Source organism: Megalopta genalis, chromosome 2 (genome assembly GCF_051020955.1).
Source record: "Megalopta genalis isolate 19385.01 chromosome 2, iyMegGena1_principal, whole genome shotgun sequence".
NCBI classification, from domain to species: domain Eukaryota; kingdom Metazoa; phylum Arthropoda; class Insecta; order Hymenoptera; family Halictidae; genus Megalopta; species Megalopta genalis.
Genome location: NC_135014.1, coordinates 5,651,746 through 5,795,924, shown reverse-complemented (window position 1 = coordinate 5,795,924; position 144,179 = coordinate 5,651,746). Strand labels below are relative to the sequence as shown.

General features: G+C 37.8%; 2 protein-coding genes across 2 annotated transcripts; both read right to left on the bottom strand.

Moving 5' to 3' along the window:
• Window positions 1–9,481: 9,481 nt before the first annotated feature.
• LOC117218332 (uncharacterized) lies at window positions 9,482–16,301 on the bottom strand. Its single transcript, XM_033466629.2, has 2 exons — window positions 16,021–16,301; window positions 9,482–10,123 (listed from the first exon to the last, which is right to left on the bottom strand). Exons 1-2 carry the CDS (start codon window positions 16,079–16,081, stop codon window positions 9,831–9,833), a joined length of 354 nt encoding a protein of 117 aa, XP_033322520.1. The 5' UTR covers window positions 16,082–16,301; the 3' UTR covers window positions 9,482–9,830.
• Window positions 16,302–36,923: 20,622 nt separating this feature from the next.
• Window positions 36,924–143,291, bottom strand: LOC117218325 (neural cell adhesion molecule 2). Its single transcript, XM_033466621.2, has 9 exons — window positions 141,726–143,291; window positions 63,599–63,943; window positions 57,063–57,371; window positions 55,848–55,999; window positions 55,596–55,743; window positions 53,968–54,261; window positions 51,970–52,359; window positions 47,573–47,893; window positions 36,924–39,916 (listed from the first exon to the last, which is right to left on the bottom strand). Exons 1-9 carry the CDS (start codon window positions 141,877–141,879, stop codon window positions 39,375–39,377), a joined length of 2,655 nt encoding a protein of 884 aa, XP_033322512.1. The 5' UTR covers window positions 141,880–143,291; the 3' UTR covers window positions 36,924–39,374.
• Between the last annotated feature and the right edge of the window lie 888 nt (window positions 143,292–144,179).

The following is a 144,179-nucleotide window of genomic DNA, read 5'->3' as shown; positions in this document are numbered from 1 at the left end:
TTGTCCTTCGGCGATTAATCGGCAAGTTATTTGCCGCGAAGGTGTGCTCGCCGGGGCCGTGTTTCCAGATTTTTCAGATTAAATTGCTTTCTACGGTCAGGGAACGCCTATGAAATCGATCGTGCTCGAACTTTATTTTTAGCACTAGAACAACGGAGCAATCAAAGCGACCATGATTTTGTGTCGCCTTTTAAAAATAACAACGCCGCATTGCGTTGCTTCTGTGCTGCCAGGAGTGTCTATGAAACTGTACACTTATCGCGCGAAGGGTGAAATGTCTTCGTTACTGTAATTACAAATTGGTCGTTGTGCTAGTAATTCGGTCGTGTCGCGAGCACGCGCCTCGACTTTGGCTTTTACGCGAGAAACCTGACAAATCGTAATAGAACCCTTCTCGACGATGACACTGTCCGACGAAATCAAACTTTTTCTCCGATTTCCTATGGTCACTATGAAATTCTTGTAGAGCTTCACTCACCAAACGAGAATCCGAAAATCGAATTGCTACAGTTTTCGAGAAAAAGAAAACGAGCTTTTGTAAAAACCCGAAATTTTCGACGAAACTGAGACGTTGCATGAAGAGTGAAAACGTTAAAAAGTTCTAATCGGTCTCAAAAGGTAGAGGGAAGTTTCCCGAATACAGTGGCGTACAATTTATTAATTGTCTCTGGTCCTAAATAACTATAAATCAATGTCAAAGTTTAAAAACAGCGTCTCGACGCGCGTAGTTTCTCCGCAATATTTTTGTACTTTTAAGAAAAGTTCTTTGTCCAACATGAAAACTCTTCCCAGAATCGGATTCTGTAGACGTTTCTGAAGAAGAAACGGCCCGATAGAAGTGTCGGAACGATTTACATTTCGAGCAGACCCCCCCCCCCCTTCTTATGTCAAGCTTCGCAGGCTGAGCACATTGTGCTCTAGTAATCGACCACGTTGTAGTTCGCGCGCTCGCCTCTCATTGGTCAGTGTTTTTCGTTAGTAACTCGTAAACAAAGCCGCAGATTGGATTTTCGCTAAGGAGAAAGTTGCTCCAAATGACCTCAGCTACCCCGCATTTTCGGGACACCCTGTATTCATCGGCAACGCGTGCACGCGTCTACTATTATTTACGCCTTACGAAGTAAATTTTCGAACTCGATTTTCTCGAAAATTCCCCCGAAATAATCATTCTATATTTTCTTCATGTTTTTTCATGATTAATCACCCGGTGCTTACTTCTACATACTTTCAGAGACACCCTGTATTTTTCAGCAGACTGCTGCAGCAAACACTGCGAAAATAATAAAAGAGTACTTTTCTCGAGAAAAAATCGCGTTTTGGATTGGCCAGCGAGATCATATCATTGAGAAAACTATTACGGAAATCTCTCTGGACAATTTCGAAACATTGTCGAATTAAATTTAAAAAATATAATCAAGATGAGTGGGGCAGTTGGAGCAAAAAATTATTAAAAAAATCTATAAATCTTTACCGATGATAATGATGGCTGTTAATAAATATAAAGAAGGAGCTACAAAATATTATGCATTAAATATCATTGGTTGATTTATTGCCATGCATAATTTTCAATTAAATGTACCATCACTTCGTCGCATCATGTTCTCATAAAAATTCCTTTATTTGTAACGATATTGTTTGGACTGGCGGAATTTAATTCTATTTCGTTCGTGTATGTTTAAAGCGGTGTTTCGCAAGTTTCTATAAAAAGAAAACCTTGATTGTAATATGAAACGAATAAAAATCACTTATTTTTAACGCATGCCATTTTTGTTCGCCACGGACTGTGTAATAACTACGCTCATGGTTTTGCAGCGAGGCTATAACAGAAATGAAAACGAATTATAAAAACGCTTTAATTCACGGCTACGCTGCAGCGTTTAAAAAGCAGTCTCATAAAATTTATTTAGGAGATTACACAACACAAAGAATCGCTAAAAGTTAATTGTTCTTTTCAAAGCTCGGCAAACCACGACAGTTGAGCGATGTCAGTTTTTGGAGTATGAACTTTGTGTACCATGCATGTTATTTCAAACCGTAATTCAAATCGTGAAGTACCCGAAAAAAACAGAGGATAAACATAAAAACACTGAGTAAACAAATAAACGCTATTTCTATAGCAGATCTATAATTTGTACGAACAGTTAAACTATTGAACATATTGGGTTGGCAAATAAGTAATTGCCGATTTCTCAGTTATAGATGTCTCTCACTCCCATTTTTATGATATCCGTAAATGTTGTATTATAAAATTATTATTATTATTATTATTATGTTATTTTTTTTATTATCCGTGAATGTTAGCAACTGGACAAATTGAATGCAGCGGTCAAGGAAAAGCGACCAGGATTGGTCAATTTGTGATTCCTGAGATCGTTTGAAGTAACTATTTCCTTTGCACAAATACTTTCCGCGGCTTTGTTTACGAATTTTACTGACATTTTATGAGATACGTAATACCTACAGTCGCAGGTTGACATCGTTAAACTTTGCATATGTTGTTAATTTAGATACATACAAATGTTTTTTTTCCCACTAGCACGTTGGCGCATATCGGCGTAAGAAAGGTACCGCCCATCAAACTTCATTAACGTTGCTCTTTCTCATATTTAATCGTATTGCATGTAAAAATGTCTCCTTAACCGCAGCTCATTCTTATAGTTGTTGACAATTCGAAACTATAAAAACGAATCGCAAGGCTCGAATAATCGTATCTCCTCTTCCCAAATTGTCCATTTTAGTGGACAATCTGAGCGTCAATTAGAGAGACACTACTGTACTTTTTACGATTTTTTTCCGGACCTTGGTACTCGAACCACGCCAGAAGAAAGTTATTTTTTCATCACTATCTTTGGACCGATACTGTAAATTACGAACATGCGAGAATATATTTATACAAGTATCCTCCCACCACCATGGCAAAAGGTCATCGAACAAAATGGAAAATTCATTACAGATTAAACTTCATTCCAAGTAAAAAAAAATTTGTTATTTCATTGAACAAATCGGCAATTACTTAGTTGCCAACCCAATAGATAAATAGAACTTCACCTTTCATAGCAACAATTCCAAAGAAGAGACAAAAATAAGCTGAACTTGTGTCACACATTAAAATATAACCAAACAGTGGAATTTTTGCGCATTTACGCTATATTTTATAGAATACTCGGAAACGTGTAGATCAATCGATATTATTAACGGTTGCATTTTATTAATCACCAAAAGGAATCTTAAGAAATGAGAAATAATCCATAAAGTAATCTTCGTCGATTCCCATAAAGATTGATAGTTTAAGAATGACATAAAATGATGCTTTTATTACCAAAATAACAATTTCTTTTTATAGTTCAAACTCTCGATAAATCTGCAAAGTTCAGTCATTTCGTTTTATTTTCATCTCGCGCAAGCAAAGTCGTTTCCAAGGACGCTCCGGCAGATCGATAGAATTCCTAAATTATTTAACGCCGTCATTCACCACTTTAATCGCGAAAGAAAAAAATAACAGCGCATCGATCTTAATTCGGGAATTAGAAGGGATAGCGTACCCGGAGTTCTACTGGTTTCAAGGCAGAACCTCTGGAGGTAGTTTTCCACGTGAACTTTCCGTGGAATGGAAGATCTTGTTACAAGAAACTCGCCGTGAACTCGCGCGATACCGATCCTCGTTTTTGTTTCGACCACCGGGATCCGATTTAACACGTTCGCTATATGTTTGCGGGACCGCCGTTGTCTCGCATTTTGCGTAAAAAGAGTCGAATTAACCTCGAAACGGTAACAGAATCTTATTTTGCCGCTTATCTCTGCATACGCGAAGAATCTAAATTACAGGGATTATAATAGAACTCGAACAAAGTTTTATAACATGAAAATCGTTGTAGATTAAAGTAAAAATAGTAAAAAAAAATATAAAGTAAAAAATATTAGAAAAGAAACAGTAAAAAATATAAAGTAAAAATTTCGATTGCTTGTATCCGTAACTAAAAATGTTAAATCGTTGCGGAAAAGATTGCTGCATGAGTTAAATAATCATTAACAGTACAAGCGTACCTTCACGGTAAATAAATAAATAAATATTGAAGTGGCACAAAACAGTGTTTTGCTTCTCGTGCTCTTCTTTACAAATAAATGTAAATCGAAGCGTGGAAAATAAATTTGAAATAAATAAAGTTCAACGAATTGCGTGATTTGCGAATTTTTTAAGTGACAATTCGTAAATCCTAAAATATATAATAATTTGTATAATGATTTACACAAAAAATGATTGATATACCGGGATCACAATAGACCCTAAATAAAAAGAGAAAGCTGGACACACCAATTCTTAATATTTTATTCTCAAGTTGCGCACAAAATAATGAAAAAAGTGTGGACAATTAAACTTCTACTGTAATACGAAATAAAAGTACGACGTTTAAATAAGAAAAACTATTTGCCCAATTTACTATTTAAATAAACAGAAACGTGGATAACGCAAGCTGATCTGACCAGAATTGTTTCAATTCGTAAGAACGTCATCGCGGACAGCTCGAGACAAAGGAAACCGGTCTTGCATCGTTTTAATAGAATAAACGGTTAGTTCACTGGTAAACTTCCCAATCCCCAAAGGATTGAGTTGCTCCAATCGTTCATGCGTTAGCTGGGAGCAGCCCAAACAATTCTCCATTTAAGAGCCGGAAGAGAGATTGTCCTTAAAACCTGTCCCCATTCGTTTTTGACCACCCAGCCAGAAGATTTCCACTTACGTGGGGCGCGGATCCCCTAAGTCGGCGGTCAGTCGAATCTTCAACGGTTCTCGAAAATTGTCGTAGCCGTGATGAAAAGGAAACGACGACGACGGGCGCCGCGGCGACTCCGCGCCGTGGAAAACTGTGAAAATTCCGTGAAGGGGGTGCCGAGGTGGCCTGAAGGAGCGAGAGCCGCGGAGAAAACGAAACGCGGGGTGAAGAGGGTGAAGAGAGGCGGGAGAAAGAGAGACGGGGACGGTGAGAAAGATGGAAAGAGGAACGTAGAAACGAGAACGACAGTGGTCCGCGGTTACCACGAACTACACAATAGTTGGCCGGTCTCACAATGGAGCGACTCCGGGCTGCGGGCGAGCAGACGGAATGAGTTTTTCTCCGTTTGGTGCCGAGAAGACTATTTTAGTTCCCATTCTTTCGTCTCACGACACGCACTTCTTTCTCTCTCTCTTTCTCTCTTCTCTCTCTCTCTCTCTCTCTCTCTCTCTCTCTCTCTCTCTCTCTCTCTCTCTCTCTCTCTGTTTCAACCGGCCCCCTTTTCGCGCGGCTCTTTCTTCGTCTCGGGCCGTCTCATTGAGGGCTTCGCGTTGCGCCGCGTGCTGCCTCCATAAAATTATTATTTTACGAAGCTTCGGGAAGGCGGGGCCCGGCCGAAACTCATTTTCGACGAGACGCGCGCGTGAAACTGAAATTAATTTGTTTTCAGTCTACTCGCCCGGCGCCGCGCCCGCCGCCGTGACGAATTTGAAGAATTTCGGGAACGTGAAATTCTGCCGGGGACAAGGCGCGATAGAGACGACCGATCCATGGAACACGCTGCTAAATGCAACATTATGAATCCTAAGCTGACGGCTCCTCTGCAATACCCAGGTATATTAAACGTCGTGATCATGAGGTCACCGAACTTTTCCCTGGACATTGTCGATGTCCTTACTCTGGCACAACCGTTTCACTCTGTTACACGTTACGTGCAAAAATTCGCCAGAATTTCTCAGTCGAAGGTCTTGCGGCGCGTCGTTCGAAATAATTTGTTGCATGTACGTAGGAATTGTAAAGGAAATCGGGGTTAGAAATTCCGATTTTGAGAAAACATGAACATTGACTAAGACATAATGCAGTTAGTTTTTTCGTTTCTGAATTTAATATGAACATATTAATTGACATAATATTATATCATATATAATGATATAATATATATCAATATATTATTATATAATTAATATTATATATAATATATATAATTATATTTATATTATATATATTATTATATAATTATACAATATTATATATATAATATAGTATATATTTTATTTATTATAATTATATATATAATAACACTTCAAAATCAGAATAAACTGTTATTGTCTTATTGTTACTTTTATAAACTACTATAAAACAGCTGTCTTTTTCTGTTCCGTAAATCTATATGTAAGTAAAATTCCATATTACAGAAGTCCATATTTTCCAAGATATTTCTAAATGGTTTACGAGCAAAGTGTAAGTTATTAATTGTAGGAAGATTAACCTGTTGCAACTTCGTGAAATGATCAGATAACAATCTCTCTACCTGAGCACATCTCAAAGAATAAAGTTTCTACTTTCACTTTCTTCCATTGTTCCCTTCTCAAGGATCTCCTTTCGTTAGTTAGTGGATGAAGCGAAGATGATCTTTTCCTAAACAATTTAACAGGATCAAGCGTCCCTATAAAATTTAACTTTACTTTTCACTTTAGTTTATTTTTGATTTTTGAGATTTAGTGAAAACTATAGCGAATCCCAAACTATGCCAAACGCATCTGTAGACCACAAAAAAAGAGTAGTTAGTGCACGATAATCCTCTGACCGCATTCATCGTGTTTTTTTATGTAGAACGGAAACGAGAAAACCGTCATCCATCTCTAACGTTTCGTAAATATGTGTGGTGGTTTCACTGTTTAATTACCATCTGATCAAGTTAGTGTAATTATTTCCGAGAAAGCGAAGGGGGCGTGGCTGCAAGGTTTCACATAATCCTCAGGTATGAAAGGGTTCCCGGCATGGCCGGTGAGAGACTGAAATTAATTTGTTTTCAGTTAATTTCGACTCTAGACGGACCACCTTGATTGCGTCGTAGATTGTTTAGCCTGACGCGAATCTATTCAGTGTGCTCCGCCCAAATCAGCGTCCCGACGGTACGTTTATTAATTACGGTACCGGTAATTGATACAATTTTACTCGATTGATAAGCGTTTTTTTTATTGCACGCGAACTAACTTCGTTCCTAGTGATTTAATGCCGGATAAATTATGTCCCCCCCCCCCCTCCACCGATGACACTTCACTGTAATTTTAGAGAAACGATTAAACAATCACTGGTTTTTGAATTCAGATTAGGGCGTTTGCCTCCGGAACTCTCGCACGTTCAACGGAGGAGTAATTATTATACAGCGCTTCCAAAAATTAAAGGACCGCTGAATTAAAATTGGAAATTTCTCAGATATTAACTTCTTGCAGGAAAATTATGTAACGTTCTACTTGTGCACGTTTTATAGGGTGAACAAAGCGAACAAAGAGTGTGACAAAGTAGATTAAAAGTAGTTTAGAAAATTGAGTTCGATGGCGCGAGAGTAGAGAGAGTTCACCACGAAACGACACCAGACCGAATATTTTCCAATTTTTCACACACGCGGACGCAGGAGTTTAAAAATCGACAATTTTCCGACGATAATTCAGCGATCCTTTGATTTTTACGTAACGGTGCATTTAGAGGCATATTTTATTCAGACGACCAGACAGCAGAAGTCTCGTTGCGAAAATACGAGGACCAGTAAATATTTTCGCCGGGGATAAATGTTTTTTCGAAAAACCGACGCCTGCGTTTCCGCGTTCGCCCCGCCGTTATAGTGATACAGGCCGCGGGTACAAGGCAGCGAAATCAGATAAAACGATCGAAATTTTACTCGACATTTCGATATATAAACGTAATATATTTCGCCGGCTGTATAGACGGAATTCCGAAAATTGTGAACATTCGTTTCTGCGCCGCGACATATCTGCTTAATCACGAGTTTTCAAGATTTATCGGCCGATCCATTCCGCCATCCGAAATTATTTTACGATTGATTATCGATGCCTGGCCCTTCGCCGCGATTTTTTTCGCTCGACCCCCGCGCCGGCGCAGACAGTTTCACGATCGTTATCGCGCGATCCGTATCTGAATGTTCTCGTATAATTCATAGAAAAACCGGCGAGCCAACATCTCGGCAACGAGCAGCTTCGTCATGCTTGTTTTTCAACGATGCCACGATCAATCAAGGAAATATACACGGATCGCCATGCACCTTTCGAATGATGTTCGCTTCGAATAATAAAAATGAACCTTTTGTTGTTTACACTGAACGTATGATACTCCTCAGCCGTTCCTTTTTCCTCGAAGATTCAGGTCGAACTCCCCGACTCGACATAAATACATTCCTTTCTTCCGAGTGAGCATTCGACGCCGATAGCCACCGGCATAAACATTCAATGTTTCGATCAAGTTTGACCTAGCCACCGGCATATCCAATTAATTTATGAATTAAATTCACGCGGTTTGATTGATTGCATTGATTTTTTAACCCTTTTAGTGCCGGAGGCCGGTATATCGGCTCTTGCTGCACTGGCGAGAAGTGCCAGAGCCGATATACACATTTACAATATATAAATATAAATATAAATATTTATGTTATTATATAATGAAGTATTATGCAAAATTATATCACAAATATATTTACGACAACATAATTTTGTTTCAGCAATGTTATATTACCTATAATAATTACATATTTCGGAAGAGATAATCCGTCCGGCGCTTACCATGTACCTTCGAGTTATTTTTTACGTTTGTTATGTAATATTATTTATCTTGTTACAAAATATATCAGAAATGCAAAGTATATACTTTGTAATAAATGACCTATATAAAATTATGATGAAAAGATGACTTTTTGTATGCGCAAATACGTTTTAAAAGAGAGAACTGGACTTTTACTTTCTTTATGATCTTTTATACCTTTGTTATTTATATAATTTTCAATGAATATAGAAAATCTAGTATCATTGTTTTGTTCTCTATTTTGTCCTTAATTTACTGCTTCTTGAATCATGTAAATATTGTTTCTTGATTGGTTTTTATGAGTATTTTCCCAAACCCTAGTAAAACCGTGAAATTCGGCCGGTTATTCTCGCATAGGCACCTCTTTTTCGCATAGCACTAAAAGGGTTAATATCGGCGGAAGCTGCGTAATTCGAAATTTTCAGATGGCCGATTGTTGTCCCGTTGATTGTGGCATTAAAATTGCCACGTACACGGTCATCGAAACGCTGAGTGTAGAGGAACCAATTTCGAAGTTTTTCGCTACTAAAGACAACTTTAGCAATTTCATTGAGATTTCTTGAGAACTTAAACTTCAAAGTTTCTTTTATCGATATAAATTGTCTGGGGTCAGTTACTGTGTGCTTAATGCTTTAAGACCAGAGCTGTTCAACAGCTTGACCGTACGGCCAGCGATTTTCAGCCCAGCGCGAACACCGATCGGGGCGGGCCTTAGGCCCCACTCTCGAGGGCAACGGTGTCCCTTTTTCAGCCCCTCGTGGGACTTCCCACCCAGTTAACTACACGTTATTCGCTGAAGACACTGACAGAGATCGAGTGCAAATAACATCGAGATTTGCATAAATAGCAAAGTTATTAAGGTTCGCAGATAACCAAGTAAATTAGCCAATTGATAAACTCCTTATCTTACAATTTATTTATACGTTTGCTCCAACAATGGAAACTGAAGTTGCAACGATGGAAATTAAAATAATTTTTATTGCTTTCGAATCAACGTACTTGTACTATAATGTTAATACCGAAAAGGACTGGACGTAAGTCGATGATCACTTATATGACACGTTTATTCGCCGCAAAGACAGACAACTGTTCACAGCAGGTTTACCCCAAGAAACGTAGATTACGATAGATCGTGATTATTTTACGACTTCGGTCCCCGTGGCAGCGCGTCGAGGTGCCGTAGCTTTCTGAAACAGCCTATTTTGTTTATCGACAAGGGGTGTGTCCGAGCGGCCGCGCAATTTACTGACTGTCATTCCGCGTTCGACTAACCTTAGACGAGGACGCGTCGCCGTCACGGCGATCATTCTGCTCTTCGGAGCCGTTCCAGGTGCCGATGTGATTGTTGTAGGCCGACACAGTGCTCAAACGCAGACAGAGATTCCTCAGCGACCTTTCCATTTCTTCGGGGGTCACGCAACTCTTGCCAGCGACCACCGCCAAGTTTCTTGCGTCGACCACTGACTCCTCGAGGATGTCCGCCACCACCGACGACAGAATCTCTTTCGCCTTTTTTGATATGATGTACGAATAATCTATAACGGTGGGATCGCATTCATTTTAATCGAGGATCGGGAAATACTGTTTTCTGGATCGATTGTAATCAGACGTGGATTTTCATGCGAAATGTAAAACAATTTTTGAGAAAGACAACTTCTATACAATTTCTATTGACAATCCCAATGTAATCGAGGAAGTAAAAAATCCCTTCAATTCTGACAATCTAATCAGTGATTAACGCTGAAGCTACCGGGTTTTAAAAGAAAATAACGTGTATTGCTTTATAACCAGATCTCTGGGTAAAAATACTCGAAAAAGTATTGAAAATTGTTAATGAGATACTCTTGTTTGTATGAAATTATATTTCAATATTTATTTGACGTTATAGACATAGCTACATTCATTGCAAATGGTTATTTATTGTGTGGTAAAGAAAATTATGAACAGTCGTTTCTTAAGATGTGCTGGACATAATTATTTGAACTAGTATTTCGTATGTCCAAATTTCTATTAATTATTCGAAATTCGATTTCTTACGTGTCACATCAAAAAATTCAGACGGCTGTCACGTTCGAACTACTTATTATTTCGCGTCCGAAAAATTAGTAAATATTCTTCAGACATTCTGAAACAAGGATGAACAGCGTGTTTCTTGAAATGATCACTGTCACGTAGCAAACAAAAATTTGGAAAGTTCACGCTCCGTGACTTGTTCATTGATTCGAACGCGGCACGGAGCCTCCCCTCTTCTGTCACGCTCTACGGTCAAAGCACGTTGCACTCGATCGATCGACCACGTTGTAGTTCGCGCGCTCGTCTCTCATTGGTCACTGTTTCTCGTCGATAACTCGTAAACAAAGCCGCGGATTGCATTTTCGCTAAGGAAAAAGTTACTTCAAATCACCTCAGGTACCCCTCATTTTCGGCTGTTAACACAATTATGGAGCACCCTGTATAATATAGACTATACTATAGACTCCATATGCGGCTCTAAAGCTCGTATGCGGTTCGCGATGTCCAGGCCTGATTTACGCTATTACAATACTTCCTTCGCAAGTGATTGCAACGAATGATAAATAAAATAATTCAGTACTGCGAGTGTAAATAATTGATTCACTAATATAGAATATACGCTAAAATGTACACTATTCAAATTCTAAGCAATCACTGGTTTATATTTTACGTAGTCTTTTTGAGAAATGATCCCTACTAAAGAGTCAAATACCAGCTCATTTGTTCTTGCAGATTGGCTAAAAGTTTGTGCATCTTATGTTTCCAAGTAAAGTTTGAATTATGATATAGAAATAAGAATAATAAACGATTTGTTGTAAGCATGCCCGTGCATAAAAGTTTGATGCAACGTTTGACGACCGTGTTTCCCTTTGTACAGTTAGTTCACGTCCGCGTAATGTCTTTTCCTCGCACAGTGGAATATTTATAAAACAACGAAATAAGCTTAGAATACGTCGCTCGGCAGGTGTGGACAAATTGTATAATCTCTGCATGTTTAAATAATGCAATTGAAACGACTTTGAGACTTGCTAATTTCATTTACAGGCTTCATTCAAGTAATACGGCCTTTGTGCAAGCAGGTACTGCAGATACCAGTGCCGCGGCACCGTGCTGTGCCAATTAACAGCTTAGTATTCTGTTATTAATTGCTGACGGACTTCGGTGCATATAAAACGTTTTCGCGGAACTGAAATTGGCCCAGCCAATACCTCGCATTCAACATTGTCTTATCGCCAATCGTTCTATACAGGGTGTCCCAGGTTTTAATGTTCAAACTTTGTCAGTATATTCTATGGCACGAAGTAAGAAAAAAATGCTATGCAAACATAGGTCATATAGAGCTTTACTAACACGTTCCGTGCCACGTGTACCATCGGTGGTACACGCTTGCATGTTTACTTAGTGAACTGAACAAATTGTTTACAAGAAATTTAGAACCGAAGAATCAATTTCCACCGCAAGAATGGGCGTTGATAAGTTCTTGTTACGTTGTTATGTGTACGAGAATTAATAATTGCACGTAATACATCAAGTTTTAGTAAAATATCAAAGTGTGAAGATTCGAGTAAAAAAAGCTCGGCACGGAACGTGTTAAAAAGTTATAACAAAAATTCGTTCAATGAAATGATAGAGAATATAAAATAATTCGCACGGTCATAAATTCGATCTTCGATCGATGTCACTCATGTATTTGTCAACGACGGTAGACATTTTGAAATGTATTAATAAACACAGCTTACATAAACACACGGCATGTGCTGACCTATTCAAGCCAATGCTCGCAGTAACAGCAAGTTGATTACTATTCCTCTATTCTGAATTTTTGTTATAACTCCTTAATGAAGCTCTACAGGGTGTTCCACAATTATTTTAACAGCCGAAAATGAGGGATAGCTGAGGTCATTTGAAGTAACTTTTTCGTTTGCGAAAATGCAATCTGCGGCTTTGTTTACGAGTTATTAACGAAAAACACTGGCCAATGAGAGGTGACTGTGCGAGAGAGAGAGTCCGCAGCACGAGGCTTTGACAGAAGGTCGGGACGGACTCGAGCCGCGTTCGAAGTATTGAACAAGTCACGAAGCGTGAACTTTCCGGATTTTTTTTATTACGTAAAAGTGATATTTCTAAGAAAAACGCTGTTCACCTCTACTTTAGAACGTCTGAAGAATATTTACTAATTTTTTGGACTCGAAATAATATGTAGTTTAACCGTGACCTATGTTTATATAACATTTTTTTCTTACTTTGTGTCATAGAATACACTAACAAAGTTTGAACACTAAAACCTGGGACACCCTGTATAAATATCTTCATCGCAGTACAGATTTTTACTGAAAATATTAGAATCTTGTCGTTAGGCTACGAATTTCATTAACGACAAAAACAATTTGCTGCGTTTTTTAAGAAAGAAATATTCCAAGAATTTAAAAGTGTCAATTGACGTTGCAATTGATGCAGACGATATTTTTTTTGCACAAAGTGCAAAGTGCACACACTTGTCGTTGATCACTATGAATAGATTGCGGATTTTATGCGTTTATATCAAAATTGATTGAAAGAAAAATGAAGCTCTAAGAAATTAAGGAGTATATAAGATTACTATATCATGACTTCCAACTAATCCAATTTCATATGAACAGAAGAAGGATATCTCTGTTTCATTGCTTTTCCTAGAAATTAAATAACAACAATTTTGTTTTCACGAAAATCTGCATCTTAATTACGAATAATCAGAATATCTGTCACAAATTCGGCAAAGCGATTATTTTAATTATGTTTGAACGCGATATACAGATTTTTTAATCCTGGAAGCTATATATTGTTATCAAAAAATTACATTGTTACCTAGAAATTAAATAACAACAATATTGTTTTCACGAAAATCTGCATCTTAATTACGAATGATCAGAATATCAGTCACAAATTCGGCAAAGCGATTATTTTAATTATGTTTGAACGCGATATACAGATTTTTTAATCCTGGAAGCTATATATTGTTATCAAAAAATTACATTGTTACCTAGAAATTAAATAACAACAATATTGTTTTCACGAAAATCTGCATCTTAATTACGAATGATCAGAATATCGGTCACAAATTCGGCAAAGCGATTATTTTAATTATGTATGAACGTGGTACAAATTTTTTAATCCTAAAAGCTATATATTATTGTGAAAAAATTACATTGTTCCCATTTTGTTCAACATTTGTTAGTTCTGTGAATTAATAGGTGTGCCAGATGATTAACTCCTTTACCTGTGCTTAACAGACCGACAGAGCAGTTAAATGATTCCAGCTCTAACATGATCATGTCCGTAAAATCTGGATGATGTGTGTACCCATCTTTCGGGGTTGTGTACATATGTACTCGAAAGAGCATACTCTAAAAGTGAGAAGTGTTCTTACGAACTCACGAGTTCGTATTGGGGATAATCAGCTCTTTTGTGAATAACTTGCAGCATTTTTGTGCAATAGGAAATGATACAGCATACGAATATAAAATTGGAAGCTCGCATTCACTTCGATACTTCTTGAGTTTTTGTACACTGACAAGAATTGCATAATAATCTAAAAATTGCATAATAATTTACACACTAGAGTCAACAAAATTGTACAACAATGAAAAAATTGTAAAATTGTACAATAATTCAAAAATAGTGTAATAATTTTCGCAGTAGAAAGAGTTAACAAGATTGAATAAAGATTGTACAATTATTTAAAAATTATGTAATAATTTTCGCAGTAGAAAGAGTTAACAAGATTGAATAAAGATTGTACAATTATTTAAAAATTATGTAATAATTTTCGTAGTACAAAGAGTTAACAAGATTGAATAAAAATTATACAATTATTTAAAAATCGTGTAACATTTTTCACAGTAGAAAGAGTCAACAAGATTGAATAAAAATTGTACAATTATTTAAAAATTCCATAATAATTTACACAGCAGAAAGAGTCAGCAAGATTAAATAAAAATTCTACAATAATTTAAAAATTGCATAATAATTTACACAGCAGAAAGAGTCAGCAAGATTAAATAAAAATTCTACAATAATTTAAAAAAATGTATAATAATTTACACAGTAAAAAGAGTCAACAAAATTCTATAAAAATTGTGTAACAATTACAAAACACGAAGCTCGAGCCTAATTATATTTGCCGAAAGATTGGAACAGAAACAAACTAGAAACATGATTTAAAAGGAGAAATAAATAATGACGACAAGCGTGAGAGAAGAATCTACATTTTCCCGAGGTTAAAAGTCTTTCGGCAATCTTTAATCCCAAGTGTGATGATAATTTATCGCCCCGGGTCTACGTGGAAAAGTGTCGCGTACACATAGGTGCGGCCGCCTTCTTAAAGGCGTGGGTGTATTTCATTTCGTAAAGTACGGAACCACTTTGTCCTGCCACCCTTCCAACGACGTCTACGCCCTTCCACTTCCTTCTACCGTGATTTTTAGCGTCGCGCAATTCTTTGTCTGCCCTTGGAACAACCTCGTTGCACATTTCTCATCCCGTGGAACTGCGACTCATTTTTAAGAGCAGGAATTTGATGATCGTCCGCCCTCAAAAATGTCCGGAACATGTTTTTAAGAGGCATGCATCTACGGACACTCGTCAAACAGCTCGAGGAAATGGAATAAATTAAGAAAATGAGAAGAAAAACTGAACCGCGTTTTTTTAGAAAAATTTCTTAGACCAACAGAAGCGTCATTTTCTTGAAATGATTCGACGAAACGTATTCATGAGATTTTTTAGATTGCGATCCGTGAACGTACGTGTCTGCAAATATATGTATTTGCCGTATTATATTATTCGTTAACTTTGCGTCGAGCAAACTGTGATTTTTATATAACAAATTCACCTACGTAAACTATATTTGCGTTATTTTATCAGTTTTCTGTCCAGCAAGTCTTCAACTTCTACTTCAAGTATAAAGATATATTGCTAATATGTACGAAAGCATTTTAATAAATATGCAGATAAACAAAATATGAACATAAAAAAATATGCAGAATGGCCTGTGTCGGAATTCGAAAGCGTGTCGAAAGCGTCAAGAAATGTTGCTAATTAGTAAACTCTCTGCGACAGATCTACGTGCACGAGGTTCGTGTTGGCGATTGCATAAGTGAACTTTGTTGTCCACTTAATCAGATATTAATTACCGTACGCCTGTAAGTTAAAAATAACACGACGTACAGTCGGCGTCAACGTATCGCACACGTAAAGGCATTTACAGCCGGGGGAAACAATTAGGACAAACACTGTACTTCGACAGTTCACCGACTGTTCCAGAACTATATCCGAACAGCCGTAACAAAGTTTCCGCGTGAGTGACAGTCGCCTACGCTTTATTTGTTAATTACCGAACGGTAAAACACGGAGGTTAGTCGATAGAAATTATACGATTGATTACTTGCGTCGCATCTGTCTCGTGCCCGTCTGACCTCGCGTCGTTTGGGATTCTTCTTTCGCATACTTCCGTTCAAATATCTACGATCAACCGGCTCTAGAACATGTCGCGTGAAATAATTTTGGAGATTTTGTGGATTTTCAGGTTCCTTCGTGTTTGTCAAAATGGCGCACTGTTCGCTTTCGTACGACTAAATTCAGGCCGTTTGTTTCACAATTCGATAACTGATCGTTCCATCTCGGAATTGAAATGAATCACAAAAGCAGATCATTCCTTGCAATTGTGTTCTTTCATGAACTACATTTTTTTCTGTAACTAAGCATTAACCGTGATTCAGATTAATTTTCAAAATATAAATGTTCAAATTTCCGCAACAGCGCGGAATTGTTAAAATAATTTCAAAATGTTAATGTGTTACTTCCAGTCTGTTTAAACAGTTAGCTGTTGCCATCTGTTTGAAATGTGTGTAAATTATTGTAATTATACTGTGTCTATGTCTGTCTATTTTCTTCGCATTTTGTTTGAATGCAACACTTTTCCAGAATATATAATTTAATTTATAATAATATAATCATTTAATATATATAATTTATTATAATTTATTATAATAATAATAATTTATATAATGTAATATAATTTAATAAAGAATATCAAAGTATAGATTCATCTTAACCAGTTTGCCGTTGCCAGCTTTTTGAAAAGTGTGTAAATTATTGTAATGTCTGTCTATTTTCTTCGCATTTTGTTTGAATGCAACACTTTTCCAGAATATATAATTTAATTTATAATAATATAATAATTTAATATATATAATTTATTATAATTTATTATAATAATAACTTATACAATTTAATATAATTTAATAAAGAATATCAAAGTATAGATTCTTCTTAACCAGTTAGCTGTTTTTTATAAGTATTTATTATGACAAGTATATTCATCGAAAACAAATTAAAGAAAGAATGAGCGTTTTCCTGGTCGATTTCTGCTTGTCGCAATTGAAACAGAACATTTTTATTTTGCATTTTACAGCACATATTATTACGACGACTTGTCCAAATCAAGTTGCTGTAATGTGAAACTGCCCTGTTGTGAACAACTCCTTAAAGAATAATAGAAGATAGAGGTTGCCACGCGGAAGAGTGGCAACATTTCAAATTGAAAGATCTATGATATAATTGTATCGAGTTGTGTTATAGTTAATATTCTTAACTGTAAATATAAAATGCCGCGACGCGAGAGAAATGGAGTAATTCGCAACAATATTATACGATATGAGATGTCGAACTTTTCGGAAAGACTAAACTGGCAAAAGTGACGCATGTAAGTAAATGGTGCATATTTTCATATGCACATACTACAATTTTCCATGCATAGAAAAATGAATGTTCTATCTGTTCGAATAACCGAACATTTCACATTACATGACCTAATATTTGCAATGACGGGTTTACGAAGGGAAGTTCATACAATGAAAGGTTTATACGATCCGTGTTTAACATTGAACAGCCAACGTTCGGTAAAAAGTATCAACATACTTCGTTCATAATTATACATTTCCAAGTCCCCTTACAAAGATATCACACTCGTAACCGGGTACTCGAAACACACGAGCCAGGCTGCAGTTTCATCAAAGATGAAACAGTTAATTTCCAATTGATGCGATTAGCATGGAACTCGTTAAAGTAAAATTATCCGCAAACCAAGGGCTGACGTAATTTCCCGAACCGTGTCTTCTGAACTAACAAAGGGGATTTGCTTCGTTTGCCAATTAAATAGTACCGATGACACATCAGTGAAATTTCCACCATAGCACGCATACGTGGCCGCTCCATCCAGTCTCCCGGCCTGCTCTGTTTACCAAACTCATCAGAACAAGCAGCCCATTTGCGGAGCATCTGTTTATCGTCCTCGGATGGCTGTTTCGCGGTTAAAAGCTCGACCCATTTTCCCCCGCTGGCCGCCGGAGAAAGCGGGGCGCAGAAAACGCTACTAACGTTGACATTCTTCACGCATTAGCTTCTTTTGAACCGGCACAACTTCGTCGCCGGGGTGGTATTCCCTAGAAAAATGGCGTAATTTCGTAGACTCGTTGTGGAGCCGACGCTCTGCTCAGCTCCAGGCCGAAGAATAGCCCGGTTACCCTTCGTCAAGGCAGCCTGCAAAAAGCGTCGATTCACCGGACGCAATTAGTTGCTGCAGAACGGCCGGGCTGACGTCACGAGGGCAAATTTTTCTCGGGAATTATTAGACCGGCCGAGCCGGGGACCCGGTGGCATGGCGTCGCGAAAATTTCACGGTTTCGGCCCCGATAAGTCGATATTCTCGATTTTCGAAAGCCCCTCGTCATCACCACGCTCGTCCCCTTTTTCCTTCTTCTTTCCCTTCCTATTTGTCCTCGAGAGTTGCTAAGCCGACCGGTTAAAGCTCCACTTTCTGATGTAGACCGTTACCGATTTCTTATACATGAGCCGTTTATTTTGAAAGTGGCATAAGTCACTTTTTCAAAAAAATCCAGTTAATGGTAACACTAATTACAATTGAACGGTATCTTTTCATTTTTTAAAAATTTGCAATCAATAAGTTGAGAACTACTGAGATTTGTTCGAGAGAAGTTTTGCTAATTAACGGTATAACAAACAGGTTTATTTTGAAAGTGGCGTAAGTCGCTGTACTCAGGAAATTAATTGCGGGGCTTAGTGTAAAAGAAATAGAAACGTGTGATAAGTGTGTGCGAAGTATTGTTTTGAATTATTTTCAGTATTTTTAAAAAACTTGTGATCAGTGGACTTATTTTTATAAGCGCAAAAGAGAATAGTGCAGTTTTGTAAATTATATTATTGTGATGTGGCGGCTACCTCCAGACCCGCCAGCAGATGGCTATAAAATGTTTTATAAACTAACTTTAGATGAAAAAGATGAATTTCTAACTTTGGATTTGTCACCAAAAAGAGGAAGACCTAGGCGTTGTTCACAAATAGAAATGGATCCGTTATACGCTGGATCTCGTCCTGTTTCTTCAGCAAAATACAAAGACGTGATGGACTTGCTTAATTATATACCCCCAATATACCACAGTTATTTCAAAAATTTGAAACAAAACACGATTTCCGAGGACTTAATCACTCCTATCGATGACGAAAATTAAATTGAACCGATGTATTTTCATATAAATTACTTATACTTATGTTTCTAAATGTACTAATTATTTTTGTATTTTATGAATATTAAAATAAAATATACTTAAATCAAACGTTTATATTAAATATGTTCATGGTATAAATTATTATTATATATGTAATTTATTCAACAATTTTAGTAAATCACTGTCCTTTCAAAACATCACTTCGGTAAAATACGTCGGACAAAATTAATATATGTCAGTCATTTTTCTAAACTATTTACTTTGAAAGTGGCTTAAGTCACTTTACGGTAATGAAAAGTGGTGATTTTTTAATGTTTATACGAAATTATTTATACTGAGAAAAATATCGGTATCCTGAGATAACAAATACAAGTGAATCTTCTTGAAAGTTAGCATGCATATTTTTAAACGTATTAAAACGCAAACCCTTAAATATATCGACTTCAAAACAAAGTGACTTATGCCACTTTCAAAATAAACGGTTCACATCTGTGACGATAATATAATTGTAAGAGAAATTGCAAAAAAATGGAACGTTCTTCACCCTTTGCACTCGAGATTATTTTAACTCGAAAATGAAGACATTTGTTTCAACCTGCATCATATCTATTTGTTGCGATTGTTTTTACTTGATACATATGAAATTTTTATTATTTCAGGAGAGTTTTATTATTCGACAATTTATCGAATACGGATAAATCTAACAACGTGAAAATTCGTTCGAAAATAGCGTAGCAAGTTTCAGCGTCGTCTCGGAGTCGCCACTCGATTGTAAAGGGTAACTATAATTGCTTCTTTTCAATCGAACTGTCCGAATTAGACCCCTTCATTATTAATGCGCGACGTAAGAACAACTGATTTTCATATTTTATTTACCATCTTCATAACAGACAAGTGCAAAAAGACCTTCAACATTAAATCTTTGCACTCCAAGCTGTTTTAATTCCAATATCATGACATTGATATTGACCTATAATATTTTCAGTTCGTATAATTTCTTTATCTTATATATATGACACTGAGCTTAGTTGCACATACTTACGGTTTCAACAATTTATTAAATATAAGCAACACTAGAACTAATCGAGAACTAAAACTAGAACTATCGAGCAAATCAAAATAACTGATTTGTAATTGTTTTTTTAATTATGAATTATTAAATTATTTATTCAAATTACAGAAACGTTTCCGTGTTTCTGTTTCTCGAATAAATACAATCTTGTCATTGTTGTAAAACAATGTACATAGATTGCACATACAATATACATGCACATACATATATTCTAGCCTTTTTTTACGCTTGTAGGCTTTTTTAAAAGTTTAATATAATATTCAGTGAAAATAATGGATTTAAACAATGGATTTAATTAAATCGAGAATTTTTGACATCCATAAAACTGCTGTATAAATTTTAACGTGGAAAAGATATGATAAAGATTGCTTATACAAAAAATTGCTATAATACAAAAAATATCCATTCACTGAATTCTTGTTATAAAAATGTGAACAAGTATTAATTAATGTTTGCCTTGTGATTCTTATTAATCAGCAAACTTATTCTTATTAATCAGTCACTGTTCGTGGTCGATAGATTTAGTGTTAAGAAATACAAAACGAAATGAACGATCGATGTAGTAAAAATTGGCAAAAGCGTGTCGAAAAAATCCGTGTTCTAAATATTGCCGATACTGGCGGGCGCATTTCAAACGGCCGCGTGCTTCTTATTTTTCCGCGCGTCAGCCTCGTTGACGTTTCCTCGAGTTTGCACCCATCGCTTTATCCAGAGCGATACAAATTCTAGGGAACACAGTCGAGTGGTTCGTGTCAATGAAGAGATAAATCTCCTTCGAGCGTAATGTAACCGCGTGCAGCGAGAGGAATTTACGGCAGAGACGGTTCGGAAACGTTGCCGTTTGAAATTTTGATGAGAGCCGGTAGAATCCTGTTACCCCCGGACGGCTATGCCGAGTAGAAACTTTTCTGAGCATCCAGCGATATTGAAAAGCGAATGTGAAAAGCGAGACCCGAAAAAACGCAGCCGGAAAGAAAAACATGGAAGAATGCCCCTACCTTACTGTGTAAAGGATGTGAGCCGTCTGTTAATTTCATTCCAAAATTCCTGTACAAAAAAGAACCGTTCAATACTTTTTAAAGTTTTTTGTTTTAGTAAAAAAAAAAAAAAACAGTAAACCTAACGATCAAATCTGAAAAATCATTACAACGACGCAACGTATTGCGCCAGTCGTTAAATAATCCTGGCCATCACGCAGCTGCGATTTGACGTCATTGGACATTCTTTTTTTATGGGGAACTGTTAAAGGCCATTGTTACTCTAATTGTCCAAAAAACAATTCAATCACTGGAAAATAGTCATCGAGTTATTCGGGAAGTAGAGTCACAAACGATCGAAAATGTATTGAAAAATTGGGTCGACAGAATAGGCTACTGTCGAGCCAGTCGTTGCAGCGCGCTATTTAACCCTTTGCACTCGAGTGGTGACTCTGAGGCACCACTAAAATTTGTTGTATCACGTTTTAAGATAATTTTTATATTAACAAAGTTTAGATTTAAAAAATTGTTAAGAACGTAACTATTAGGTGGGTCCGAAGTGTCAATTTCATGTGCATAAAATGCATTTTGCCATATAAAATAGAAATATTATAAGTTAGAAAAATGATTTTATATTTTAGAGTTGAAATAGCTTCGAGTGCATATAGGGTTAAATAAAATTATTTTTCATAATTAATCAGTAGGTTTGCTTCTGTTAATAGAGCAAAAGACTTCGAAAAATGTTATACGATTATTATGTAGCAATTTTGCAAATAAACCATCAGATTGCCCTCGAACGAAATAATATTGCGAAAAATGTTTTCCCCCATCGACGAGAAACGTTCTATACTGACACACATCCATCTCCATTGGAATTACTCGTGCGCAAAAAGTAAAAAAGAAATGCAAATGTCGGAGAATGTTTGCAGTTAACTTTTAAATACGACTAGAGTCGTATAACTTTTAAGTACACTATCGATCACACGCGATAGCGATACTAATTTTTCAATGCCAGTAGGTTTCGAAGTTAATTTTAATCGTGACATATTGGAACAAACTGACGACTTTTACGAGAACTTTCAAAATGCAAAAGAGTTAAAATACCATTAACTGTGATGAAGCTTATTTATAATTTATTTATACACAAGAACATAAGCTTTTCAATTTTATATCGTCAGTCACCAGTAACGCGGTCTGAACAAAAAGTATAGTGTCAGTCACCGATCGCTGACATGGCGCTTAACGAGTTAAGCGACTGACTTTGATTTCGTAAAAATAGGTGACGTTTAATATTGGACATTTATAACGCGTTAAACCGGAGATTTTTTTACCTTCGACAAGCCGGGCTTTATTAAATATAATTCATTTTCTGCGCTTATTTTCGTACGTTCATCGGATAGAGATCGCGCGCGACCACGATTCGAGAACCGGGGTCTTTCGCTTGCTGAGTGACTGCTTTAACCAATTAAGCGATCCCGGCCGACCGACAACAACATTCTCTCCCACAGTCCTTATAACGCGAATCCCAACTCTGAAATGCCCGAACTCCCACAAGCTCGGCTATTCCTGACTCTATGGCCGTCCTCGGCCATGGATCCTCGACTGATCCCTAAATCCCAAATAACCAAATCGAAATTCCAAATTCTAAATTCTAAATTGTCTAAACGCGTCAGGTCTCGTGGACTATAATCCCGCTTCTGAAATTTCTAGGAGAAAATGAGTCGACCTATCGGATAGATCCAGACCAGGATTCGAACTCGGATCTCTTTCGCTTGCCGGGCGACTGCTGCTATCCCGGCCGATCGACAACGCATTCCTCTCCTAGCCCTTATAACGTAAACCCCAACTCTGAAATGCAGAACTCCTACAATATATATGTATTTTGTACAATATTTTCCATCTGACGCGTCCCGTGCCACGTGTTACATGTTTATTGAATACGCTAAAAAAAATAGTGTGTAACAAATTTCGAACGGGAGAATTAATTTCCACCACAAAAATGGGTCACAATTGGTTTGTTGTATCGTTATATAGGGTGTCCAAACTTAGTATTATAGTATATTAGTAGTATATAGTATATTAGTATATTAGTAGTATATTAGTAGTATATAGTATATTAGTAGTAGTATATTAGTAGTACAGTATATTATATAGTATTATTAGTATTATAGGGTATCAAACTTAGATTACGTGTTGCTGAGGTCAAATAGATAAAAAGAGTTCATACGAACTTATGTCCGAAAATGCTTTATCGAAAAGATGTAGGCTTTTAAAGATATTTATAATTTATTGTAATAGTTATTATGAGAAATGTTCGATGATCCCTCCTTCTCCAAGAGGCTTCCATTCGTCGAATTAGTGATTGTCGAACCCATTTAAATATTCCATTTGTATTCGAAATAATAGTGAATGCATTTTGAATACATTCCCGAAGTTGATCATCTGTTTCTATCGTATTTTTATAAACCAACTCTTTTGCAATGACCTCATAAATAGAAGCCGAAAGGCGTTAGGTCAAGCGACCTAGCTTATATTTTTTAAATAAAGTAATTTCGGACATAAGCTCATATGAACTTTTTTCATCTATTTGACCTCGGTAACACGTAGTCTAAGTATGGTCCCAACCATTTTGGGCACATTGTATATACGATAATTAATAATTACATATAATATATCAAGTTTCAGCCAAAATATCAAATTGCCAGAGTGACAAGTCGAGTAAAAACAGCTCGGCACGGAACGTGTTAAGTGAGAGGTACCACCGAATTTTGTATGAAAATCCAGTTTCGTCTTTCTTCGTGGTAAATTATTAACGACGATGCAGCTCGAATATGCAATTACACGTATCTGTGCTGCTGCAAATTCTCTTTTTTACTATCAATTAGTAAAAATAATATTATATATTTATTAAATGATACACTATGATACACTTATGGACTATAATCCCACTTCTGAAATTTGTAGAAGAAAATGAGTATTAAATGATACACTTATTTACTAAATGATACACTAATAAAGGTACATAATTTTATCTAAAGAAAAAAGTGACGATGAAATTTTGGAAAATATGATTTGGAGAACAGATGTCCTCTACCTCGGTAATTATACGTACCTTTGATGAGAATATTTGTTTCCTTAGCCATTTTCTCGAAACATTAAAGAAGGAAAACAGGGCTATTTTAGGTTTGAACCTTGGGTGACTAATTTTATGCATTTTATTAGGTCTACCGGAAAGTTCTGTCCGATAGTGTCACTTCAAGTTTCAATCCACATGCACATGTTGATTTGAGACATATACGACTATCTCTCTTTATCATTGCATTTACACACATGTAGTCTCCTAAATAAACTGAAACAAAGATGTCTCGTGTCATTATTAAGCGAGACGCGATCGTGAAAACATGGCTACCGATGATAATGGCAGGCCACATGCAGCTTTGGCGACTCGTCAGAAAATCGCAGAGCTAGGCTGGCAAATTCTGTCGCATGTACATCGTTCTGACACTTCTATCAGGCCGTTTCTTCTTCAGAAATGTCTACAGAATCCGATCCTGGGTAGAGTTTTCGTGCTGAACAAAAAACTTTTCGTAAAAATACAAAAATATTGCGCAGAAATTGCTCACGTCGACACTTTTTTAAACTTTGACATCAATTTGTTGCTATTTAGGATCAAAAACAATTAATAGATTGCATGCCACTATATTCGGGAAACTCTCCTCTATCTTTTGAGACTGATTAGACCTTTCTAGCGTTTGCACTTTTCATGCAATACCTCATTTTTGTCGAAAATTTTGGGTTCTTACAAAAGTTCGTTTATTTAAAAAACTGAGGGTGATGGAGCAATTCGGTTTTCGGATTCTTGTTCACGGAGTGAAGCTCTATAAGAATTTCGTAGTGGCTATAGAAACCCAAAAATCGTGTCGGACAGTGTTACACTCTCCGACAAAATCAAACTTTTTTTCTGGATTCCTATAGCCACTATGAAATTCTTGTAGAGCTTCATTCTCTCAACAAGAATCCGAAAACCGAATTGCTCCATCACCCTCAGTTTTTTAAATAAACGAACTTTTGTAAAAACCCAAAATTTTTGACAAAAATGAGGTATTGCATGAAAAGTACGAACGTTAGAAAGTTCTAATCGGTGTTAAAAGATAGAGGAGAGTTTCCCGAATATAGTGGCCTGCAATTTATTAGTTGTTTTTGGTCCTAAATAGCAATAAATTGATGTCAAAGTTTAAAAAAGTGTCGACGTGCGCAGTTTCTGCGCAATATTTTGGTGTTTTTACGAAAAGCTTTTTGTTCGGCACGAAAACTCTACCCAGGATCGGATTCTGTAGACATTTCTGAAGAAGAAACGGCCCGGCAAAAGTGTCGGAACGATATACATTTCGAGTAGATCGAGAAAATGTTCGACGGCAACATGTACACGACGTTTTGCCGCCATGAGCTTCTCTCTGTCCGACAGGGCCGAAGCTACGCGTAATCAACGCCGATGGAGGGATCCAATGGGGCACCCACTTTTTGTAAATAATATTTGAATTTTTTGTAGTACTGTGTAGTTCTGTTTTTTTTTACATATTTCTGTGGATAATAATCACCAAACTGTGATATATTTCACACAAAAAATCACACCAGAGTATTTGGAGTTGGTAACGAAAGTATTCAAACACTAGTATAATTTTGGCTTCTACGCCATATAATGAAATAAATATTTAAATATATATTTAACAATATGTTTCAAGAAGTTTAACGTTTTGAAAATGATTATTTATTCATGATCGAATTATCGTTATAATTTAAATAATAACTGTATACATGATATACTTGTAATTCGAACAAATTCAGAATAAAATGAATAGTTTTTGTTCATTATTTTTCTTTTATTATTTCTCCATTTTTAATTTATGATTCACAGTTTGGTGATTATTATCCATAAAAATATGTAAAAGAAGACAGCACATTGAAGTACTAAAAAAAATGGCACGCTCCACACGCTAAGTGGGTGCCCCATTGGATCCCTCCATCGGTGTTGATTACCCATAGCCTCGGCCCTGTCGGACAGAGAGAAGCGAGCAGCGAAGCACATGGTGGCAAAACGTCGTGTACATGTTGCCGTCGAACATTTTCTCGATCTACTCGAAATGTATATCGTTCCGACACTTTTGCCGGGCCGTTTCTTCTTCAGAAATGTCTACAGAATCCGATCCTGGGTAGAGTTTTCGTGCCGAACAAAGAACTTTTCGTAAAAATACAAAAATATTGCGGAGAAACTGCACATGTCGACACTTTTTTAAATTTTGACATCAATTTATTGCTATTTAGGACCAAAAACAATTAATCAGTTGCATGCCACTATATTCGGGAAACTCTCCTCTATCTTTCGAGACTGCTTAGAACTTCCTAGCGTTTGTACTTTTGATGCAATACCTCTTTTTTGTCGAAAATTTTAGGTTTTTACAAAAGTTCGTTTAGTTAAAAAACTGAGGGTGATGGAGCAATTCGGTTTTCGGATTCTTGTTCACGGAGTGAAGCTCTATAAGAATTTCATAGTGGCTATAGGAACCCAAAAATCGTGTCGGACAGTGTTATCACTTGTTTCTCCCTTTGCAAAACTTTTTACAGGAAAAAAATTCAAAACTGAAGCTGATGTCAACCAAGCACTAGTTCAGTTCTTCGGCTCTAAAAATAAATCATTTTTTAAAAATGGCATTTACAAGTTGCCATCACGCTGGCAATAAGACATAAGTAACGATGGAAAGTATATTCTACAATAAATATTATTAAATGTATGAAAATTGTGTTATATTTCAATTCAAAAACGGACAGAACTTTCCGGTAGACCTAATATTTGATCGAAGAACGTAAGCAAGCCTAAATGAAATTCTTGAGGCTGGATTTATGTAAATTGGTTTTCCGAAATTTTGGTTCTCTCATTTTTTTTTGTCATTCGTCACCGAAAAATGGCTTGTTCGCGTTTGTGCAGCTAGCCTCCTTCAGAAGCTTTCCCCTCTGCGCATACAATAGGAAAGGCGAACTCTGTTTATTGAACTGTTCTTTCAACATGGTATGGTGACGAACGCGTCTCTCTGAAACTAGATCGTAAAAATCCGTTGTCTGCGTCTCGAATAGTGTACCAATATTTGCAGTTTGGAAGCAACGCGGCGGATGCAAAATTCCCTCGAGGCTTTTGTCGAAGTTACTTCCACTTCATGGTCATGGACGTGGACTGCAGTTAATAGAACTTTTCCTCTCGGTTGGGTGACGTGAATGCACTGGGTTGGTACTCGGCGGGCTCTTCAAATGGATTAAAACATGGCCAGTCTTTGTTTAACAGTGACAAATTCATGACGAAATAAACGCCGGAGAAATTCGGCATTATGTAACGTCTTGCTCACCGACTGCTATCGTGTTCGTTTCTTAACCCTTTGCACTCGAAGCCATATTAACTGTAAATTTAAATTAACTTTCCCGACTTACGGTATTTCCATTTTAATGACAGAGTGTATTTTATGCACATGAAATTGAGTCTTGCGACTCATACAACAATTAGACTTTTAACAATTCTTTATACGTAAGCTTTGTTATCATAAAAATTATCTTGAAACGTGGTGTAACAATTTTCGTGGTGCCTCGGGGTCACCACTCGAGTGCAAAGGGTTAATGCTTATTGTAAAAGTTGCTTTTATCAAGTCAAATTAACATTCGCGCGAGAAAGAAAATTCTTTCATTCGAAAATACAGGTTTCGAATGCATCGGTTCGATCATTCGCCGCGTTTTCTTTCATTCGAATTTATTGCACATTTTACAAACATATACAAATGCAGATGATGCGTTTCTCGCATCTCCGTCAGTGAATTATATTCGGTGCATCGAATATATCGCTGGAACGAATTTAATTAACGAGGGACGACCCGGAAAGTGACAATCACCGATTCTGATTAAATTTCGCACGGAGGTAGAACGCTGAAAAATATTTGACACGGGTTTTTTTAATCGGCAATCGTCCATGGTGCGACAGTGAAAACATCTCCGAAGAGTGGGGGCGAAATTCATATCTACTCGAATATCTCGGAGATTGTTCGAGCTGAACAATAAATTCGAAATGCGCCATTGTTCGTCCTTAAATTATACGAAGTATACATATATGCGTATAATATCAGGTCACTGTTTAATGTGTTAAAAATGTAATTGAAATACAGAATGCAAATAAATTTAAGATTGACAAATGCAATTGTTTGAGACATGCAGACTTCGCGTGTGCAACTGTTATATTCTATGTTATATTCTACAGCAGATAAAACATACCAATGATCTAGATAAAGCTATGAAAAAATGACTCGACAAAGTGAACGTAATTATTGGATTATTCCTTTATCGAAACATGTAATTTCTCCCTAATTCGCGCTCTGATTGCGCACAAAAATGGACAATTTAATTATTCGAGCCTTGCATCTCGTTCTTATAATTGTTGACAATCGGTAATTGTAAAAAAACAAGCCACAAGGCTCGAGTAAATAAATTGTCCATTTTTCTGCGCAATCGGACCGCGAATTAGGGAGAAATTTTACTGTACTTATCTTTTCCATTAATCTATTAATCGAATCAATGATAGGCTTATAATTAAATTTTGAATTCGGATATTCCTTTTCTTTTGGTGCGATGACTGATTTCGCACGATCAACGGGTGCCAGGTTTGAAATACATTCGACTAGAAGGAGAAGGCGATGGAACGGAAACGAAGATAAAGCGAAAGAAACCCCCGATTCGCGCCCCTTCCGGCCCCTCTATTCTTCTGCTCGCATTGGCGTTATTAAATTTCCAAATCAAGGATCACAAAATACCATCCGGTTTGCGCCGCGGGCAAGGAATAATTTTTCGCTCGCTCATTATTTGAGCTGCGCGATTCTTTGTTCCGATCTGGAAGCCTCTCGACCCCGACCGTGCCGAACGGGTCCGGGCAAATATTGGGTTGGCAACTAAGTAATTGCCGATTTGTTCAATGAAATAAAAAATTCTTTTTTACTTGGAACGAAGTTTAATCTGCAATGTATTTTCCATTTTGTTCGATGACCTTTTGCCGTCTCTCTGACAACTTGAAAATTCCACGCTCGTAGAAAGTCTGATCCTTTTCGGCCAAAAACTGAGTTAAGCGAGATTTTACAGCGTCATCGTCATTCAAAGTTTTACCACGAAGGGAGTTGTCCAGGGATCGAAATAAGTGGTAATCCGATGGCGCGAGATCAGGGCTATATGGTGGGTGTAACATCAGTTCCCAACCAATATCCATCAATTTTTGCCGAGTGGACGAAGACGTGTGCGGCCTAGCATTGTCCTGCTGGAAAATGACACCTTTACGATTGACCAATTCTGGTCGTTTTTCCTTGACCGCTGTATTCAATTTGTCCAGTTGCTAACATTCACGGATAACAAAAAATAACATAATAATAATAATAATAATAATTTTATAATATAACATTTACGGATATCATAAAAATGGGAGTGAGAGACATCTATAACTGAAATCGGCAATTACTTAGTTGCCAACCCAATATATATATATTGTAATTAATAATTTATATTATATAATTTATATTGAACAATTTATATTGTAATATAAAACGGTAGAAAAATTAGAAACATTTAATAACGCCAACATATTGCCTTTGAGCTACTAAAATTATTAAGGAAAAATGCAACTTTTAAGTTACCCCTATCTTTTGCAACAGATGCAGTCAATTTGTATTTCGCATAAAGATTCGCTGCTGTCTCGCAATCGGTTGTGTTATGAGGCGACAGATATAAAAACCGCGACGTTATGGAGGGAAAACTGCGGTTGCTCGAACAAAACCAGAAACATAACATAATAAAAAACTAAAACCATAACATAATAATAATAATAATAATAATAATAATAACAATAATGTCATAATACAACATTTACGGATATCATAAAAATGGGAGTGAGAGACGTCTATAACTGAAATCGGCAATTACTTAGTTGCCAACCCAATAATAATTATTACCGTGTAAAGTGTTCGGAAGTTCGCCCGGGTAGTTGCGGAGTTCCGCAACTAACCGTAGAAATTCGTTCTTTCGAAAAGGAAACACACGTTTCGTGTTCGGCGCGGGGAAGCGAAATTTACGAGGCTCCAAAATGTTAGGGCATTTGTCATAAATTTTGGAACGAACACGAAAGAGCCCGGCGGTATATCAGCGCCCGGAGTTCACGGCGAAAATACTGTCGCGATCCGGTGATAAGCCTCTGGGAAATAGTTTACCGGTTATTCAAGGGAATCGGATAATGCCGCAGATAATGGGCCGACGTACATTGCCCTCATGTTGCTGCCGCTCGGCGTCCTTTCTTCAAATCTAATGTTAATCCGCGAAGAAAACACTCGGCGGGCACGCCATCATCGCCGTTATTATTCATACCGTTCTCTGTTCCGTTCCATTTCGAAAGACCGCATAATTGTTTTTGCACTTGCCGTAAACTTCTGTCAATATTATTCGTTGATATTACTCGTCAACGTTACGTTAGGTTGGTGCGTATGAAATGTCGGATTTTCTTTACACGCGAACGTATGTCTCCCTGATTTCGTTATGCTTCTGTTTTTCGCATAACCTCGTTTATAGTCGTACTGCCCATTGCCAGAGTCGCATTTCAATAAAGAAAAAGATTTTCTCAAAAGTTTCATTTTGTTATTTGTGTTGAATTTCGTAAGAATATAAATTCAACCGATATTCGTGTAAGTTCTTTATGTGAGTATAATAATGCTACAAATGCTGCATGCAATATAAACCACGCGTTTAGGGCGAATCCTGTAACGATCGAAAAGTGTAGCGTTGGTTTGAAAATTTTCGGTCCGCTGATTTTTCCGTAGAAAATGAACCGCGCGGAAGACGGAATAACGTCTGTGAAAAATGATGCGAATAAAAGGAAATACTGATATCATCTGAGATTCGGATAATCAAAGTTCCATTCTAAAAAAATTGTTTACGAAATACTAAAACATTTGAAAAAGGAAAATTTCATCGCCTCGTTGACAAGAGAATAATACTCAAATTCATAAAATAATACTCAATTAATAATAATTGAGTATTAATTTTTTTATATTGAATAATATAATAATATATAATAATAATAATATAATAATATAATAATAATAATAGTAATATAATAATAGTAATATAATAATAATAATAATAATAATAATAATAATAATAATAATATAATAATAATAATATAATAATAATAATAATAATAATATAATAATTGTATATATTGAATTCTTATGAATTCGTATTCGATATTCAAATTCTTTCTAATCGCTGTTCGCATTTTCTTCATTTACGCATAATTCATTGGCGTTAAAAAATGTGTCGAAACATACTCATACTATTAAGATAAGATACATACAAATGTTACCATAAATAGAATCATAGATAAACCAATAGAATTACCGTACCCGTCGATAAACTAAGAATTGCTACTTTTTCGTTGCCAGTATCATCATCGAAAGAATCAAATTGGATGAAAAAGGGTTAACAGATTGTCTAGCGAAAGATCGGATACGGAAATCGAGCGACAGGGATGCTTCGGCAAGCTTACGGAAATCCGATGGTTGTAAGCAGGGAAACCATAATATCCCATAGCACAAAGGGCACGGTCGAATGTCTCTAAAAACGAATTTCTAATGGACGAGCGCATTTTTTAAATCCCGGATCGATATCGCCGGGACAGAGATTATTCTCGAGTCCCGCGCACGCATTCGTTACCGGAGCCCGGACAAGTTTACAATTCCGAATTCGACAAACAGTCCGAGAGATTCTAATTACGATTCCCTGTACATTTTCGGTTCTACGCGGTTTTAGCCCCGTTCATGGGGCACGTCACCATGGAACTCGATAACTGCTTTTCAACGGCGCGCACGGTCGCGACGCGCTTCCTAACCCGCAAATCCTGACTGCTTTTACGCGTGAAATCCCTCGCGTTTCCTACTGAAAACGACAATAAACCCTCCCGCCGGTGCTTACCGACGCTGTAATTAGTAGTCACTAAATACCGGGGCGTCAGAATCTGCTTAGAGGGGCCGGAGGGGGGTTAAAGACGAGGCGCGAAGACGTCTGTATCGAAGTTCAAACGACAGAAGGACACGTCACGTTTGCTCCCTACCTAATCGCGCTTCCCTACCGGCTTCTGATTGGTTGCGATGCGCGGTAATACGTACCGGTTAATTACGCGCGGTTAGCCTTCCCTTCGGCTGGCAGCACTCCGTTGTAGCGGCCTCGAAATAGTCGAAGCCTTTCGGCTCGATTGCCGGCTAAACGTCGGGCGAGCTCCAGCTTCTTTGATGTCGTCGTCCGCGAGGCGAACTGCGCGGTGAAATCGAAGAAGTTCTTCCAGGAGTTTTCTGAATTTCTTCCTGGCATCCTGCTGCGGTTTTGATTTGGGTGAAAACGCGTCCCGTTGGTGAGTTTTAATGGTCGTGTTTGTCCGTAGAATGAAGTTACAGTAACTTCGATTGGACTTAAGAACAGCATGCACTATAGATAGTGTAATATATGTACAGGGTGTCCCAAAGATGTCTCGCAATCCAAAAGTGGCGGGTTCCTCGGGCCATTCGAAGCAACTTTTTCCTTTACAAAAATTTTCTCCGAGGCGCCGTTAACGAGTTATTAACGAGAAACAGTGACCAATGAGAGGCGAGCTCGGCTGGCGCTCGAGCTCTACAGGCATATAATGTCAAATAATCGAAGTTCTATTGTACGTATCATTAGCAATATTAATTGATTAAGAATTTCACTTTAAGTTAGCTTTGATTATGCAAGAGATATCAAACAGAATGTTACAAGCTATTTGCTTTAAATGGAAAAGATTCTTTTTGAAGCAATTGTTCAGTATTTTTTCTCTTATTAGGCGAGTTATTGACTTTTTATTGCCGCGATAGCATTGTTGGGTTGGCAACTAAGTAATTGCCGATTTCAGTTATAGATGTACTCTCACTCCCATTTTTATGATATCCGTAAATGTTATGTTATAAAATTGTTATTATTATTATTATGTTATTTTTTATTATCCGTGAATGTTAGCAGCTGGATAAATCGAATGCAGCGGTTAAGGAAAAGCAACCAGAATTGGTCAATCGTAAAGGTGTCATTTTCCAGCAGGACAATGCTAGGCCGCACACGTCTTTGTCCACTCGGCAAAAATTCATGGATATTGGTTGGCAATTGATGTTACACCCACCATATAGCCCTGATCTCGCGCCATCGGATCACCACTTATTTCGATCTCTGGACAACTCCCTTCGTGGTAAAACTTTTAACGATGATGACGCTGTAAAATCTCACTTAACTCAGTTTTTGGCCGAAAAGGATCAGATTTTCTACGAGCGTGGAATTTTCAAGTTGTCGGAGAGATGGCAAAAGGTCATCGAACAAAATGGAAAATACATTACAGATTAAACTTCGTTCCAAGTAAAAAAAAATTTTTTATTTCATTGAACAAATCGTCAATTACTTAGTTGCCAACCCAATAGAAATAGAAATTCACATCAATTTTATCTACTGACATATTTTACCGTTATTAATATTCTCGGAAATAGTCAGTTGTGCATGCATCAAGCATCCAGCGTGCTATGTATGTACCTACAAGTGACATCAGATTATCTCTGATGTCCACGATGTCCTCGTTGACGTACAGCTACTCAAGAGGGACCCCGTTTGAGCTGTAGACCTGCTTGTTTATCTAAAACTCACACCCTAGAACGTTGCCAGAGAATCCGTCTCTGTCAACCGGAGTAAGTGGAAAGTACATAGAAACGATTAGTGTAAACATTAAACGAGAAAGAATGGAATGCGAACGTTGGGGCGCGATAACTAATCTTTCATTTTTGCTTTATTACGTAAAAGTATTTGTCTTTCACATTCATTCGGCTTTAAAGTACAATCGGCGCTCGAAGTATTCGTTCATCTTTCGAAACCGAATAACTTTCTTATAATTGAGCCGTTTATTTTGAAAGTGGCATGAGTCACTTTACCGTAATGAAAAGTGGTGATTTTTTAATGTTTACACGAAATTATTTATACTGAGAAAAATATCAGTATCCTGAGATAACAAATACAAGTAAATCTTCTCGAAAGTTAGCATCCATATTTTTAAACGTGTTAAAACGCAAACCCTTGAATATATCGACTTAAAAACAAAGTGACCGACTTCAAATAAAGTGACTTATGCCACTTTCAAAATAAACGGCTCAAAGCCAAGCGATCTAAATTTTTGTGGGGTCACCTTAAAGGGATATTAGTTTATTAGACAATGGCTGATACGTTGTTTGCAAAAAATTGCAATTGGCTGGAATGACAAATAACATAGAAAACAAGAGTTAACGAAAATTTAAAAAATGTAATTGTAGATCTCGGTTCACGCATAATCAAACTACAGCCACTGATGGATGTAAAAATTTCCTATTTCTCGTTGAATTTTGTAAAAAAAACTGCGACTTTCGCGATCTTTAATTATTTACAGGTTAATTCATTTTATGGTCAATCGATTTCGATGCATATAAGTCACCGAGATCTACAAAATGTTTAAATTTTCGTTGTAGGTTTAGATAAAATCATCGGTTTTTAGATTCGATTTATCATGACAAGAAATCGCAATTCTTGCAAAGAATTTGTTAAAAAGAGAAACATTTAGATCATTTGACCCAATTATATAAAAAATAATTCCGTTTTAAAACGTACACCGACTGTAGGTATATTTTTAACGGGGAAAATGACCGCCATAGAAAAACGAAATAACTGCTCCAGAAGATATTAGTTTGTTCAAAATTATTTCTAAAAAATGTTTGAAGCATTTCACAAAATTTCCTTCTACGTTATATAATCGATCAGACAAAATTGATTCGCGCTTTCTTGGAACTGTGATATCACGAATCCGCCGATTCGACGTTTTCCAAGGTTTTTCAGTGGATTCAATAAAATTTCGTTCCGGTTCTCTTTTTTTTGGCGTCGAACGCAAGCGACCAACATTGAAAAATGATGCGGCAGCCTCTCGAGAAAGGGATCGCTACCAGCAGTTTATTTCCGCGCAGTATGAAACCAGATTCAGTGGACAAACACCGGCCTAACAATGTGATTTATCGTTGTCCATCATCTTCTGGATCCCTGTTGTAACGTCAAACCACCAGTGGATTGGGATCTGCGTGGGAGTACCGTAGACCCAATGTGTACTCGGTGTTAACCGTTAAACGAGACACCTCCAGAGAGATCTATAGATTCGCAGCGGCGGATAAGCGGCTTACAAATAATATCTACCAGCCCAATAAATCGCGCGCGATGCGTTCAGAATCAGTCAACGATGGCTCCCGAACGTCATGGGGTTAATGTATGGGAAACACAGTCACGCGTTCGAGTATGCTGAATGCAAAATCAAGTGCGTGCATCGCAGGCCTGCTGCGTTTCATCGGAGCAGAGTGTTATTTAATTTAATGTAAAACGATCTCGTTGCGCAGCGTTGTGTTCGCTTTTCGACAAACCGATAACCGATAACCTGTAAACACTAATACTCCGAGCATGTGACTTCGAAAATCGCTTCTCTCTTTATTAAATCTTTTGGCAGATATAATTTTGGATAAAAAGAGAATCGTTTTCGCGAAACAAAAGATATCAATGTAAACGTTCGAACGTGTTTAAATAACGTTTAAAGAGCGCAACAGGCTTCTTCGTTTGAAAAAAAAAGATCACGGGCGCCGGAGAAAGTTTAACCGAGCTATAAAAAAGAAAGTTAGAACACGGATTTCGCATTAAATAGTTCCGATGCACGGAGATTTGTATTATAGTTCGAAAGCGTTAAAACTCTTTTGCAAGCTGAAATGTCGATAATGAATAACCGACGAGCGTGTCCACCGTTCCAATTACTTGACGCGCGAAACGGATTTTTAATAAACGTGAACTTATTATTTACGAACGGGATCGTATTATAGAGTTCGTGGAAGATCAGTAGATCTCTTATTACGTATTTGTATTTAATATAAATGCGAATATAGGCCGTGTGCAAATTTATGTTTTAATTTCTGATCTATTCCAATTTATGAAAATGAGTGTTTGCCTGAGTGATAACTTATTCGAAGACAGAATTATACGAACAATTTATGACGAATAATGAACAATCGATGCTCGAATAAAGTATTCGACTAAAAAGAATTCATTCTAATCTGAATAAAGTATCTAAATAAATTTTCATTCGATAGTGCGGAATGAAATTTTAATCGTTAGCGTTTATCTCTTATCCGTCACGTGGAATAGAATTTTGCCGAACTCTGATAGGCGAATATAAATATAAATAAAGTTGAAATAAATAAACAATAAAATTGAAATACTATTCCAACAATAGTAAAGTATTCGGGCGGAAATTTTTACCGCAGATTGTGCAAGTACACAATGAATTTTTCGAATCGAATTTTTCATTCTGATTTCTTTTTCATATCTTTTTATTGTCAAACAAATTAGTCGGCAAAATAATTTGCACGTCATTCGGACCGGCGTAAACAAATGCTATCAAAATGTATATTTTCAAAATTCTATCTGCAAAATTCTACCGGTAGCTGATTTTTGCCCGAGTGCTCTTCCTTCGAATGTGCAAATTAGATCAATACTTACCTGTTGTTTCAAAAACGCTCCGTTCAAAGTAAACGTTTCTCAGTCGGAGTTATTAAACAACCAGGTTTATTATCCGTATATACAAAGGTTTACATGCTTACTCAAAGTTGACCACAAAGCATGGTAATACGTCAGCGAGCTTTGGATCGTCTCCATTTTCTCGGTACATCAAACAGCCTCACAAACAATGTCCAACACGAAACCACAGAGTGTACAGGATGAGTGCCCCGATGGGTATAAGAACATTAAAGGAAGGAAATTTATTGTCTATGTACAAACGCCGTAAAATCCGATTTTCCGCCACGACGAAACATCCTTCTTTTAGCCCCCGATATTCCTTTTTTTACATTCAAGTTACGGTTACTTAATCTAGGTGAAAAATAAGAGTAAGTCTTCGACACCCCGGGAAGGACTCTTAAGAATAGTTATTGTCTATTTACAAACGTCATTTGTCGCGACGCGTTTGGCATGGCTCAGCGAATTCGCGTGGCAGAATAAAAACGGCCCGCTACGATTATCCTCTCTTTTCTCGATCGAATCTCGAATCGAACCGGATCCAACGATACCGATTACCGTTACAGAACTGAGCAATTTGCGTTCCCCGTTTCTCACGACTTCGGTCGGCCACGAATTTATCAGATATTATCTGGAAAGGAAACGTTGGTAACATGGAACGTTTGAAAATCTACCAGCTACGAAATTAACAACGGTAGAGCAATTTGTTTCCTTTTTCGTTTGTTCTTATTAGAACAATGCGCGGTTATGAAATTATTTCGCCCAAAAATAAATTTCCCATGTTCAACAATCCAAGTTCCATGTTATCTACATTCACTTTGTTCCAGTCTATTGAAAATATTCCAATATTATTGGGTTGGCAACTAAGTAATTGCCGATTTCAGTTATAGATGTACTCTCACTCCGATTTTTATGATATCCGTAAATGTTATGTTATAAAATTATTATTATTATTATTATTATTATTATTATTATGTTATTTTTTATTATCCGTGAATGTTAGAAACTGGACAAATTGATTGCAGCGGTCAAGGAAAAGCGAGCAGAATTGGTCAATCGTAAAGGTGTCATTTTCCAGCAGGACAATGCTAGGCCGCACACGTCTTTGTCCACTCGGCAAAAATTAATGGATATTCGTTGGGAATTGATGTTACACCCACCATATAGCCCTGATCTCGCGCCATCGGATCACCACTTATTTCGATCCCTAGACAACTCCCTTCGTGGTAAAACTTTGAATGACGATGATGCTGTAAAATCTCGCTTAACTCAGTTTTTGGCCGAAAAGGATCAGACTTTCTACGAGCGTGGAATTTTCAAGTTGTCAGAGAGATGGCAAAAGGTCATCGAACAAAATGGAAAATACATTGCAGATTAAACTTCATTCCAAGTAAAAAAAATTTTTTATTTAATTGAACAAATCGGCAATTACTTAGTTGCCAACCCAATAGGAATATTGTATATATGTGCCTCGACAGTGGATGCAAAGTCGCCCTTTGCACTTCTTCTCGAATAGTTCGACTGCCACACACCAACAATCTCAAAAATTTGATGAAATTAAGATATTTCACTGAATCGAATGTAAAATTGAGAAGTCGAGTCGTGTGACATTCTGCGGATCTTAATAAAACGAGGGTGTTATCATAAATTAACGTGAAAAAGTAATCTTCAAATCTGCGCGAATAATGTCGTCACTCGCCTATGGATGACGTGGCGAACGTCAAACGTTAATTAAAAAACTGTCGTTACCATTATTTCGCACGTGTTAAAATTATTTCGAGAAGAAATCAATTTGCATGCAACTTTTGTTTCCCGCAATTGATTTCTTTCGGCTTCGCGCGAAGATCCTACAATGATATAACCGAAGCTGAAAAATACAGAATCGAACACACGCAAACTTAACCGTTTGCGTACCACAAGCCACTTTTGCGCTCTTCAGATTTTGTGTCGAGAAAAGCCAGGGCATTTGGCCGAAACAGACGACTTATGGCCCACCCGAAATTTGTCGAAACGTGCTCAGTCTTTCAGACGCATGTATACGTCGCGCGTCGCATCGCTGTCAGTAATCCAATTTGCATTTTGTTGTTACCTATTCTAAATTAATAGTATATATATTTTCATTCGTAACGTTTTATTTTATGTTCTACGGCTTTTTTCGACAAATAATCGAAGGAGCGCTATTGCGCTCTTCGGCGCTTTTCGATCCTGTTTTTTCAGAACCATCTGGTACGCAAACGGTTAATCGATGTTCTATTATCTCGCTCGGGATGCATCGAAAGCAAGAAATCAAGGAATGCGCTTCTACCGAGAAGTGTCCCTCGGCAGCGGGGTACGGAAGTGTACGATGGTGCATGATCGAATAAACGATCTCCGCGAGACAAGCACGAGGTTGACAGACGATCATCATGACAACACGACACAAATAGCTCGTCAGTTTGGCGTCGATCGCGACGGCAGATAAGTCAGCGAACTAAAACCCATCGATCTATATACAACTTTCTTGAACTCGCGAACTTCTCGTGTAAATGTCGAGTGTGCGGTGGACAGGAAGCGTGCTCGGTCGCATCGGGCTCAGGCTTTTCTCGATTTTCTCCACGTACCCGTTCGAATAGATCCAGGAGTCTTTTGTGTGCAAGACCGAGGACGGTGACGGATAATCGAGCTCCTCCAGGTGGCTAAAGTCCTTTGATCTTTCCGGCTTGGTGGTCCCGTAATTTGGCTCGAAAATGTCCGGCCTCTTGTCCACTTTGTTTGGAATCACGTCTGGATCGTCGTCCGGAATATCAGCGAACACTTGTCCCTTGACCTCCTCCCTGAAATCTTTGTTCAGCGGCGCTATCACCACCCGGTCCTCCTTGTTTCCGTACTGCACGACCTCCGTGTGGGCCTTCATCGTGCGAATCGGATGGCTGCGACGATACAAGGTCAAAGTTATCCCCACAATCAGAATGCACACGGCCGTTATACCGCCAGCGAAACAGGCAACCAAGAGGCTGTAGTCGGTGCTCTCGTTCGAAGTTCCGCGACCTGCGGACAAAGGAGGACGTGGCTCACGTAAAAGCGATTGTTACCGACTCTCTGTCGGCGAGTTAGGTGGGAGAGGGGGGGGGGGCTTTTTTATTACGAGACGATCAACGTGGATTCCGCAGTCTCGATGCGTCCCGCATCACGACAACAAGGATTCCTTTTATTAAATTCGCGCGGCTACTAACGAGGAATACGATTAAATCTCCACGACGATTGCGACCCTTTGCCCTTTGTGGCTGTCGCCGATAAGCGACCATCGACTGCATTCTCTTGCAAGGATCGATCTCGTGCATCACGGTTACAATCAATATTGGATTATGTTCATTTATCCTTTTAGGTACGGCTGAATTCTGCGCGAGGCTATTTCTCTGGACGGCAGAGTCTGATACTGTATATACAGGGTGCCCAAAAATGTCTCGCAATCCGAAAGTGGCGGGTTCCTCAGGCCATTTGAAGCAACTTTTTCCTTTACAAAAATTTTCTCCGAGGCACCGTTAACGAGTTATTAACGAAAAACAGTGACCAATGAGAGGCGAGCTCAGCTGGCGCGAGACGACCGTGCCAATGAGCGGAACTGGGCTTCGCGCGCAGGTTGGCTTGGCCGCCTCGCGTCAGCCGTACTCGATTCTTATTGGTCACTGTTTTTCGTTAATAACTCGTTAAGGAGAAAATTTTTGTAAAGAAAGAAGTTGCTTCAAATGATCCGAGGAACCCGCCATTTCCGGATTGCGAGACATTTTTGGGACACCCTGTAGACTGTTGTAAATCGATGTGAAGACAAAAGAAGTGTGAAACAATGCATATGAAGACGATTATTTGGTTCAAACGATGAGCGAGTGAGCTACTAGAGCAAGCCACTATAGTGGCCACTATAGTGGCTCACTTCTCGATGAGATTTTTACAGTGATAGAGCTTGTAAAGCTGACAATAAGCTAATAATAAACTAATAACAATAATAATGGCACAAAATAAACATAAATCTTTAATTTCTTCGAAGAAATTACTACAATCGAAAAAGTGATAGACGATGATAAGTAATGAAATGGAAAAATGACTAGACTACTGAACAATTTTCTTGCACATATGAAAAAATAATATACAGTGTTAACGATTTCTTTTATTTATATGTATATTGCATAAAAAGAATCATTTAGCAACTGCTGATTTATACAAAGAGAGTCATTTAACTACACCACCTAACACTTTTCTCGAAAATTATTTGTTGTACAAAAACAGTGTTCCAAACAAAAAGACTTTTCTCAACAAAATAATAAAATCTAAGATTCTATTATTAATACATACATTTGAACAAAGATTGAAGCAATAGTGACTCAAAAGAGTATCTCGAATGAAACTCTTTTTCTACAATCCTTCATTTTCAATCAATTTATAAAATTCAACGAGCAATGAGCAACAAATGAAAATTGATTAAATACAACTTGCTGGATGCAAAGTCTTCTATAGTCTAATTTTTTAGACAAGGTTTTTCATGAGTCAATTATATCTCTACAGGTCCTATAAAATTTATAAAACACATATAGGAAAAATAGTAAATTACATGGAAAACAATACAAAAAGAATATTTTATTTGACATAAGATGAAATATATATATACGTAGTTACTCACGCTGTACGTGAGTAACCGTTTAACATTATTTATTGGTATTTGATAACAAGCTTTCAGCAGTTATACTGGGAAATTGTGCAGGGCGATTCGAATAGATTTCAATTTTTGCATTAGAAATATTAAACAAGTAAGTATTTATACATTAGTTGTATGAGATACGAGATTTATATTTTCATATATATATGAATTTTTTTCATTATTTTCATATATATATATGAAAATATAAATCTCGTATCTCATACAACTAATGCACAAATACTTGCTTGTTTAATATTTCTAGTGCAAAAATTGAGATCTATTGCAATCGTCGTGCACAATTTCCCAGCATAACTGCTGAAAACTTGTTATCAAATACGAATAAATAATGTGAAACGGTTACTCACGTACAGCGTGAGTAACTATACGTGTGATGTTTTATCGCGACAGAAGATAACCAAGTCCGTGGAAAATGAAAAATTCCGAGCGCCTAAGATTTCGTTTACGGTCACCTCGATGCTACCAATTAAAAGTTCGCCCGTAAATTAGAGGCTCGAAAATTGCGGAACTTCCTTTTTCCGAAAGGGACTTGGAGACATGGCTAATTAAAAAATAATTAAGAAACCAGAGTAATTTTTTCGCTGTGAAACGAGTTCTCCAATTAACGATTGATTAGAACAACCAGAACAGTCAGAATCGTCGTGATTACAGAGGGGCAGCCTTCCCTGGCGAGACGCGGGCGTTACCAGCCAAAGGTTAATTTCCACGAACGCTACCGCAGGCTGTCGAGGCATTCCATTCGAAATGAAATGATGAGTCAAGTCTTGTCTTTGTCGAGGGGTCCGTGGTCCCGAACAAACGACGAGGACACCGACTCCTCTGGTCGCACAGGAAAGCGTTTCAAACGTGTCCGGTAAACGAGATTCGCTCTTTCCCTTTATTTATTGGATCACGAAGGAAACGTAAAGAACTTCCGTTAGCAAAGATTAAGAAGGTAAAAGGAGACTAGACCACTGACGAAGACCAGCGAGCGGAGCTTTTTGGCATTCAGAAAACGCCTTGGTTCGTTAGCGGACGAACGTTGCGCGTGTACATGCCCGGATCCGCGCGCTCGTGTCTCTACCGACCTATACATGTCCGGGTCTATGTCGAGGCCAACATGTAAAAGATAATTTGATTTGTGTACAAGTAACGTTTACTGGCAATTTGTAATCAAGAGGAACAGTTTCTAATACTCTAGTCCAAGTTTAAATGAAATTAGCGAAGAAATCCCGGATTTCGACGAACGCCGGATCGTCGCTTACGGAGGACTGTAACGCAATTAGTATTTTAATGACTTGTTTGCTATTATTTTCGGAATGCCTAATAACGCAAAAATTAAACAAAAATTGTTAAGCATATTGCTATATAAAAATGAAATTGTAAAATATAGAACGTTTTCTTCCAACTTACCAATGTTTGTAAACGTCTTTATTAATTTTTTGGAGCTTTTAAGGTGAAAAATATTAAAAGTTACAGGCATGGATCAGGCTTTATTGTATTTAATATAACGCAAAAATTAAACAAAAATTGTTAAGCATATTGCTGTTTAAAAATGAAATTGTAAAATATAATGGTAGAACGTTTTCTTCCAACTTACTAATGTATGTAAACGTCTTTATTAATTTTTCGGAGCTTTTAAGGTGAAAAATATTAAAAGTTACAGATATGGATCAGGCTTTATTGTATTTAATCAATTTTCATTTATTGCTCATTGCTCGTTGAATTTTATAAATTGATTGAAAATGAAGGATTTTAGAAAAAGAGTTTCGTTCAAGATACTCTTTTGAGTCATTATTGTTTCAGTCTTCGTTCGAATATATATCCATGTATTAATAATAGAATTTTAAATTTTATCATTTTATTCAGGAAAATCTTTTCGTTTGGAACACCTTTTTCGTACAACAAATAATTTTCGGAAAAAATCTTTAGATTTCAGAATTTCATGCTTTTCTATATGTTGCTGCAGAAAGTATTACCGCGAAATAAGTATTATAGATTAGAAATTTGTTTATGTAAAGCAAATTTGCAACTTCTTCAATTTTAAAATGCTACACTGGCCTTGTATACAAACGTATATGCGACCTAATTTCGAAGACAATTGAATTTGAATATTCTTGCTTCCATAAGCAATTGATACCAGCTAAGTTGGCGCGTCTGACCAATGCTGATTCTCTCTACTTATCGGAGCACATATGTATATATAACAACACTTGCTTCTACTATGAAATGACTAAATATAGTGAAAGCAGCTGCAGTATAATATTTATTTTAATATTGATCAGACATATTTTTGTTTGCCAAACATTTTTGCCGGAAGCAACAAATTCGAAAAGGTCATTCTCCAAAACAAAAACGAAATTCATGGAAATTCAGACAATGAATATGTTACAATAATTATGTTAATTTTCATTACGGTGAATATGTTACTATGTCGTAACATAGCAATCCTTTAATTTCACGGAGTAGCGTACGTGATGCACTCTATTTTATTTTCGCTGGAATAAATGTTTTCTAAAGAAGCAACTTTCCCGAATTCGCGTCATAGAGGCACATGCGGTATGACGCAGCGAAATCAGATAAAACGATCCTTTAATTTTCTAGAGTAGCATAGCGAGGACAAATATTCTGAGAATTGAAAAATTCACGATTCCACTGCGAGTAAACAGCGAACTTCTGCCGCGAACAATGATCTACGCGCAACAATTTCGCGAACCTCTGATTTTGTCGAGTAGTTACGACGAATATTTTCGCAGCCAAAACTCTTAAAAAAAAAATCATAAAATAAAGATTGCGACTAGTCAGAGGATCTTCGTGCAAGGTAAATGTGTTCTGCATTCAATTTCTGTTCATCTTTCCAACGTTTCAAATCTCGTCCGCTCGTTATTTTTCGCATACGCGCAAGATCCATAGTCCGGCAACGACTACGCAAATGGCGAGAATTTCGCGTCATTGTCGAATACACTTCCAATATTTGTTACGTTACATGACCGAATCCTTATAAATTACACTTGGACAAAACAACCGAAATTCAAGACCATCCGTAGTAACCATTTTCCTTAAAAGCCGTTCTGTCCTCTACTCAAGTATTTCCTTTATGGTCCACAGTTGGTCACCAAATGTCATTTCCCAGTCGTTTTTTTTATGCTATGCATGTTCCACCGAGAAAAGGCATTTTCCGGACTATTGTTTGCTACGGCTAATTTTTGGGACACTCGGATTCTTCGTGTGCGTCACCCGAGGGTACGAGCACTAGCTGCGGGTGACCCTTAGTTTGGGGCGGTCACTTTCATAATTTTGCAAACCGATCAGTCAGAACGATCGTTTCCCTCACACCTCGCAAGAATTGAATAATCCACGAATCCGACTATCTCAATTTTAGCACACACCCACACCGAGTTTACCTCCGAGAACGCACAAAGCACAACAGGCAGTCTACCATCAACCCGAACACAAAATAGTCTATTCGCTAAAAAAATCTACTCTGAATCGGTGTTAAGTTTAATATTCAAATATATTACAAGTTAACACATTGCACTCCGCTGTCCCCTCTCGTGGGACATTAAAGTTTATTAGCGATTACGGGGAATTGAGATATTTCAGCGCAACTTTTTCAGACATGCATGTTTCCCTGAAGTTTTCTCTTGAAATGGCACAAGAAATCAAATCAAAATATAGTAAAATTACTAAGATATATACAAGAAATATCGGCGGGTTTTGACGAGAACGTGAGAGACGTGCTCACGATGGTCCGAAGACTTCAAAGGCGCCATTTGAAAAGAGCGATAAGGCAAGTTTGTAGAAGAAAGGTCGGTATACGAACAATGCACGCACTGCATAGTGAGATTTATAATCATAAAATCTGGAGGAAAAGATTTTCAAAGCTGAACTCAGTCTGGTTTGAAGCGTCGAGCGGTATAGATAGATCTAACGAGTGAGAAAATCGGAAAAGTGATTCTTCTCTTGGTAAATAAATCGTTTGGTAAAAGTTTTATTGGCAAATATCATCTTGTGAGTCAGTAATAACGATTAGAAATTTTCAACCTATGTATTTATTCATATTTTTTATTAGAACAATGGCAAAACGTTCAAACACGAATGAGTCTCATGACACAAGTAGTAGCGAAGATGAGCTCCAGATAGACGTTTATACAGATATGTTAGAAAGACTAACTGTAGAAGGTTTTCTTCTACAGTTAGTCTATCGTTTTGATAGCAGTGATAGCGATATCGTCCAAGCAACAGGGCGACGAGAGAAAGAGTTCGCATAGATAGCGATTACAACAACAAAACAAAATTATAAAACGAACAATAACAAAATTATAAAAAATAAAATATTGATTTCTGTGCAAATTTCTCGGTTTCAGCCAAATTCATATAAGTCTAATATCATTATAACATGTTAGTTAGTTCCAAAACTATACTAAATAATTCGAGGGTCTGTAAATTCCCGTTTCTGCCGAAAAGTGGCGCCGTGTAGCTGCTAGCCAACGTTCAGAATGGTGCGGATTGCTAAGGGTTAAAGATATAAAAAAAAGGAAAGACAGCTTATATTATCCCTACCATCTTAAAAAATCGTAGGGAACCGCGTGTATCAAATACGCGGAAAATCAATATTGAATCGTAATACTTCACGCGTTAATATTCTAGAATAGTTCTCATAAAACTAGTGCAGTTAAAATAATGCGAAATATCAGAGGTCAACTAATCCCTAGATCCAACAATTTAGCGGAACGATGTACTTTAGACCGAATAATATTTTTAAAGCCAGGAGATCCTAAGCCGGGGGTGTCAAACTCGCGGCCCGAGATGAACATTTTTCATGTCAAGTATCAGGACGTAAACAATAATTTAACTTTATATATGTTTATTACAATGTACTAAGTATCAAGTACATTATAAGTACATTATAGGACATTATAAGTATTAAGTACATTTGACACCCCTGTCCTAAGCGATCGGCAACCTGACGCATTACAGTCGTAAATTTTATTACCGAATGAACCTCCGCGCCCGATAATTCCGTGGAATTGATGTATATTATGCTGGATAACGTTTTTTAAAAGGAGAATCTTATCGAGCCGGCCGGCTCGCGGCGTTACAATCGTAAGCAGTGGAAAATGACAGGGGCGTGCAATCCAGTTAAAACGATTTTGAAAGGATTTTGAGAAGTTTGAATGGGACTGTAGGTAGTCCGGGGTGGGTGGGAAGGGTAGTCCGGGTAGCAGCTACCCGGGGAAACGCGTGCAACTGAGATCCAAGATGAGCTCGCGTCGCGGACGTGCTCGGACACATCCACAGAGACAGAGTCCGGGCATTCGTACGCAAGCGTTTCCACACACAGCGGGGGATCAGTCCACGGATCGGCATGAATAAACCATGAGGATGGAAATTAAAGGCGATAAATGCGCCTCGAATGAGACAGCAGCGAGGAAAGGGACCCGCTCTTTATGGGATTTTAATTCAGGGTCCGCGGAAGAAGGATACGAAGAAACGTATCGTATAAAAGAAGGGGCTGTTCGGTGAAAGAGATCCTGAAGTTAGTCTGCTGGATGCGCATAATCGTGCCTTTCGACGCCCCCGCGGGGAAAAAAAGTGCTCTCCTTTCCTCCCGCGATGCTGCGTGTCGTTTCGCCGATCACGAAATGCCGTGTAATTAAACACGCGCGTCCACCCATAAATTATCGGCGAGGCAGGTTCGCACGTTTCGCGGCCGCAAACGCGTTTTAAAAACGAATTGATTTTCTGCATCGATTACGATGTAAATCGATTCTTTCGGTAATTATGCCGCGCGGATCGCCATGCAAATTCCTCACTCTCGTGAATTAATTCGCGGAGGTCCGTCGGCGAGGGAACATTTTAGTTAAGGGAGAACAATTGATCTTAGAAACGTAGCGAGAATACGTAGAAATACGTAGCCTAATCGTGATTATTCGATCGGTCGAACGTATTTACGAGGAAGAAGATTCATGCAAGAGAAAGGATTTGTGCTTTATGATCGATGGAACGCTCACCGTTTGTGGTGTACATGGCGACTCCTTTGAGTGTGACTGGTTCGAGAACGACAGGATCGCTGCGGCCCTTAGCGTTGACAGCGTAGAGATGAAGTCGGTAGTTGCGTCCAGGCTCTAGGCCGGGAACTTCGAAAACCGGACCTAATGAACTGGATTTCTCTGTGTGATTCAAGTAAAAGGTATTGACATGATAAACGTTCTCTTCACTGTAGACCTCCAGTTCGTAATTAGTTAAAGGCAAACCGCCGTCAAATCCCTCAAAGCATCGGACGATCAACCAATCAGCGTCCCGGGAGTCGGTGGCCTTAAAATCCTCGTGACCTGTCACGCACAAAGAAATGATAAAAAGATTAGATCGTATCGCGAAGAATTCGTCGTTTTTTCAGAGAATTATTATTGCGCCAGACTTTTTATTTCAAACATATTACACAGGTTTATTAATTAATTAATTAATCCATTTCTGCCGTTTCTAATTAAATGTTCACGATTTACAAAGAGCGATTGTTGGAAAATTGTTTCGAAGAATGTCGAAACTATTTTTGAAAGTCAAATAATTTTTATTTCTTAGAAGGTGTTGAACGGCTAATTTTTTCAGAGGAAAACAAGTTCGTAATATCTTTTCTCTAGAATTAATCACTTTGTATTTGTTTGCTTCGAACGCGACACTTTGTTCCTGGAATATTAATAACAATTGCAGAATTTGTTGGGGAAATAGAATTCTGCTCCCTACAAAAGTAAATCAGCGGTCACAATTTCCTTCGTTGATTAATCGATTTAGTGGTAAATACGTGATGATTTAATAATTTTGAAATAATACATAATTTCAATCGAACTGTTGACTGTAATAGTAGACATTGGCCGTTTCGTGAAATCAACATTGCTATTATACTCCGGTTGCGAAACAAATTAGAGAGAGAGAGAGAGAGAGAGAGAGAGAGAGAGAGCTATGTAATATTTACGTGTAATTATTATCCTCATACACGATCTTGTTTAAGTACAGTGAAAATTACGTCATACGTCAACGTAATAATGGTGTCGCCCATTTACAAAATGGATCATTAATTTCGTTATTTGATAAACATTAACAATAAACACGTGTAATATCATGTCTACAAGAGAAATGTAACAAATGTTGCATTGAATAACATCGAGAACGCTGAACTGTACAAGCATTGCAAGTATAGTTATTGACTCAGAATCGTTACACACTGACCTCTACGTATGTATGTATAACAAAACATCTTCGATTCTGCTTTAATATTCAAAATATATTTTTACGCTACGTATATTCTATTTATGTAAACGTATTCCCAGCCATGAAAATGTGGGAGTTATTATACTTATGTATTCCTTTCGCTTCTATACATTATTCAAATGGAGAATCAACTCTTTTATTGAGCCATGAAAACACAATTTTCAGCAGGAAGCACATTTATATCAATTTCGTGCGTTCTTTTACGAGGCAATAAAGATCTTTGCAATCTTTATACTACTTCTGCAAGAAGAAAGAATAGAAAACTTCTTTCAACAGCGGTAATTATATAGGGCATAAAAAGCGTAAACCCTTTATGTAACCCTTTAGGTAACTTTAGTCACCTAAGTCGACTTTAGTCGAGAGACATTAATATCGGAAAATAGATAATAAGGCAGTACGCCCTTCCGAACAGCTGTATCAACGGAACTCGGAGGCTAATCGCAAAAAGCCTGTTTCCATATTTATTTGTTTCCCACCCTCCTAATTTCATCGTCAAGCTACAAACATAAGTGACCGTCGCCGCATATTTTTATTTCAAAGATGTTAAAATTATCAGATTGTCAAGAATGAAATTTGTAGAAAAGATGGCAAAAGTTGTTTGATAGCTTACAAATATAAGGAATTATTTTATTCGTCAAAGTATGCACCCGCATTGTCTATACACTGTTGCCACTTAAGCGGCAGATTGTTCAGGCCAGTGGTATAAAACCCTAGCGGACGGGAGTCAATGAATTCCTGGAATGCCAGTTTTACGGCATTGTCGGAATTAAATTGTTTCACTATCAAAAAGTTGTCCGAATTGTGGAAGAAGTGGTAGTCAGCGGAGGCTAGGTCTGGCGAGTATGGAGGACGATGAAGAAGTTCCAACTCGAATTCCCGTAATTTTGCCACAGTCATTTGTGCGATGTGTGGTCCAGCGTTATCATGCGACAAGATAGGAGTCGATCTGTTGACCAGTCCAGGCTGTTTTTCGTTAAGCTTTTGCTTGACCATTTCGTCCAGTCGGTTGCAGTATATTTCTACTGTGAGGGATGAGCCAGGTATCGTGAAATCATAATGGATCACACCTGCGCTAGACAGGTGTGATAAACTTTGATTATGGGCGACCGCGTGGCTCATTTGTGAGGTCAAAGTTACCTGTACGAAATTTGATACTATCTGCTGCTTAGTAACGCTAGAGCCAAATACACTATTAATGTTTCGCGCGATGCCGTAGATCCACGTAAGAACTTCGTAATAGCGCGAATTTCCGACCGTTCCATTTCAAGAAAATTAATTTTTAAAAAGAGTTTTCAATAGTTTTTTAGAGCTTGCAATCATTTCTTTAAACACGCGAGATGTGTAATTTTCCACCAAAAAAACAGAACAGTAAAATATTAAGCCAATGTTAAATAATAAGCTGTTAAAGTTTGCAATATCATCAACAACAAATTTCATCCTTGTCAACCTAATATAAAGACTCTTTTATAGGAAATGATGGAATCAATATCTAAACGCAGTGTTAACCCTTAGCACTCCGAACCATTCTGGACGTTGGCTACCAGCTACTCAGCGCCACTTTTCGGCAGAAACGGGCATTTATAGACCCTCGTATTATTTAGTACGGTTTTCGAACTAACTAACATATTATAATGATATTGGACTTATATGAATTTGGCTGAAATCGAGAAATTTGCACAGAAATCAATATTTTATTTTTTATAATTTTGTTATTATTTGTTTTATAATTTTGTTTTGTTGCTGTAATCGCTATCTATGCGAACTCTTTCTCTCGTCGCCTTGTTGCTTGGACGATATCGCTATCACTGCTATCAAAACGATAGACTAACTGTAGAAGAAAACCTTCCACAGTTAGTATTTCTAACATATCTGTATAAACGTCTATCTGGAGCTCATCTTCGCTACTACTTGTGTCATGAGACTCATTCGTGTTTGAACGTTTTGCCATTGTTCTAATAAAAACTATGGATAAATACATAGGTTGAAAATTTCTAATTGTTATTACTAACTCACAAGATGATATTTACCAAAAAAACTTTTACCAAACAATTTATTTACCAAGAGAAGAATCACTTTTCCGATTTTCTCACTCGTTAGATCTATCTATACCGCTCGACGCTTCAAACCAGACTGAGTTCAGCTTTGAAAATCTTTTCCTCCAGATTTTACGATTATAAATCTCACTATACAGTGCGTGCTATGTTCGTATACCGACTGACATTTCTTGTATATATCTTAGTAATTTTACTATATTTTAATTTGATTTCTTGTGCCATTTCAAGAGAAAACTTCAGGGAAACATGCATGTCTGAAAAAGTTGCGCTGAAATAACTCAATTCCCCGTAATCACTAATAAACTTTAATGTCCCACGAGAGGGGTCATCCGAGTGATATGCTAGAATTACGATGTCCCACGAGAGGGGACGGCGGAGTGCAAAGGGTTAAGCCAATGTTAAATAATAAGCTGTTAAAGTTTGCAATATTATCAACAACAAATTATACCTAATATAAAGACTCTTTTATAGGAAATGATGGAATCAATATCTAAACGCAGTGTTAAAGAACGAAGAAAAATACGCACATTTAAACAGTCGTGTTGACATACTCCAAAAGTTAACCGCAAAGAACCTGTCCCCACGTTCGCAAATTGTTTAGCACCCTTGGATACGCTAAGTCGCCGAATTCATCAAATGTCCAGCCATTTCACCGCACTGGCAAAAATCTTGTTCAATGCCGAATCCACGGCACGGGTTTCCGTATCGAGGGGAACGAAATCGGAAACAGTAACCTAACTTTTAACGCATCACTGCGAACGACTGACCGACCCTTGGAGTATCAGATATCTCGAACGTCGGACTGGCCGGAGTGTCAGTATCCCGTGTAACGAAAGAGCCCCGTAGGGTGTCTCGGTAGCTGTCGGACGAAACGCGCCTAATTTCACGACCTTTTTCACGCACGATTGGTCACCTTCGCTTTTCACGGGTCACAATAGGAAACAAGCTGTTGAGCACAACAAGGCTATCGACCGTAAACTGTCATCCTCGATGATGAGCCCCGACCGTAATGGTGTAGTTAAGCGCTATTTAGGTCAGAACAGAGGGGGACGTGTTTCAGGGTGGCGCGAGAGTCGAGTGTCGCTTACCCATTCGATACGCGTAGGGTCCGGTCGACTGTAGAGCCGTGCAGTTCTGAAGGGGATACGGCTTCCCGGCCACGATGATCTGAAAAAGACAAGGCGTCTTCTGCTCCCCTATACGGTTCTTGGCCCAGCACGCGACCGTCCCATAGTCCATGTCGTTCTCCGGCGTGTAATTCAGCCTGGAGCCGTGCCAGTGGCTCGTGATCAGGCTCAGAGGCTTGACCTGCGTGAATCTATTGGCCGGCACGTTCATCAGCTCCCCGGAATTGTTGAACGTCCAGTGGAAAGTCGATGGCGGCGGTTTCGATTGCACGCCGCAGACCAGCGAGATTGTCTCGTGCTTCAGGGCGCCGACCACTTGAGTGGAAGAGCCGTCCTTGCAGATTGGTGCGTCTGAAAATGTGACAGGGAACGGCCCGGGACTGTCAACCCTGGTGCACTTCTTCGACACCTCGTTCCGAGGAAATGATAAATGATAGCGGAGAGGATGCGGGCTGCCGAATTTTGTCTACTCGAAGGCTTTACTGTTTGTAGAGTTGGTGTATCGAGAAGAAAAGTACGTCGAAAGTGTAATAACTTTATGACCTAGGTGAGTTGAATACAGGGTGTCTCGCCTAAATTGAGCATTTTCATCCCTTCGCACTTGGACGTACTCTATCGGGAGACGAAACAATTATGGTGCTTCAAAATTAAGCATTTTCTTTCAAAAAATCTGTACTGATGCAATTTTGTACCAAATTCTATACAAACGGAGTGAATATTCTCAAGGTTATATCATTTCGTATTTTATTTGAAACGCTCCCTATTAATGCACGAATAAAATATGTTGCAGTTATCCGTGGATGATTTGTGGAAATTTGTCCGAGTGCAAAGGGTTCCGAGTGGAATTGATAATAAAATAATATGTCAGAATAAAATGGTTTGGATGAGCATGTATACTAATAAGTCATTTTTCATAAAATCACATTATTCTCAATTTCATGTTCATCGATGTCTTTTTTTCATACAAGATTGAATTATTTTCGTTACGAATGGACCGATGAAAATTGATTTGTTAAACATAGTGCAATTGCAAAAGGCCTTCGTAATGTCACTATAAAACATAAAATAAAGACACTGACAAAAATCAGATGTCGTTGCTTTAAAGTGCCCCGAAATTCTATCACTAATAAGAAGAAAAGTAATAGAAATGAACCTAATACTGACAAACTTAACCCTTCGTAGCGTGAATATTGATTTGGGAGAGTGAGAGGGAAATACGACTATCTAGAAGCAAGTTAATTTCCTGACCACTGACTCTGAAATAAAGCCACGCTATCTGAGTATTCTTCAGTTCAAAACGATTTTCACTTCTCATTTTTTAAAAACTTCCTTTCACTATCCATTTGAAAATTTTAAAAATTATTATGTTGGTAATTTCTTTTTACAAATATACAAATGTAGTGTATTCTCAAAAATAGAGGTTGATATGAACTTATTGTGAACATCGAATACTTTTTCTAAATATTTCATTGATCATACATTTCAGTAGATCTGAAAGCGTTTATGTTCGTTTTGTTAACCCTGGCGGATTTTTTCCGAGTCTTTTCGGACCCAGAGCTCGAGGCCTGACTCGACCGTTTGTAACTTGTTGGCTGCCGTTTGTTTAAAAAAGAGTACGGTAAAATAATAGTAATAATAATGGTAATAATCATAATAATAATTGCAATAATAATAGTAATAATAATAATAATAATAATGGCAATAATAATAGTAATAATAATGGTAATAATAATAGTAATAATAATAATAATAATAATAATAATAATAATAATAATAATAATAATAATAATGGCAATAATAATAGTAATAGTAATAATAATAATGACGATGATGACAACAAAATTTTAGTTCAAAATGTTTGCATACATAAGGACCCAATTATGGAGCTTAATGTTTCACGATTCTATTTAGTCATTGTTCTGGTAATGAAAGGGAGACCCTCTAATATTAAGTACTCACACATTATCTCGAGTTTTACAGGCCCGCTTGTCGATTTGCCTTCGATATTGGTTCCCATGCAGGAATATTCACCGGCAGAATTTCTGGTCACGCGTTGCAAAACCAGAGATTGCCCGCTGGGAAGAAAAATTCCAGCTGTCGTGTTCTGATGCAATTCTTTACCGTCCTTGAACCAGGCCAGCTTATAGGCGTCTGGATTTGCTTGAACGTCGCATTCGAAGTAGACATCGTCGCCTTCGTTTATATGGTTCGCCCTTAAACTCGAACCTAGCTTGATTGTCACTATTGGTGCATCTACAAGCAATAATTTAATCGCACATCGTAGACAATGAGACAACGGGGCACTCTTAACAGCCGAATCTCGAACAAAACGAAATTCAAATAATCAGTTTACCTAGAATCAATAAATTTTTAATTTTAACCTTTTAGGTACGGCTGAATTCTGCGCGAGGCTATTTCTCTGGACGGCAGAGTCTGATACTGTATATACAGGGTGTCCCAAAAATGTCTCGCAATCCAAAAGTGGCGGGTTCCTCAGGCCATTTGAAGCAACTTTTTCCTTTACAAAAATTTTCTCCGAGGCACCGTTAACGAGTTATTAACGAAAAACAGTGACCAATGAGAGGCGAGCTCAGCTGGCGCGAGACGACCGTGCCAATGAGCGGAACTGGGCTTCGCGCGCAGGTTAGCCGGGCCGCCTCGCGTCAGCCGTACTCGATTCTTATTGGTCACTGTTTTTCGTTGATAACTCGTTAACGGTGCCTCGGCGAAAATTTTTGTAAAGGAAGAAGTTGCTTCAAATGATCCGAGGAACCCGCCATTTCCGGATTGCGAGACATTTTTGGAACACCCTGTAGACTGTTGTAAATCGATGTGAAGACAAAAGAAGTGCGAAACAATGCATATGAAGACGATTATTTGGCTCAAACGATGAGCGAGTGAGATACTAGAGCAAGCCACTATAGTGGCGCGTCGTCCAGAGAGATGACATCCGCGAAAGCCACTATAGTGGCGTGTCGTTCTGAAAGATGACATCCGCGGAAGCCACTATAGTGGCGCGTCGGGCCTAAAAGGTTAAGAGATCCTTTCTTTGTCTACGAAATAATTTGATATACAATACTGTGTACAATAAATTCTCACCAAATTGTCCCTCAGCTTGTAAACAAAAGTGGACAATTTGGGAAGAGGAGAACGGAGTCTCTCGTTTCGTTTTTATAGTTGTTCACAATCGGCAACTATAAAAATGAGTCGCGAGGCTCAAATAGTCGTGTCTCCTCTTCTCTAATTGCCCATTCTTGTTTAGAAAATGACGGACAATTGGAGAGAATTTAGTGTATCGATATTACGAGCAGTCATTCTGCTTTAGGTCCCATTTAAATTCGTGTAAAAATGCTATTCAAATTAATACTATACAAAAACTTAAGACGATGAGAATGTAGAAATTTCAGATTATTCAAGAAACCGTGGAAAAGTTATAAGATGTAAAATTAACGGACATTTAATGGAAATTTAAAAGTAGAAACACCGCGATTGCTTTTAAGCAACAAAATCCTCCCAAATTCATTCTGGACGAACACGAAACGAACGCTGCAAATTATTGTGCCGAATTAATACTTCGCGATACTTACAATAGATTTGCAGACGCCATTTGTCTTCTAACACGCTATCAGGTACAACCAAGTTCTCGGCCCGACATGTCAAATATTTCCCGTCGTCCTCCATGGTCGGCACATAACTCAACTGACTTCTCGTAATGTTCTCGTAATTATCTACAAACTACGAAGAACTCAGAATCCAAGCTAGCGGTCACTTCCATGCCGCAGCTCGATAATCTTCCGTGATGACCGCAGATTTCAAAACAAATTTAAAACTATGCTCACATTTCTGGCCATGTGCTCCACCGGATGGCTGCCTTTCCACCAGGTTATTTGTGCCTTCGGCTTCGAGCCCGAAGTGACACATTCGATTTCGTATGTTCTCAGGGCCGACAAATGGGCATCCTTGTTCGTGATGTTCACTAACAACGGCTTCACTGAAAGTCAAGCGATACGATTATCTGAAATCGATTTCCTATTTTTTCTTTTTTTTATGAATTATCGAGGCGTATCTAAATATTTTCTCTTTATACAAAAAGATTTTTATATTTATATAGATGTATAAATATTATATATATAATATATAATATATAATATATAATATATAATATATAATATATAATATATAATATATAATATATAATATATAATATATAATATATAATATATAATATATAATATATAATATATAATATATATATATATATATTTATAGAATTGTTTAACGACTTCATTAAATTCCAAATGAGCTAAAAGAGTTCGTTAAAATTGACTAAGCTTTTAAGTATACGAAATGTTAGAGAATCAAATACAAATACATGATTAAATGATGAATAGAATAGAAATATCATTAGAAAACGCATGAAGTCCTCGGAAATCCAAATTAAAAGATAATAATGTTTGAAATATTCATCACAAATCTAACATGCTTCACGAGTAGTGAACATGCTTAACACTTTGACTGTCAACTGAACAACCTCAAAAATTCCATATAAACGAAATAATTTATTCGATAAAGTTAAAATCGACAACTGAAGATATTTGATACCGAGTACTCTTTCAATCTTCTTGCAATTAGCAGATACTAACCTTGATCACACCGAACACATCGGTTTAAAAATCCATGTTTAACTCTTTGCACTCGAGTGGTGGCTCTGAGGCACCACTAAAATTTGTTGTATCACGTTCTAAGATAACTATTACGTTAACAAAGTTTAGATTTAAAAAACAAATTGTTAAAAGTATAACCGTTGTATAAGTCGCAAGACTCAATGTCGCATGCACAAAATGCACTTTGTCATATAAAATGAAGACACTATAAATCAGAAAAATTATTTTAGATTTACAGTTAAACAGCTTCGAGTGCAAATGGTTAAATCTAGACAAATAATTCCGTGAACCGCATATAGGTGACAGAACAGTCAAAGCGTCAATTATTACAGAACAAATAAATATTTCGGGACTGGGTGGTCAGTTGCTCGAGCGCACTGTCTTACTTACGATTGACATCTAAAATGATCTCGGACGTCTGAGGTGAGATGAGAGGCGTGTTGTCCGCCCGGCAAGTTAACTTCGCCCGATGAAACTCTCTCGTGACCGTGTAGGGATCAAGCCGGTTCGTCGTGATTTTACCATGTTCCAACGTGTACGTATTATCCAGCAGTTTCCCCTTGAAGTGCCACGTGACATTCGGCGCCGGTGAACCCCCGATTACCTCGCATAATAAGGACAATACGCTACCCTCGTTGAAAGATACTTCAGCCAAACTTCTACCGTCGCCAGTGTAAATCGTCGGCTTGCTCGGTGGCACTGTCACGAAGTTGAATTTATGTGAGTTGCACGTCGCGCGGGCTCGCCAAAATCTTTTGAAAGATTCTCGCTACCGCGGAACCGTAATTAGTCAGCGCGTCACTCGCATATTTACGTGATAATTTTCGTTGACGACACGGCCGAGAATACCGGGCCATGTTTTCGTACAGATAACCACTCGGCTTTTTGCAATAAATATTTGTCGCAGTTATATTGGGTTGGCAACTAAGTAATTGCCGATTTCAGTTATAGATGTCTCTCACTTCCATTTTTATGAAATCCGTGAATGTTACATTATAAAATTATTATTATTATTATTATGTTATTTTTTATTATCCGTGAATGTTAGTAACTGGACAAATTGAACGCAGCGGTCAAGGAGAAGCGACCAGAATTGGTCAATCGTAAAGGTGCCATTTTCCAGCAGGACAATGCTAGGCCGCACACGTCTTTGTCCACTCGGCAAAAATTGATGGATATTGGTTGGGAATTGATGTTACACCCACCATATAGCCCTGATCTCGCGCCATCGGATTACCGCTTATTTCGATCCCTGGACAACTCCCTTCGTGGTAAAACTTTTAATGACGATGACGCTGTAAAATCTCACTTAACTCAGTTTTTGGCCGAAAAGGATCAGACTTTCTACGAACGTGGAATTTTCAAGTTGTCAGAGAGATGGCAAAAGGTCATCGAACAAAATGGAAAATACATTACAGATTAAACTTCGTTCCAAGTAAAAAAAATTTTTTATTTCATTGAACAAATCGGCAATTACTTAGTTGCCAACCCAATATTTTCATTCGGATGTTTCGTTTTCGTCCGAATTTCTTTACTTGCGTATTTTATCGATTCTGTATATAGTATTCGTCTTAACTCGTCACCATGACGGCAGTGTTATTTTAGAAACAAGACTGTGTTGCGAATTTTTTCTTCGAATTTATTGCTCACGTATTTCTAAGACTTGCATTTTATACAGGGTGTCCCAGGTTTTAATGTTCAAACTTTGTCAGTATATTCTATGGCACAAAGTAAGAAAAAAATGTTATGCAAACATAGGTCATATAGAGCTTTATTAAGAAGTTATAACAAAAATTCGTTCAAAATGAAATGAAAGAGAATAGAAACGAAATTCGCACGGTCATAAATTCAATCTTCGATCCATGTCAATCATGTATTTGTCTACAACGGTAGACATTTTGAAATGTATTAATAAACACAGCTTACATAAACACACGGCATGTGCTGACCTATTCAAGCCAATGTTCGCAGTAACAGCAAGTTGATTACTATTCTTATCCTGAATTTTTGTTACAACTTCTTAATAAAGCTCTGTATGACCTATGTTTGCATAACATTTTTTTCTTACTTCGTGCCATAGAATACACTGACAAAGTTTGAACATTAAAACCTGGGACACCCTGTATATGTTTTCGATGTAATACAGCGATAGTTTGAGATGCAAGCGTTTTAAACGTTTTATCGAGTAACACGCGCATTGCTGTAACTTCGAATATATCGACATCGATATAACCAAAATTAACTTGGTTGATCTTTGGTTCCTTGAAATATTTATGCCATTTCTATGTAAACCAGTAACAAGATAGATCGATCTGCTTCACTCCGGTACCAAATACGAATGAAATACAAGCTCTTCGAACGTAGAACCGCGGTGAAACTGATAACTGCACATTGATAATGCTGTATTTCAAGGGGTTTAAAAGCTTTCGCATTAATCAGTCAACAATTTAAGAATTTGAAAGTGACAAGATTAGTACATAAAGCAGTTTCTCAACTACTACCATCACTAATTTCAAACGCAACCATCGTTCGAATGGCAAAAAGACATGTGTTGAATCCATTACACCTACTCGTACATACACGTACGCGTGGGATTAGCAATGTGAATGCCATTAAGCAGCATGAACACGGGGGTACGGCCGCGAATAATCCTAAATCACGAGAAAACGGTTTTGGTTTAAATGCTTACTGCATTCTTGCGTTATAAAACACCTAGACGCGACACGCCGTGAAACGAAGTCGCACGTTGCTTAAATAATACACGATAACACATCATTCTTTAGCTTCAGAACTGGAACACACCGACACCGCGACACCTGTTGAATCGCCACTAGTTGCAATTAATTAAAAATCGTTTTAGTGCTCTCCGAGGAAAAGGCCATCCGTACAGTCGTAAATTATAGAATCAAGTCTTCGTACCGATTAATAGACGTACGTGTACCGGTATTGATTAAGTCTCAAACAAAACAAATTAATTTGTCTATATGAAATTAGTTAAGCCTTTCATTTTATTTTAAATCGAGCAAAATCTTAAAGATGATAATAATATAAGAATTACGTTTTCAGATCCACGATTTTTTCGCAACACTTTTTCATCACTCTAGAAAGAAGTAGAAACATAATTATCGAAGTTGTTAAATGGAACGTTGAGAAACGTTCTCTGGAAGGATTTATCAAAATATTTGCCGTATCCATTTGGTAAAATATCGATGAGATCGAAATTGAGCTAAAGTGAACACCGTCTGACCTCGGAATATGAACAACGCTTTTGTTTAGAAGGTAGCCGGGAAAGAAAGAAAAGAAAATTACGAGGGACAAGGCAAAATGGTAGACTATCAAAATGCCCTCCTGCCGTTTAACGGGCAGACCTAAGGGAAATTTCGCGTACGGAAACTTTATCATCTTCAAGAGGGCAACTGTTTCACCTGGAATATCTCCCACATCTGGTAACAACGTGACTTCTTAAGAGGATAGTCGAGAATGGAATAAATATTTGACTGTTCCTCAGCGAATGTCTTCTGTGGAGTATCGATTGAATTATCTAAATATATCGTGATAATTTTACACATCGATACGAAGTCCATGATCAATTAGTACCCGTAGAGATTCATCATTAAAATTAGAATTCAGTCGTTAAATCGAGAACACTTGAATAATTACTTGCACGGTAATTTTAGCTTGAACCGAAAAATCCTTACGAGGACCTTATCTGGAGTTAATTTCCTATTATTGAAGTGGTTAGCGAGGTTATAAAAATATTACGACTTATAAAAAAGTACTACCATCTTGCCTTCTATTTTTTCGGTTACTTCATAAAGGATACGATATGTCCTGCATTTCAAAAAATCATTGAATAACATCTTTGGAATTATTTACAGAAAACACAGACTTAAGAAAAGTCGTCATACGTCTTTTTTCACATTCGGGACGTCTTGCGATGTCTGTGAAATGTCTTTTAAACGTCTTTAAGACGTCCAGTTTTGTAACATAAGACGTTCGGAAGACGTTTGTGAGACGTGCGACATTCAGGAGTTTTATAAGACGTCTTATTTCGGACGCCAATACGACGCGACATCTTTAACCTTTTAGGCACGACGCGCCACTATAGTCGCTTTCGCGGATGTCATCTCTCTGGATGACGCGCCACTATAGTGGCTTACTCTAGTAGCTCACTCGCTCATCGTTTGAATCAAATAATCGTCTTCATATGCATTGTTTCACACTTCTTTTGTCTTCACATCGATTTACAACAATCTACAGGGTGTCCCAAAAATGTCTCGCAATCCGGAAATGGCGGGTTCCTCGGATCATTTGAAGCAACTTCTTCCTTTACAAAAATTTTCGCCGAGGCACCGTTAACGAGTTATAAACGAAAAACCGTCACCAATAAGAATCGAGTACGGCTGACGCGAGGCGGCCCAGCCAACCAGCGCGCGAAGCCCAGTTCAGCTCATTGGCTCGATCGCCTCGCGTCAGCTGAGCTCGCCTCTCATTGGTCACTGTTTTTCGTTAATAACTCGTTAACGGTACCTCGGAGAAAATTTTTGTAAAGGAAGAAGTTGCTTCAAATGACCCGAGGAACCCGCCACTTTCGGATTGCGAGACATTTTTGGGACACCCTGTAAATACAGTATCAGACTCTGCCGTTCAGAGAGATAGCCTCGCGCAGAATTCAGTCGTACCTAAAAGGTTAAAATTTCTTATTTCAGACGTCAAAACGACATCCAGTTGTTCCTTCTTTAAGATGTCTTTAAAACGTAAATGATGTCGCAACGACATGGCGCGACGTCCAGTTTGAGACATCTTTAAGACGTCAAAACAATGTCTGGTTCGAGACATTTTTACGACATCAAAACGACGTCCAGTTCGAGACGTCTTCGAAACGTCAGAACGACATCCAGTTCGAGATGTCTTTAAGACGTCAAAACGACGCCCAGTTCGAAACATTATTAAAACGTCTTAAATTAGTAACGTATCTACGATACATGGATCCGTTTTAACACGAGATATGCATCTTGTCGGTCGGAACACAGTGTAATATTCTGCAAACAATGCGTTCGAAATTACCCTTAGGAAAGAATGTAAGGCTGCCGTATCTGGTAATTAAGCACGCAGTTACTTGTCAAGCAAGCCATTTTTCACGAAACGAATCATGTAATACCGTCTGTGCCCGTTGAATAAAGTGGGCTTAGCATCTATCATGCTAATATCACGTAAGATGACAGGTGTACAATGCCGTACCTTGTAGCAGTGCTAAAAATATTTGCAAGGCAAATGCTGTAATTTCTTCTCCACCGCGAAAGCTATCAATGAAGTACAATGCTCGAGATTGCATGAGTCCGGTGCATAGTAAGCTTGCTTTCGATCCCTATTGTTTGCTTATTTCTCTGAACCGGTAATTATTAACTAATTATATCAACTAATAGGATTTTTCAATGTATCGTAAAATCTGTCTGCATCGTTTTGTCATATTTCTTAAAACATCTAATGAGACAACTATACTCGATTTTTTATAAATATGTATTTGCGTGAAAATATTTTGCAATACCATCGAAACGCTTGTCCAAACAAAATAAATTCGGTCTCGTGTAAATAGTAGCACAGCAGAGAGCTGTGTGACTCTATATAGAAAAATAAATCCAGAGCAGAGAGCGAAATTTCGTTTAAAAATATTTTATTTTTAAGATAATCGGCTTTGGATAATTGCAATACGCGCGGTATTCATAATTATTGAATCGCAGATTTTGTGTATTGCGCGTAGTCTCGATAATCTAAGGCTTAATATAATCAAAGTTTTGATATAGCAACCGAACTTCCTTTAATTCCATATTTAAAAAAATCAATGGATGGAAATTTTTATAGAAAAATCTGCAGTCCGTAAATAGAATTGCACAGCTATAAATAAACTGTGAATTTCACGCATTTGATACAAAACTGAGAAAATTAAAAATAAAACGCTGAGATCATCAGTAAAATGCATTAAATGTAGAGTTATTTAAAAATAATTATAATTCTGAACTAAATGCAATGATTCTTCTTATTGCAGTCATGAATATATATATTAATCGATTTCCAATTAATAACAAGCGAGTGAAAAAAAATACTTTAACACTAAACCTACCGCGGTCAAAATGACCGTTTTCTTATTTACGCAATTCTGCAAACTTTGGAGACTCTTTCATAGAAAATGCTCGAATAAATTACATTATTGGAAAAAGTTTTCTAATAAAAATTTTACAAAATCTAGATAAATTCGATATTTCCACTTTTATGAAGCAACCCACGCTAGTTTCTATTACCACTTGGTAGGTTCAGTGTTAAACCTTAACACTAGATTTACGAAGCAGAAAAACCAGCTGTTTTATATTAGTTTATAAAAGTAACATAAAGATATTTATCCTGATCTTTAACAAGTGTGATTGTAACATTCGCCGTAAGTAACGTATAAATTGAATAAATAACTCGTAAATGCATCTGTACGATATGAATGATCGTAAATGAAAAAATTAGTGACCCGTCATTTTGACGTGCTCCGTAAATCTAATGTCAATAAACAAATACTTTAAACTTTAACATCCGAGTTTTCGAAAACTACTCACTAAGATATATCGTTTATAAAATAAATATATTAGTTTCTACGTGCCAAATGAAATATAACACGTGTTGAGGGTGACAAGAAGATGGGAATTTACGCGAGGTAGTAACTTCTAGATCCACTTAAGCTAGAAGCAGTTATTCAATAATATTTACGGTAGACTATAATTTATAAGGTGTAAAACATGATTCTCCGTTCTCGATTTATCTTTTCGCGCAGAATCACCTGTGTTCCGATCGCAGCCGTCCGAGAAATCTTCCAAAAATCGACGCTCGCACTAGCCAGCATCAAATAATAGAGGCACCCAATCACACGGAAAAAATATACTCACCAATCACAGTGAGGTTAACCTTCTGATTTCGCGTCGGGCTATTTTTGTAATCCACCCTGCACCTGTACACCCCCGCGTCGCTCGTTTCCAAGGGATCGATCTCCAATTTCGCAGGCTCCACTTTTGTTCTCATAGTTGCCCTTTTACCGAATACGTATGGATCTGACCAGAGCCTCGCCTCTTTTATCGATTTGCCGCGAGCATCCACGCTGTATATCGGTTCGCCATCCCTTTCGCCTTTGTACCAAAAAACCATGCTCACTTCCTCGCTTCCGGTTGAGAGATCAATGTCGCAAGGTATTTGAGCTTTGAAGCCAGCCACTGCCGACACGTCTAGTATAGGAACTGAAAACATCGTGAAACAATGCTGTTATTATTCGTCTCTGTTATGCCGACGCGAACAATGCTATTCGAACGAAAATATTTAAACAACGCGATGAAACAATTATCTGCAATCGCAGTGTCTTATATCTATAAGATATCTATAAAATAACCTATGGACTATATATTAGGTCTACCGGAAACTTCTGTCCGATAGTGTCGCTTCAAGTTTCAATCCACATGCACATGTTGATTTGAGACATATACGACTATCTTTCTTTATCATTGCATTTACACACATGTACTCTCCTAAATAAACTGAAACAAAGATGTCTCTTGTCATTATTAAGCGAGACGCGATCGTGAAAACATGGCTACCGATGATAATGCCAGGCCACATGCTGCTTTGGCGACTCGTCAGAAAATCGCAGAGCTAGGCTGGCAAATTCTGTCGCATCCACCATACTCCCCAGACCTAGCACCCTCCGATTATCACTTGTTTCTCTCTTTGCAAAACTTTTTACAGGAAAAAAAATTCAAAACTGAAGCTGATGTCAACCAAGCACTAGTTGAGTTCGCCTCTAAAAATAAATATTTTTAAAAAATGGCATTTACAAGTTGCCATCACGCTGGCAAGAAGTCATAAGCAACGATGGAAAGTATATTCTACAATAAATATTATTAAATGTATGAAAATTTTGTTATATTTCAATTCAAAAACGGACAGAACTTTCCGGTAGACCTAATATTAAGAGCTATTACGCAAAACTCGAATCACGTCAAGTCCTTCACGTCTTGAACGTAAAAAGGTACTAATGAAATACCACTTTCATCAAAGCCCTGCTTAGAAGCAATATGTACACTTAGATGTAATGGTACATGTCATTTAACATCGCAAGTATTTTATTAAATTCCGCAAATGAATTTATTGATATCGAGAAACATCAGCGACCAAAATTAACCAGTTATAAAATATAAAGGAATTTAGGTAGTTATTATAGAGACTAGTGTGATACTTATAAGAGGGAGTCCCAAAATCAGTGGTACAATCGAGGAGGAGGTGATTCTACATAAAAAATCAAATCGAAAGTAAAGAACAAAATTTTTTCAGCTGAGGCTTCGTCGTCGTGAAAATCGACTCTGAATATTCTACATTTTTAATAATTTTTGCATTTATAAAGTATAAGTTAGTAAGTATAAGTTTGTTATTTTAATCCACCCTAAATTCATAGAAAGAAATGAGTACAGTAATAAATGTAAAATGGACAACTTGGGAAGAGGAGATACGATTGTTCGAGCTTTGCACCTCGTTTTTAAAATTGTTGATAATTTGCAACTATAAAAACGAGCCATAAGACTCGATCGATCGTATCTCCTCTTCCCAAGTTGTTCATTTCTGTTTATATATTGAGTGACAATTGGTTGAGTTCTTCGGCTCTAAAAATAAATCATTTTTTAAAAATGGCATTTACAAGTTGCCATCACGCTGGCAAGAAGTCATAAGCAACGATGGAAAAAAATTGTGTTATATTTCAATTCAAAAACGAACAGAACTTTCCTAGGTAGACCTAATATATATCCTTATTCATCTGCACAATAAATTGTGTCAACACGTTCGCTACCATAATCTCGCGTTCACTATCTCGCAGCTTTTCACACAAAGATAGTAAAATTCATTTAAAGTCGTTTATACTACTATTTAAAGTCATAGCACAGAACGTGATATTCACTTTGCCGAAGTGTTTTAATAATAAAAGAGATACGTTGCGTTCGACAAAGCAATTTAGCAGACGGCGATAAGCGTTAAAACTAACGCTGGCAGCCGACGACGCGTTAAAGAGTGAACCATTTGTGTGCTGAACGTGTTCGGATAACGGAGCGTTCTAACAACACATCGGTTAGATAATTGATAAATCGAAGCTGAACTTTATGTGAACAGTTATACGTTATTGTTTCCACAGCGGGGCGTCAATGGACGTAATAATGTTGTTTTAAAGTCGATGTTTCAAGCCCGCAACTGCTTTTACACCGGCCAAATATATTCCCGGCGACTGTGTGCACAACAGTCTCCCGTGAACGATAGTGCGCTATCGAAACATAGTAGTCAATAGGTTACATTTCTTTTTGTTCTACTGCATTTTGATTTTAAACGCAGCCGATTGCGCGTGATCTGCACGCATGACTGGCCCGCAACACAGGGAATACTCGAGTAATTGGTTCAATTGTTACACGCTGAACGCTTTGTGTTCGGATAACGCAAGTTGCAGCGTGCAGCATTTATTTGGATCCTGTATGTGGACGCAACGCGAGAAGCAGGCAACGTTTTCTCTAACACACACGAACCGATTTCATACCAAATTCTTCAAAAGCCTAAGAGAGAACATTTTTTACATTGTTTAGTACGTTTTATGTTGAGATGCAAATGTGGAATAATTTGTTCCTTTTTTATATTTGTTGGCTAGTATGACGAATACTAGCAGAAGAATCATTTGTATTGTATTTACAATGATGATCCACAAAAATGTTCGTACACCTTTTAAAACGCAATAATTACTTTAAAACTGAACCAAATGACTTGAATTTTTTTAATGATAGAAGGACTAGTCTAGCAGACGATGGTTAAACCGCCATTTTAAAATTTTTTATCTGAGCCTATAACGAAAATTTAAAAACTGCCCTTCGTAGATCTCGGTAACTTATTAAATTTGATCAAAATCGGATAACCCAGAGTCGAGCTTCGGGCGTCGAAGGATTTTTGAAACTACATATTTCTCGCAGTTTTTGGTCGAAATCGTAATAAAACTGTGATTTTTGCGATCTTCAATTTGTTGTAACTGATAACAACGTGAAATGATTTTGATAAAACTTTCAACATGCATATAAGTCACCAAGATCTACGAAAGACATTTTTTAAACTTTCGTAATAGTTTTTATCTTTTTTTTTTGTCATTGCAAGTAATAGCTAAATTAAAGTAAAAAGCATTTCAATCATCGTCTAGTGGATTAAAAAATTCAATTCATTAAATTCAGTCTAAAAATAGTTATTGCATTTTAAAAGGTGTACGAACATTTTTGTGGGCCAGTTTGAAATTCAAGCAAAAGTGACGTTTTGTCACTTTATTCGTATTTCGCTCAATTTATTCGTATTTCTTCCGTTTGAATAAACGTTTTTCTTGGTTTACAATGTTTACTAAGATACGAATATTACACATCGATAAACTATTACGCTTGCTTACGTGGAAAGAAACGTTCACAAAATGTTGAATTAACTATGTTGGCGGATATGAAAGTGTCAATTCCGCGGAGAGTAATAATTTCTTGATCCTCGATGGGAACGCGATAGGGTCACGCAATGCCAAATCGATCATTTTTGTCGTGAACGTTAGGGGACTTTGTTCAAAAGAGACCATGATTTATTACACGTGAAATTAGAACGAGGTTAGTCATCATCTTTCTGCTTTCGAATCGGTCTGTGAATTCGACGATCGTTGCTACTTTACATAAAAGTCATCCTCGTGAACGATCATGAAACGATCTCTCGTCGAATTACGTTGGTTCTTGTTTCATTTCGACTGAAAAAATTCGGCTTATTCGACGAACACTTTTGTAAAATATTGGATTGGCAACTAAGTAATTGCCGATTTCAGTTATAGATGTCTCTCACTCCCATTTTCATGATATTCGTGAATGTTATATTATAAAATTATTATTATTATTATTATTATTATTATTATTATTATTATTATTATGTTATTTTTTATTATCCGTGAATGTTAGCAACTGGACAAATTGAATGCAGCGATCAAGGAAAAACGACCAGAATTGGTCGATCGTAAAGGTGTGATTTTCAGCAGGACAATGCTAGGCCGCACACGTCTTTGTCCACTCGGCAAAAATTGATGGATATTGGTTGGGAATTGATGTTACACCCACCATATAGCCCTGATCTCACGCCATCGGATTACCACTTATTTCGATCCCTGGACAATTCCCTTCGTGATAAAACTTTTAATGACGATGACGCTGTAAAATCTCACTTAACTCAGTTTTTGGCCGAAAAAGATCAGACTTTCTACGAGCATGGAATTTTCAAGTTGTCGGAGAGATGGCAAAAGGTCATCGAACAAAATGGAAAATACATCACAGATTAAACTTCGTTCCAAGTAAAAAAAAAATTTTTATTTCATTGAACAAACCGGCAATTACTTAGTTGCCGACCCAATAGAATTCTTTTCGTAATATCCTAGTCAGAAGCGCGTTTCGCAAAATACCATTCCGAAACCTAGTCGAAGAATGATGTGAACCGCGCATAACCGGCGCGTCAATAACCCGAACAGGTCGAAAAAAAAGAAACGTAACCGTATTTCGAAATTCCTCCGGCGTTCCTCCGTCACCATATTTCCCCCTGCTCATTTTTCTGATGGAAACCCGTGAAATCCGCAGTCTGTAAAACAAAACGAAATAAATTTTTGTTCACACTCGTCTGCCCCGAACGGCAATTTCGTACGCGCCAACGTAATATTGCAAAATAAACTTTCTTTTCGTCGAAAATAAATTGCGTTTCACTCTCGCGTAAAAATCCGCACGAAGTTACGGGTCAATCCAATAAATTTCATTGACAGAAGAATCTCGCTTCGAAGCACTTTCGGTATTCGCAACATGCGGTGGTGCATGGTTACCGGGATAGCAGGGAGGGGGAGATAGATTCAGAGGAACAGAGATAGAGATTGAAATAGAGAGACAAAGAAAGGGAGACAGAGAGAGAAAGAGGAAGAGAGAGGAAGAGAGAGAGTGAGAGAGAGATGACGACATAGATTTCCTTCCTAATTCTACTCGCAACCGGACGTACGGCGGAGTCGGTTGAATCTGAGGTCCGGGGCACCACAGCTGCCGGATCACGTATATTTTCTTGCTGGAACCACAAATTTCCAGTTTTAGTCAGTCACTGACCGAAAGCCGAGTTACTGCAAATTGGCCAGAGCCCGGTCAGCCCGCACTGAATCGTGGGCGGGCGCGAGCGGGCCACGGGCCACCGCCGCCGCCGCGCCGTGAACAAAAGTTCGTGCTTGGGCCGGGCACACGTACCCGATCGCCGGTCAAACGTAGACGTACACACTACCACGGAGCCAATTAATCGGTCTACTTGTCGATTTATGACCTTGGTCCTGAGGTTACCGCGACGTCGCGATTTTATTGGCTTTCATAGCCACCTCATCAATCCTCCTGCCACCTGGCCACCCCCCCCCTCCCTCTTCACGCCGTCGCTCTAACCTCGTTACCCTTCTCCTCGTCGGCCTTAGACACAGAGGTGCCACGAGATATTGGAAATTAAAGGGACCGCCCGCAGTCGCCCCTCGAAAGGATTCGCGCACTAAATATCCGATATTCAACAAATTCGTGATGAGACGTTTCAATTTCCGAGGAAAGATTACAACCATTTGTTTTAAAGCCAGATTTGTTTTAAAGCTTTAAAGCTATTAAAGCATAAAATCACCACTTTTACAATCTACCGCTTGTTTTTTGTGATGTGTCTTTTTTATACAATATGGCGGACGGAATAGAAAATATACGTCTTCTGGTCGAAAATGGTAAAAAGTGGCAAGTGCCTGAAAACGTTCGAAGACTTCTGATAACTGAAATTGACGTATATTCGAGGATTGGAGCCTTCCATTTGCAACGATCCTTTGAAGCTTGCTGTACGATTTTTCCTTCAGTCGTTTTGTAAGACAGAAACGTGCATCGTGCAATTATTGCGGCAAAGTTTCTCGCAAAGCTGACGCATTCTCATTATTTCAAGGCCATCGTCGTTCTTTCTAAACGAAATTCAATTATGCGCTTTTCACTATCGACAATGTATTTCATAGAAACGTCCAATTAAACCGTAAATAATATGTAGATCTCCAAATGATCGTCGAAGGGGTTATTTGTCGAAAAGCACACACTCAACGTTCGAAACAACATGTTCCATTGAAAACATACATACTTTTCTCGCATGAATGCGATCGTTTTATTTCTCCTCGCATACTGTTACAATTCAGTTCTATAAATGTTTCGACCGCGAAAAAAATATTTAGATAATACTTCTCATGAAATTGCTGCCACAAGATGTACTTAACCTTTTAGGTACGACGCGCCACTATAGTGGCTTGCTCTAGTAGCTCACTCGCTCATCGTTTGAATCAAATAATCGTCTTCATATGTATTGTTTCACACTTCTTTTGTCTTCACATCGATTTACAACAGTCTACAGGGTGTCCCAAAAATGTCTCGCAATCCGGAAATGGCGGGTTCCTCGGATCATTTGAAGCAACTTCTTTCTTTACAAAAATTTTCTCCGAGGCACCGTTAACGAGTTATTAACGAAAAACAGTGACCAATAAGAATCGAGTACGGCTGACGCGAGGCGGCCAAGCCAACCAGCGCGCGAAGCCCAGTTCCGCTCATTGGCTCGATCGTCACGCGCCAGCCGAGCTCGCCTCTCATTGGTCACTGTTTTTCGTTAATAACTCGTTAACGGTGCCTCGGAGAAAATTTTTGTAAAGGAAAAAGTTGCTTCAAATGGCCTGAGGAACCCGCCACTTTCGGATTGCGAGACATTTTTGGGACACCTTGTATATACAGTATCAGACTCTGTACAGTACACATCAGACTCTGCCGTCCAGAGAAATAGTCTCGCGCAGAATTCAGCCGTACCTAAAAGGTTAAACGTTCTAGAAAATGTATGCGAAACGAATGAAAACGATAGTTTGCAACCGGTCAGGCTACTAAAGAATGTTTATCCATTGCTCCCCGATCTATCGATCGATCCGAGGGTGTCCAGGCTTTTTTCGTCGCGAGTTCGACGGCACAGAAGCGGTTTTCGAGCGGGGAAAACGGGAAAAGTGGGAAACGGTAACACGGTTTGCGAGGCTTCAGATGGGAATTATTGGATTTTAATACACCTTTTATGGTTTGCACGGGCGTCGGTGTTACGACAAATAACAGGTCCAATTGAATTTGTAATCCCGTTTGGGAGGGCGAGCTGTCGGCGGAGAATCGAAAAATTCGACCGAAACAGAATTACGTTGACAGCATCGTTTTGCGTTATCGATTTAGCGTTGCGCTACGTACGCTACTGGGAAATGCGATTTCGTCGGACGTGTCGCGATGCGCCGCAGAAACGGGCCGGGCATTTATTTGCCATAATAAATGAAAGTCGATCCGCCGGTGTGTACATTTAAAAGTGTCTGTCTATTAATTTTTAGAGTGCCGGCATCGACGATGAACCAATCGATCGGTGAATTAACGAACTCGCTTCTTTTCGGTGTTCATGAAAAGAATTGCGAGGTGGCGCAGAGGTTTGTCAAGTACTTACAGGCTGGGATCAGTAGCAGTCGTTTAACCGATCTGATTAATTAACTAACACGTGCCGCAGTTGTAGAAAGCAGTGTTACAACTGTGGCAACACTAGATTGTAAATTAATTTTTTTTTTTCACTGATTCACACGTACTCGGGTATGTAATAACAGAGTCATAACAAACAGTTTTTATAAGTAAATACATGCGATTAACGACTCTGTTCACACGTTTGATTTCTTTGGAATTCTGTAACTGACAACTCTGTGACATGTAATAGAAAATTTGGAAACAGATGGAACAATATTTAATATCTTTTGTAATATCTGTCTTGTCAATTAATAATTTTTTAATTTAAATCAGGTACTTGAATTGTCGAGTTCTCATTCTTTTTGCTAACAATATTAAAATTGTGCTATTAATATTGTGATTTATTAAATGCTAATAATATTAGAATAATATTAAAATCTTACAGAAATATAACTTCAGAGTTTCATAACGAATAGTTTTTATAATTAAATATACATGCGTTTAACGACTTTGTTCACACGTTTGATTTCTTTGGAATTCTGTAACTGACAACTTTGTGACTTGTAATAGGAAATTTCGGAACAGATGGAACAATATTTAATATCTTTTGTAATATCTGTCTTGTCAATTAATAATTTTTTCATTTAAATCAGGTACTTTTTTTTTGAATTCTCGAGTTCTCATTCTTTTTGCTGACAATATTAAAATTGTGCTATTAATATTCTGATTTACTAAATACTAATAATATTAGAAGAATATTAAAATCTTACAGAAATAAAGCTCAAGTTATTGACACAATTTCCCCAGGAGTAACCGTTCGGCACACTTCGGAAAACATCACTTGAATGTCTATCCTAACAGAAAATTCACTGTCACAGTTCATTGAGCACACCTTACACGTTACGTTGCACACATACCTGAAATCGACTATCTGCAATACTTGAGGCTATACCGCAAAAATAGCACAGTGGTTGCGACGTACTGGTCTGCGCATGTTTTTACTTCAAATAGATCCTGTGCTTTCTTAATCTTTCTTCGGATTTCTAACTCCTAGCGCTATAGATACTTCACAAGCCATAGATATTTCACTTTTACCAAGCCACAAATATATTTAAAGATTAATACGTAGTGCAAAAATTTCGTGAACAGCACAGAGTCCAGGAAGAAATGGAAGAAAATAATTTCTTAAAAGACAAAAAGAAGCTAACAAGGTGATATAATTGTTGATACAATATTTTTTTAATTCGTTATTTAACTTGTAACTATAGTATTTACATCCTAATGTGAGATATAAAGAAGCAACGAATACTATATATAATAGCTATATATATAGCTATTATATATATAATATTAATATGTAATAGCTATAATTATATTATATAGCTATTATATATAATATTAATATATAATAGCTATAATTATAACTATTATAAAGATAATATCTAAAAATAAAATGAATCAAATATATAAACTCGTATCTACACAAAATAATATTTGGGTAGTGGAGCCGGTTACTGTGAGGTGACCAATTACCAAATTTCTTTCCGGGCATAATTAACAAGAGATATTAAATATAAGTAAATATATCGATTAATAAGACGTATGAAAATTTTTATTAAAAAATAAACAAAGTAAGAGAGTAAAAAGATTTAATTGTCTCGTTCGATAAATATCAAGTTATTTATGCCTGATAACGAAGCAAAGGCACAGCAATTGTGGTTATACCACAGTAACCGGCTCCACTAGCCTAATGAAATATGCGTCTGTCGGAAAATATTCTCGAGCTGTTGAAAAATTACGAAGGTGTACCCAAGCTTGGATTCTTTTCGCGAGCGTTTCCTGGAAAGGGACGCAAATAGATGAGGACACGGAAAACTTAACTGTAAATTAGGGCATCCTCACGAACGTGCGGTGTCTATAGACACGGTGCACAAATCTTTGATGCACTTTCCGCTAGTCCATTACACAAGGATCCTTTTTGTCATTAAACTTATCAGGTCGATCAAAGTAACCAATCTGACAATCTTTGCTTTACCATTTTTAAGATCAAACGGACGCCTTTAACGAAGCTAATTGGAGTAATCGAATTTGGTCGCGCGTATTAGATCTCGATGAGTGCAATATGTGTTATAAAATACAATCCTGTCGCTTTGATTGCTTGGTACACCGAGCGCTAACCTGTGAAAAACGAGCCCATAAATCTAAGTCGTTGCGAGATCTTGCGATAAGCTAATTGCTGTTGCGAATGGGGCTACGAGCAGTACAAAGACATTAACGATTTCATCAATTCTAAGATCTTCGAAAGCTCGTAATACGTAAAAAAATAGGGGTCTCCCTCAAAAAGGGCATATGTTGTTTTACTGAAATAATAAATTACGAAACAGTTAGATAGTTATTAGCATTGAAATAAGATCCATTTATCTTCACAGTCAGTTTTATAAAATTAAAAGGGAAATGGAGATTGTATGAAGTTTTACTAAAAAATTCAAGCAGCGTTTAATTAACGTTTTTGAAGTTTTCTGCATACCGAGAAAATATAAAATTGCGCAGTCTAACGAAAAGATAATAGGAACACAATCTGATAATCGTAATGAGATGTCTCTTTGTCAAAATGGGCAATGTGCCATAGCACGAAGCAAATTTTAAATTAGGATACTCGATTGAAGAAAGAATTCCACTAATTGCTAGAAAAACAATTCCTAGTAATCGCGTTTTCAATCAATCATTAACAAGAGATAGAAAACTGGAGCGCAAATAATTCATATTTATGATATTAGTCTATTTTATCGATCCTGGATCTAATGCTTTCTGAACGACAATTATTAATGTACACGTGAATAATTTCATTCTGAAATGAGAAAATATTCAAACGCTGCAAACTGAGATCAGAAGGGTTGGAAAGAGCTTGCGAAATCGTAACCCGAAGAATGTCGCGATTACACTCGCCAGCCTCGGGAAAATATCTGCGTGATGTTGGCGAACGTGCCTCGAAAACTTGCCCATCAAATTTACAAGCGATAGAAGGTTTTAGGGCCGTGTATCGCGAGCACTCTTTGATGCGAATTTAAACGGAAAGCATTACATGCAATCGAAAGATGCGCCGTAAAGAAAACTCATTTACGAGGGTGCAGTATTTACGAGCCAATTTACGATTCGCTTCATCTTCCGTTTCGGGACGTTTATCAATTTATTATTTATTGGCGAGCTCCCGACATGTTGCAAAAACATTCGAAAACTTCTGGGATGCGCTCCCGCATGCGGAGCTCGTAATATTTATACATGTTACAGTAAAAACGGTCGAACTCCCACGAATTCGGCGTATGAATTTGCGTAAAATTTTCCGGAGGAGTTCTATTGTTTTTATGTGTACGATCATATAAAATGTCATCCAACACGAAGATCATTGAAATATTACGTATGCGCGACGAACATTTTCAGCTTTTATATAGAAATATAAAAAAGAGACATCGGACTCGAAGAGAGAGATCATTGAAATATATAATATACGATAATTTAATGAATCTTATAGCAAAATAATTGTAGTATTGCTATGTTTGATATAAAATGTTCTAAAGATCGAACATAGGTTTAAAAATCAATGTTCAGAATGCAACGTTTCGAAATGCATATTAGCAATCAAAGTTCACACGAATAGAATTAACTATATAAAATGTAATGTTGCTTCGACGAAGTTCAGCACAGGTCGAAAAGCTGTTAATTAATTTATAACGCTATTTAGGTTTAGTTCGTCGAACGGGAAAACCATTTTATATTCATCGGCGAATTGCTTTTAGCAAATCGATTCGAGAGTGTACGTAAACTATAATAGCGTACAACACGAAAGACATTAATTGCTGGATCAAATCTAATCCTCAGCCGAAATAATTGTTCATCAAATCGGACACCTGTTACCCACAATTACGCCTGATAGTGCGATGCAGCTTTCATTATTTCGACATTCATTATTCATATCATCTATTGTGCTAACGCTTCCGAGGTCGAAAATTCTGCTATCTACATGCTGCTGAACGTCGCACCTTTTGCATCACGTTACTCCACTAATCAGAGATGACAATTTTCATATTCTGCATTAGATGATCGCGCCGATTCTACTGGGTTGGCAACTAAGTAATTGCCGATTTGTTCAATGAAATAAAAAATTTTTTTTTACTTGGAACGAAGTTTAATCTGTAATGTATTTTCCATTTTGTTCGATGACCTTTTGCCGTCTCTCTGACAACTTGCAAATTCCACGCTCGTAGAAAGTCTGATCCTTTTCGGCCGAAAACTGAGTTAAGTGAGATTTTACAGCGTCACCGTCATTCAAAGTTTTACCACGAAGGGAATTGTCCAGGGATCGAAATAAGTGGTAATCCGATGGCGCGAGATCAGGGCTATATGGTGGGTGTAACATCAATTCCCAACCAATGTCCATCAATTTTTGCCGAGTGGACAAAGACGTGTGCGGCCTAGCATTGTCCTGCTGGAAAATGACACCTTTACGATTGACCAATTCTGGTCGCTTTTCCTTGACCGCTGCATTCAATTTGTCCAGTTGCTAACATTCGCGGATAATAAAAAATAACATAATAATAATAATAATAATTTTATAATATAACATTTACAGATATCATAAAAATGGGAGTAAGAGAGAACTATAACTGAAATCGGCAATTACTTAGTTGCCAACCCAATATTTACTCGACTAAGATCTCGGTATAAACATTTCGGCGGTGAACGTAATTGCTTTTGCATGATCGTAATCGAGGGGGCAAATTGCTACTGCTGACCTCGGTCCATTCAATTTACGAGAGATTCACGCGAGTACCTACATCACGCCGTGATAACTGCTCGTTATCGGACTGGCGGATCCAGTTGTTTTTGCCACGACCACTTGGAGACCTCGTATCTTCGAACGTGATTCGATAATGCTTGTCACGATGCAGCTTCGCCTGACAGTTTTATGGAGCCGCGACAGCATGCTGCGCGCGAAGTGCTGCCTTGAATACGGATACTCATAATCCACGACGCTTCAATGCCGGCCCCCGTATATCGAACTTAAGGGGGTAGTGGTCTAGATGTTTGGAAAGGTCGATCTTTTTTTTCGCATTTTCTGAAGCCTGTGTGTTGGGCACGTCGCTGATGCGTGTTACCGAGCCTCTCATTCGACATCGTGCCTATAAAATTGAAAAGAACGGATCGCTTCTGCCTCAGGCTTTGGGAAATTTGATTCGCGAGGCGAAGATAACCGAGCGAAATTTTAAACAATGAAGGATTTGTATTTCTGTTTACGGTAAATTCTCCCTAATTGACGCTGAAATTGTAGATAAAAAAAAATGGACAATTTGGGAAGAGGAGATGCGATTTTCGAGCCACGCGGCTAATTTTGATGGTTGCCAGTCGTCGAAATTACAATTCGAGGCGCAAGGTTCGAATGATCGTAGCTCCTCTTCCTATATTCTTCATTTTTGTGCTCAATCTGTGCGTCAATTAAGGAGAATTTACTGTATTTCTATTTCAGACGTGACTTCTTTCTGTACGAAACGTTTTGCAAGTGACTTTTAATCGAGTTAATTTAATCTAATCATCGGAAGTTAAGATAAAAATATTTCTTAAATATATTTGTCAGAAATCATAGGAAAATATAAAATATAACGAACGATCTTTATTGTTCATGAAAAAACGACTAGTTCATGTTGTTATGTAAATAATCATGTTTTCATGACAGACCTTCGAAGCATACTTTCTTTTTCATCTGAAGATTATTTGTTCATCTGTTTCATACATTTTGACGTATGCGCAATGCTGGAGATCAATGATTAAGTATTATTTTATCAATTTTCACCGTTACGAGCGTTTACGTTAATGTACCCGATTCCTCGCCTCTGTTCGTGATAGGGTGCAGTGATCGCAATTTCCGGCACTGTACGCACACCACACAGTTTATGCACTTAGGTTGCCCAACTCTACCAATTGCTGTACTAAAATCACTTTCGTCTTAATAAGTTTGGTACTCTGTGTTCGACGTTCCCAGATGGAAATCATACGATGCAAATGAGGCGCGAGATTAATGACGTGCATTAACGCGTTTAATGAGGGCGGAAGTAGAAGAATGCAACCATAGACAACGCGTAGAAATATTTCGTACCGTACTACTTTATATTATAAATGCATAGTTGCACTTTTATATGACGATGCATTTTTTCCATTAAAGGTTTTCATGTTAACTTTTTAGAGCTAGGCAATCACGAATATGGAAAGTTCATCGTTCAACAAATTTTACTAACTATAGTTACGACGTGGAAATCTAGAATCTGCGTAGACCTTCTCGTTATCGGCATTTATTGTTGTTTCTCAGCATACAAATGGAAATATAGAAAATGGTCGCTCAAGTAAAATTTAAAAATTTCAGATCGACTAGAATCTTCCTGGTTAATGCAGATCTGTGTGGACTCTTTTTTAATTATTTTCTACGGTCTACTTTTTCTCCCATTGTTTATTAATCTTTCTTTTGTATTCTCATTTTAACAACGGTATTACTTGTTTGTCTGATAATCTTTCATTTCTTATATTTATATAGTATATATACATTTATTATTATATAATATTATTATTATATATATACAGTAAGGAGCGAAATAAATCGAACGTAAACAATCTTGACCTTCGTACAGAACAAAACGTAAGAAATACGTGAATAGAAACATTCGATGGAAAATTGAGTCGGAAATATAAATGAATAACTGAAAAATCAAAATAAGTAGAAAACAAATTGTTGCCTGCTAATTGCAGTAAAACAGTCGTTAATTAATATATGCAACGGATTCTTTTTATTCTCTACTACAATGTATAAACAATTTATTATTACCTACAATAGTACTTGCATCGATTCTTACATTTTGCAATGTATCATTATACATATATTTTTATTTTTAAATATACTTGCGTGACGGTTATGTAAAATCATTTTTTTTACCTCTTTGTTTTGTAACAAAGTGTTTTGAATCCATATATATATATATATATATATATATATATATATGAATAAATTGTTATTATTATTATTATTGTTATCATTATTAATTCTGGGAACTATAATAAAGATGTCAAAGTCTCTTCATCTTTTTATGAAGTTTTATTCTCGTTTCTAAGTGTCGACAGAGTGAAAGTATGGAAAGTCTGTCGTTCGGAGAGAATATAGAGCGCCAGCGATTGGTCCGAAACCCTCCAAGCATTCAGGTTATCAAATCAATTCATGCGCCTAATAAGATCGCAGGTTTCCGAAGTGTCTGTGGAGCATGCTGTCTCGATTTCGATTCTACTGGTACAAGCTGGCTGCTTAAATCCGTGTGCGTGGGCTTGTATGTACAAGGAAGCGAGTAATGCGTTGCATTACCGATCCGCGACATGAGCTTGCGTTTGCTTTGAATAATTACTCCGGGATCGGCGTGTTCCCAGATACGTGTTCCACCCTGAGAACGGGTCTACACAACTCCCTTAAGTAAACGCTGATACCCGACCGAATACGCATGTCAAATGTGTAAACGTGCCTTAGTGTTGTTTGCGTGTGCATCTGGCACGCCAATAACTCAATGCAGGAGTCACCAATTTGCTAGGCTTATCCACGGATTTAATCGGGTAATAGAACTTCCGTGTCCCATTACCACTTTTGCACACGTATCGCTGTCTACTCCTGGATCATCGTTTATCTGCCTTCGAGTGTCTGTCGTTTGAATTATCGATTATCGATGCGTTCGGCTTACAGGGGTATCGAAGACCGTTCATTATCCGGACTAATTGTAAAAGGCTAGTATACATGTGATCAGAACCAGCCGATCTTGTCGTCGATTCTTTCACGTTGGTTGATCGTGTTCGCGTTGCATTTCGTGTACCAAAGTTGAACGGTCGATTTCTGTCGGCTGGATCTGTTGGCAATAATTAATATTAATCGAAATCTCAGAATTTCTTATAATTTGTTATGATGCGACTCGTTTTCATTTTTACTCGCTGGTTGAATAGAATTCTAATTGTACCGATAGTAATGTTTAAACTGAAAGATGAACAGAATCTGTATGAAATTATTATTTTGTACACTGTTTTATATTGGGTTGGAAACTAAGTAATTGCCGATTTCACAGTTATAGATGTCTCTCACTCCCATTTTTATGATATTCGTAAATGTTATATTATAAAATTATTATTATTATTATTATGTTATTTTTTATTACCCGTGAATGTTAGCAACTGGACAAATTGAATGCAGCGGTCAAGGAAAAGCGAGCAGAATTGGTCAATCGTAAAGGTGTCATTTTCCAGCAGGACAATGCTAGGCTGCACGCGTCTTTGTCCACTCGGCAAAAATTGATGAATATTGGTTGGTAATTGATGTTACACCCACCATACAGCCCTGATCTCGCGCCATCGGATTACCACTTATTTCAATCCCTGGACAACTCCCTTCGTGGTAAAACTTTGAATGACGATGACGCTGTAAAATCTCACTTAACTCAGTTTTTGGCCGAGAAGGATCAGGCTTTCTACGAGCGTGGAATTTTCAAGTTGTCAGAGAGATGGCAAAAGGTCATTGAACAAAATGTAAAATACACTACAGATTAAACTTCATTCCAAGTAACAAAAAATTTTTATTTCATTGAACAAATCGGCAATTACTTAGTTGCCAACCCAATATATTAAGATTTTTGTATTCCGAAAGTACATCCTACATATTTTAATGAATGCATACACTTTTTATATACGAGAGGAGGGGAGGGGGCATTCTTTTTAGTTGTTGACAATTGGTAACTATAAAAACGAGCCGCGAAGCTCGAATAATTGTACCTCCTCTCACCAAATTGTTCATTTTTGTGCGCAATCCAAGCGCGAATTAGGGAGAAATTACTGTTCTTACTAAAAAAAAAAAAAAACATACACTGAAAAGTGAGCAAGCTAGTTAATACACTCGGGGCACACGAGTGAACTAGCCAAGTGGAAAAGAAAGTGACCTATTGTCGGACAAATGAAATAAAGGTTGCCTATAAAATACGTGAAAAGTATGGCGAATTTGCGATAACATGATTACAAAGGAATAAAATAGATTGGAAAAGTACTGAAAATATAATCTTCCTTATTTAATGGATTCAGAACGTGACTACCTGTTTATTTACGTATTTAAAAATTTTCAAACTAGAATAGCATCAATTCTAAATCTAAATAATAGAACAAAATCAATTCTAAATTTAAAAAGTATATTAAAATCAGTTGTTTGATAAGCAGAATAAGTGCATTACGTGACAGACTAAATGGATTGAGTCAATGGTTGTTCAGACATCCAGAATAAGGACTGGCTATGATCAAACGAGTAGAATCGATGCGCCCACTAATCAGACAGATGGTATAGGTGCCCTTAACGGTCGGACAAGTAGTATAACGACGTTAAATGGACAGCTAAGTGGAATGGAGTCGATATCTAGCAGACGTACGGAATAGGAACGGTTTATGGACACACAAGAGGAATAGGGATGATGTACGGTCGGACAAGCGGAATAGTCCTGACCTACCGCAGGGCAAGTAGTATAACAAATTAATCTTCGATACAATGCTGTTGCGAATTACTCCATTTCTCTCGCGTCGCGGCATTTTATTTACGATAAAGAATATTAACTATAACACAACTCGATACAATTATATCTTAGATCTTTCAGAAGTGGGATGTTGCTCGTTCGACGGTCCGATCTCGACTCTTCCGATTGTCCGTTGGTAACACTCTTCCGTGGCAACCCCTATCTTCTATTATTCTTTAAGGAGTTGTTCGCAACAGGGCAGTTTCACATTACAGCGACTTGATTTGGACAACTCGCCGTAAGAATACATTCAAAACAAATGCCTGTAATTGTCATTCGCGTAAGCTTTTTAAAAGAACTCTCCACGAGCCAAAAATCCTGAGCTATTATTATATCAAACGTTGAATGCGGCATCTGATGCAGTTGCTCTTGTACGACGTTCGGACAAAGAAACATGACGAAACATTTTTGCATGGGAATTCAATGCTCCCGATGATACAGGCGGAACGTTTGTAAAAATATCAAGCTACCGTCCCTTCTTCCCTTTTTCGTCGATTGATCCCAGCAAATTCAAATTTGCATGAAAGTCTTGTGTCGACCTTACGCATTTACGAGCGGAGCAACAAAGACTGCGACAGGCAACATCGCTTCTCGAACAAATGCGGAGCATAATGCTATTTTCGTTCGTACGATTCCGCAGGAAACTGTGTCTCTGCTCGAAAGGAACGCCAGGCGGCGGCTACTTATATTTCCATCCAAAGAAAGCACGGAGGGAGCTCGAACCGCGGACCGATCGACCTATCCATTCCGCGATAGGTCCTTCCTTCGGTTTACACAGACCTTCTCGGAACAGGTCTCGAAAGCCTCGATCAGGCTGCAGGCACATGCATCAGACAAAAATCTGATCGCGAGGCGAGCGACCGGCCAACTGGTTCTACTTGTAACGTGTTGTTTGAGGTTGCAACGGAAGGACACAGGGTGCTTGTAAAACTCAACTGGACGTTATTTTGCGTGGTACACGGATGACGCGCGGTGCGGCTGTTCAGCGGAATAGTTAACCTTTTAGGTACCCTTTAGCTAACCCTTTAGGTGAATTCTGCGCGAGGCTGATACTGTATATTCTGTCTGTATATACAGGGTGTCCCAAAAATGTCTCGCAATCCGAAAGTGGCGGGTTCCTCAGGCCATTTGAAGCAACTTTTTCCTTTACAAAAATTTTCTCCGAGGCACCGTTAATGAGTTATTAACGAAAAGCAGTGACCATTGAGAGGCGAGCTCAGCTGGCGCGAGGCGATCGAGCCGCTGGTTGGCTGGGCCGCCTCGCGTCAGCCGTACTCGATTCTTATTGGTCACTGTTTTTCGCTAATAACTCGTTAACGGAGCCTCGGAGAACATTTTTGTAAAGGAATAAGTTGCTTCAAATGATCCGAGGAACGCGCCATTTCCGGATTGCGAGACATTTTTGGAACACCCTGTAGACTGTTGTAAATCGATATGGAGACAAAAGAAGTGTGAAACAATGCATATGAAGACGATTATTTGGTTCAAACGATGAGCGGGTGAGCTACTAGAGCAAGCCACATAGTGGCGCGTCGTCCAGAGAGATGACATCCGCGAAAGCCACTATAGTGGCGTGTCGTTCTGAAAGATGACATCCGCGAAAGCCACTATAGTTGCGCGTCGTGCCTAAAAGGTTAACAAGAAGAAGCTAGTGCAGTTTCTTGCCTTCGTTATTTATATTATTTCCCCCAAAAAGGCCACGCCTTTTTGGGAGACTTGCTGTCTTTCTTTTACCCCAGTTGAGTTTGGCGGTGGAGACAGCTATCGTCCAACCTTCGTGGCCGTTCGGCCGGGTAGCGATACGCGGCCAGCGACTTTCTCCGCAGCTAGGTCTGCTGTGCGCGTGACATTGATAAAAAATAAAGGAACAAAGCAATTTCCGGTGCTTGCAAACGTCAAGGACGTTTTCTCTCTGCCGAACCCTTGGCATCTGCAAGCGGACAGCTTTAATGCTTATTACGATCGCCGACCGTGTGCCGCTGCATACTCTTTCGGCAAATTGTTTGCGTCTTCGCGCCTCTCGCGCGATACCATTTTCTCCGTTTGCGGAGGTTTGACCTTGTTTTTCAGGGCATCGGCGGCATAGGATCATTACGGAGCTCGCGCGGATGGCGCTGTTTACACAGCCAGGTTTCCGCGTAACGGGCATCGTCGCCGATTCAGACGGACGGATGATAACAATCGCGAGGATGCGCTCTTGCTACTTCCCCTCGGCTCTCGCGTTTTCTTTTCAACGCAGATACAGCGGTGGTAGATCGAGCTAAAAACTGACAGACTTCGAATGTTCGATGTAAAATTGTTTTGCCTCGCGCTCTGGCGAATTTCAGAAAATATGATTATAATGGAGTAAAACGAATTTTTCTTATCGAAACGCGTCTACTTGTTTATTTATGTATTTCAATATAGGAGGAATAATTTTAGGCGTTATAAATTATCAAAGATTATTAGAAAAGTATTGTAAAATATGATTTTCCTTATTCAAATGGATCTACGTATGAATTCCGTTTTCAGGCGCGAAAATTTGTGTGTTTCATAACCTCTACCTCGTTTTCTCTGTACGCGTTACAAGCAACTATATAATATTATAAATCTCCATGCGAGTTTTTATTTTAACTATTAATGGCTCCAAAAATCAAATTGAAGCTTTCGAAATAGGTCATTTTCATACTGCGGTTTGTTACACTCCAACCAACCCTTTCCAGGTAACATCTCATTTTTACCTGCGACGAGTTCGAAGTAACCGACTCTCGACAAGCGAAATGTTAAAATCGTCCTTCCTTTACTTCATATTTCTCAAAAAGTTACAAACATTCGGAAGAACAACGAGTCATTCGAGCACGCAAGAAATTTATTTATATTTAATAATATAAATACACAATTACACCTGAATATCGAATTGTTACGCCAATTCCGATTTTATTTCAATCAATATTATCGCTAATAAAAAATGAAATATAAAAATACAATGTAATAAAATTAATTCTACGTATCGTTATTTACGACGATCAATTTCATCGACGAAGGGTGGCAATTACAATAGAATTACAATAGAATAGTATAGAATAGAATAGAATAGAGCAATTATGGAATAAGTAGTCGATCTGCTATTTTATTTGACTTTCGCAATGCTCCCCTTTCTTTCTAGCCTTCGATGCCGTTTCTCCTTATTGTATTGGGTTGGCAACTAAGTAATTGCCGATTTGTTCAATGAAATAAAAATTTTTTTTTACTTGGAATGAAGTTTAATCTGTAGTGTATTTTCCATTTTGTTCGATGACCTTTTGCCATCTCTCTGACAACTTGAAAATTCCACGCTCGTAGAAAGCCTGATCCTTTTCGGCCAAAAACTGAGTTAAGTGAGATTTTACATCGTCATCGTCATTCAAAGTTTTACCACGAAGGGAGTTGTCCAGGGATCGAAATAAGTGGTAATTCGATGGCGCGAGATCAGGGCTATATGGTGGGTGTAACATCAATTTCCAACCAATATTCATCAATTTTTGTCGAGTGGACAAAGACGTGTGCGGCCTAGCATTGTCCTGCTGGAAAATGACACCTTTACGATTGACCAATTCTGGTCGCTTTTCCTTGACCGCTGCATTCAATTTGACCAGTTGCTAACATTCACGGATAATAAAAATAACATAATAATAATAATAATAATTTTATAATATAACATTTACGGATATCATGAAAATGAGAGTGAGAGACATCTATAACTGAAATCGGCAATTACTTAGTTGCCAACCCAATAGATCTCTGGCCGGGTTCCGTTTTAGATCTGTTTTCTATAAAAATATACATTCGCATAAATAACTATTTCAACGATTATAGTAAGTAAGAGAAGTAATTAAATCACATTGCACATATTCAATGCAAATAGTATTTTTATTAACCGGAAGTGAGCAATTCTTTCGAACGAACTAACACCAACACATTTTAGATAATAATTCGAAACATCGTTTTCACTTCAAAAAACTATATCTAACATTGGATTTAGATAACTAGTTCAGATGACTAGTATACTAGTATACTAGTACACTAGTAGACACAGTTGGTTAGTCTCAGGTTTCTTGGCTCGAATAGTCGCATCTCTTCTTCCCAAGTTGTCCACTTTTGTGCGTAACCTGACCGCGAATTAGGAGAAGAAATCATATTCTTTAAAATACTTAAATATCCACGTAGGTCACCGCACATAGCGATTCGACATATCGCATGAACTACACATTAAATTACAATGGAACACCTGTGTGTAAGGTATTGCTTGCGTCAACATTTAGGTCACGGTGAAATGTACAAACTTCTAGCGTCATGCTTCGTGTACTCCCCGGTGACAAAGACCAAACGTTATTCTCAATTTAAATATCGAAACACCTCGAGTAGAAAAACAGAACAACTGAATTTTAACGATCCGGTTCCCTCAGCTTTCGCGCACCCTACATATTTCGGGCGGACAGTTTCGCACCAATTTCGGTCATAACGCTCTCGCGCCACCATCCAGCCGGGGTGGAAGCGTAAAACGCGATGTTTAAACGAAGAAAGGAAAAAAAAGAAAGGAATATCGAATATAACAGCGAAATGGACTTCTCGTTGCCGATCCTTGAAATTTAAGAGTTACCCGGCAAGAAAAATATAAAAGCCAGTCGATACCGAAAAAGCCGGCGCGCGAGCGGCGAATAAACGCTTCGCTTCGGGAGAAATTTTTCGGCTCTGGGAAACGAAGGAAGCTGCTATGTAGAAGGGATTGTAAAAACCGGAGAAAATGGCCGGGGCCCTTCCGACGTATGACATATTTCGCTCGACGCCGGCACGTTTCGTGGCTAATGTCCCGCGCGTACTTCCTCCAGTTTCGCCCGCTGCGACTCGCAATTGGATTTTACGGTACATCAAGCGCACAAGTTCTTTCTCGCGTTACACGATACCCAACGCCACGCATCCTACACACTAGCCAGAGTCGCGGTGTAGCCAACTTTGGATCGAGAGACTTTATGCGACTTTATAAGGTATCGCCGTACACAATTTCATATTACCCTCTTACGGGCTCCGGAATTTCGGCCGACCTTCCCCCCCCCCTCCTTCTGTCCCTTCTCATCTCCTCCCCCTGCTCCCGCCCTCTTTCCCCCTTGGGAAAGTATAAACATGCATAAAACGTTGATGGGAGAAAAATACGAGGGAGCCCCTCGCGTTGTTACCGTTGATGTTTCGCTCTTTAGGATTTTCTGCGACGAGCGAACGCGACTTTTTTTTACTCCCGCGCCAGCTTCAACTTGTAAAAATCTCGGCCGTTCTACGTGAAATGTTACGGGGATTGAAGGCACCAGAATAAACACGGATCGGCCGGCGGCAATCGTCGCAGAATATTACTCGCCGACGAATTATTCGAACGCTAACAATACGAAAATGGGAAACGAGAAAAAGGTTTTTGGCCGGTAACGGGTAGCGGATAACGATTTTATTCGAAGAGATATTGTTCGTTATTCGCGAATAAATCTGTAACGATATCCCAGAAGATTTGTTCGATGCCCGGCAGCGTCAGACCGAGATCACGCATCTCCAAAGCCCGAGGCCCATAGATCATTTTATTAATTGCTTATTTAATATATAATATATAATATGTAATATATAATATATAATATATAATATATAATATATAATATATAATATATAATATATAATATATAATATATAATATATAATATATAATATATAATATATAATATATAATATATAATATATAATATATAATATATAATATATAATATATAATATATAATATATAATATATAATATATAATATATAATATATAATATATAATATATAATATATAATATATAATATATAATATATAATATATAATATATAATATATAATATATAATATATAATATATAATATATAATATATAATATATAATATATAATATATAATATATAATATATAATATATAATATATAATATATAATATATAATATATAATATATAATATATAATATATAATATATAATATTTAATATATAATATATAATATATAATATATAATATATAATATATAATATATAATATATAATATATAATATATAATATATAATATATAATATATAATAATAATATATAATATAATATAATATAATTTATATAATATATAACTAATATATAATAATATATAATATATAATTGATTATTTTATAAATTGAAATCTATTACAGCGCGAGACCTTACTCAATGAATCAATTTTTATCAATTTTTATTTATGAATCATTTTATTATCGAATAAAATGCTATTCGTTATTTTCGAATGACTTCGTTTATTCGTAGCTTTTATTGAAAGATCGTTCGAATAAAAATTTATACGAAAACATTGTTCGATATATTATTCGAAATAATTGTTCGAAATGTTCGATTAAAATTTTGTCCGAACACAAAATGCCCGACTCTGCAACCTTGAGGGAGGAGCCTAATTTGTACCCCGAAATATTAACGATTCCTCGTGAATTTATTCGAAGCAATAAACTCTGATCGATGTCACGAACAAAATAATCTTTAATTTAAACAGAGCTGCGAATAATGGGAGAAAAAGTTGTTCACGTTTAGCCCGTCGATATTTGTCGAATGTTGTATTGAATTAAAGAAATCAAGATATTAACATTTTAAAAGTATCATTTATTGAAACAATTCGCTACTCTGGCGCTTCGGTGATAAAATTACGGTGATAAAATTATGATTATGTTTTCGCTGCTGACTAATTGACTTTGCGCACTGTGAATTCTAAAGGCAGTGCTGTCAAACAATACGATTAATGTTTCGTATTTTATTATTCACATTTTCGACGATAATTAATAATTCCTATACGAGCAACTGATGCATTCAAATTGCAATGGCAGTACATATTTATTCGGTGTTTCGTTTATTCATGGATTTTGTGTCGCAAAGAGGAACCACTTTCATAATTACAATATTGTTCATAGTTTATTCCTCCGCATTTCCTCCAAATATTAAAATATTCTCAATTGTTGAATAAGATATAAAACGATAAAAATTAATCCCGACGTCAAGCAAGAGGGTACTTGACAAATAACCAATTCAAGACTTCATCTGCGCGCACGAAGACAGCAGAACTCGTTAATTCATTGACGAGCGATCGAGTCGAGACAGAGACCGTGAAACAATGCCCTAACGGAATGAGATGCGCGAAGCAGGTACCGTGTCTTATTTGACGTCAACTATACATAACGTTGTCCTTCAACTTTACATGACGAAGCGCATTGTTTTAAGTAATTAATTTTCATGCGACGGATTATTATGTGTTTGATATAGATTGGTAAATTAAATTACTAAATCGAACCAAGGAAATTCGAACGCGCTCGTTCGCAGCAGCATATTTTAATGAAAATGGTGCTTTAAAGTGCATTCAGTGTTAATTGCATACTAGTACTTTGAACCATATGTTAGATATGGGAGGCTGCAACAAAGGATGAAGGTTACAGTTATAACAGTCGTGAATACTTTGTAAAATCGAATTAGTTTATGGCAACGTAAAATTTCGCCGTAACACTACGCGGTACAGTGCAATTTGTAACATTAAAATTTAACAAGTACAGTTTAATTAATTTCAGAGGCGTAATGCTGAAACAATTTTCGATGAAATAATTCAAACGCTTCATCTGTGAATAATGTACAGATCCGGGCGTGAAATTAGGTTGCGTGCACTACGAACGACGAAGAAAGCTGTTACTCACATACGTCACTGAATTCGCAATTGTTGCCATAGTCTGCGAAAAATACTAAAATATCTACCATTATTTGAGCCGTTTATTTAATAATATACGCATAAGTCACTTTTTTTTTCTCTTTTTAAATGAAAAGATACCGTTCAATTGTAACTAGTGTTACCATTAACTCGATTTTTTTTGAAAAAGTGACTTATGCCACTTTCAAAATAAACGGCTCATTTATCTTTTTATACTTTCACATAATATTGAATAAAGCATTGCCCTAAATTCATCGTCGGAATAACGTACTTAATCAAATACTTGCAACGTAGTGCAGTGACAACGAAATTGCAAATGTATCACCAATTTCATCCGAATTCTTCTTTATCGAAGTGTCAGAAACTTATGTGCATCTTGAACTGCGTCGGGCGAGTTTCTATTGGGTTGGCAACTAAGCAATTGCCGATTTCAGTTATAGATGTCTCTCGCTCGCATTTTTTATATCCGTAAATGTTATATTATAAAATTATTATTATTATTATTATTATGTTATTTTTTATTATCCGTGAATGTTAGCAACTGGACAAAGTGAATGCAGCGGACAAGGAAAAGCGACCAGAATTGGTCAATCGTAAAGGTGTCATTTTCCAGCAGGACAATGCTAGGCCGCACACGTCTTTGTCCACTCGGCAAAAATTGATGAATATTGGTTGGGAATTGATGTTACACCCACCATATAGCCCTGATCTCGCGCCATCGGATCACCACTTATTTCGATCCCTGGACAACTCCCTTCGTGGTAAAACTTTGAATGATGATGACGCTGTAAAATCTCACTTAACTCAGTTTGGCCGAAAAGGATCATACTTTCTACGAGCGTGGAATTTTCAAGTTGTCAGAGAGATGGCAAAAGGTCATCGAACAAAATGGAAAATACATTACAGATTAAACTTCGTTCTAAGTAAAAAAAAATTTTTTAATTCATTGAACAAATCGGCAATTACTTAGTTGCCAACCCAATAGAAACTCGATAATGGAATTAATCCTAACAGCAGCTTTTTCGCAAACAATATTTGAAACTCTTCACCCGTCGAGCAGTTTCCACACAAAGTTGACGATGTACACGGCAAAGAAGAGGGTTTGCTATGTGTACACGTCACTCCAACGTGACAGCGCGAATGATGTGTAACTGCGAGACGGGCGTTCCACCGCCTGAACGTTACAGCGTTATCTTCGGATGCGTCTATTTCGCTGTCGACACAAGAGACAAACACAGCTGCGTCGAGGGTTGGCGAAGAGAGGGGTAGTTACAGACTAAACAATGCGTGACCAAAAGGCGAGGAACGCTCGTAACACGTACTACTTCAGGGTAAGAGGCGCGCGTAAGGGTTGGGCGACACTCGTGGACCTTATTTGATTCGGATACTTAACACAGAGTGGCCCGCTTTCCCCGAGAGCCCTAATTATGGTCGCAATTCCCGATCAGAGAACAATATATCCGAAAAAACTTCATCAAAACATATTACGAGTAAACATTGTCATTTTTCAGATTTGTTTAATATTACTATTCTTGTTATAAAGTAACGGAACTAAAGCACTAGAAGTGTGTCAAATAAAGTAAAATATTATTTTTTACTTAAATTTTCGCGCGTACTATTACCGATAGAAATTAATTCTTCTGTAGGATGCAATCACGTTATCATTAAGAAATAATTACTGGAACTCAATTATCGAGATTTTTATCGCTATTATTAATGATTTTTAGTTAACGTTTTTTTGCAACTTATGTATATTGTCGCGAGGAAAATCAATGTATATTTATTCCGACATTTTCATTGAACTACGCAAGAGTGTGTATTGTAATTTTTAAGAATTTTGTTGCAGCAAATCTGAGCGATGTAGAGAGATAACAAATTTGTTGCATTAGTCTCTCGAGCATAATTCGTACGTATAACTCGTGTACACGAGTTCTGTTGCATGCTGCATTCAAAGGCGTAAAATTGAACGCCACGTTTCTCGTAAGTTATGCTAAACGAATTGCCTCCAAGAATGCGAATTTTGCGAGACTGCGACACACACACTCTCCGCCGATAGTCTAGTCTTGTAAATTAAACAGTGTGATCTTAAAGACGCGTTTTACATTCGCGTCGTAAAAAAGTAGAACCGTGTTCAGAATACATTACATCGAACATGCACGGAAATATATCCGATGTAGCATGCGAATTTGAAATTTATATGTAGAAGGAGCAATCAAACGCTACATGAACACTTGCTGTTAGTTGTACGTAGGATTTTCATTGTTTATTCATTCCAAGGAGCTTTTCGACATACGTCAATAATTTGATCGGTAGAACCGATCTCTCCTGGTTGCAACGCTTAAAATTACCATTTTAATGCGTAGAAATAACTGTAGCACCCACAGGCCTGCTAACATATACAAATAAAAACGTCCGCATAGATTGTTGCGTATCTGTTCGTGCATACTTCTAGCAAATCAGGTGTGGAAAATGTTTTCACCCTTAGAAGCTCAAATTTCTCAAGTGTAAAGATATACATACTTTCTATTTAAATACATACGTAAATTTAAATACTATTGGGTTGGCGACTAAGTAATTGCCGATTTGTTCAATGAAATAAAAAATTTTTTTTACTTGGAACGAAGTTTAATCTGTAATGTATTTTCCATTTTGTTCGATGACCTTCTGCCATCTCTCTGACAACTTGAAAATTCCACGCTCGTAGAAAGTCTGATCCTTTTCGGCCAAAAACTGAGTTAAGTGAGATTTTACAGCATCATCGTCATTCAAAGCTTTACCACGAAGGGAGTTGTCCAGGGATCAAAATAAGTGGTAATCCGATGGCGCGAAATCAGGGCTATATGATGGGTATAACATCAATTCCCAACCAATATCCATCAATTTTTGCCGAGTGGACAAAGACGTGTGCGGCCTAGCATTGTCCTGCTGGAAAATGACACCTTTACGATTGACCAATTCTGGTCGCTTTTCCTTGACCACTGCATTCCATTTGTCCAGTTGCTAACATTCGCGGATAATAAAAAATAATATAATAATAATAATAATAATAATAATAATAATAATAATAATAATTTTATAATATAACATTTACGGATATCATAAAAATGGGAGTGAGAGGTATCTATAACTGAAATCGGCAATTACTTAGTTGCCAACCCAATAATTATTCGCTTTTATGAATTTTATCAGAATCTTCGAACAATTCTACAGGCTGTCCTAAAATTATTGTTGAAGCGGGAAATGAGGGGTTCCTGAGATCATTCGTAGTAAATTTTTCTTTAGCGAAAATGCAATCCGCAGCTTCGTTTACGAGTTATTGACGAAAAACAGTGGCCAATGAGAGACGAGATTAGTTGGCGCGAGGCGGCCGAGCCAATGAACGGATCTGCGCCGCGGAGCCGTCTCGCGCTAGTCATTCTCGCCTCTCATTGGCCACTGTTTTTCGTCAATAACTCGTTAACGATGCCTCAAGGAAAATTTTTGTACAGGAAAAAGTTACTTCAAATGATCTCAGAAAACCCTCGTTTCACGGAAATACCATAATTTTTGGACACTCTGTATTCTTCGCGCCAAAATCTACAGGCATATGTAATATTTCGAATATTTGGGAAAGGAAAACAAAGTTTTCCAACATTTTATGATAATGTTATGTTGTTTAGAAGATTACAACTCAAACAGAAGAATAGTGAAAAATCCATTTGTACGATCATAAAGACTATTCTATTTGTATTCAATACAAACAACGTCTAGTCCGTCTGCCTGTTAATATATGGTCAATACACTCCTTTATTGCACTATAGATCGCATCTGTCTTCCTTTCCCGTTCACATATTGTAGCTGATCTACTCTCTGTAACTGTAAACCACGCTACTTGCCTGGACCTAGACCATTCTAAATCGTTTGTCTGTGAAACATTCCTATTTCATTTTTCATTTAAATTTTACAATGGAGAGAGACTTTCCTTTATAAAATCGCTTTGCGACGAATCTAGGGAAAGAGCGTTTAATCTTCACAGAGACCCCAGAATTTGTAAAATCACGAAATCAAGAAATCAACTTCGATGTTTTGCTCTATTTTATAATCAAATACAACTTTAAAAAAAGAAACTAAGTCTGGGAACACAAAAGTAGAAACTTAAACCTTCCAAATAAGCGTAGACAGAACGTTGCGAGATTCGTTTACACAAAATTACGGAAGTACCAAGATCGCTAATTTTTTTGCAATAACTTAGAAGTGCTTCAATCTTTTGGAATAATACGCATATGGTGTACACATATGGACTTCTGTGCGCAACTGTGCCGTGTAGACACTGTGACGGGTTGAAGGAAAGATAAACGATATTAAAACGGCGCCGGGCATAAATAACTCGCGCGTCCCGCGGCAGAATTTTCGAAACACGGTTCTATTATTTCGCTGTTGCAAATTTCCCTGGTTCTTCGAAAACGCGGTATTCACGTCTTTGGCTGATACGATCGAGCCGCGCCAAGAATTCCGGCAGCCACTGTTTCGGTGAAATTACGTAGAAGTTAACGGCGGCGTCCAATGTGTCGAGAATAAAGCGGGGCGCATTCCCGGTCGAGGCTATGAGAAATGATATAAAGGGCTCAAATTATCAATTTAAGCCCCGCGGTCCTCTCATTTCGCGGTGTTACATGTTGCACGTAGTTAAGACCCCCTTTGCCTAATGCACTAGCCATGGTGCTTACGATACACGAAACCATGTTCATCTGCGCATATGCTTCCTCCGACCTAAGGCGCGCCAATACTCGAGTATACTACTGTAATATGCGCCCGTTCATAGAACCAGATAACGGATGACACCAAAAGCGTAGCACGCTGGTCGCAGACTAAAGGGACCTGGGAAATACTAGTCCCGTGTCTGCTTCGAGATCCATGGAAGAACCCTAATGCCATAATTGCTGTAAGAAAAACTCCGAATGATACGCTCGCTCGTTAGAACATTTAAATACTAGAAATATTTAAAATCAATTTAAAATATAAACAACATAAATAATATAAATATAAGTAATATAAATATAAATAGTATAAATATAAACAGCATAAATATGGATATAAATAATATAAATAGTATAAATATAAATATAAATATAAATATAAATATAAATATAAATATAAATATAAATATAAATATAAATATAAATATAAATATAAATATAAATATAAATATAAATATAAATATAAATATAAATATAAATATAAATATAAATATAAATATAAATATAAATATAAATATAAATATAAATATAAATATAAATATAAATATAAATATAAATATAAATATAAATATAAATATAAATATAAATATAAATAATATAAATAATATGAATAGTAATAAATAATAAATCAATTGAAAATTGTTCTGCTTTTTCCGCAACTTTGCTATGGATCTATGTATATCGAAACAAATTTATTTCACAATTCTAATATGTTAATATCAACTTAACAGTACCCGTTATTTCTTTTGCTGTTTTCTCTGTTTGGTGCATCGTTTCTTCAATTTTATCATAAATGCATCAAACGTATATACATATTATGACATGTATAAGCAATCGCGAGCTATCATAATTATTAGAGAGCAAATTTTGTGCATTTTTCTACTACGTTCGAACCATCAAAATTATGAACGGTAGTTTTTTTTGTTTTTGACAGATGTAAACAATTTTTATTTTACGCTGCATCGGAGAACACTGAAACCATAAAGCAGTAAAAAATATTTTCATATAGGTTTTCGATCGAATCCTATTAATGCTATAGTGCATTTAAAAAATATGTTTAATTTTGCGGTGCCCTCAAAACGAACACTGATCAATTTCTCTGTTATTACTATCAATTTATGCGCATACCTTACAACTTATCGGGATTGTGCGAATCCGCGCTAACATACTTGGGATTCGAGGAAATTCTAGTACCCTGGAACCCTTCTGCGATGTAATAGCAGGGCGACTTGGCCAAAGTGTTCGGAACAGTTTAATTCGAGTGTTGCGATTCCGAGCGCCGTTCACTGACGGTCGCAATGATCGTCGAGTCACCGGGCTCGCTGAAGTGACCAGTAAACTAACATAACCCGAGATTCTTGGACAGCTGTGCATACATACTGCGGATCCTCACTTTGAAATATTATTTATTGCTAACGAGCCAATGCGCTGGAGTTTCCGAGTTATCATTCAAGAAGCTCCTGCCGGAAAGCCCTCTCTTCGTTGACACAACCGCGTTCGTGTGCCCTGTATTGCTAGCGAGAGAAATCTGTTCAATTCGTGCGCACTGATGACAAGATTTAATACCTGATAATTGCTGCCGTGTTCACAAAAAAAAATCGTATGAATGCAACGTCCGAAGTTGAGGATGAAAAATCGATTTTACCTTTAGACTGCGAGTATCGCTCTCCGATTTTTATGCTCCCATGAAGATTGTGATTTTATAAAATACAGGGGCGCCTTTTCATTAAAAAAGGCGCCCCTTTTATTTATTAACCCTTAGCACTCCGCACCATTCTGAACGTTGGCTAGCAGCTACACGGCGCCACTTTTCGGCAGAAACGGGAGATAAGTAGTAAACGGGTTTACAGACCCCCGAATTATTTAGTATAGTTTTGGAACTAATTAACATATTATAATGATATTGGACTTATATGAATTTGGCTGAAACCGAGAAATTTGCAAAGAAATCAATATTTTATTTTTTATAATTTTGTTTTTGTTTGTTTTATAATTTTGTTTTGTTGTTGTAATCGCTATCTACGCGAACTCTTTCTCTCGTCGCCTTGTTGCTTGGACGATATCACTATCACTGCTATCAAAACGATAGATTAACTGTAGAAGAAAACCTTCTACACAGTTAGTCTTTCTAACATATCTGTATAAACGTCTATCTGGAGCTCATCTTCGCTACTACTTGTGTCATGAGACTCATTCGTGTTTGAACGTTTTGCCATTGTTCTAATAAAAAATATGAATAAATACATAGGTTGAAAATTTCTAATTGTTATTACTAACTCACAAGATGATATTTACCAAAAAAACTTTTACCAAACAATTTATTTACCAAGAGAAGAATCACTTTTCCGATTTTCTCACTCGTTAGATCTATCTATACCGCTCGACACTTCAAACCAGACTGAGTTCAGCTTTGAAAATCTTTTCCTCCAGATTTTACGATTATAAATCTCACTGTACAGTGCATGCTATGTTCGCATAGCGATCTTTCTCCTACAAACTTGTCTTATCGCTCTTTTCAAGTGGCGCCTTCGAAGTGCTCGGACCGTCGTGAGCACGTCTCTCACGTTCTCGTCAAAACCCGCTGACATTTCTTGTATATATTTTAGTAATTTTACTATATTTTGATTTGATTTCTTGTGCCATTTCAAGAGAAAACTTCAGGGAAACATGCATGTCTGAAAAAGTTGCGCTGAAATAACTCAATTCCCCGTAATCGCTAATAAACTTGAATGTCCCACGAGAGGGGACATCCGAGTGATATGCTAGAATTACGATGTCCCACGAGAGGGGACAGCGGAGTGCAAAGGGTTAAAAAATATTTGGTATTTTAGGAAAGAAATGTTCCCCTGGCTTCAAGAATTATAATGTATTCTATTAACCGTTTGAGTCCCAAGCAGCGCGACCGCGCTGTTCAGATCTTGTGTCGCGATCAAATTTTAGTGACGCGCGTGCATCGCATAGCTGCTATATTTTTCATTTTTTTCCTTTTGTTGTGTTTGTCAATCTTGACGAGCGCTATCGCACCGCTTGGTTCTCTTCGCAATCGATTAAGACAAGCGCTATCACGCTGTTCGCCACTTTTCGACCGTGTTTTCTGAATAATCCTTGGGACTCAAACGGTTAAAATCGAAGTTCACATACAGATTTATGATACAACTCGATCGTGATTAATCTGGATAATTGAGCAATGTATAATATATTGCTCCTTCCATCCGAACACTGTTTTATCAGCGTGCCGGAAATTGCAACGGAGCTGCAGAAAATTAATGAATTCATTCGATGAAATTGAAGTAATTAAAACGAAAATTTCAGCGTGCGATGAAAGGATAAAAAAGAATCCTCGCAGGTTGTTCAAGCTCTCCAGTAAACGTGCAAGTTCTAAAAAAGGAAGACAAAGGACAATTAGAAAAGAAAGTAAACAGTGTACGTAACACAGAACGTAACGTAATGTAAGGAGTATATTCTCCCAATATACTGGGAGAAAGGAATGAAAGGGGTAACCCAAAAGTGTAATTCTTGGAATGTACAAATAAAGAGAACGGAAAGAAGCATAATAAAGCAGAAGCATTGTTGTAGAAGAAAGTGGCATGGAAAGATGAAAGGATTTCTGAAGAATGAAACGGTAGCTTGCCATCAACTCAGAATGATACACAAGGTTCACGATTGTGTTACTTTCCGAGAAATGATCAATAAGCTTTCGGTTTCCTAATCCCGCTCCTCGTTTCCCCGAATATCGGCGCAAATATTATAAATGTGCCAAGTCCATTATTGCGATAAAGCAAAAACCATAGTGCCATTTAATGCACGAGCGAGGATAGATGAGACGGACGAGTAACATTTCGTAACATTTGCATCAGTAATAACGAAATGAACCGAATTAAAAGTAAATGCAGTGACATGAAAGGAATTAATAACAGAATAAACTAGCCGGAACCTGTTATACGCAGAACTGAGAAATTTTGAAATTCAATTTCCTGCGAAATTTAACGAAATTCAACGACGTTCAACGAAAATTTTCGTGTGCGCGTGTTCGACACTTTTTACATGTAAAACCGGATTTTTTCAGTTCCACTCTATACGAACGAATGTGTCCGCCCTACACGTTATTTATTATGAAATAATTAGATAGGATGTTTCTATAGATACTCCACTAAAATATTGTTGCTACGAATATAAGTATAATTTAATTTTTCACGACGCATTGCGTTGACTACAAAATTTAGGAATACTCTTTCGATCTTGGAGCAATATGCCGCAGTATTATAGTTATATAAAATATTAAATATTAAATTTTAAAAAAATTATATATATATAAATTTAATATAAAAAATAATATATATTTAATATTATAAAAATATTAAATATTAAATTAAAAATTAAATTAAATATTAAATATTAAATAGTAAATATTAAATATTAAATATTAAATATTAAATATTAAATATTAAATATTAAATATTAAATATTAAATATTAAATATTAAATATTAAATATGCTTTAATATGCTTGTGTCAATAATAACATTCAATGTAAAGATTTTAAAAAGTGATCTTGCTTGCACTTAAAAATTTCTAATTACAAGTACATTACCGACTTCAAGCTCGAAATCATGGGCTAACTTTCAATATATTACCTACCCCTGGCAGAAACTAATCAATCAAATGCGTGAACGTGATAAGCAACGCAGTTATTTACAGAGGCATTAAGAGTAAAAGGTGATTACATATGTATGCATGAAGGGAAAATAGAACAGAAACGATGACTACATTAGGAAAAACTACTCAGTTTCCTTGTCAGTGAAAATCACATAATTATATTTATTTATTCATGTAACTTTAGTTATTCTACTATTTGTAATTATATATTATGCAGTTATGTTATTTTTACGTTATTTTTTGTTAATATTGAATAAATATAATATAAACAATATTAACAAAAAATAACGTAAAAATAATATATACAGGGTATCCCAAAAAAATATATATTATTTTAACATATTTATTATAACATACACATATATATATGTATGTTATTTTATAATTATTATTAATTATATATATGTATGTATGTATATATGTATATTGTTTCTGTGCATATTGCTGCAAATAACTCCGCAAATAAATAAAAAAGAAAATACATCCTATACACGTTAAAACTCGACAAATCTTGAGATTACAGTGTCTGAAATATTAATCCATTTGAACCCAAAAAGTAGGGAAGAGTTGTTATCGAATTCAGAAAGAAAGCTGACCTAATTCGTAACACAGAAAGAATTTCAAAAAATTTAAAACGTAATCTCCTTTGAGATATATCTCGTCTATGGTGACCGGCCCGACAAAGAAGGGCACGGTGCATCATTGTTTCGAGGATCTCACGGTTCCGTGGCCGGGTGAGTCGTTTTATCGAAGAAAATCACGCTCGTTCCTCACGATTGATGCCAGCAATGCTTCTTCCCGAACATTGAAAGCCGAGAAACGTATAAAAGTCCAAACGTTATAGGAAGTCAATGACTACGTGGGTGACCAGCAAAATGAATCCGGATCTAAAGGATAAAACGAAGAAAGAAATTCTCTTTTCCTTTTCAATCCAAACTCCCTTTCAGTTAATATCGTTGCCTTATTTCATCCTTCGGTTTCGTTCCAGCAAATCTACGTTGCGTTCGTTCCCGCTTCGCCAAAATACAAAGAACTGAAAATTATCATTGACAGGTGAAACTCGTACACCTACGTCGGCCCTCTTTGAACTTATCCGCGTTATTCAGATTTCAGGAACACAGGTCGCAGGTTTTACGAAAACGTTAACATTTTGTATCTCGAGACATTTAAATGCTGTTTTAAATTTCACGTTTCCGATACGAGAAATATCGTAATACGAACTATATCGACGTTTCGTATCCTTCGTTTATGATTTATGTTTAATTTATCTCGGAATAGCACGTAAACGCGTACGCGTTTTATTTTAAGCACTTTAAACGAACGTTTCCAATTAAACAAACACGCTTCATTTGTACAGCGGGATATACGGAAAGTTGTATTTGTTAATTAAAACGGACAGGCAAAAATATTTGCGTTATTCATCGCGGTTTATCGTTAATTCTGTAATGTATATTGTAATATAATTCCGTGTTAATTTTTTACACATTTCTCAAACAAACGTAATTCCAACTGTTGGTGTAGAAACTTGTTTCAGGTTTACATGTTTATACGTATTTGTCTGTAACCGTACTTTTCAGATTTAACTTTCACAGATATCGACCATCTGAATTGATATTACATAGAAGTAATATTTTAATGAGAAATACAGTAATTCCTCCGCAATTGTTGCTCAGTTTGTGAACATAAATGGACAATTTGGGAGGAGAAGATACGATTATTAGAGTCTCGCAACTCGTTTTCTTAGTCGCCGATTGTCAATAACGATAAAAACCAGCCGCGAGTTTCGATCAATCGTTTCTCCTCTTCCCAAATTGTCCATTTTTTAATACAAGCTGAGCGACAATTGGAGAGAATTTACTGTATCTGCATACCTGTGGCAATAATTTAAGGTGTAACGATCAGGTGCTAAAAATGGTTTTGGAAGCGACAATACAGACTTCTGCAATCATGGTAGTGTATGCGTAAGTATAACACATCTGATAGGAGCAATCGCCAGTGTTTCCACTGTTAATGCGATCTCTTTGAAATAAGTTCAATATTACCACCCACTTTTTCCTGCTGTCAATTTTACACTATTTTCAACTTTTATAGTATATTATTCTGTTATTGTTAAAAAAATAGATCCCACAAACTTTATGACTCATTTTCTTAACATGAAGTATATGAGCCGTTTATTTTGAAAGTGGCATAAGTCACTTTACCGTAATGAAAAGTGGTGATTTTTTAATGTTTATACGAAATTATTTATGCTGATGTAGCGTCGCATTCCTCTACCTGAGCGCGGCCGCTAGCAATAAAACATGTACCGTTCCTAATCCTCAAAATTCCCTAAAAAGCACGCACCCCTAATAAAGCAATTCTCCTCACATCTGGACACCTCGACCCGCACGGGACTTTCCCAACTTTCTCTTTTCCTACGAAAGTCCATCTATTCCTTTCTTCCCTTCCAGTATAAAACAGACAAACGCACAACTCAAAAAGCTCAGTCTGTCCGAAGTCGCTAGCCCTACGACACCACGCTAGTCGCGCCCGCGCTCATCAATAGCCAATCAATAAACTGTATTAATAGTAGCCTTAAACACGTTCTCCGATTCGCTTACCTTCCCTTCAGCGCTAAAATTGGTGACCCCGACGTGATTTGAAGCGAATCTGACGATACGCCAACGCGATCGAAAAAAGTAACGTGTCCACCATAGTGCGCGAATTGCCTTCGAACATAAAGAAAATGAACGGGAACAACTTCCTCGGCAACCTCGGCACGGCCAATGGCATTCCAACGACAGGCAACTCTAGCGCTGTCAACCCTACACACATCGACCGCGTCGCCGTTCGGATTCCTCCGTTTTGGCACAATGACCCGGAGATGTGGTTTTGCCAGGTGGAAGGACAGTTCGCTGCAGCCGGGATCGTCGCGGATGAGACGAAGTACCACTACATCGTGGGGAACCTGGAATCGAAGGTCGCCCAAGATGTCCGCGACATCATCACAAATCCGCCACCCTCAGATAAGTACGCCAAATTAAAAAACGAACTTATCAAGCGTCTCAGCGCGACACAGGAGCAAAAGCTGCGACAGCTCCTAGAGCACGAAGAGTTAGGGGACCGCAAGCCTTCGCAGTTCTTGCGTCATTTAAGAAGCTTGGCCGGCAACACGGTACAGGACGAGATTTTAAAGCCACTGTGGCTCTCGCGCCTGCCGAGTCAGTCACAATTCGTGCTCGCGCCGCAGAACGACCTTTCGGTTGACAAACTCGCGGAGCTCGCCGATAGACTGACGGAAATCCCGACGACGCGAGGCCAAATCAACGAGGTACAGCAAGTGCCGCAGACCCTCGACACGTGCTCGCTCATCGAACGGCTAACGATATCGTTCAACACCCAGCTTTGCGAGATGGCGAACACGATGCGGCAGGAAATCGCGGCGATATCGCGACAACAAGATCAGCGTGGGAATCGCCGAAATACGCGCTCACGCCCGCGTTCGCGTTCGCGATCAAGATGGCAGCAGAGACCCGACGGACCGTGTTACTATCATATGAGGTTCGGAAAGGACGCGCACAAGTGCGCTCAGCCTTGTTCCTTCTCCTCGGGAAACTCTCAGGGACCTCGTTAATGGCGGCGAGCGACTCCTGCCCGACCTCGCGCCGCCTATACGTCACCGACGCCGCGACCAAAGTACAATACCTGATCGACACGGGCGCCGACGTCTCCGTATACCCACGAAAACGCGTTCGCGGGCCGCGAGAAAAGTCGGAATACGAATTGTATGCTGCGAATAATTCGGTGATCACTACCTACGGCACGATCCCGATCGACCTCAACCTCGGATTGCGTCGCCAGTTCTCATGGAACTTCATCATCGCGAACGTCGAAAAACCGATCATTGGCACAGACTTCTTGTACCACTTTGGTTTGCTAGCCGACATACGCAACAATAGGCTAGTCGACAGTACAACGTCGCTAATTTCGCTCGGGAAACCCGCAGGAGACGAGGTGAGCAGTATCAAAGTCATCGTTGGTACGTCGAAATACCACGAACTGCTCTCTCGTTATCCCGAAATTACGCGACCGAAAGGTTCACTTGCGATGAGGGATATCAACCACTCCACTCGGCATCACATCCGTACGACGCCCGGACCACCGGTATCCTGCAAGCCTAGAAGACTTGCGCCGGAGAAGTTCAACGAGGCCAAACGCCAATTCAACGAGATGATCCGCGCCGGCATCGCACGACCATCGGACAGCCCGTGGGCCTCGCCTCTGCACATGGTCCAGAAAAAGAACAGCGAGTGGAGAATATGCGGAGACTACCGACCCCTCAACGCCCGAACCATACACGACAACTACGCGCCACCCAACATCGAAGATTCGACGCAGAATCTCCACGGGAAGAAAATTTTTTCCAAAATAGACTTCGTGAGTGCGTTTAACCAAATTCCGGTCGCCGAAGAACATATTCCGAAGACAGCGATAATAACGCCATTCGGCCTCATCGAAATGTTGGTCATGACGTTCGGCCTTCGCAACGCAGGACAAACGTTCCAGAGATTCGTCGACTCCGAATTTCGCGATCTCGACCCGGCATATCCCGATTCAAGATTCAAATCCGTCCTCATCAAGTATATAGATGACTTCCTGCTGGCTTCAGACGATGAAGAACAACACTACCAGGACCTGCAAGCACTTTTCGAAAGGATAAAACAGCTCGGCCTTGTGATCAACCCAGCGAAGTGCGAATTCGGCGTTTCCCGGATGGATTTCCTCGGATACAACCTATCCGAAGCAGGTATACGCCCTCCGGAAGAAAAGGTCGAAGCCATAAGGCAGTATCCAAGGCCGCGTACTGTAAAGCAGCTTCGCCGCTTCCTCGGGGTAATCAACTTTTACCGGCGTCTAATCCCTCACGCAGCGCAGACACAGTCACCGCTAAATGACTTACTGCGTGGGAACGTTAAAGGCAAAATGCCGATAACATGGACTCCGGAAGCCGAAGCTGCCTTCGAAAAGTGCAAGAAGGACTTGATCGAGGCAACCCTGCTCGCCCACCCGAAGAACGACGCACCACTCGCCGTTGTCACCGACGCCTCGGACACCGCAATCGGCGCAGTTCTGCAGCAGCTGATCGAGAAAGAATGGCAGCCCCTGGCGTTCTTCTCGAGAAAGCTTAGCTCCGCCGAACAAAAGTACGCAACGTACGACCGCGAGTTACTCGCAATGTACGCGGCGGTGAAACACTTCAAGCATATGGTCGAAGGAAAAATCTTCACGATTTTTACCGATCATAAGCCTCTCACATATGCTTTTCACCAAAAGCCCGAGAAGTGTTCACCCCGCCAAACACGTCATCTGGATTTGATCAGCCAGTACTCCACCGACATCCGACACATAGCCGGAAAGGATAACACCGTAGCCGACGCGTTATCCAGAGTTGACGCACTCACAGTAACGATCAATTTCGACCGATTAGCCGAATCGCAGCAAGATGATCGCGAGCTGCGATCGTTCCTCGAAGACACCGACAGCGGACTCCAGCTGAAACAAATTGTCGTACCTGGATCTCAAGCGCCAGTGTATTGCGATCTGTCAACCTCCAAGGCTCGACCCTTCCTCACGGCACCGTTTCGCAGGCCCGCCTTCGACTCCCTGCACCAGCTAGCTCATCCAGGCATCAAGGCATCGGTGAAGCTTACGACGCAAAGGTACGTGTGGCCCTCCATTAAAGCAGACTGTACGAGATGGGCACGAAGTTGTATTCCGTGCCAACGATCAAAAATCTCGCGCCACACATCGGCACCAGTCGGCCGGTTCACACTGTCCTCAGCTCGGTTCGAGCACTTACACATCGACATCGTCGGACCACTTCCCATGTCCGAAGGATTTAAATATCTGCTCACCTGCGTCGACCGTTTCACCCGATGGCCGGAGGCATGGCCCTTGGAGAACATCGAAGCAACAACAGTCGCTCGCGCCCTATTTACCGGTTGGATTTCCCGATTCGGCACACCGCTCAGGATTACATCGGATCAAGGACGACAGTTCGAGTCACACCTATTCAAAGAGTTGAACGCTTTGTTAGGTACGACTCATCTCCGCACGAGCGCATACCACCCCGCAGCCAACGGACTCGTCGAGCGCCTGCACCGCCAACTCAAGGGTGCTATCAAAAGTCACGAGGAGGAGCGTTGGACAGAGGCACTACCAGCAGTATTGTTAGGCATACGATCTGCCTGGCGAGACGACCTCAGCGCAACCTCCGCAGAACTCGTATACGGTGAAAACATCCGGCTCCCTGGCGAATTTCTCGCACCCCAAAATTCGAACCAGCAACCGACAAACCAATTCACCTCCGACCTGAAGAACAAGTTCGCGTATCTTCGCCCAACAAACGGCACAAGGCATGGCCGGAGATCCGTCTTCGTTTTCAAGGACTTAGCATCCTGCCACCAAGTGTTCGTCCGGAACGATGCCGTCAAAACGCCGTTACAACGACCTTACGAAGGACCGTATCGTGTCGTAAAAAGGCACGAACGGAACTTCATCATTGATATAAAAGGAAGAAACGTCAACGTGACGATCGACCGATTGAAACCAGCCTACACCATGCACGAAGATAGCGAACAAATACAACAAACTCCAGATCCACACAACACACAGACGCCACACACAGACACCAGCAGGAACGGAACAGAAAATCCCGAATCACCAGCGACAAATCCACGACGGTCCAACCGAAAAGTTAAATTTCCAGATCATTACGGCCTACCAATCAGCAGCGAACATATCTTCGATTAACTTCGCCCACATTCTCTCCGCTACACCTTCGACAGGAGACATACAATTTAATTTCATCCATGATCTTCGGAACCAATATCGTAAAATACTCAGAGTACACAAACAACATTTTTCTTGCACAAAAACACTAACGGGGGAGTACTGTAGCGTCGCATTCCTCTACCTGAGCGCGGCCGCTAGCAATAAAACATGTACCGTTCCTAATCCTCAAAATTCCCTAAAAAGCACGCACCCCTAATAAAGCAATTCTCCTCACATCTGGACACCTCGACCCGCACGGGACTTTCCCAACTTTCTCTTTTCCTACGAAAGTCCATCTATTCCTTTCTTCCCTTCCAGTATAAAACAGACAAACGCACAACTCAAAAAGCTCAGTCTGTCCGAAGTCGCTAGCCCTACGACACCACGCTAGTCGCGCCCGCGCTCATCAATAGCCAATCAATAAACTGTATTAATAGTAGCCTTAAACACGTTCTCCGATTCGCTTACCTTCCCTTCAGCGCTAAACTGAGAAAAATATCAGTATCCTGAGATAACAAATACAAGTAAATCTTCTCGAAAGTTAGCATCCATATTTTTAAACGTGTTAAAACGCAAACCCTTAAATATATCGACTTAAAAACAAAGTGACTTATGCCACTTTCAAAATAAACGGCTCATATGTAACTATTATTATCAATAAAAAAAAACAAATAACGTAAAGATGTGACAATGTTTGTTACGAAAAGGGCCTTGCGTGTATCAGTTTAACACACATGACTTTCTCGAGCAGGAGGAATCGTGTCATTTCTTTTTCTTTTGTCGAAAAAATATCTAAAAGCTCTACGGAGCTCAAATCTAATACTTTGGGAGAAGTTTGAATAGATGCGAGCGATAACAAGTGAGTGAATACAGTGATCACTTTGCTGCAGTAGTCAAACGCGAATGTACAGTGGCCCTCAAAAGTGTTCGCACACCTTTTAAAATGCAACTTTTTTAAAACTGATCTAAGTGACTCGACTTTTTTTTAGGTGATAGCAGGACTAGTCTACTAGACGATGATCAAAATGCTTTCCTTAAATTTTGCTGTTACTTGGAATAACAAGAGAGAAATTCTTGTTTTTTAACTTTTGACGGAAACTTAAAAAATGCCCCTCGTAGATCTCGGTAACTTATTTTTTTCATCCCAAGTAATAGCAAAATTCAAAAAAGGCATTTTTAGTCGTCGTCTAATAGACCAGTCCCACTATCATCCAAAAAATGATTCAAATCGTTTAATTAACTTTTACGAAAGTTAATACGTTTCAGAAGGTGTACGAACACTTTAGTGGCCCACTGTACATAGTGCTCGCTGCGATAACTGTAAAAATTTCGTGAAACAAATTGTATGCCTCTTATTATATTGATTTTTTACAATACTGCCAATTTGACACGCGAGATTTAAGCTGAAAAAATTGGATTAAAAAGAAATTTTATGAATTATCTCCACGAGCTTCTTGTAGGTGAAAACAGACAAACGTTTCCATCGTTCATGGCTGTTGAGGACCGAATTGAGCAAGTTCGGGGGACAGTTTAGTTCGAATCGATGGCGCGGTTTCGACGGACAACCGAAAGTTGGTGTCGCGGAGGTAATTATTTCGAGAAGCCGGTAGACTCAGCCGCCGTCGAACCGTGTCACGCGATTGAAATCGACAGCGTTTTTGTCGAGCGTTGACTGCGGTAGAACGCGCGAGACGCGTCAGCAGGGCGTCGAGATCTGGACTACCAGACGGGTCGGATCCATCCAGCCCCGAAGGATAAACCGGAAGAAAGGATCAGCCCCTTCGCCCCTTTCATCGGCATCCCCTGGCCCGGGCTCTCTATCGCTCGCGACTCTTTTTTTCTCTGCCCGCGGCCTTTGACGTTCTCCTTTACCGGATTTCTTTGGCAGTCGTAGCCGGGAGACAATCGCGCGGAGCGGACAATCGCGCGGACCAATCAGTCCCGCATTGAGTCGTCGTCGTCGGGGCCCATCCTTCTGTCTCGCGCCGCAACGCCTTCCGACGCCTCGTCTCGCGTCGGTCTCTCCGAGCCCCTAACGCCGCGAAACCGAACAAGACCAGAAGCTCGATCGTGGCCGTTAGATAAGGAAGGCAACGCGGCCGAAAACGAGAGAACAGAGAGGTCGGCCAGGAAAAGTGAGGAGTTATCTCCGTGCGGCGACTTAAAATCAGCTTTATCGGGTCACGGCTGCTGCCCCGTCCCGCTGCCAATCTCCACCCTTCGATCAGACATGGAAACGAGACCGCTGTTCACCGATAAACCGCTTAACGGCGATCCCGTTGAGCACCGTATCGTAAATTACAATGACGATTACGATTTTTCTGCGATTCTATAGACAATGTTTCATTTGTTAGCCGCGGATTTCATTATGCGAAAACAAAATTGTCTCGTTTCGTTGGGGAGGGGGTGGGGGGTATCATTTGGATGAAAATTTGGATAGAATAGGACACTAATACTCACGAAATATATTAACCCTTTGCACTCCGCTGTCCTCTCTCGTGGGACATCGTAATTCTAGCATATCACTCGGATGTCCCCTCTCGTGGGACATTCAAGTTTATTAGTGATTACGGGGAATTGAGTTATTTCAGCGCAACTTTTTTAGACATGCATGTTTCCCTGAAGTTTTCTCTTGAAATGGCACAAGAAATCGAATCAAAATATAGTAAAATTACTAAGATATACAAGAAATGTCAGCGGGTTTTGACGAGAACGTGAGAGACGTGCTCACGACGGTCCGAGCACTTCAAAGACGCCACTTGAAAAGAGCGATAAGGCAAGTTTGTAGAAGAAAGGTCGGTATGCGAACATTGCACGCACTGCATAGTGAGATTTATAATCATAAAATCTGGAGGAAAAGATTTTCAAAGCTGAACTCAGTCTGGTTTGAAGCGTCGAACGGTATAGATAGATCTAACGAGTGAGAAAATCGGAAAAGTGATTCTTCTCTTGGTAAATAAATCGTTTGGTAAAAGTTTTATTGGCAAATATCATCTTATGAGTCAGTAATAACGATTAGAAATTTTCAACCTATGTATTTATTCATATTTTTTATTAGAACAATGGCAAAACGTTCAAAAACGAATGAGTCTCATGACACAAGTAGTAGTGAAGATGAATAGAAGAAAACCTTCTACAGTTAGTCTATCGTTTTGATAACAATGATAGTGATATCGTCCAAACAACAAGGCGACGAGAGAAAGAGTTCGCATAGATAGCGATCGCAACAACAAAACGAAATTATAAAACAAACAATAACAAAATTATAAAAAATAAAATATTGATTTCTTTGCAAATTTCTCGATTTCAGCCAATTCATATAAGTCCAATATTATTATAATATGTTAGTTAGTTCCAAAACCATACTAAATAATACGAGGGTCTATAAATGCCCGTTTCTGCCGAAAAGTGGCGCTGAGTAGCTGGTAGCCAACGTCCAGAATGGTTCGGAGTGCTAAGGGTTAATTGCTAAATTAATTGCTAATAATTAATTCTTATTAATTGCATGTAAACCGGTATATACAGTCTACGGACCAAAATGGGGAATTCGTGTTTTTGGAATCTTTTTATTTCCGCCGTTTAACAATATTATATCGCCGCTGAAAGCCCACGAACGAAAATACCGACGTAAATTATAGATAACAAACGAATGAAAACAAACGTTAAGTAAAAGGAAAAATAACGTTGGATTAAGGCTCCAAAATGTCGGACTATGGACAATACGTTCTGTCAAGTGTACGAAGGCAACTTAAACAATTTCGAAACCCGTCACGTTCGTTCCACCGTGAATAAGAAATAACACACAGTGCCGAGTCCTTTCCTCATTAGCTACTTTGCGACAGAAGAAAGCGTGTGTTACTCCACAAACTAATGTCCTGTGGTCATTACCGCAAAAAACCTCGCGAAATTTTGTCGTAATAACAACCAACGACAACGGGACACGCGAACAAGAACAAAAGACATCGCGTTCAGAATCGCGTGGAATGTATAAATAATTCCAAGAGAACTCCTCGATTAAGGTTCCCCGGCGACGATTATTAACATACAAGGTATTTTATATTCTGGCTTACATTCCGTACATTGCTCTTGATTGCTCGCTACACGGTGAACTTCTCTGGAATCCCGAGGATCGTGTCCCAACCGAATTGGAATATTTCACTTTTGGAAAACTCGATGACAGACCGCGGATTTTTATGCAAAATACAACCTTCCTAAATCGATCGCAGGGAACAGAAAATAAATCATATTCTATTTCTTCTTTTAGTGATTTTAACGACATCGGTGGAGTGACAGAATGTTATTTCATCTTTCTCGTGGCCTCGTTGCTTGTTATTTCTGCTATGTCGTCATCATAAATGCATGAAATCCGCTGTCTGCTCATTAACCTAGTCTAGTTCATGTAACGCCTTAAACGTTACAAATTTGACAAAAATAAATTTATAATTCGATACTTTATGCTATCTGCCGTTTGTTTGAAAAAGAAGTGTGCGGTAAGATGATAGTAATTGTAACAGTAATAATAATAACGACGATCGTAACAACAAAATTTTAGTTAAAAATATGTGTGTACATAAAGACTCAATCATGGGGCTTCTCGTGAACGCCCAACCGCCGATACTGCGAGGATTAAACGAAGAAAACTGCGAAATTGTAGTACAAAATTCAATTATTTAAACATCAATTCTATTTACCGAATTGAAACCTCCAAGCGCGTTTGTTTTATTTAGTGAAATAAAACCTCCAAACCTTTGTTTTATTTAGTGAAGTAAAAATCTTCGGACATCTGTTTTATCTAGTCAAAAAACATCTCCATAACAAACTGATCAACTTATCAAAACGTCCATTAATTTTTGCAACTTCTCTCTGGTGTTCGACAGACTCCGTGTTTATAATAAAAAAAATTCACGTTCATGTGAATTTTATCAGTCGAAATTTGTGGAGTACAAAGCTAGATGAGAATTGCTATTTTCACGTTTCGAATCGATATTATACGTTTCTACAATTTTGGACACTCCCTTGCATGACCGATTACGCTTGTTCCCTTTTTTTTTTTGTCAATCAATACGTAAATCGTTTGTGAATGACACTCGTCGGGTATACGCCTGACAAACGGTGTACCGCAATACATTGATTGCCAACTACAGCAACTGCTACTTTGATCTCGACAACGTTTTCGAAGAGCTTATCCACAAAAACGCTTGTAGCGAATCAAAACAGTGATAGAACTTCCCGTTTGATATGCATTATTTCTGACGAATAGTGGAAGCGATTGATCTGTGCGACGTATAGTGGACCTGTGCGCGCGTGGTTTTCGTTAAACGATGCGGTATGTGGGGACTTTATGAATAGAAAAATTCGAGCAACAACGCCGACAAGATCGAAGGACGAATTAAACAAACGATTAATTGAAGAACGAAAACGTGTACCGCGAAGTTACTTACAAAAAGTTATAGGCAATACGCCTAAGCGTCACGTAATTAAAGCTAAGCGCTATCCAACGAAATATGAATTATTGCTTACGTTAGTAATTTTCATGTTTAAATATTATAGTTTGACAAGCGTCCGAATATTTTTGCGACGATAAATTTCGTCATAATTTAGTTCGCTGTTTGGTATTAAGAAATGTATGTGCAATAAACAGATAAAATTTGTTATTAAAAACTACAATGAATGTTCGATTATATGCTGTGAAACAATGACTCCAAATTTATTGTTACAAACAATCGAAACCAGCGACAATTTTTTGAACAGCATGATGTCCGAATATTAGAGTAACTGTAAACTCGTCCGTCACGACGTTTGAAGTTGTCTTTTTCGCAAGTTTTTACCTTTGTGTCGAAAGTGTTGCCTTGAATCTCTTGAAAAATTGTTATCTTGTCTTTTCATTACTAAGCTTATGAAACTTCGGTTTAGATTTATTGCAGCCATTATTGTTCAATAAATAAGCATTACGATTACAATGTTTCAAGCAATTGTAACCTGTTTTACTATTTTGAACTATTTTCGTAGCACTATTTAACCTTTTAGGTACAGCTGAATTCGGCGCTAGGCTATTACTCTGGACGGCAGAGTCTGATACTGTATATTCTGTCTGTATATACAGAGTGTCCCAAAAATGTCTCGCAATCCGAAAGTGACGGGTTCCTCGGGCCATTTGAAGCAACTTTTTCCTTTACAAAAGTTTTCTCCGAGGCACCATTAACGAGTTATTAACGAAAAACAGTGACCAATGAGAGGCGAGCTTTGCTGGCGCAAGGCGACCGAGCCAATGAGCGGAACTGGGCTTCGCGCGCTGGTTGGCTGGGCCGCCTCGCGTCAGCCGTACTCGATTGTTATTGGTCACTGTTTTTCGTTAATAATTCGTTAACGGTGCCTCGGAGAACATTTTTGTAAAGGAAGAAGTTGCTTCAAATGATCCGAAGAACTCGCCATTTCCGGATTGCGAGACATTCTTGGGACACCCTGTTGACTGTTATAAATCGATGTGAAGACAAAAGAAGTGTGAAACAATGCATATGAAGACGATTATTTGGTTCAAACGATGAGCGAGTTAGCTACTAGAGCAAGCCACTATAGTGGCGCGTCGTCCAGAGAGATGACATCCGCGAAAGCCATTATAATGGGGCGTCGTGCCTAAAAGGTTAATTGCAAAAACCTTTCTTTTAGTCATAAGGCATGGAGCAACGAAATCTTATTACTCCGCTCGCCATCTCTGGCAGAATAATACTAGAATATTCAAATAGAACGTCCTAATAACACAGTTTTCGAATAACGGGGTCCTCGGTTAATTGGACTTCGAATAGGAGTAGTTCTACAGTTACGATAACTAATTAAACAAATTATACGCGCAATCATTTAGAAACGGAGCCTCATGATCTTGAAATACATCATGTCAGGGGTGTGTTATGTAAATACTAATAAGATTGAATTGAACAAATTTCATTCCGGTGTACGAACACTTTCGTGGACAACTGTATGTGAAATAATTCACGGATACTACACGTGTTCTTGATAGTATTATTTACATTAATATGATTATTATTATTACTTTATTATTATTATTATATTATTAATTAATATTATTATTATTACATTAATATTATATACATAAATATTATACACAAATATTATATACATTTTTATTTAAGTATACGTTAAATAAGAGTCTCTGCTCGTAATACACACTTTAATACAATTATTTCTTGCGGAAATTGCACAATCTTTTACCGGATCAGAGGATAGTAAACGAAATAGGAATCAAATTGTTCAGAAAATTATGCACCCACTGGCTTCCATAAAACCGAGCAATTCCTATAGAAAAATTTTAAAGAGAGTTTCCTCAAGCACAATTATCAAAGCTCATTCTCTTTTCATTTCAAGGATTTGCTGAGCGTTACAAAAGACTTTATTTAACCCTTTATATATACATAAACAATCGCATTTCCACTCTCTTCGAGACTATTGTAATTGCAGCTTTTTCTTACATGCTTAATTAACCCTTCATCCTTGAAAGAATGGTTTCGTAGCTAAGAAAAGTTATTAATATTCGGGTCCCTGATTTCCCAACGTTGTGTCTCGATCGACGTGCAGCGCAACCGAAGACCGCAGCCGGACTAAAGCGACCAGTAAGTCTGCGGGAAATTCAACGATGCCGTCCGTCCAGCTCCTTCCCGTGTTCGCTAAACAAGTTTCTGCAACGGGTTCACGATACCAGCTCGTGTGTAGCGTACAAATGAAGTGTAAATCCGAATCGGTACTTACATCCTACTGTGGCGTCCGCGGTACAAGTTAACGAGTTGTTTAACAAGCACTCGCTACGGAACAGCTGTAACACTCCGCGGCGCTGATTTCATCGACAACCTTGTGAAGTTTAATTCGACGCAACGAGTGGCCACCAGCAAGACCGTACATTAATAACATTGTTGTTTCTGCTTTGCACCGAGATTTATTAGTCGCTTCGGCTCCGCTGAAGCAATAAAATTAAATCACCCGCCAGTCTAAAAACAAAACGGTGTACCTCCTATAAATTAACTCCTATAATTATACTTATATATATATACTATATATATATTATATTATATATACTATATATACTATATAATTACTCCTATAAATTAATAGATGGCGAAATTTTAGTCCCGACATTTGAGCCGTTTATTTTGAAAGTGGCCGAAGTTCATTTTTCAAAAACACCGAGCTAGCTATTTTAATATTCACATTTCTACGTTGTACATGTAATTTCACGTCAGCAAAGCTGAAAGAACGCAGTGACCCTTAGGAACACAAAAACATTATACCACCATGTTATCAATTAGCAATATTTTTAAATTTGTTAAAACGTAAAAACCTTAAATATCTGGATTTTCAAATAAATGGACTTGGGCCACTTTCAAAATAAACGGCTCAAATGTCGGGACTAAAATTTCGCGATCTATTAATTAATAGGAGATAAATAATGTGGTATACCGTTTTGTTTTTAGAATGTCATCCTTGGCGAATCGTTCGTAAGATATATAAACTTCTATGCGTCTTAACATTGAACGATTATAATTTAAAATGCTGAATATAAAGTAAAAAAAAACACAGACATCGAGTAAGGCAATATTTTTATAGAAAATGAAATTAGTTTTGGTCTTTTGTTTTTTTTTGCATTTAATAGATTTTACATCTGACCATTATCGTGTCAGTTTATTGTTAGAAAATTTATTTTAAAGAAAAATTACTCGAATTACTCTAGAATTCTGTTCGCCGATGCATCCCGTGAAGACATTTCCTACAGTCCCCCATGAAACTTTATTTGAGTGCTTAATAGTTATTTCCTACCTCTAACGCGAGAGCAAATGTTTCGTAATTTTAACTGAAAGCTATAAACGGAAGAAAAATATCGGACATCTATTCTGAGAAATAATATTCACGATGTTCTTTGAATAGCACATTTGGTTCAATTTTATATTTCTTGATATAGGGTTTAACGTCGCGTCAACTGCAGTGGCTATTAGCGACGACTATTGTTTCCTTCTTAGCTCTCTTTTTAGCACAAATAAGAGCAACATACGATTACAGTCGATCAAAATGCGTTCTCACATTCGGTCACTTGTTTTATGATAATATAAGTTTAGAAAGCAGTATTCGACTTTGTTCACAAGGTTCGTGGAATGATTTTTCCGTAGAATATGAATTTTCTTATCTCAGCGTGGCTGCAACGGTCTGTTTGATAGAAGTTTACAATTTATAATCTTATATAGCGTGACCCATTTAAATTGCTACATCCTATTATCTCCAGAACTATTTGTTATTTGAAAAAATATTTCATGCGAAACGTTTTTTTTTTAATTCGAGGAGGTACGTAATCCAGTGCCGCTATTTTCTGTGTAAGTGTACGCTTGAAGGGCACACGAAGGTCATCGTCATGGTTTGAAGTTCTAGTTACGAGCTACAAAAAATTGTAGACAGCGAGAATTTCTCTGTTTCACGACTTTCCACCAATAATCAAACATCCAAAGATTTATAGATATTTCGATGTCTGCGGCAACTGCGTGAAACGATTTCAATAATATTTTCAGCGTGCAAATAAGTTACTAAAAGCAACAAAATGCGTCGTGCAAATTTTCGTGACAGGCTCATATAGATATTGGGTTTTAAGAAAATAATGAAAATAACCCTTTAGTCCAGAAGACCTCCTCAATGATTTTGCAATAAATAGTATTGCAAACACGCCGCCTTAGATCGATTCATTTACGTGTAAAATATGTTTGGATAATATCGAATTCAAATAATCGAAGTTCTATTGTACGTATTATTAGCAATATTAATTGATTAAGAATTTCACTTTTAGTTCGCTTTGATTATGCAAGAGATATCAAACAGAATGTTACAAGCTATTTGCTTTAAATGTAATTAAAACGTCATCCTGAAGTTTCTTTTTCTTTACGTGATATGGAAAAGATACTTTTTGAAGCAATTGTCCAGTATTTTTTTCTTTTATTATGCGAGTTATTCACTTTTTATTTCAGTTATAGATGTCTCTCACTCCCATTTTTATGATATCTCTAAAAATATTATTATAATAATATATATTGTTACAATATAACATATATATTGGTTATAATCTTATAAACTCGATTACAATCAATGGACAAAATTATGAGGTACTCTAAAAATTGATCTACTCTAAAAATATTATTATAATAATATATATTATAATTATATGTTATTATATATGTTATAACAATATTATTATTATAATATTATCATACATAATTATTGGGTTGGCAACTAAGTAATTGCTGATTTCAGTTATAGATGTCTCTCACTCCCATTTTTATGATATCCGTAAATGTTATATTATAAAATTATTATTATTATTATTATTATTATTATGTTATTTTTTATTATCCGTGAATGTTAGCAACTGGACAAATTGAATGCAGCGGTCAAGGAAAAGCGACCAGAATTGGTCAATCGTAAAGGTGTCATTTTCCAGCAGGACAATGCTAGGCCGCACACGTCTTTGTCCATTCGGCAAAAATTCATGGATATTGGTTGGGAATTGATGTTACACCCACCATATAGCTTTGATCTCGCGCCATCGGATTACCACTTATTTCGATCTCTGGACAACTCCCTTCGTGGTAAAACTTTGAATGACGATGACGCTGTAAAATCTCACTTAACTCAGTTTTTGGCCGAAAAGGATCAGACTTTCTACGAGCGTGGAATTTTCAAGTTGTCAGAGAGATGGCAAAAGGTCATCGAACAAAATGGAAAATACATTACAGATTAAACTTCGTTCCAAGGAAACAAAATTTTTTATTTCATTGAACAAATCGGCAATTACTTTGTTGCCAACCCAATATTTTCGACATTGCAACATGCCAAATAAATCCGATTCTAATTTGAACCAATTTTGAACACGAACAAGTTCTAACAGAACCGGCAGATTTCAAAATAGAATAGAGCGATGACGTGGACCGTCATTGGGTCAGTACTCATCATCGCTGTTCATTGCGAACAGTAGCCGTTCGTGCTCTACAAAGATAAAGTGGCTCCGGTTCGAGTAATAAAAGTGAGTTTATCGGCTGTTCCCTCTTTCTCGGAGGGCAATCGCAACGGAAGAATAATCATTCGGTCCGATCAGCGGCTATATCCCGATACAATCTTCCTACCTTTCCGTTCCCAGAGTCAACCCCCCACCAAAAAAAGCTTTATCGGAACCGTCCGGATACGTTATCGCCTAGTTTTTACGCCAAGATTCACTAACTTTCGGATATCGCCGAACAAGATTGCAATCGGCGGATGGGTGCATGGACGAACGCGGACGGCACGTTTTTTAGCGCACGTACCCTAATCACGCTCCGTCCTCGTGGTAATCACGATCGCGGAGAAGTTACGCCGCGGAACGTATCTCCAAGAACACCGATTTCATGACGACAGAACGATATGAACTTGAAAGTAAAGCACGAAACACGAGCAACCGTATCCGAGATAAAGCAAATCCGCGCCGCGGAAACCAACATCTTAAAATACAACTGACCCACAAGAAACCGCCAGGTTGATCGTGTCCGTGGAAACCTAGTTTCGGTAATGATTTACAGATCCGTTCGTTCACCTCGATCCCATCTTTATGCGAAACTTCGCGACGAATAAAAAGATCAATTTTTGCGCAAGCTTACCATGTAACTGGACTGCGGATCTGTATGTGACACAAAAACTTTTTGGCTTGGTTTTAACACTTATAAGTATTTTACTTTATTATATTAGTATGTATTTTAGTTTGTTTAAACGTAAAATGAATGAAAGTCATAAGAAATACGCGTAACAATGTGTAGTTTCTTTTGGAATTTTATGGAAAGTATTTTATGCAATGTCTTTTATTTATTGGTTTAATATAACAAAATGTTAACTAAAGTAATACAAAATTATGAAATAAAATTACTATATATTATTAGATATAGTAATTTTATATTATAATTATAATATATAGTAATTATATATTCTGAATTTTTGTTATAACTTCTTAATAAAGCTCTATATGACCTATGTTTACATAACATTCTTTTCTTACTTTGTGCCATAGAATACACTAACAAAGTTTGAACATTAAAACCTGGGACTATAATATTGTACTAAAGGATTTTTTCGCCATGAACAAATTAATATGAAATGAATGAAATGAATTTATAAAGTCTGCAGTATGCACACTGTCTACCAGCGATTATTTCCAAGTCAATAAAAATCTCTAATCAACAGTTCAATGACACCAGCAATTTTAATCGTGATCAAATAAGTAACACTGTTTCAGGATCGATGTATCAAACCGTTGCAAATTTCTATTTGAGTGTCGCATTTTATTCTATGTTTTTTTATCGACCTATATGACACATTTTAAGCTCTTCTTTGTCGCGGCATAATCATCGAGAATCCTATTAATAGGTTTCCGTTAAATAAAGCGTCGGCAGTTTTAACGAGGATTTTTTTTATAATCGAGAGATGTGCGAGATAATGATAACAATTGATATAATTTCGTAGAGAAAAATTCGGCGCGTTTTAATTATCGTTCGCTGCTAAATGAAAACTCCAATTGCCACGAAACTTTGTGTGCCGAGGCTGATGAATAATAGAGCATAATAAAGCATGCAACGAATAATTATGTTTCCACGAAAACTCACTTTGACGGGGTGAAATCAACCCCTCCATGCTTGCGTGTTTTTGAATTATACGCTCGTAATGGTGGACGATAGACCAAAAGAAAAAAAAAAGAAGAGAAAATGGCGCGTTCGAAGTACCGAAGTTTTATGAAAATTATTCTTCATACAATCTTTGTTATTTCGCGTATGAATATTAAACAGTGACAGAGACAGTGGAAATTGTTTTAAACGAAAAACAAGGATCTACCGAACTATAATCTTTCTCATACATTATTCAGTCTCCTTTCGCGCTCCCATTGAAATTTTCTCTATTTTAAATATCTCTGTTTCGCGGAACAAATGTTCGATGAAACCTACATATATATATATATATACATATACATATATTTGTTTAACGAGAATCGAACGAGATTTGAATATATATTTGAGAATTATAAAAGTGGATAAAAATCGCGCGATAAGCTGCGCGTTGTTTATTCGAAATTTCGTCCATAAATTTGGGGGGAAAAAAGCGCGTCGGCGGTGGAATAAATGAAAGAACAGTTTCTGGTTTCATAGTTACGCTAAAACTTTCTGTTTGTGCGCACTACTGCCGAGATTTATGTTAATTTTACGATTATCGCGACCTAGTACCGCGGCCGGCGGCGTGCGCGCGAGTAAAGTCCGGGTTTGGAAATTAAAGTAATAAAACGCGCCGATTATACAACTTTTACGCTGCGTTTCTAGTCGATTTATATGTGTTCGAGATTAGTTTCCCGAAAAGTAGCGGATTTCCGGGGCTTATTCAAAGTCTTAACGTGCCGGGTTCGATGATTCCTCTCAAAGAGAAGTTCCTCGGTCGCCTCTGCCAACATCGTTCGTCCCCCCTCGACAATGCACTTTCGCGAGAAAACAGCGAGAGGGACGGAAAATGAGGCTATAAATGCAAAGCAATAACGACGCCAGCCAAGGAGTTCCTCGCGGAGCAACGTCACGCAGGACGTTTACCGGTTGAAGGACTTTTTGCATTCCATCTTCCACTGTGATTGCTGAGCTGTTTGTCTGGAAACGCCATTCGTGCCGGTGTGCGCTATCTTTTACGCGCCACGGACCATATTGCATTTTTCCATCCCGTCTACTCGAAACTACAGATTCCACGGTTCTTTTTCTACCGGGAACCACTTTTTCCTCTTCTTCCCGTCGAAATTAGCACGCGTAACCTTCGGCGCTGCGAACACCGTACGAAACATCCGGACGCGCGAATTTCTGCAACAACAACCCGCGTGAACTTCACGCATTTCTCGCAACACGCTCCAACATTGACGATACCTGTAGTAACTGCAAAACTTACCTCGGGCCAGAAGACCCGCGATTAATCGCTCGATTTACGGAACAGAAAAAAAACAGCTGTTTTATATCAGTTTATAAAAGTAACAGTAAGATATTTATTCTGATTTTGAACAAGTGTTATTGTAATATTTGCCGTAAATAACGTATAAATTGAATAAATAATTCATAAATGAGCCTTTACGATATGAATAATCGTAAATGAAAAAATTATGATGACCCGACATTTTGACGGGTTCCGTAAATCTAGCGTTATAATCGTAAACATGAATGTTGAACAAATAATATGAATATGAAATAATAAATATGAAATATTGAAAATAATGAAAATAATGAAAATACGAAATAATGTACTATCCGACATTATGTGAAATTTGTGAAACAATTTGATCCATTAAATGGATCAAAAATGTCTGGAATTTTATATATGTATACCATTTGGCACGAAGAATATAGAATATCCTGAAATTATGGTATTTCCGGGAAATATGGGATTCCTGAGGCCATTTGAAGTAACTTTTCTCTTTACGAAAATTTTCCTCGACGTATAGTTAACGAGTTATTAACGAAAAACAGTGACCAATGAGAGGCGAGCATGACTAGCGCGAGGCGGCTGAATCAACGAGCGGTCGAAGCCCAGTTCCGCCCATTGGCTCGATCGCCTCGCGCCAGCTGAGTTCGCCTCTGATTGGTCAGTGTTTATCGTTAATAACTCGTAAACGAAGCCGCGGATTGCATTTTCGCTAAGGAAAAAGTTCCTTCAAATGATCTCAGGAACCTCTCGTTTTCCGGAAATACCATAATTTTGGGACATCCTGTATATCCATTTGACAGATTAATGTCACTTTTATACATATAAGTCGATATTGTTTATAGCAGACGGTGTGTATTTTGTGTTTTGTTTCTTTTCAACAAGTGAACAAATTTGGAAGTCATCTGTAAGTTGAACACATCAAAATTATCATATTTGAAGCGTAGTATTGTTGGCTTGATTTTTATATTATAATTAAATACCACACATATGTATGTAATTTAGAGGATAACCTCTAAATAGTTACTATAAAGTAACTATGTGCTACTTACTCAGTCCTTTTCTTTATTCATGCAGCCTGTCACAATCCCCGTTTGGAACTTTTCAAATATATATATATAACTTTTCCCGTCAGAAATGAAAAAAACAATTTGGTAGTTAATGGGTTAACGTTAGCGTAACAGAGCATTGGAGCAGTTTGTAGTAGCTTGAATAATGAAGATAACAATAATAAATAAAGCAATAAACCTTTATAAAAAGGCAAATATTATAAATATATAATAATTATATAATATATATAAAATTATTATATATTTATAATATTTGCCTTTATAAAGGTTTATTGCTTTATTATTATTATGTATATATATATATATATATATATATAATAATTATATAAACCTTAAATAAGGCAATAAACCTTTCCTCGCGAATCAGTGTTACATTTCTTTATATTTTGTGGCAGATAAGAAGGACAAGGAGAATTGCTTTTATTTTACTATTTTCTTAGTAGATGGTGCGATTTTGTTACTAAATTTGCTTTCATCGAGAATGTAAGAAATGTCCATATTAAATATATGAATAATTATCATACTACATGTTTATTCGAATACTTTTTACCAGGCTTTATACTTCCAGTAACAATTCAAAGCAAATCGTTTACAGCGTTCATAAAACGTCCTATCAACTAATATCGAGCAAAAGCAAGATGCTGAGAATTCAGTCTATAAGCATTGTTTGTCTTTGCTCCAAAAAAGATGAATGATACTTGTATAAATCTACAGTGAATCTACAAAAATTGTTTTAATGTTACTTGTTACTCGTTACTTGTTAAATCGTCATGTTATTGAAACGTTATACATCTCGGCTACAAATAAAATGAACGATACCTTCCATCTATCTACAATCAATCTACAAAAATAATTAACACGTTAATAAATCGTTCATCCATTTCTTAATTCGTCGAAGGAGAATCAAGTTCTCTTTCAACATACTGAATCACAAATGAGTCTAATAAAATAGTAAACAATAGTAACCGTGAAAATTTCAGAACAATTTAATAATACCTTTACGTTCGTCTCAACTCGTTAGAACTAACGAAGAAAGAAATGAACTTCCATTGAGCTCGAGAAATGTTGAGCTTGCACAAAGATCCGCAGTCCGATATAGAAATATAAATTACAAATGCTTATTATAGGGAAACACACAATGCGAAATATTCTAAATGAGAAGAGAGAGGTCGGCAATACTCTCGCTCATGAATGTTTCATTTGTCTTATCCGACAGTGTTAGGATTGAGGAGCGGGCCCGGACGATTGTCGCATCATTCGACGATTGTTACCCTCGCCGAGGATTATTAAGATTAATATGACATTGCGCTGCGGTGAATAGAAACGTTAAATTAAGTTGTTCACGGGAGAATGAAATTGAAGCAAAGAACATGCCGGAATTCACAGAAGTTGAAGATGAATACTTTATCTCGAGACGAATTGGATTTTAAAACGAAACGGACTAGATTTAAGGAGACGGCGTCTCATCTTCGTCGTCGTCGTCGTCGTCGTCGTCGTCGTCGTCGTCGTCGAGTCAGGCTTTCGATTGTTTTCCGTGGGAGTAGTATAAGGATAAGAAGAAAGCAGATTAAGACCGAGCAAAACCCGGTTTTACGGTTTGTTGTGGGTATGCTGGAAAACGAAGAGGAAATATTGGACACGCGATACGTTCTACTTTTGTTGCCAAAGGAACATGACACAGTGGATAGAAATTAGAAATGCCGCTAGAATAATTTTCATCAGGAGGAATTCGATAATTCGAGCACATCATTGATCCTATTTCTTAGACGGTGGCCCACGAAAGTGTTCGTGCACCTTTTAAAATGCAATAATTTCTTCAGAACTGAACTAAATTTTTTCTTAATTTTGCTATTACTTAGAACGAAAAGAAACAATTAAAAACCCTCGTTCTCTAACTTTTTTTATCTGAGCCTATAACGACAATGTTAAAAAATGTCTCACGCAATTGCGACGAAAATTGTAACAGTAGAACAATTAAAACACGATACATATACAACGAAAATTTAGCGTCTGTTCCTGTAAGTCATACAAAAAAAAATCTGTATTTTGCATGAAAACTGACTCTGTGAAAAGCGATTAAACCAACTTTCGCACGAAAATTCGCGTCAAACGACAAGGGAACTGGCAGAGAAAACGGAACGCGTTCATTAGTGTGAAGCATGAGTTCCGCGTGCTTTAAGTGACAACAACAAAAATCAACGAGCTTGGTTGAATGAATTTTTCGAGTAGAAACCGAGTGATTTCTACCAACGAGGTATCGAAAATCTTGTCGACCATTGGGAAGAAGTTGTAAACAACAAGGAAGAATACATTACTGATTAATTAGTCGTTAACCCTTTGAGAACGTGAGAGGCGTGCTCACGACGGTCCGAGCACTTCGAAGGCGCCATTTGAAAAGAGCGATAAGGCAAGTTTGTAGAAGAAAGGTCGGTATACGAACATAGCACGCACTGTATCGTGAGATTTATAATCATAAAATCTGGAGGAAAAGATTTTCAAAGCTGAACTCAGTCTGGTTTGAAGCGTCGAGCGGTATAGATAGATCTAACGAGTGAGAAAATCGGAAAAGTGATTCTTCTCTTGGTAAATAAATTGTTTGGTAAAAGCTTTTTTGGTAAATATCATCTTGTGAGTTAGTAATAACAATTAGAAATTTTCAACCTATGTATTTATTCATATTTTTTATTAGAACAATGGCAAAACGTTAAAAAACGAATGAGTCTCATGACACAAGTAGTAGTGAAGATGTGCTCCAGATAGACGTTTATACAGATGTGTTAGAAAGACTAACTGTAGAAGGTTTTCTTCTACAGTTAGTCTATCGTTTTGATAGCAGTGATAGCGATATCGTCGAAACAACAAGGCGACGAGAGAAAGAGTTCGCATAGATAGCGATTACAACAACAAAACAAAATTATAAAACAAACAATAACAAAATTATAAAAAATAAAATATTGATTTTCTTGCAAATTACTCGATTTCAGCCAATTCATATAAGTCCAATATCATTATAATATGTTCGTTAGTTCCAAAACCATACTAAATAATACGAGGGTCTGTAAATGCCCGTTTCTGCCGAAAAGTGGCGCTGAGTAGCTGGTAGCCAACGTCCAGAATGGTTCGGAGTGCTAAGGGTTAATTTTTATTGAAAAATAGACTTATAAAGAATTTTAAAAAAAACGGCGGCAACTTGGTTGCCAACCCAGTATCGACAAATATACGTTTACACACTTGCGATTTGAGGGAACGAGTGAAACCCGGCCTGACAAGTCAGTTGTTTGGTTCGCGAGCAAACATCGTATTCGGTGGCCGCCAACGACAGATAAACAAGCGACGCCACAAATTGTTTATCACTCATAATGCCGGACAAATATGTACTAAATCCGTGCGGATTGACCATACTTTTAGCCGGCGGCAACGCGGAACAAACGACCGCCGCCGTTGGAAATGGGGATTATCATGGCAAGATAGCCGGTCCGAATTTCACCGGAATTAAATATCAAAAGCGACAAGTCACCGACCTCGCGTCCATCCATTATACGCTATAGCGGCGTCGCAATTGCCGTGCGTTTCCACCATATAATCAAAGCAAATTCCCGATAACCGGTATAACAATGTAAAACGGACACAAGGCGACCGTTTTATTCCATTATCCTTTAAAACAGGAGTAATAACTCCCCCGACCACCTGGCCGACCTATATCACACCGCCCCTAACCCATCGATACAGAGTAAATTGCTTGTTTTATATGCAAATCTCTTTACTCTCTTCACTGTGGTCAGTATTATAGCCTCGCGATAAACATGCTACGCGATCCATCCGGTAATCTGCAATTCGGGCGAGGGGGGTGAGGCGCGGGCGTCAAACATCAGAGGGCAGCAAAAATCGGTGTGCGCACACAGTGTTACGGTGCTTTCACGAACTCGTGCATTACGCGTTCTGAAATTTCCATCCTGAAAAAGAGAAAACGGTCCACGGTGGTGCCGTTCAAAGGGGCGAGTTGTTTCTTCGACTTCCTGTTTACCAAACACTTTAACACGCGGCCGCACAAGCCCGATCACTCACTTTTTTTCCGAGCTGATGATCAATGAGAGTCGATTTCGAAAAAACCGCGAATTTTCTGGCCGCATTGAAACCTTGACGAACCAACGCCGAATGGAATCGAATTCATGAATTTCTCTCGGGGAGCATGAATGGATCCAAATTGTTCGAGTCGGTATTAAAAATAAATGAAAAACCTGGAGATCGTTGGTGGAACCGTTTCTGAGGATATATGAGCCGTCTATTTTGAAAGTGGCATAAGTCACTTTTTTTTTTTAATGAAAAGATACCGTTCAATTGTAATTAGTGTTGCCATTAACTCGATTTTTTTGAAAAAGTGACTTATGCCACTTTCAAAACAAACGGCTCATATGGGGATGAATAAGGTTGTATTTGCTGATGAAATCATAATGACAGAACTACGCTTTTCATATAACTTCAATTTCTGTCACTCAACCGACGATTGCTATCAATTATTTATTAGTGAAAGACGACACGAAAGGGTGTATTCCTGGGGTATCGTCAGGTATCATTTTCATGAAACATTTCAATTCAATTAGAAATAAATGTAAATTATGGACATTTGTTGTTAATCACAAATAAATGTAAAGAAATGATGGTAAAATTGATATATAAAATCAAGAAGACGCCTAATTTATGGTTACTAAACATGACGCCAATAACGCATTCGTCTAGCTTGCATATTCCGTGTGAAATATAACACAAACACAAATTACTTGTTTTTTTCTTTTTCTAATTTAACCTCCTGCTTCGGCTTGAACATATTTGGCAATATAATATTGGGTTAGCAACTAAGTAACTGCCGATTTGTTCAATGAAATAAAAAATTTTTTTTACTTGGAATGAAGTTGAATCTGTAATGTATGTTCCATTTTGCTCGATGACCTTTTGCCGTCTCTCTGACAACTTGAAAATTCCACGCTCGTAGAAAGTCTGATCCTTTTCGGCCAAAAACTGAGTTAAGTGAGATTTTACAGTGTCATCGTCATTCAAAGTTTTACCACGAAGGGAGTTGTCCAGGGATCGAAATAAGTGGTGATCCGATGGCGCGAGATCAGGGCTATATGGTGGGTGTAACATCAATTCCCAACCAATATCCATCAATTTTTGCCGAGTGGACAAAGACGCGTGCGGCCTAGCATTATCCTGCTGGAAAATGACACCTTTACGATTGACCAATTCTGGTCGCTTTTCCTTGACCGCTGCATTCAATTTGTCCAGTTGCTAACATTCACGGATAATAAAATATAACATAATAATAATAATAATTTTATAATATAACATTTACGGATATCATAAAAATGGGAGTGAGAGACATCTATAACTGAGATCGGCAATTACTTAGTTGCCAACCCAATATAATGTGTCCTGGAAGAATTTCGAAGCGGCTAATGCGTTGCAATTTTTAAAACGCCAGCGAACGATCGGGTTGCTTTTCAAAGTTTCCGGTGCATGGAAAGCATTGGCAACGAAACTCGGGATCGTACTCCGAAGTCCATCTAAATCCATTACTGGCTAAGCCGGGCTGGTATCCATTGGGAAGATCGATCGTCGGCAACTTGCTTGAATCTACATTTTATTTTACTTCCTGTACGAGAAGGAACTAACCTATAAATGGAAAAACGAACGCGAGGTCGTGTTTTTTTCCACGATCTGTACCGGAATACCGATCCAACGAATCATAATAAAAAAGTTATGCATACCGAAAGTGCACCGATAAAACAAGTGAACAGATCGCGTTGCTGCACGAATGTCGATTAATTTGTTTCGTTGCGAATAAAAATGCTTCGAACGTTTGCGCTGTTTTTCTTTTTTAGGGAATAAACTAATTATTTCAAAAAGAATTATTCCACTTTCTCGAACAATAATTTTAGAGCGCGCGTTTCACTGACTATATTTTTTTTTATAATGCGTTATTTCGAGACAATTAAATAAAACACTTGTCGTCGTTCACCCGATATTCCAGCGAGAAATGTAATTACAGTTTATTGTAATTTCACTAATTTCTGTTTTTACGCGACAACTTTCCATTTGCAAACGTCATCGATCAAGATATTAATTACATTTAACAATTTGTTTGATGTCCGCCGCGAACATCGTCGCATTAAATATTTATTTTATCATCGCAGCAAGACCGGGATTTCTCCATTCAATGATTACAGAATGGTAACGTCATCAATGTTATTGTTCGATCAAAAATAGGAATTGTAAAGCTATCTTGTAGATAATAATAATAAATAATAACAATAAAAGAATAATTCTTCCGCATATATATATATATATATATATATATTATTATTATTATTATATTATATTATATTATTCTTATTATATTATATATATGTTATATATATGTATATATATAACAATAATTATAATAATAATAAAAGAGTAATTAAGATAAATTGCACTGATGCGTCAATAATCTAAATAACATTCACAAGATCCAGATAATTCGTGCATCGTTGATCATTCCCGCATAATTATCGTCGATCGAATGCTCGTTTAATAATTTTCAGAGGTAGAACGATGTCGCATAATCGAATTTGAATATAATTAAGAACGAAGTTGCCCGATCAATAAAAATATAGGTTGCCTTTAATTGACCTAAAAATTCTTGTTTTATTCAATTTTGAATGTCCGCTCTGGAGATATCAACAAAATTGGAGCAAGTTCGCAAGTGCTTATCAAAGAAGATTTTAATTAAAAAGCATCTTAGAATGTTCCTGAAGACTTCATCGGATATCTACGAAATTATACAGCGAAACCTCGTTTATCCATGGCTCCGATATCTGAATTCTCTATTGCCCGAACACGTTACAAAATACAGTAAATTCTCCCTAATTAACGCTCAAATTGTACAACAAAAATGGACAATTTGGGAACAGGAGATACGATTATTCGAGTCTTGCGGCTCGTTGTTATAGTTGTTGATAAATCGGTAACTATAAAAACGAGCCGCAAGACACGAATAATCGTATCTCCTCTTCCTCTTCCTAAATTGTCCATTTTTGTGCACGATCTGAGCGTCAATTAGGGAGACTTTATTGTACATTGTTGAATATAAGGTTGATCCGTATACAACAAATGACCAAAAATATAATCCAGCATTGTAATTAAGTGACTATTCTATTATCCAAACACTCGTGTTCTTCCAATTACTTCGAATAAATAAGGCTCCACCGTATTTGTTTATCGTCCCAGCTGAGAATTTACTATACATTGTTGAATATAACGTGATCCATATACAACAAATGACCAAAAATATAATCCAGCACTGTAATTAAGTAACTGTTCTATTATCCAAACACTCGTGTTCTTCCGATTACTTCGAATAAATAAGGCTGCACCGTATTTGTTTATCGTCCCAGCTGAGAATTTACTATACATTATTGAATATAACGAGATCCGTATACAACAAATGACCAAAAATATAATCCAGCACTGTAATTAAGTGACTATTACATTATCCAAACACTCGTGTTCTTCCAATTACTTCGAATAACTGAGCTTCCATCGTATTTATTTGTCGTCTAATAATGCTGACTATAGTAAATTCTCCCTAATTAACGCCGAGATTATACAACAAGAACGGACAATTTTTGGAAGAGGAGATACGATTATTGGAGTCCTGCGGCTCGTTTTTATACGATTGTCAACAACTATAAAAACGAGCCGCAAACTGTAATAGGTTTTTCTGGCCAAGACGTTAGCTAATTTGAACTCGCCGAAAGGAACTCGGGCTAAGAACGGTACAGCTGCTCGTAACAACGATCGAAAAATCCGCAGCTGGTATCTTACTTAGTGCTTGGTCGATTCGACACATTGGTCACAATTCGGGCGTAGTTAGCGGAAAATTTTCAGTCGGCGGTTCCCGGGAAAAGTTTGCCACTGTCCCGTTCGTTAACCTCGCCGAACTCTGAAATGTGCTGGGCTTCGTGTTTTTTTCGCGCCGCCTATCAGTCCGTTGGTTTCAACTCGTTCGAATAACTTCGTATTTTTTTTCCGTTCTTTTTTTCCACCCGGAACCGTAGCTTTTCTGTTTAGAATTTTTTTATTACCAACGCGAACTCCTTTCCGCGATGGCGCAGCTATCGAATATTTTCTGTCACGATCTCCCGTTTAATAAATCCCGCGGAATGATTTATAGCGTGACCTTCCTTTTTTCTCGCTTTAGCCTGCCTTTGACTTCGTTTCCCATACCGTTTCCTTCGCGCTGACAGCGTTTACCATCTGCTATGGTCAAATTGACCGTATATATTGCGTTTTCGCGAAGTTGGCACAAAAATAATAATAATAATAATAATAATAATAATAATAATAACAATAATATATAAATATAATAAATATAATAAATATATAATATAATAAAATAATGAATAATATAATAACATAATAAAAAATAATAATAATATATAAATATAATAAATATATAACATAATAAAATAATGAATAATATAATAACATAATATAATAAAAAATAATAATACTGTCAATTTGTTATTAACATGAATAATTTCAAAATGATTTTTCTGGTCGGTCTCATGTGCAAGAAATCAGGATCGATTGTAAAAACTGACACCGCATTAATTTTGCTTCACGGTATATATTACAAGCTAATTTTTTTTTGTTTTACCTCTTCGACCATCATATCGCCATTCTTAACCGGGATCGTTTCTTTTGCTGCAAAATATTCATCTTCCGAGATCATCTCTGCAACAGTTTTACCTTCGTGTTCGCTTCTTTTTCCAGGAGTCTGTTATTTTTCGGCTTGCTGCTTTTCTCTTGGGAAATCTTTATAAATTTCATAATAAGGACAGACGCATTTTTGTGGAACTTTCCTACGAGTTTTACGCTGTTCTCGGTAGCAATGCTGCGCTACACAGCAGTTCCTTGTATGCAGCGTTTATAACGGACGATGCACTCGCAGTTAGTCCTTTCGATAAAGAATAACACTGGTGAATAACATAATAGAGAGAAACGATAAATGAGCCGTTTATTTTGAAAGTGGCATAAGTCACTTTGCTTTTTAAGTCGATATATTAAAGGGTTTGCAGTTTAACACGTTTAAAATATGGATGCTAACTTTCGAGAAGGTTTACTTGTATTTGTTATCTCAGGATACTGAGATATTTTTCTCAGCATAAATAATTTCGTATAAACATTAAAAAATCACCACTTTTCATTACGGTAAAGTGACTTATGCTACTTTCAAAATAAACGGCTCATATACTTCATGTTAAGAAAATGAGTCATAAAGTTTGGGATCTATTTTTTTAACAATAACAGAATAATATACTATAAAAGTTGAAAATAGTGTAAAATTGACAGCAGGAAAAAGTGAGGGGTAATATTGAACTTATTTCAAAGAGATCGCATTAACAGTGGAAACACTGGCGATTGCTCCTATCAGTTGTGTTATACTTACACATACTACCATGATTGCAGAAGTCTGTATTGTCGCTTTCAAAACCATTTTTAGCACCTGATCGTTACACCTTAGATTATTGCCACAGGTATGCAGATACAGTAAATTCTCTCCAATTGTCGCTCAGCTTGTATTAAAAAATGGACAATTTGGGAAGAGGAGAAACGATTGATCGAAACTCGCGGCTGGTTTTTATCGTTATTGACAATCGGCGACTAAAAAAACGAGTTGCGAGACTCGAATAATCGTATCTTCTCCTCCCAAATTGTCCATTTATGTTCACAAACTGAGCAACAATTGCGGAGGAATTACTGTATTTCTCATTAAAATATTACTTCTATGTAATATGAATTCAGATGGTCGATATCTGTGAAAGTTTAATCTGAATAGTACGGTTACAGACAAATACGTATAATAATGTAAACCTGAAATTGCAAATGTTTAAAAATAAAAAGATACCGTTCAAGTGTAACTAGTGTTACCATTAACACGATTTTTTTGAAAAAGTGACTTATGCCACTTTGAACATAAACGGCTCATATGCAAGATATATTGAAAATCTGTAACGGTTTACAGAGAAAATGCACTTGGTATCTTGGAACTTTTCTAATGGTTTATGGTTAGAAGTTGTATTCTTCGAAAACTTGCTTCGCAAAAAGTTTTAACGACGTTATTACATGATAACAGATCAGAACGTATTTTGCCCAGAAAAATACCTGTGGGGTACTTTGGAGATTTATAGCGCGGCCGAAATCGTATTTCTTTCACCTGACATAAATCAAGTTTAGAAGATGAAAGTGCCCTTCAAAGTTTCATTCCTCCGATGCTACAGGGAAAGTTATCGAACGTGTATGAAATTTTATTACGCAAATGGTTCGTTGATTTCGTCATAATGTGACACGATGTACATAGAAACCACGTGCATAATTATCCGTGCATCTTAACACTTAAATGATCGCATATTATTTCCCATGGGCTTACTCTAAGACCGCGCGGTATGCACATTGTGGTATGCTTTGAACATCTTCTGGTCAAATTTTTACTGCAAAATTGCCTTCGAATGCTGCTAGATTTATGGTTCTGTCCCTTCCTTATCCGAATATCTTTATTTTCCAATTGTACGTAATTGTTTCGTCTCGGCATTGAAACACGAGAAATCTCGTGAGCGGTCGTTTAAGTGTTAAGATACGTAGTTCTATTGCGTATTTGAGTTACTATAGTAATATCTGTTACCTATGTTCAATAATGAATATTTAGAGCCCTTTAATTTTTACTCATAGACTTTTTTTTACATTTGAGCCGTTTATTTTGAAAGTGGCATAAGTCACTTTACCGTAATGAAAAGTGGTGATTCTTTTAATGTTTATGCGAAATTATTTATACTGAGAACAATATCAGTATCCTGAGATAACAAATACAAATAAATCTTCTCGAAAGTTAGCATCCATATTTTTAAACGTGTTAAAAAACGCAAACCCTTAAATATATCGACTTAAAAACAAAGTGACTTATGCCACTTTCAAAATAAACGGTTCATATGTAACTATTATTATCAATAAAAAAAAACAAATAACGTAAAGATGTGACAATGTTTGTTACGAAAAGGGCCTTGCGTGTATCAGTTTAACACACATGAATTTCTCGAGCAGGAGAAATCTTGTCATTTCTTTTTTTTTCGAAAAAATATCTAGAAGCTCTACGGAGCTCAAATCTAATACTTTGGGAGAAGTTTGAATAGATGCGAGCGATAACAAGTGAGTGAATACAGTGATCACTTTGCTGCAGTAGTTAAACGCGAATGTACAGTGGCCCTCAAAAGTGTTCGCACACCTTTTAAAACGCAACTTTTTTAAGACTGAACTAAGTGACTCGATTTTTTTTTTTAGGTGTTAGCAGGACTAGTCTACTAGACGATGATCAAAATGCTTTCCTTAAATTTTGCTGTTACTTGGAATGACGAGAGAAATTCTTGTTTTTTAACTTTTTTATCTGTACCTATGACGGAAACTTAAAAAATGCCCCTCGTAGATCTCGGTAACTTATTTTTTTCATCCCAAGTAATAGGGATGAAAGGTGTTTTCTACAGGGTGGGGGGCATTTGAAACGAGACACCCGAATAATTCGCTTATTTTCGACGATAGAAAAAACAGTGTCGAACCAAATTTGTTTGATTTCGAGGGGCTTATTATATGATATCGATCATTTTTTTACAGGTGAAAGCGTAGATGATATATGAAGGTCAAACTCGTTTCTTTAAATTGGATCACCTAATTTTTTATTCGCATTCTGTTAGAGCCTTTCAAGAAAAATACAATGGCATATAAATAAAAGTCGTCCAAAGTCATAATATATGAACTACAATGACAAACAAATTCTTTCAAGATAGGTGTCTTGTCTCGAATACCCCACCCTGTACGTATCTTTGCATTAATTGACGCAATAACGAAATCAATGACGAGAAAACACTAAAAACATGGACAGAAAAACATACCCGATATGTATAATATGTCCATTCTTGTTTGCTTCCACTTATCACAACCAAGATAAACAATGGTTTCACGTTATGGATGTCAACAAATATGGGTTACGTTATTTATTTGTTAGAAAAACCAACTCCGTCATTTCTCCGCATGAAAAAGTTTAATCATGTTTCAGCAGCAAACATTTTATACGCGCGTAACGCACGGAAATCTAAGTTGACATAAACGGAACGAGTTATACAAAAAGTCACTGAAATATGGTTGCCCGGACGCATCGGTCGCAAATAGGAGCGCTGCAAATATACGTTGCGTTCGTCACGAATTTACTAAAAGATGTTAGAATATTTTTTCGTTGAACAAATGGGAACGAATAATGGAGAATAAAAAATCGAAGAAGACGAGATTGCGTTACACGGTGGTTTATTCTGAAAATCAGTCAACAACGCAATGAATTTCGAGCGCCTACGCACGTGTAACGCACAGCTGGATACAACGAGATTTATATAAAAATGATATCCAATGTGTAAATATAGTTTCCACGTCTGCGTCGCGGATGGAATAAAATTAAAAATAGAATAAAATTCAGAAGAACGCAACCCCATTCCGTGGAGCGAACATTAAAAGCATTTTTGTTGCCAGTGTCTGGACCGTGTGAACATCGTCCTGAGGGAAGCGTCATCTCTTCCCGCTATTACTTCCACGGCGGTTTGTACCTGTTGTTGCCCTGTTATTCCGAATCAAGAAGTACCCGTGGAATGTAGAATTTGCACTCGACGCGTTTCATTCAAAATGAAAACAGAAACGTAAACGCATAGATAGCGCGGGACGGGGTGAAATTAAAATTGTTCGAGAAGCTCGTGTAATTGATTATCAAGATTTAATAAAATTATTGATATAATATATAATATAATTATATATAATATATATAAATAAAATATAATATAATTATATATAATATATAATATAATATAATATAATATATTTCTATTAATATAGAGCCGATAAATGACGCGCGAAGGGAACTGGCGAATAAATTTTCATATACCGCAACGATTCTGGATATTTTAAGATGAATAAAGAGAAATTGCACATGGCATCGGAACTCGTTGCAATTTTGTGGAAAAAATAAAAGCGATGGAGGGGAATACGAATTCTTGGCCGTCCAATAACGAAATTGGGTCGTCGTATTATTAATACCGTCGCTTCGAATAAAATGTTATCGAGATACGTGATCTTTTTTAAAAAAATCGCCTTGCAGTTCTTTTTATAATTTTTAGAATTATAAATTGTTCGGATTGATATCTCGTCAAAATTATTATTTAGTGACGGAGATTTTTCTAGAGATATTTATTTACAGCGAAAAGACGTAAAACGTACTCTCTCCGGTCTTTTAATAAAATATTTTAATATCGGTATACTTTTGCCGGATATTTTCTACTCGTCTAATTGAAATTGTGGCGTTCAAAATGGTGGAATGCCAAACAATAGCCAAGTATGCAAATCTCCAAATACCGTTAGATATCAGGCAGCATAAAAGAATGTAAATTTTCGAAATTAAAGTTTCCAGTCTCTCAAATTATTACGCAATGTTGTCATTGCCCTCAGCTGCCATGAAACCGTCGCTCTCCTCTGCGTGTAGAGAATTTTTTTTTCACCGTGAAATAAAATCAATTTTATGCAAAACACACATTCGGAGAAGAGCACCGCTGATTCCGTGACAATTTTTGAACGGAACCGGCTGCGTTTCCGAACAATGAAATCGCATATTCGCAGCAAAATGTATTCTAAAATGCATAAAACGTATTTCCTCGGGCATACAAATAGCTGATGAATTTAAGCTGACTCAAGACAATTAATTCAAAAGAGCTCTCGATAATCTGCTTCCTTTTTGTTTTTCTTTTCAATTTAAACATTTGGTGCAGCATATATAATATAATAAATATATAGCAAATAATACTTTATATAATAACATTTTTTGATGGCAACAGAAAAATTCACCGAAAATTGATTACATTGTACAAAACAAATTGCAATGACTACTGAGTAATACATTAAAACGGCCACAATTGTTTTTCTTTGCTATTTAAATTTTATTATTATTATTATTATTATTATTATTATTATTATTACTATTATTCAATGTAACAACAAGTGTAATAAAATTAATAGCGAGGCATGTAGAAAGATAAAACAAAAATTCACCAAAACGTCATTAAAATTGTGCAAAATAAATTGCAATGGCTGCTAAGCAATATATTAAATCACCCACAATTGTTTATCTTTGCTATTTAAATATTATATATGTAATACAGTGTAACAACAAGTGTAATAAAATCAATGGTGAGGTAAAAATTCACCAAAACGTTATTACAATTGTACAAAATGAATTGCAACGGCTGCTAAGCAATATATTAAATCACCCACAATTGTTTGTCTTTGCTATTTAAATATTATATATGTAATACAGTGTAACAACAAGTGTAATAAAATCAATGGTGAGGTAAAAATTCACCAAAACGTTATTACAATTGTACAAAATGAATTGCAATGGCTGCTAAGCAATACATTAAATCACCCACAATTATTTGTCTCCGGTGTATAGGTGCCAGCACATCGATGCAGAGAACATTCGATGCGATAATAAGTGTAATAAAATTAAGGGCGAAGTGGTCGAACAAAAGTTCACAGCTGGGTAAAGGGTAACTTTCTGCATGATGAAAGACGGAATAAAGGGTGTGAAGTGTGTTATTACATAATTAGAAAACGAAGCCGTTGCTCCGCGGGCCACAAAGAATAGCGCGGATTGTATTAGCCTCGTTCCCCTAATTAGACGTAAAAAGAGAAAAGCCGTCCGCGACGTCAAAGCAATATTGCTACGTCATTACCGCGGAAATATAGCGGCAGAGAAGCAGCCGTGTACGCTCCTCGTCGCGTGTCCAATATTATTCGATGCCGACGGACCGAACGAAAAAGAAAGAACCGGCGCGCGGAATATTTCAAGAAATATATTGACCCGAACAGTCGGCGTCGTCCGCCCGATCGGACCGTATTAACAACGAATACACGCGCGATTATGCGTTCTCGAAAAAGCCCCCGCGTCACCGTAATACCGCGAATTTATTGCAATATCGCCGGGTGCAGTCGAACGGGAGCAGGAATGCACTGCCTACTTCGGCGTGCAGTTGTTGCATTACACAGCCGCAGAACGGATAATTCCTTGACCGCGTGTCGTGTTACACGCGGCACCGTAATTTTTACGTTGCCATGATTAACGGCCGCCGGTCCCTTTTCATTTTACACAACGAACGAGAGGACCGGCCGCATTCTACTTATCGATTGAATTTCTGCGCACAGAGAAATTTCGGCCCCAATTTGGAAGGGACGGCATGCGCGGCCACGACCATCCGCGAAAGTTCGCATACAGCGAGCCACGAGATAAAATTCGGCGGAACGATTTTAAAAGTCTTCCGAGATTTCGGAGACACCTTTTTACTAGGCAATGATTAAAATATTTTTTAAGTGATTGAAGAAAATGTATTTCTTAACTTTCTTTCTTTCTCTGAGCCTAGAACAAAAATTTAAACAATACTATTTGCTCTGTAAGCAAACTTGGGTAAACATATTTGAGAAAATATTGGAGATGGTTGATGAAATAATATTTCTATATATTATATTATATATATTGTTGTAATATAATTATATAATTACATATATACAATAATAATAATAATAATATATATAATTATATAATTATATAATTATATTACAATAATATATATAATATAATATATAGAAATATTATTTCATCAACCATCTCCAATATTTTCTCAAATATGTTTACCCAAGTTTGCTTACAGAGCAAATAGTATTGTTTAAATTTTTGTTTTAAGCTATTATATAAATATATCATAAATATATCATATAAATATATATATTTTGTTCTAGCTATTATAATATTTTATTAGTTTGTATGAAATAATATTTCCAGATTTCTTTGACGTCATGGAGGCAAGTACATGCATTGAAAATAATTATTTATGTAATATATTATGAATAATAGTATTTTCTTAAGATGTGCTGGAAATAATTATTCGGAGTAGTATTTCATCTGTTTAAATTTCTATTAATTATTTGAAAAATTCGATTTCTTGCGGTGAATATTTATGGGAGTATTGATAGTTTTCAATTATTTCCTTGGTAGTTAATGATCATGCATACCTTTATGTTAATGTTCGAATATTGATAACAGAGAAACAACATTTGATTTCGATCTAAAAGAATTTAATAACGTTCAAATTTTGTAAATCCTGTTCGAAATCTTCATCACGGATCTGTCTCATTATTCTGCATAAATGAGTTCCAAAGTTTTTGAAATATTAAAGTCTCCATTACAGCAAAATCGTTGAATAAAGTTCTCAATCCAAGCATACATTATAACGAAAATGGCGGAAAGTCTAAATAAATTCAAACTTGTCATCGTTATAACGTAACAAATGTTAGCCATCCATAGTGCTCGGTAGATTAAGTATTCAATATAGTAATTATCTCCAACGTTGTGACGTTTTATATTCTATTTAAAGTTATTACCTTACGAATAAATGCGTTCGAGTTGCCATTAAAAAAGGTCGCAGGTCAATGGAGTATTGATAAAATCAATATTCTTATTTTTTGTATTTCCTTAAAGCGTATGCTTTCGATAACACGTGAAATTATAAAACAATATATTTTGATGTTCAAAAATTGCTATATGTTTAACCCTTTGCACTCGAAGCCATTTTAATTGTTTTAATTGTAAATCTAAATTAACTTTTCTGACTTATAGTGTTTCCATTTTATATAATAAAGTTCATTTCATGCATATGAAATTGAGTCTTGTGACTCATACAACAATTAGACTTTTAACAATCTTTTGGCACACAGTGTAACAATTTTAGTGGTGCGTCAGAGTCACCACTCGAGTGCAAAGGGTTAAAAACAACAAAATATATATTGTCTCTAATTAAAAGAACGGCCGGAGTCGTGCGAATCGCGAAGACGCTTGTTTTTCGAACGAGGAAATAAAGTAACAGCGAATCCATATGGGCAAGAAAATAATAGAAAATAGCGTGCTGATTTGTGTGACAAAAAGTGGCGAAAAAATAGCAGTATTTTTCTTGCGCATGCTATCTTTCGAGCAGAATAATAACCGAGTCGCGCGGAATATTACAAAACAGGTGGTGCAGTATTTCCGCGCGGCCGGCGGTGAAAAAATTCGGCTCCGAGTGCGTTAAACGTGATTTTCAAAGTGTCCGGCGGCGGAGTTTGATTTTCGTGCGGTGGAATTGTTTCAAAACTCGCCGAAGTCTAATTTGTTTCATTAATATAAATGTGGCGCGCTGGGATTTTTGAACGACTGATCTGATTAAAGCTTCTGAAAAATTATATTTTTATGAAAAATGTGTATTAAAGCTTGCCCATTCGTTACCGCTCAGCCAGAAAATTTTTACTAACTAAAATATTAGAGCCGTATATGAGCCGTTTATTTTGAAAGTGGCATAAGAGACTTTTTCAAAAAAATCGAGTTAATGGTAACACTAATTACAATTGAACGATATCTTTTCATTTCAAAAAAATTTGCAATCAATAAGTTGAGAACTATTGAGATTTGTTCGAGAGAAGTTTTGCTATTTAACGGTATAACAAACATGTTTACTTTGAAAGTGACGTAAGTCGCTGTACTCAGGAAATTAATTGCGGGGATTAGTGTAAAAGAAATAGAAACGTGTAATAAGTATTGTTTTGAATTATTTTCAGTATTTTTAAAAAACTTGTGATCACTCGACTTATTTTTATAAGTGCGAAAGAGAATAGTGCAGTTTTGTAAATTATATTATAGTGATGTGGCGGCTACCTCTCCAGACCCACCGGCAGATGGCTATAAAATGTTTTATAAACTAACTTTAGACGAAAAAGATGAATTTCTAACTATGGATTTGTCACCAAAAAGTGGAAGACCTAGGCGTTGTTCACAAATAGAAATGGATCCGTTATACGCTGGATCTCGTCCTGTTTCTTCAGCAAAATACAAAGACACGATGGACTTGCTTAATTATATACCCCCAATATACCACAGTTATTTGAAAAATTTGAAACAAAACACGATCTTCGAGGACTTAATCACTCCTATCGATGACGAAAATTAAATTGAACCGATGTATTTTCATATAAATTACTTATACTTATGTTTCAAAATGTACAAATTATTTTTGTATTTTATGAATATTAAAATAAAAGATACTTAAATCAAACCTTTATATTAAATATGTTCATGGTATAAATTATTATTATATATGTAATTTATTCAACAATTTTAGTAAATCACTGTCCTTTCAAATCATCACTTCAGTAAAATACGTTGGACAAAATTAATATATGTCAGTCATTTTTGTAAACTATTTATGTTGAAAGTGGCTTAAGTCACTTTACCGTAATGAAAAGTGGTGATTTTTTTATATTTATACGAAATTATTTATACTGAGAAAAATATCAGTATCCTCAGATAACAAATACAAGCAAATCTTCTCGAAAGTTAGCATCCATATTTTTAAACGTGTTAAAACGCAAACCCTTAAACATATCGACTTAAAAACAAAGTGACTTCTGCCACTTTCAAAATAAACGGCACATATTTCTGATTCGTTCTGGTTCGCTCGCATCAACCGTTCAAAATCGAAACAACGTTCCATATTTGTTGCACTGTTGTTCGATTAACGTTTTCTCAACGTGTTTCGCCGGATCATTCTTCGTTTTCGCGATAAGAAAAGAACGCATGCATCCTCCGCTGTGCCCAATAACCTTTTCCGCTCCGTGAAATTGGATTCTGTTGCGTTAAACGTCAAAAGGATTACGTGTAATCAGTTATTTCGCAGGAACAATACGATACGTTTATACCCTTTGGAAATGATGAAATTGGGAACCATTTGCGGAATACTAGCGCACACTGATGGGTACAATACCTGAGTCATATTTACTTGGGAGCACATTCGCTTGAAACAAAGCCATAGTAATCGCCAGAATTCAATCGTCGCGAAATTATTCTACGTTACGTTAATTTTCCGCGAAATTCACGTTGCCATAACTCGAATGGGTAGGCATGTAGGCAAATCCAACACCAATCAACGAGAAATGAATTAATCGTGGCGTTTATTAAATACAGTGCGTGAAAGCATTTTATATGTTTAATTTTATCGAATAATTAAATTGGTCACGATGCTCGTCGTTTTGTCATTCGATGTAAATTCAGCTGTGTTTTCGATCTCAAAATACCTAATAACCTTCGACAGTACCGATGTGTATGCAAGATTCATGACGAAGTATTGCAAGATCTCCGTACTTTTTGAATCTTAAATGATTCTAAATTCGTGCCGTTTAATGATCTACTATTTCGATTAACGCTAGATTTACGGAACCCGTCAAAATGACGGGGCACCAATTGTTTCAATTTTCAATTAATCATATCGTAAAGATACAGTTATTTATTAATTTTATATGTTACTTACAGCAAATGTTATAATAACAACAAGTGTTAAAAGTCGGAATAAATGTCCTATTGTTACTTTTATAAACTAATATAAAACAGCTGTTTTTTGTGCTCCGTAAATCTAATAGTTAATATTTGAGACATGCTGTCAAAAAGCAATGTAATCACGGCTTCAATTCACAATCTTACTGTATTTCTTTTTTAAGACATTATGCAGGCGGTATAAAACTTTTCCATTACGATATATTTTAATCTTTCGATGTTTTTCACGTTTTAAGTGCTTTTCACGTTGATCTTGGTTTCATCTTCTTCTTCCGTTTTCGTTTTCTCCACGCTGCATTAGAGCAATTCAAGTTGGTTCCCATTCCAAAAAATTCCACAATACCTGCCGCTTAATTTTGTTAAATTTTATTATCAATTAATTTTGTTAAACAGTGGAACTTCGAATTGGTGCTTATGTTAATAAAACTTGTAGATTTGTTATAATTGTTTAGAAAATTCGGATAAATCATGCCAGTTCGTCTAAGTCACAACTTAAGGTACACATACATGTAAAAATATATAGCAAAATATATATCATAGATATATATTCATCATATTGATATATAGACATATGAGCCGTTTATTTTGAAAGTGGCATAAGTCACTTTACCGTAATGAAAAGTGGTGATTTTTTAATGTTTATATGAAATTATTTATACTGAGAAAAATATCAGTATCCTGAGATAACAAATACAAGTAAATCTTCTCGAAAGTTAGCATCCATATTTTTAAACGTGTTAAAACGCAAACCCTTACATATATCGACTTAAAAACAAAGTGACTTATGCCACTTTCAAAATAAACGGCTCATATATTCTTCATAGATTTTCAACAATGTTTTCACAAGGGTAAGCAGCGATAATTTGTAAAGTCGCAAATAATCGCATCTAACTTTCACTTTAAACTTCATTATAAAAATAGACCAATGCTGCATCTCAGCTAACTATATGCTACAGAAAATACATAAGAAAATTGTCCCTGTTTGTAACAGCTACAAAAAGCATTTGAATTTCAAATACGGATCAGCTGAAACGGTGCTAAATTTTCGATTCACAGCGCCTGCTATGATAAGCATTTGCTTATCATCTCTCTATCACAGCTCATTATCTATTACCATATTTATGGTGATTCTGAGCTTGAAGAGAGTGCTTGAAAGCGATGTTTCCAGGAGGCGCCGTTGTGTTTTTCAATACATTTAATTACACTCATCAATGTTTCGAGTATCGAGAACTTGAAGATCGCTCCGAGCGTCTGCCAAAACTTGTAGAAGGCAATTAGCCCGGCAATAAGAACAACGATACCGAAAACAACAGCAAAGTTTCTCTCGGCAACGGCGAAACCCGCGGACCGAGGGAAACTGGCTGTCGAACCCGTCTGTTTAGACAGCAGAGATGGAGTAGACGCTGGTCGGCCATACAAACAGATATCTTCAAAACCTCGTGGCCGTTCATCATTTCGCGTCGGCGAGGAGGAAGTTCGGTAGCTTTGATTTCGAAGCAGCAGCAGCAGCAGGCCGCCACTGCCAATTATTCACCGTATACATTGTCCCATTGTGAATCAGTCGAGAGACGGTGGTCGATTACTGCATCCGAAGTGGAGCCGTTATGTCAATTTGCATAATACATCGATTAAATAAACGGACCGCCGCGCGGTCCGGCCCGATGTCGTCGAGCACGGAAACGCCGGGCCTATGCTGCCCGCGAAACAACTATTGACAGCCGAATTCTCGGTAGCATCCGCGCAAACCTATCGCATAATCGACGGTAACACCGCCTTTTTCTGCTAACGCAGCGCCGTGCTGCCGTCCACAGTGGCTTCATCGTGTGCCGCAAACGCTTTACAACGTTTATGAAGCTGTCGACAGCGTCTTTATGAATAACTGACGCCGCGTCGGCCCGTATTTCCCCATTAATTGGTGGCGTAATTGCTGCGTTCGCGGCGCCGAGCGTTCACCGTGAACGTTTTGACAGGCAACGCAAGCTCCGGCGCTGGCGGAAACCTCCCGGACAGATATGTAGTAAGCGAGAACGGCGAATAACGACGGGAGAACAGGACTTGTTCGCAACGAACGATAATTCGGGGAAAGACTCGCGTCCCGAGGCCTCTTAATCCCGGGGACAATCGCTCCTACGGCTTAATTAAGCGTCCGCGAAAGCACAGCCGAGCGAGGAGAGAGAGAGAGAGAGAGAGAAAGAGAGAAAGAGAGAGAAAGAAAGAGAAAGAGAGAGAGAAAGAGAGAGTTACAGAGAAGTTTCGATCACTTACTTGGCCCGTCGACGTTGTCGAGGAAAGGCTGCGCCGCTACAAATCGAACCATCATGCTCATCAGCAGAAGCACCCCCTTCATCCTGCGATTGTACGCTGGCAAACTGGCGAATCCTTTTAAGCTGGCAGCTGCCCGTTCGCCGGGTTCGAGCATCGTCCTCCTTAGCCGGCGAATAGCAAGTAGGTCGAGACAGCTGATAAGTTTCAATGAATCCGACGTTGGCTCGGGACTGCGTTCTCGCGAGCGATCCCTCCGCCTCTCGGGACTCCGGGCTTCCGACGCCGAGGTCCAAGTCGCGGCGACACGAAACTTCACAGTTGTACACTCTTGCTCCGCCACGATAATTTCACACCGCGAGTTCTGTGTCCCCGCGCGACCGCTCCGCAAACTTGTCCATCGTCTCGCGACTATTCTCGCTGGGGCCGACGGCTAATTGGGCGCGGGTGGCTATCGTAACCGTGAAACGAGAGCGGAGTTCATTCACGGGACATCTGAACGGCAGTGCGGCGATGTCTCCTCTGTTTTCTTTTTTTATTAAACAACCGTCACTCCCCCATCGACGCGATCGCGCGCGATCTTTATGGAGCGTCTTCGGCGTTATTAATGGCACTGCTCGACGGGCTAATCGTATATTCCGTCGTCCACGGTCCATTAACGACAGCTTCATACGCGGCTACACTTCACAGAGAGACAGAGAGGAGAGAGAGAGAGGGAGTGAAAGCGAGAGCGAGATCACCGCGAGGCGTTCCTGTCATCGTTCGCCGATAATGACGTAACGCCGGTCTTTTTCAGAACTGGCCGCTGCCGCGGCGCGTGGGACGATACAGTCGAACGATGGAAATAGACGTCGTCCCCGGCGATGCTGACGATGATAACGCCGAAGCGGCGTCATTAGGGCCCATCAGATGGTATCGCGAGAGGAGGCGTGTCGACTGTCGTCAGAGCCGTTTCACGGTGTCATAATCTATCGAGCGCATCCTACGCCGCGTGCGAAACTGCCAATCCCCGCGCTTACTCGATTGTCACGGGGGGCGCAAAATTGGCCCCTGAACAAGAGCAAACCAGCTCTCGCCGCTCGCGGCCTCACCGCCGGGAAGATCGCATCCGGGTGTACCTGTTCCCGTGCAAAGGCGTCGAATCTCGGCGAATTTTCATTCAGCGATCTCCGAGCTTCTTCGCCCGAAGGCGTCTGAACGCACTGTTGACAGGAAACTTCGACTCGCACTGTTTCCGTATGTTGCGAAGAAATTTGTATCGGACGACGACGATTCTGGTCTTAAGTTCACTGTGATTACAAGCAAGTTCTTGTCATTGGCGAAGGGTCACGACGACGAACGGTCGATGTCCATCGATGCTGCACGATCGAGGAGAAATAATCGGCGAGCAGTCGACCGTGCGCGTTTTTCCCGCGATTGAACACAACGTTAGGAACGGTTCCCGGCAGTGATTGTTGCTTGAAAATCCGCCGTGCTGCAGTCGGGAAAAGCGTAAAGTCTCTGCGCAGAGCAGAAGGCGCGCTCACTGCTGCGTTGCGGCAGGCCTACTGACAGGGGTGACCGAGCTTTCGGCTCGGCTCGGTACGATTCGTGCGATTTCGCCACCCTCCGGCGGCAGCTTAAAGCATTCTCCGAGCACTTTTCATACTCCCTTTCCGTGCCCCCACCGGTGATCGCTACAGGCTATTCCCCCTTGTTCGACTCGCGACGCGGAACAGACAAATGTTAGAAAACGCTGCGAGAGTCCCGAACCTTGTATTTACTATTCATTCGTTAGCTGGCAGATTAATAGCTGAGAGATATTCGTGGGCGCGCCGGTGGGCGCACCGGTGGCCATCGGGAACCGGTCCCGAGGGGAACCGGCCGCGGTCGGTTCATTTTTTGATCGGGAAGTGCTTGAATAAATGTGACAGTGTGAAAACGCGCCGCGGTTTAATTATACCAGCCATGAATATCCTCCGTGATTCCGAACAGATATATACATATATATATATATATATAGAGAGAGAGAGAGAGTCGTATTCGATTAGCGAGCCGTGCATAAAATTGGTGGCGTTGAGAAGAATCCTTGAAGTTTATTAGCTTCGAGTTTCTGATTAATCTGTATAAAAAGGGTGATCGGAGATGTCCTCTGTGTGGACGACGGATTTGTGTGTTTATGACGGATATTAGTGACTTAGATATTAAGACTATGTTTACGGACTCCCGTCAAGATGACGGGTCACTGACTTTTTTAATTTACTATTATTCATACGTAAATATTACGCAGAGATACATTTGAGCCGTTTATTTTGAAAGTGGCATAAGTTACTTTGTTTTGAAGTCGATATATTTAAGGGTTTGCGTTTTAACACATTTCAAAATATGGATGCTAACTTTCGAGGGGATTTACTTGTATTTGTTATCTCAGGATACTGATATTTTTCTCAGTATAAATAATTTCGTATAAACATTAAA

Bases quoted from the DNA above. Each gene is read 5' to 3' on its own strand.
- LOC117218332 (XM_033466629.2), bottom strand. From the start codon at position 16,081: ATGCGAAAGAAGAATCCCAAACGACGCGAGGTCAGACGGGCACGAGAC. The intron at 10,124-16,020 runs GTAATCAATCGT...CCACCGTTATAG, and splicing joins ACGAGACAGATGCGACGCAA to ATTATTCGTACATCATATCA.
- LOC117218325 (XM_033466621.2), bottom strand. From the start codon at position 141,879: ATGCTCGAACCCGGCGAACGGGCAGCTGCCAGCTTAAAAGGATTCGCC. The intron at 52,360-53,967 runs GTGAGTACTTAA...TCACATTTTCAG, and splicing joins TGTAAAACTCGAGATAATGT to ACGCACCAATCTGCAAGGAC. The intron at 47,894-51,969 runs GTAAGCGACACT...TGTGCGTGACAG, and splicing joins ACCCTACGCGTATCGAATGG to GTCACGAGGATTTTAAGGCC.